We start from the raw sequence: 144,179 nt of genomic DNA, 5'->3' as shown, positions 1-144,179 counted from the left end.
CCCCAGGCAAAAGACTGGGAGTTGAACTCATCTCTTCTGCAGGGCAAGTTTTGTGGGATTTTGACAATATCCATGTGGCCATTTGTGTGATGTTATGAGGAAACTTCCTACCACCCCAGGAAAAGAAGCCTTCTTCCAGATGTGCACTTGCTTGCAACAGACCTTCTCACTAGGCAAGGGAGGCAAGGGCAAGACAGAATGTTCAAGTAAAGGTCAAAGTCCTTGGTCTGATCTAATTGCAGGTAGTGATGAATATCCTTGAATATGAATTGATGTCTTAACCAGAACAACATTCTATCTACATAAGGAGGAAAAGTTCCTCCTAATCAGATTTTATAACACACAGACAAGAAAAAATTTAGAAAATGTTCAAAGGGTTTTGAATCAGCAGGGGCTGAAAAAACTATACAGTGCATTAGAAATAGAATGTGATATTGAGATTTAAAAAAATACATCCTGTCACCTAAGATTTCACTGGAAACTGAGTGTTCATGACACTGCCTCGAGCATACAGACTGAGAGACTGCTCAAACTCCATGCAAAGCAAGATTTAAAACAATGTGGGCAGCCACTTACCCAGCCTCTTCAGTCTTCCTACCTACCAGAAGCATTAGAAATAACACCCATGTACCAGGAATCTCAATCCAGCTCCCCCAATCGGACTCACATCTTTCTGCAGTCTTGCACTCTTAACTCATCCATCATGCTTGCTCCTAGTTTACATTGCATTGAAGGTATATATTATGTCCTTACAATTCTTTCTTTGCCCCAAACAGATTCAGCAGGATAGCCTGAATTATCTGAGACTGGTGTTATGTACGAAATAGAGCATAGAGAGGTACGAAAAGGGCTTTGAAAATACAGGTACAGGTAGACACGGAGTATGCACACAGGTTCAGGTATAAATGCAAGTGATAGATATTTGGTACACTGTGAGGCTGTATCATTGCTGAGATTTGTAAAAGCTCAATTTATTACAGCTCTGTGGCTGTCAACATGCAGAGTTAACTTTCACATAGACCACCTTTGGATTTTGCACTGAGAATGAAAAGTTTGACCAAAGACTAAACAAATAGAGAAAAATAGCTATTAAACTCCCATCAAAATTATGGCAGCAAAAGTGGCAGCATCTGTTTAGGGCTGGACTAGATGCAGCATATGGATAAGCCTCAACTTGGGTAGCAGGGCTTCCACGTTAAATACAGACAAACATTTTTCTGCTTTTCTTGTTGTTTTTGTTTGTTGTTGTTGCTTTGTTTTGTTTTAATCTGAGAATCAAGGAGATTAACACAGATATTTCCCCTAAAAAGATTTAACTAACATGAGCGTAGTCTGGTGTCTTTCATAGCCTGTTGACTGATACAGCAACATAGATCCCAGTTTATTTGAACTGATCCTAAGAGAATTAGCAAAACAGAAAGAGTAAGCAAAATCTGGTTTCTTTGTTCTCCAGGGTAGCCAGTGAAAATATTTCTGTGAACAAGATAAGTACGATCTGACCCAAAGAAACATATTTGTCAAATTCACAAAAACGGGAAAGTCAGTAGTAGCTATTGAGAAATCATAGTCATATTTTTAAATTGTCCTGCTGAGGAGTGCTTTTAACCATATCTCCCCTTCCCTTTCTGTCTCCCCCTTCTCCCAGACTTTTGTCCCAAGTACTTAATTGTGAGTAAAATATTTGTACTGGGAAGACATCAAAGGCACTGATTTTAGAAATTCGATTTTATATAACACAAGACCCCCAAACTTCAGAAAAATTTCATTTCGTCAGCTATCACTAATCATCTGTGAACCTGGTGCTCTACCAACTAAAACACAATCTTATGAATAATGGATTTCCCCCACATCTGAAGTGTAAGAGTAATTACAAATATGGATACAGGAAAATTACGCTTTGTGTGGTTCTCTTTTCTTCTTTGGCAAAAAAGTGCAGAAATGAACTGATACCTCTGCTTTGGAAAATGGGTAGCCTGCAAATTTAAAAAGTGTAAAGGAAATATTCAAGGAATATTTGGGGTTTTGGGTTTTCTCGCACATCTGTTATAGCTGTTTTTTTATTTTTTTTAAATCCTCCTCTTCCACTGTTCTTCATCTTCAAAGCCCCACTCAAATTATGACATTAAAAGGTGCCAGGTATCTGCTAGCAGAGAAGAAAAAAACATTCTTTCCTATTTCTGTGGCAAAAAGAGTGCTCTAACACTTTAGGGAATGAGCCTTTGGCGTGATTAGAACATTTTCACCTTTACTTGAATCAGACTGATTAGAAAATGGGAGGCTGACCTGAGATAGGAACGACTGCATTTCTACTGCCTTCAACAATGCAGAACAGCCACTTGGTGACAGGGAAATGAGATGCATTTGGAAACATCCTCCCCTGTCTGAGGACAGCTTTCCTCCTCCTTTTTCATCAGAAGAAACATTTTCTTCGTATTCCAGGGACACATACAGAGCATGAGCATTCAGTGACTCATAAAATTGTTTTTAGGACAAGAGTAGTCAGATCCAACATCTCAAAATCATTAGAATGTGAACCAAAAAAACCAATTTAAAATTAGTTGGGCCATACCCATTAATTAGTGAAAAGATAGGTGTACAAGACTTCTGAGAAAGGAACAGTAGTGATTTAAAATAAGTATTTAATTAGATACTGGAGTCATGTTTTCAATGTGTAAAGAGTTATCTCTTTCTTGGATGACAGAAATAAGAAAAATCAGTAGAGCAGGAAAGAAAATAAGTCAGTACTGCAGAAAGGAACATATTGCTCAGTTCTTATCTGTGACAAGCTGGTTTTCAAATCAAATCCAAACAAAAACTGGTCCCAGAGACATAAAGGCATAATTCACAGTAAAATCAAAAGAAAATTCATGTATCCCCTGCAGAGATACCCCTTATCCATCAGAAATGAACAGCAAAATTAGGTACTTGCCATGCCATGTGAGGATGGTAAACCTCTCTGCAGAAATGGGAATTTTATCGGTGACCAATTGCATTCATTCTGTCATATGCTGTTGTGGATCTCTCTAATTACTCATTTATGAGTATTTTACCATTAACATCAGCCAGAACACATCTGAGAATGTGCAACAACAATAAGAAAATTGCGCTCTTCATTCATTTACCAAGTTGCAATTTTGTTTATATTGCTTTCCTGATCAGCTCTAAAGTGTGTGCTTGGTTATCATCTACAAATGCAAACATGTATGTTATAACATTCCAGTTCAAAGCAAGAGACTGGAATGAGAGATTTTGGTTAACATTTGTTGTTTTTGTTTTGTGATTTTTTTTCATTCCGGAAGTATTTATGGAGAATGTGCATCAATATTTTCAATGTCTTCCAGTTTCTGGACCCCAGAAATTTCTCTCATGGAAATACGGGTACTTGCGTAGACAGATTAAGCTGTTTCTTTTGTTTATAGGTTTGGCTTTCATAGCTACAGTTACTTTCTTCTCTATAATTCTTCAAGAATTTTCTCATTTCATATTAAAACCTAGTCTTACACTGGTAATAAAAAATCTCAAAAGATTCAGGTTGCATGAATTTAAGTATGAGTTTGAATATGAAGTATGAGTTTGAACCAGAACCTTTTATGTCTAAAGTTCTTGAAGAAAAAAAATAGGCTGTCTCTTATTAATTGGTTAACATTCAGGGAAATTTCATCAGTCTTTTTTTCTTTACTACAAAATGCAGTTAAAAAATACTTCTCTGTCACTTGAAGGTCATGAAAGGTTGCAGAGACTGGGTTATCCCACCCTGTACTTCCGAATGTCTTCCAGTCATCTTATTTTTAGAAACTAGAACTAGAATAAGAATAATATTGTCATGTGTATGCAACAATTTATACAAACTCTCCTCACCAATTCAAGATTTTTGAAAAGAGTTGGACATGTAGATCTTAGGGCGACCATTAAAAGCATTTGGGATTAACCCAATCCATTGTCTGGCCACATTAACAAAAGAAGAGAATGAGCAGACCGGTATGAATTTTATTCTAAACCCTTAAAGAGGATACGAGTTGTAGCCACTTCAAGTGATGCAGAATGAAAATGGTCTCTAAGTTCTTCTTTCTTCTGAAACTGGACTTATATTGAAAATGTATAAACATATATTTTGTTTATAATATATGCAAGTCAACCAACTTCTCTCCTAGGAGATCAAGGCTTATTTAAGGCCAGGAAAAAGTTATTAGGGAAAATAAAAAATGCAGCCTAGAAAGAGCAAATCTCTTCACCTGCATTTATGCAGCTGAAATTAGATTTCATCTCTTCTGATTCAAAGCATTGTTTCTGACTCCTAGGTAGAAACTAGTGGGTGCATTGGTCACAGTGAGGCACTGTAATATGATGCAATCACAAAAACTGTCCTGTGAGCTTGGTCCTGCTGTGCACTTTAGGGCTGCATGTTAAATCCTAAACACAATTTTTTTTAATGATCTGGCTTTTTCACTTGAGCACAAATAAGCTTTCTCAGAGGTGTCTGGTAGCAGTTGTCCTTTCCTGGATGCCCAAATGATGTTCTTTCAAATTCCAGCTTAGTTTTCAACTGGCTTATAGCTGAATCCCACAGGATTGTTTGGCTGAATATGATTTAAGCTCCAGCATAGTACTTGTTGGCTCTTTCTTCCGCACACTTTACCTCTGTTAAACCTCTCACAACTATTTGTCTTTTATGCAATCCAGACACATGTTGCATGGTCATCCCTACAGGGCAACTGTGTCACCAGTTGAGGCTCACAGCCTGACTGACTTCATGGGCATTGTCAGATTGTCAGCATCTCCTGCTTCTCACCACTTCGCTTTTTCACTAATGGTTAAATAAAAAGGAAAAAAAAAATCTCGGTGACTAGCTGGGTAGCTGGGGAAGATAATAAAGATATGAACTCTTACCTCTCCTCCCAAAAGATGCAAACTGAACCACCCATTGATCTGGGAGGAACTCATTAGAAAGCCAAAATAAAGCACAACAAATCATGTAAAACATCTGCAAGTGACTTCAGCTATAATACATGAGAGGGTTTTCTGCATCCCAGATAGCCCCAAGTTCAACTTTCACCAAAAACCAAGGATTGCTTCAGGGTGAGAATCACCACCTTTGCTTGAGTAATGTGAGGTGTCGGGGGTTCAGGGTTCATGCACTGAGGTGTTGTTCTGAGTTTGTGCAAAAAGACCCTGCTATCCTCTGCATCACCAAGCAATATTCTCTCAAGCAGTGGCTTTCCATAGGAGTATTTTTAGAGTTTCAGAAAGTAATATCAAAATAAGATGGCTGAGTACAGAGAAAGATTATATTCCAATAATCACTTCAAAGAGAATGAGGAGGGGGGAAGGCATGTTTCTAATTTCTGTACAAAAACAAAGGAAGTAATTTCTTTCAAGGTTTTTTTATTTGTTTTTTTCAAATTGCACAGTGCTCAACTTTTAAAATAATAATCATTCTTGACAGCCATTTAATAATTGTTAGTGATCTATAGCTTTATTATAAAGTACTCATCTAATGATGTATTTCCTTTACCCTAAGGGCCAAGTACAAAGCAGGGAAATTATCTCGGCGATACTTTTAATAACTTCCTGTGGGATTGCAAACTCTGGCTGAAGCTGTCTCTGCAAAAGAGTTAATCATGTAATTTCACAGATTAGACAACACAGGGTTACTAATGAGAAACTTCAGTTCAGTGATAAACTCTTTTTTTTTTCCGAGAATATTTTGAGAGGCCTGTAACCTTTGGCTGACACCCAACGAGGCTATTAGTTTAACCATGGGATGCACTACCAAATGTACAAGAGTCAGCAGAACTCTTCCTTCTGAAAATTTCTCGTAACTTTCTGTGAAGAAGCCTTCGAAAACCCAGAAAGAATAGGCGGAAGGGAAAAATCAGGCAACAAGGAGCTGATTATTGGCTTCCGATAACTGGCATGGCTTCAGCTTCCAGTTTCTTTTCAACAATGTCCGCTCACTATAGCAACGCAAGATCCCATTTAAATGTCATGCTGCCCTCTGTTCTATAAACATGTATCATCCATCACTAAATATTTAGATCTGAATTGTTGGAGCTGAGTTCTGTGCCAGGGGTAAGGGGATTAATTCCTTTCAAGGCCCTCACATGATGGATTTTTCACTGAAGTAAACATCCGAGAAGAGCTCACACTACGGCCATAAAATATATAAATAAAGTTTAAAGTTTAATTAAGTCAACATTATTTAAAGTGGTTGTCATATTTTATGGTGAACTCTCTGTGTTTATTTTGTATGACTCCTCATAAATAGTCTCTCCCTTTCAGACAAAAGGCACGGCTGGGTTAAAGTTAAGGGTCCCATGCATGGTACGGGAAGGAGGATCTACCGGGCCGGGGGGATCCAAACCGCTCCATATCGGGTCCTCTGCTATCTCGTGTCTTCCTAATGAGCTGAGATGTTGTGCAGACACAGGGAAAGCACAGTGGAGTTTACAGCAGATGTGACACAGGGAAGTTCCTTGAGTGGCTATCTGGCCTTGGTGGAGGGAAAGCCTCTGCCAGCCCACTCCAAAGGCTGCTGCTGTTGGGCGGGCAGGCAGCAGGGAAAGAAATGGGGTCAGGAGGGGGCAGGTCAAGAGGGGCAGTCCCCCCCACCTCCACCAGCAAGGGGATTGTACCATGTGCTGGGAGAAAGCTGCTCCCCTCCCTAAACAAGTCACTCAACCCAACAAGGTATATGTCCAAGAGGAAAATTGTATGATGTCATTATGTGGCTGATTGTTTGGAACAGAAAAAGTAATTTTAAAAGTGAAAGAAAATACGTGGAAAAATTCACCAAAGTGATTTTTAATCAATGCTGTCCTGCAGGGAGTTCTTGTAATGCCCTGATAAGGATTCCTAGATAATTAGTTAAGGACCCAGTGAGAAAGGGTGAACCAAATGCTCAAGCTCCAGGTCAAACCTATATTCAACTTCTGCATTTCTTTTAACTGCCATGGGCTGTTCCTGCCCACAGTCTCTGCCTCTGCTGCCCATCTCTATGTCAGCCATGTCTTACATCCCAGTTAAGAGGGTTGTTAGAACAAAACTGTTGTGAGATACTCATATTCCTGAGGGACATGTACTGTGTAAGTTTGAGGCCTCTTTTGTTTCTCTTTTTCTCAGGATTTTCTCTATCTGTGAAAAGGGATTGCATCTATCTCTGAAAGGGAACTACAAACATTGCCAAGACAGTAGACTTCAAAGGCAGAGGTATTAGCTGTGACAGGAGTTTGTTGCTGTTTTTCTATGAGACTGAGAATAAGGCATTTGGTATTTCTTATTCTCACTAATGAAACTGGAATAACAGTATTTTATCTTGTTTAACCTGCTTCAACTGTAAAGTTCCTATGAAAGGGCTTGTCTTTTACACTGTGTATGCAGTGCTTACACCAAAAATGTGTAGTCTGGAAATAGTCACCTATAGCTGCTATCATGCTGCAAACACTGGAGCAGAAGAAGAGCTTGTTTCCCCTTTTGATTCCAGTTATTTCTTTCTGAACAATTTTTTTGCAAATGTGTGAGAAGAGACAGAGAAAAAATGTAGGTGAATGTTATTCCTGTCCCTGTGTATGCTCATTCCTCTGGTACCTATTTATAAAGTAAGTATGTGCATGTGTATGCATGTCTGCATATGTACATGCACACATAGGCTTTATTAATTCTCAAATACCCATGTTTTACCTATGAACATGGACATGATCACTCAAACTCAGAAGCACAGGTCATGCAGTGTTTGTGAGGGGAAATGCAAGGCATGCTTTGTCCAGACAGAACACATGCAAAAACACAGACTAAACTGAACTGGATTTACCAGACAGTAAATTCTCTTTCTAGCAAATGAAGCCGCATGATGAAAGATCCCTCTGCTTTCATTCTGTATCAGTACTCATTATGCTGCCCCAAAATCTTTAGCATTAGGTAACACGATCATGCTGAAGGTAGTAAGAAATTTAATGGGGTCTTAATCTGCATGACAGGTTAAAAGCTATGAGAGTTTCTAAGGCTCTATGTGGTATAAATGGAGTGCAAACCAATATTATTTGATAAGATAGGAAGAGGCCCAGCTGAAGGGAGAGCATTTTCCTACAGGCTCTGGACTTTTGGTAACAAGGGAAATTGTTAAGATCGAAAAGATGAAAAGAAAGAGAAAGAAAAGAAAAGAAAAGAAAAGAAAAGAAAAGAAAAGAAAAGAAAAGAAAAGAAAAGAAAAGAAAAGAAAAGAAAAGAAAAGAAAAGAAAAAGAAAAGAAAGAAAGAAACTTACAAGACAACAAAGAAGTTTCATCAGTGCAATTCCAGAACAAGCAAACAGTTCTGAAGAAAAATACAGAGATCAAAAAAATATTTAATTTGTATGTAATTTAAAAGCAGTAAAGATTTGTTTAAAAACAGTTAAGGAGTAACTAAAAACATTAATAGTGGCCAAAAGTTACTATTGTTACTTTTAATGGCATGGAGGGAAATTCAGACGGTGCAAAGAACCAGCTCTAAACTTACTCATTTTGTAAGTCCTGTCCCCTGCGTTTGTCAGCCAGCAAAAGTGGCTCACAGGGCCTGAGACTTCCTTTCTGGGCAGACAGAACTGGGAAATGGGAGACACATTCGATTGCTCCAGCATTTGTCACACAAATTATTTATTGCAACGTGCAGTGATATTTGTGTCTCATAACGTCTGCTGCACTTCCCTGGAGGAGGTTCCCATTTGTGGGGTCATGAGATCACCACCCTGGGGCTCACACACTGGAAAAGTTCTACAGAAAGGACTAAGCAGGACTGGCATGCAAGCATTGTTTAGCCTCACTCCCTGACGTCAGGATGGATTTAGATCCTAACCTACAGGCTGCACTCCTGACAAGTTGCATTTTAATGCATCACTCTGCCTTCCAAAGGTCAACCAGATAAGCCATCCATAAAATGCACTATTAGTGTTAAATTCCTCTCTTCCCAGCTTGTCCCCCCACCTATGGTGTCAGCTGCTTTGGCAAACAGCACAGCAAAGGCATGGTGTCTCTCCCGCTCCTGATCTTGCATGTATGAATGTAAGAAGTCTGCCACTTAGTCTGTATCCCCAAGCACCTTGAAAGCCGAGAGCACAGTAAAGTATTAATTCAATTTCTGAAATACTAGAGGTGGGAAGCAAATATATTTGCTATTGATATAGAAAAATAGATACATTTTCAAATTAAGACCAAAACCAAGTACTATTTTGCTAATATTTATAAAAGGGGTGAGTGGAATTTACAGGAAAAAAAATATTGCATCTCATTTCTGATAAGTAAAAAAATTTCTCCTTTTGTGGCAGATATTAGATATGCCAATGCCTTGTTCAATTAAGAGAACAATCCCCTGGAAGGAAGAATTCAAGTAGTTGTTTTTAATAACAGGGGCATAAAGCAATGAGATGGGGAAATGGTGATTAGGCAGACTCTTTGTTCAATTAATATTGAATTTATAAAGCTGTGTGAAATAGCTCCAGTGAGGAAGACTGATGACAACTTTTCTTGGTCAAGGGATTCATCACAGATTGGATGAGAAAGGCGTATGTCTGGGAAAGGTTATACATGGACATTAGCTTTCAGTTTGGCATAAGTGTTTGTTGGCTGTGCTGTGGATATTAGCTTTCTCTTTCTCCTTGACCACAAACATGCTCACTGTCAAACAGGCTATATATATTTATGCAGAAATGTTTATTTTTGACAAATCAACAGTTTTTGACAACAAAATAAAAAAGCATTTTCACTGGTGAATTCTTGGGCAGCCCTTGCAGTCAGTGCTCCCAGAATTGCCTTTGCACCACCAAATCATTCCCACAATCACAAGTATGCAGTTCCAGCTACTTAATGGAATTTGCATGTGTATGTCAAGGGGCAGAATTTGGCTCTTGGTCTAAAACATGTGGAACACTTTTTAAAGAGAAAGCCATTTAGCAGTGATGTAAGTCTTTACAGTGTCCCTATTTCGTCTATGTAATATTCCAGTTTTATAAAATGGTATGAATATGTGAAATGTATCTATATTTGGCTTTTATAGCAGTGTGCAACTGTCCAATGAGCCAGTCAAGAATACGTCAGTTAGCTGACATTTACCAAAACTGTCATCTCTCAATAGTAATCCTTTTGTTCCAGTAAAAATTATTGTGATTCTCTGTACTCAGATTGTTTCTGATTTCCTTCCTTTCATGCCAAAGAGAATTCCAGTGATTTCAGCAAAGCTTCCCTGGCATAAAACTGATTCAGTGTACTAGTAAATCAGACTCTGGAAGGAATCCTGGTCTACTGAACTCAGCAGAAATTTTGCCATTGATTTCCAGGGAACATTTCCTATAAAATAATAGCATCTCTTTGTGTAGATGTAGAATAATAATATCAGATACACACAATATAAGTAGTGCTTTATGTTTCTCTATACAGAAACAACAGAGAACTTTTAATCTTGACTTTTGCTTTAATCCTCACCAGTAAGTATACTCTGGGCTACAAATACATCTGGAGAATTCATCCAAAAAGGTATAAACAAGAGGTATAAGCTAAGTCTTATACAAGGCATACTGAAGTCAAAGCTTGGTGTAGCTGACCTAGATATTTCTTCGAGAGGAGTGTGAAAATAAACAGTGCCATGAAGTGTTTGAGTTTTACTTGTTTTTTGGCAAACAACCTGGTCCTGATTCACCTCTCACTTAATTCTATAAGTGCTATAAATGATAAAGTCAGATCTCATCATCTGGAAATAATAGAAGAATGAAGAAATGCTGTGGAAATTGTAAAGAATTCTTGACCATGAGAAGGCAAACTTGTAGTTTATCAGTTTCTGGTAGGGACTAGGCTTCTCCAAGGTAGTGTGAGGAGATCCTCTGGTGTACTTTGAACGTGTCTTTTTAAAATTTTTTTACTGTCTGTGAGCAGATATTCCCCACATGTGGGGGGTAAGAGCAGAGAAGAGCTCATGGAGTGATTAAGAGCTCATTGAACAGCCCCACCAAAGGGTCCACTGGGCATCCTGTCTTAGAAGAAGAGACCAGAAAAGCTTGGCAACACAATAAAACCTAAGGGAGAACGAGGTTACTTTCTACAAATACACAAAGAAGGAAGAGGAGAAAAACTAGGAAAAGGAGAAGTCTAAACAGATGAAAAATATTGTCACAAGCAGAAATAGTTATAAACAATCCAGGAATTAATTTAGGCTTCAAAGAAGAAGGTAGTTTCTGGGTCATGTTTACATTAAGGCAACAGATAAAATGGGAAGGTTCAAGGTGAAGCTGGTAAGTGTGTGCACTGACTGTAGAAGATGGGGCTTGTGAGAATGAAGAGTCACTCTTGCTATCATTCTGTGGTACAGGGCAAACCTTTTAGTCTCAAGTTTGTTTGCTAAATCAGGAGTAGTTCTCCTGTTTCAAAAAGCTGGCAATAAGGAAGCATTATCATCTCCTCCCCTATGAAAAATCACTTTAGTGACTTTGGCCTGATATCTGTGTAGCCTCAGAAAAACTATCTGCCACCAGAGGGGTGAGGAATTCTTAAGGAAACAGGTATGTCCCACACACATGCATGCTCCACTCCTCTCTGTGTCTGGGATGCCTCATATAAAAAGTGTTGACAGCTGCAGTAGGGATTTTACAAGAGGTATCCATTCATATTCTACAAGGACCAAAAGATCCACATGGGAATATTTAATATAAACAGTAATAGTTTCCCACATCTTTGTTTAGAAAATAGCCTGAGGATTTCTAAACTTTAGAATTGTATTTATTCCAGAAGAATGGTTTCACTTATAGCTGTATAAATCTTTCCTTTACTTAAACGTAAAGGAAAGAGTGTCGCTTGTGTCTGAATATTTAAATACAATATTGTAGCACATAATCATACTGCCATACTACTGCCAGGAAGTACAGGTAACTCTCACCTTGTGTAGTTTTTCTTTACAGTGCAAGACCTGATCTGCTGGGACATTATCTGTCTACAATTACAAGTGTGAATCCTGCCAGACTTCCAGGAAACACAGGGCAGTTGTTTAATTTTCTTAATAGAACAAATAATTGTAAAATATTTCCCTGAGATTTCAATATTTGACTTGCAAAGAAATCTAGGGCTGAAAAATTGAAATCCTTCTTCTAGCTAGGCAGGGTTCCTAACCCCATGATCAGTCTGTGGAGTTTAGTACTTTGGAAATCCCAGTCTTACCATTAAGTGCCTAAGAAGGAGCTGTTAGATACCGAGCTCTCTGGAGAATCTGCTCTGAAGTGTCCTAAAGGCCATTTCTCTTAGCTTGCCTTTGAATATTTTAAATGCATTTTTGGCCTACTTAGCACTTTTAAACATTCCTAACGTCCTTAATAAAGCCTGCTGCTATATCACTCTTGTCACTACTAGCCACAATCTGATATAGCACATGCAACCTCTCTTGGAATTGGCAAATGTAGGGGAGGGGAGCAGAAGCTATCTTCCTGTTAAGAGATAGCAGTACAGCACTGCTGGCTTCTAGCACTTATATATCAGGATGGGAAATAGCTATGAGACTGGAGTGCCTTTATTTCCTTCTTTTTGCCTGCTGATTTCTGAGGTTTAACTGGTTGTATGTGTCAGCTCTTCTCCACAGCCATGTGGGCTAGAGTGCACCAGATATTAACAGTTACCAGATAATGGTGTGCTGTGTATTAGGTATTCTTGAATCATTTCCCCCTACACACATATCTGTATTTTTACTTTCCATTTTCATAGCTATGCCCTCTGAATAAGTATAAAAGTGCCTGACGATCTTTCCTGTTACATTGGTTGAACATTTGTGTCCTGTTGCGTTCCTGAAAACAAAAAGGATGGAAGAAAAACAGAGGTCATAAACTGCTGCAAAAAGCAGCGCCTCTTCTTTCACACTACTCACCTTCAGGAAATAACTGATACCTGAGTTAACAGTAGGAAATTTTGCTACAATTTCCAGCCTGTGAATTCTGAATAGTGTATGAACTCACAGAAAATTTAGAACAAAATTAAGACATCATAACCTTAACAGATGTGTGGACCTGGCAGGGCTTTTTTTTAATTTTTTTTTAAGTCATAGTGTTCCTCATATTCATTTATCACTGTTTCAAGAAATGGCTGATGACATAGATTGATAGATTGTTAAGTGTGTTACAGATGGCATAAAGTGGCCAGTGTGAATGGTACCACCCAGTTTAAGGGAGAAATACAGAAGCAGAAGAGCCAAGCACTCTTCTGTTTGTAGCTCATGAGACCATTGCAAAAATAGAGGGGTCACTTGTTTGAAGTCCGAGAGAGAAGGTTCTTTTACAAGCTTGCTGACTGCTGGAATTTCTTTCTGGAAAATAATGGAAATATACTGTTCTGGGCTCAATTCTTTGATACCAGGAGGAAGGGAATAGAGGTATTAAGACATAAAGAACCTCTTCCACTCTAGGGTACCTAGAGTTATTTTCTTCCTTTCTACACAAATGATATGCTGTGTTCCCTTCAGATAGACACATTAAGGGAAAGCAGCAAGATGATGAGTGTCTTCCTCACCAGTGCAGTCATTGAAGAGAACTAAATTTAAGTAGGTTACCTCTACTTAACATTAACATTAAACAGTAGTTCATTCTTTACAAAGCCTCAGTTTTTGTAAAAATGATGTTTTATATGAAGAGGATCAGAAATTCTTTCTTAAACTTTCATACAAAGGATGCATTGTTCTGATTTATCCATTTCCTGGAATACATGAAAGACAGAATAATACAGCATTGTGGTATTTTCTAAGAGCTAGGGGAAAAACCATCCCAAACCAACAAGTAATCTAAGTCTATTCAGTTAGATGTTTAGATTCATTACCAAATGTCAGAGTTTGGAGAAAAGAGTTAATTTCCAATTCATTAATATTTACTTTTTCAGTAATCAAGTGTATTATTGGTGCCAAAAGAAAAAGCCAAAAATATAAGAAAACATTCACTGAAGGGACTACTTTGTAAAACTTGGTCAGTATTGGAAATAATGGGTGTCAAACTGCTTTTATGAAGTGAATCACTGCGAATATATTCTCTTGTTCTAGTTGTTTCATCTTTTGAAATTGTGATTTAACTGCAGTTTGCAGTGGATAAAGTATCTGTGTGCTCAAGACTACTTTTTCTTGATCATGTGTTTTGCAAAAGTTTTCATAACTGGGCTTAGCTATTTTGGTTGGTTTTATGCTTCCCTTTTGCAGCCTCTCCCCTTATTCTTCTCTCTGGACTTTTAACAACTTTTCTTCCAAGCACACCAATATTTATGGCGTGCCCTAAAGGACAGTGTCCCTTAAAAATATATTCATAAAAGCTAGTACAATCCTAAAGTACAATGAGTTCAAAAGAAAAATAGTCTGGAAATGGGCTTTAAGATGAATACTTCAGAGTCGTTATCTGAGGTACACTGGCAGTCTCTAATGAGACATTTGTAATTTAATTGTGTCATGGAGAAACTATAAATTCCCCCAGAACCCACATCCAAGTTGTTTTCATAATGAAGATAAAGTAACTCACATACCAAAAATCTTTTGACTATACTATATACTTTATCTTCCAAAAAGATAAAGAGGGCCTATATCCTATTTATGTCACTACACTCAATTGCATAACCGAGCTTACAACAAGTAGAATAGAGGGCAAGAGTCAGTCTATAATAATTTAATACTCTATGATTCTTTACATTTCTCTTTTAACCAAACAATAATTTGGAGGAGACCAGTTCATATCAATACCAGAAAAGAAGAAGAAGAAAAATAACAGGATTGAGAATATTCTAAAGAATATGAGAGATTATATTGTGTTTGATATTTTCTCCAGGGAAAGAAACATTCTAATACTACATGACTAAGCCACTCCTACATCAGATTTCTATGCCTTTGGATAGACATTTGTAAAGATTGTTATACCTCAATTAATACCAAAATTCTGCCTACTCACTTCAAGCTCCTAAATAAATTAGGGCAAGCTCAGCTTTCAGATATGGAAATATCTTGTGCAATTCACCCATTTGATCATAACAATGAGCCCTCTGGGTCCCTCAGCTGGAATGGTGTATTTACTTCTCTTGCAGATTTAAGCAACTTTTTCCGTGCTATGGATTTTCTTATTAAATTGTGCAGGAGATAATCTCCAAAGTTCCATCTTACTGGGAGAACTACCTCAAGCATTGAAAATTATTTGAAATCAAAGCAGTTTCTAAAATCAAACTTAAAATTTAACAGATATCTAAGCTTTCAAGTTTTAGGCAAAGTGGGAAATAAAATGCAGGAGTGGGAGAGAGAGGAGGAAGAAGAATATTTTAGGTTCTAATTCTACAGCAAATATTGCAGAAATATCAAATCCTAAAAGAACCTGCTTTTGACCATTTACCTCATTTCTCACACTCAGGCAAGATACTTGAGAACTGTGATCTAAATACAGGACAGGAAGTGATCATTCTTGTATTTCTATTCTCTTTTCAACATAAACTGTCTCTGCTTTTTAGGAAAAGGTATCCTACAATGAGATAGCTTTTCAAAAGCCAGTTGGAAATTTCTCATGTAACATCAGCCTGAGAATCTGGGGCTGCCACCCTTGCAGATACTGCCTACAGCTCAAGGTCTCAGACGAAAGACATGAAATTCCTCTTCAAAAGCAACTCCAATATATATTTTTCACTTTTTTTTCACATTTTAAAATATGAATGAATCTTTTAATATGATGAATCTTTTAATATGCTTTCTCCTATCTGAAGATGAGTATTTTTATCAATAAATGGCAATACTAAAAAAATAATTTTAAAAACCCAAAAACCTACATCTAAAATAATCTGTAATTGAAAATAGGTTTAGCAAGATCCCTTGCAAACTCTATAAACAATATGATAATGATATTTTTCATTATTCTATTTAATTTTCTATTCCAGAGAGAAGATACAGATTGCACTGCAACTACTGAAACCTGAAACGAGAAAATAAAAGCATTATGTATAGAATCAAAGAAATTTAGAATAATTTAGGTTGGAAAAGACCTTTAAGATCATCCAGCTGAAATATTTACATAGCACTGCCAATCCCATCACTAAGCCATGTCCCAAAGTGCCACATCTTCAAGTCTCTTAAATACCTTCAAAGTTGGTGACTCAACCAACCACTTCCCTGGGCACCCTGTTCCAGTTCCTTCCGTGATTGAATTTTTCCTTGTATCCAATCTAAACCTCCCTTGGTGCAACTTGAGGCCATTTCTTCTTGTCCTGTAACTCATTATTTGGGAGAACAGACTGACCCCCATGTCACTACAACCTCCTGTCAGGCAGTTGTAGAGAACAATAAAGTCTCCCCTGAGCCTCCTTTCTCCAAGCTAAACACTCCAGCCCCCTCAGCCATTCCTTGTGCTCCAGACCCTTCATAGCTCTGCTGCCCTTCTCTGGAGGTGGTCCAGCATCTCAATGTCTTTCTTGAAATGAGTGACCCAAAACTGAGCACAGGATTCAAGGCACAATCTCACCAGTGCCAAGGACAGGTGGGACAATCATGGCCATGCTCCTGCTGGCCACAGTCTTGCTGATACAGGCCAAGATGGCATTTTCCTTCTTGGTCACCTGGGCACACTGATGGCTCATGTTCAGCCAGATATTGATCAGCACCCCCAGGTCCCTTCCTGCCAGGCAGCCTTCCAGACACTCTGTCCCAGACTGCAGCATTGCAATAGGTGGTCCTCTAGGGATACATGAAAACTGGTCAGGAAGGATTACAGCCCTTTGACAATTTTGATGTGATTCTTCAATGCCTAATACCTTGTGGAGTTATGTACAGGCCTGTATAAGGAATATGGAAGCTGAGGAATGCAATAATGCCTGTATTTCGTATTAACTTTTAGTGAAAATAAAATAATATGCATTCTAGTCAGTGCAATGTGTTAGAGCTCACATTGCAAATAGCTAAATGAAATTTTAACACCTTGATTTTACAGGAAGTTAGGCTAGACAATAAAATTGCTTCTTCAGGCTTTAAAAATCTAGGATCCATGCAGTAAATATCTGCGTTGGGTTCAAGTGAATGGAGACATGTTCTATTGCAGCTGGAATGGACAGGAATTTTCAGGAAATACAGTCCAGTATACACCAGAAAAGGAATGGGTTGTTTCAAATAAAAGTTTGTGTGACTTGTTGCTAATTCCAAAGAAAGAGGTTACAGCTTGCAGATGAGGCACGGGCTGTAAACTATTCAGGATGACTTTCATTGCTCAGAGGGTATAATTAAAAGTATGAAGCAAACTGCCAAAATCTACAATAGAAGTGAATAGTGTACACCAGGTCAAAAGGGATCTGGAGTAATTTCTGGAAGAAGAGACAGTGAACAGCTGTTAGCTTGAGTTTTTAAGGGTGAAGATGATCAGTTACTGTATGAATTGATTGGTATTTCCTGGACATGTTCTGTTAGTATTAAAAGTCTTGGAGCTTCATGTGTCTTTGTTTGTTTCTGGCAGCTGCATCTACCCAGGATGTCTTCCATTGACTGGAAGTGTATATTGATGAGTAAAATTTCTGAAGTTATCAGAGAAAATATGTGGCTGTGAAGGAATTTACCTGATTTTTCCAGGATGCAATTCAGATCAGGCAAAAAAAGGATGGGTAGCTAACTCCACCATTGAGAGTTTTGCCTAGTGCCTATATCTGGGAGCATGGATCTAACCAATTGCATACACATGCCTATGTAAATAATATCCAAACATCTTCATGCACCCTTTAAGTCTCATTGTCTCTACAGTCTCTGTGTAATGTACCACATGAAAACTGGAACAGCAGACAAATAGACAGGGCTGTGGAACATCCGACCAGAGGATACTGCAACTGTCCATGGATCCTATCTCAGTAACTCATCCAGCCAAACCGAGAAGCACGCTGTCATCTGAAATGGATAGAGGGAGACACAGGTAAAACTGAAGGGCTACAGAAAGTCTGAGGCTTACAAACTTCTTGGATGCTGTAATCCTCCCAGTCATGCAGTACCACTCAGGTGATTCATCATCTGCAAGAGAAGGGATTACCACTTCTGTGGCAATTATGAAATCACTAGAACAACTGATGTGACTTCAAAAAGTGTATTTCCGTATTGCTGGCACAGATGAAGATATGCATTCAAGGAGGAGGTACTAGGGTGAAAAGATTGTAAGCATTTGGATTTTTTGGAGTAATTCTTGGAGCCCTCTGTATTAACTGAAACACTGAGAGTTAGGAAGTTCTGCCTGCTCCATAGCATGCCTCGAGCTCCCATTTATCTGGAAGTGCAAATCACTCTTCAGCAAGGTCTTCTTCAGGAGACATAAGTAGCAGGTGTGGGGGAATTTATAAGCCTGGATTACACCATTTCCACTCTCTTTAACATGGAGCAGCAACCCACTTTCACAGCACCAAGCCAGGGAGACCAAGTGTGAAAGCTGAAGTTTTTTTGAATACTGGACAAGTTATCTGGGACACAACTGCAGTCCAACATGAAATCTGCTCGCACCAGAGCAGCAGCACGAAGAAGGTCTTAGGCTTTCTCTGCTCTCACTGGCACTGTGCATCCAGTGCAAAGAGGAAACAGCTACTTCTGGCTTTGTTCCAAATTTACAGGGCCCTGGGGGAAAAAATATCATGCAGGAGCAGCTTCTGTGGATAATCCTGGTAACATGCAGCCACTCTATTTTATACCTCATTACTCAGAAGGTTTTATAAAATTTAAGTAACATTAGTATCCAACCTATACGTGGAAAAGGCCCATAGATAACTAATTTTGCTCCTAGGCTTTTTTTTTTTTTTTCAGTATAATCTGAGTCACCATTTTCAGATGTAGGAGCAGCAGAAATAGAAACAGAAATTCTCGTTGGAATAGACCCAGGGAAGTTGCCTCAGTTTTCTCTCCACTCCCTCACAGGTTTTCCTTGGCTCTCCATAAATACAGCAGGAGATTGTCCATACCTCAAAGGGCTTTTAATCTAAATAGTATCAGAGATTTAACAGAAGTCCAAATGTTTCAGAATTTTCCAGCTTCACATACCACATGGATTACTAGTGGTACAGCTCTGCTTGGAGTAATTTGAACTGCACAGGTTAAGACTCCTGTGGGGTTGGACCATGTGTAAAACCATTGAATGTTCTCAGGGATTGATTTTTAAAGGACTTTATGATTTGTGCAAAGTGCTTCTGTCCCTATTTTCAGTCTACAAGCTCTTCAAATATACTAACTGGAAGAAGACACCTCAGAGGGACTAACAACACAAATTACAAATTGCATTGTCAATTGTCAGCTGGGTTGCTGACACATGACTCTTGCTGCTGAGCCTAACCCTGGCTTTTAGTGACCACAGTTGGCTTGAATCAGTAAATCTTCCCATTCTAGTCCTATTTCCAGAATAAAACTTGTAAACATGACTCTAAACTCTGTATGGATTTCCTTGATTTTCATTTGTCATTCCTCATGCTCAGAGGTTTAGTTAGTTGTCTTTTGTGGTTCATGACTGACTCTTAATGAAGCAGATGAGATCTAGATTTCCCTGGAAATACCTGGCAAGCTTACCACTAGCTCAAATAGAGCTGGGATCAGTTTCCTGTCACTGGAATTTTGAGTATATATATTTTTTTGTATATTATTTGGGTTCAATATTTCCTGTTCATGGCATATCTATGGGACATTTTCTATTAAGAAAATACTGCCTTGCTATGAATCTTTTAATAAGTTTTGGTGCTTGCTTTAAGCTACTGTTCCTTCTTTTGAGAAAAGTGTTCAATGGAAAATGTGCAGGTCTCTTTCTTCACTGAATTTACCAAACCCAAAAAAACAACCAAACAAAAAACCAACAACAAAAAAGAGAAAACCTGTAGAAGCTACACTAAACTTCTGCAAAGAGATCTAATATTTCTTTGGTCTTGGTTTCATTTCAGCTCTAAGCACTCTAGCAAATCTTGTATCTAAACCACTTGGCCCACTGCCTTGCCTGAATAGATGTTTTTGTGTGTTAGGCCTCCATGTTTAAAAAGATATTTGTGTCAACACCAGGTGGCTTTGGTTGTTCATTGATCTCACAAAGAAGAGGTCCTACCAAGTCCTCTAATACTTTAGAAACTTTTTCAATGAGAGATTTTTTTTCCAGATATGGTTAAGGCTTCTAAATTTTCACGAGGAGCATCAGTACTATTTTATGAAGATATTTTATTTTGTGATGATAAAACCTTACTTACAGGGACTAAATTAATCTTCACTTGGAAGCACTTGATTTTGGTACTCCAATATCCAAGATTGTTAAGTGGTTTTTGTTTTGTTTTGTTTTGTTTTGTTTTCAAATCTTCCTTGGTTACTTTGTCTTATAGTACAGAGAAATTGAATAATTCTGAAAAAGCAGTCTGGAACAACACTCCAACTTGACAGGGCATAGAGCTTAAAACACGTACAAAAGTACTCTTATTCTGAAGGGCTGATGCCACTCCTCTTTCAATTTACAGCAGTTACTTATTTGTCCATTTTAACCATAATCAGGGCATCTATATTCCTACCTGGGATTTCCTGGTCTAGAAACTAAGTATAAAAGAACATGCTTCTCTCAGGAGGTGTCTGATCTGAAGGTAGACTGCACACATGCATTAAATCTGAAGCTTTGAAAGTACACTGGGTTTTGTGCTTAAGTGTAAATGAGCCGTATAGACAAAGTGTAATTAAACTGATCCTGCCGAGGGTTGTTGGAGGCACTGGGAGAACTGGTACAGTCAATCTGCTCTTGCATGGCCAAGGAGGCCCAGGGTTCTGAAGTACAAAGCACTTAGGTAGGAGGGAGCACAGCTGTCTGACAGATGCCCAGGAGTCCCGAACAAGTCCAAAATCCACTATTATTTTTTCCTAGACAGCACTTCTGAGTGAGTTTTCATGGTGGCCTTGCTCGCTGCAGTGCTCAGAGTCTCCTTGCTGGGCTGATGTTTCTGGGGACCTGTGAGGCTGTGTCTCATCTCCTAAACTCCTGCTGAGCAAGTGGGGTTCACAAGTTTCTGATCCTGTGAGACAATATCTGCTGAGGCTCTTGGGGACTCCCAGTTGCTTCTCTGGGATGGGGATTAGGCTGGTTGTCTTCAGCATGGGAGTTTGTCTGTTTGTCAAGGGCCCAGGAGTGCTGCATGAGGAAAACAGTGGAGCTAATGCATGCTGCTCATTTTCTATATTTCTTCCACATGATTGCTGGCAGATGTGACCCGTGACAAATCCTTGAAATATGGCTGTGCAGACAGAGATGGGACAGATCCAAGGGTAAAAAGCCTGTGCTTGGGAGATGCTGTGCTGTGACAGATTGCATGAGTTCAGATGTATCTCTCTCCCATCTCATGTTTGCCATTGCTTACTTAGAGGAAAGCAGAACTGCTGAAGAGGACGGCTGGGCAGGATTCATTTCCTTACTCCCAAAACCTATGGAGAGGGGAAACACATGCTACTCCAAACACTAAAGCTCTCCTAACAATATGGATCATTTGAGACTGAGGAGTGGAACTGAAATGACAGAGATAGTTTGTGCCAGAAGTGCATTTTTTGTGAATGCTGAAATCCTGACATTCCTGGCTAGCCCAGTATAAATATGGCCACCCAAGTGCTGTGCCATTACTTGAGTTCATCTGTGGAATAGCTGTTATGTGGTTTCTTTGGCAGTCCAGCGATTCCTTGAACTGAAAGAAAACCATGGCCTCGTTCTCTGGGGCTGCTGTGTGGGGGCCAGCATATGAAAAAACCCAAACACGCCATGACCCTGTGAGAGCACATGAGCCTGCACACCCCTGTCAGCGTGTGGCAATATCAGTGCTTGAAGGTTTCCTGCACTGGAACTGGCCTCTGTCCTCCCTGCCTGCAGGGCTATAGCGAGACCTGACCTGGGAACTGATTTCCCTGTCCTCCCTCTTAAAACACAAACAATTTCTCACAAGTGTAACGAGAGGAAGAGGCAGCACATTTATATTAAGCTTGCACTTGGCTGGGTGTGTTTATGCTTTGTTTCTAAAGACTGGACTGGGCACATTAGTAACTAGGGCAGGACAAAGTTCAGTTTTTATGATGCCAAGAGGACTGTGGGGGAAGATGACCTGGAGGTTGATACTGGGGCTCCTCCCTGGGAATTCTATTTTTTTTAATATTTGCAGTTTGTTGTAATCTTGTCCCTCCCAAGGGAAATAATTTGCACTACTCAAGACATTTCATAAAACCCAAAGAGAAGTTCTTGTTTTGCTGAGAGACAACAGAGAGGAATAAACACAATATCCCATAACAGCAAAGAAAACGTCATAAATTTCCATTCAGATCCAAGGTAGAATTTTTTCCAGAGAAAGAGGAAGCCTCTTCTCAATTAAGATCTGGCAAAAGAAAACTCCAAAACCCCTCTTTGAACTGAAAAGAAAAAATCAACAGAAATTATGTGGAGCCTGTGTACTGGGAAGTCATGGGCTCCAGTGCTCCTTCAGGTGCTTGCCTAAGCTTTTCACACTACTTGGGAGTATTTTTGTTGCTCCAGCTATAATATAGGAGTCAAATATCATCCCACACTGTTTTTATGGTTAATGGATTGCACTGCTGCACTGTCAAACCTCAGGGGTTTATTAAACATAAAGCAGTGTGGGAACAGGGGAGTGAAGAGAGTTTCACAGTCTCAGCCTAGTGAAAAGACAAAATTTCAAGATTATCAAAAGTATTTAGAAATGTAACCTTAATTTATTTAGGGCCAAGTTCATTAACCTGAAAGGATCCTTACATTCTTTACACTAAGCCCCTACATGGATTGAAATAAAAATTAACTGTATTTTAGGTGTTGGGACTGCAGCATAACATTCTGAGGTACAATTCACCATTTGTGATTGGGGCTGACAACTTCTGAGCTCCTTGGGCACAAATTAAGTCTATTACTCAGCCAGCACATACTTGGGGTGGAGGATAGATGTCACCTCACCTTAAAGCCTCCACAGACAAGATGAAATGCTAGCAAGGAGCCAGGGCTTCTGTCCATTCTCACGAACTTCCCTGGCTGGAGCAGGGCCAGCCTTTCTAACCTCTGACTACCTTCTTCAGTCCAATCCCACGACACTTTCTCCTTGTTCAATGCTGTGCAGCAGCCTTGAGATAATGGGGATGCTGCCAGAGAGAGCAGGGCCAGCTCAGGGACTGCTTTGTTGCTCTCCAGCACCAAAAAATTCATTGCCCAGGTGTCTTTCCAACACACTGATCTGCAAGTGGGCCATGTTGTCCCATGCCAGGGTGTCAGGACTTAACTGCAGGTTGCTTTTGGAGCTTTGAGTCTCTTGCTCACTGCATAGTCACCAGCAAAATCTGGCCTAATCTGACCTCATCAGTGATGTTCTCACCTCCAAGGTCCCAGCCAGTGTAGAAAATACTTGTCCCCAAAAGAAACGAACGTGAGCATGACAAAAATATCACATCTATGCAAGTAGGCATGCATGTATGTAAGGATATGTATAAACTTTCCCTCTGGGAGCTGTGTTGGGGATGGAAAAGTTTGCAAGCCCTGCAATGGAGCAGTACCGGCAGGCGAGAGAAAAATAGGAAAGTACAGCAGCTGCAAATCCTCATACAACATCTCACTTAAAATGTCATGTGGGCTACTTGGTTTAAATTGTCACCCCTCCAGCAACCACAAACAATGCAGAAACAGCAGATGTGTTTTCTATTTAGAATTAAACAGTTTATTTCAACCACTGTCATTGTTACAGAGGGAAAATAAATAAATATCCATGTTAATGTAAACTTCAAAAGGTAGTTTCTGGCATGAATGGCTATTCTGAATCCAGATTTCACTGAGAAAACTAGGATTTGACCATAGATTTATATTTAATTTTTTTAAATTTTATTTTTCTAATAAGGATGCTGGCAGCTCAGCACGTAGTAAAACTTAGACTGGTCAAAAAGATTTTTGGCCAGATATAGCATCCAATAAGTCATGTCATTTGGACTTAATGGTCCAGAAAATTTAAGTAAACACCATAAATGTCTTTTGTTATTAAACTTTCCATTGAAACATTTTGTTTAACTCTTTCTTAATTGAGAATAAAGATGACATTTGGGGCATATATTTACCTATATGATAATCCTAGAGTCACCTCATTGAAAGTTAAAGATTGGCCATATTCTTAATCTAGTCAAGCACTCAGCAATTAAAAGAATAGTTGGTGTGGGCATATTTTCCAGAGAAGTTAAGCTAATGATGAATTTGACCTTTAGAGGCCAGGTCAATTCAGTGCACAACTCTTAGTTTTATAGGTCTATCACTTTGTACTTTGTAGGGGCAAGAAGCACCTGAAGCAAGAGTGACCATACAAATATTATTAGATACTTTTTTTTTTAAGAGGAGACACTCTTTTTAAGGGCTGTTGCTGAGTAGTGCAGTGGGGGCAGAAGTTAGGAAAATACAGTCATTTTGTACAAAAATCAAAAGTACGGTTTCATTTAGTCATCAATGCCCTCTCACATTGATGCTTACATTTAAGATGCAAAAACAAAGAAGACCTCTGTCTAGCTGTGAATATATTTTGTCTAAATGAAGCTTGATTTGTTTCCACAGCCCAAGGAAGATTCCAAAGCTGAGTATCACTGTGTTCCTCTGTGTGTGACACGGCCTTCACCAATACCTTTCTTGTGTTTGATTTGCAGCCAAATTTTAGCACTGCACCAGGCAGCTTGTTTCCAGATTCTATATTTTCACCAAGAGTTTTTGTCTTTAGGCAACCAAAATCACAATTTTTCCTGTTACTCCTGCTGACCAAAATGGGCAATAGAAGAGCATGTGTGACCAGCAATCAGCTGCAAAGCTTTAACTTCCAGTAGTTCTTTATGGTCTTGTAACACATTCAAGTCAATGCTTGGATCTCCACAGTTGTCACAGTTCTGCAGGTCTTCTTGGTAGTTAACTAGATGTCTGCAGACAGTGCAGTCACCAGGACAAGCCAAAATCTGTGTTTGCATTTCAGAATGAATACAAGCTGGAGAAGACACCGTGTAACTCAGCGTTACCATAACTGGGAACTCCAGGTTCCCAGTAAGAAAGGAACATTTTGAGAGCAGCAAAGTTTCCAGGTGGTTAAGGCCTCAAGGGATCATTAATTCATCCAGTCCAGGGGTTGACCACACCATTGAGATTCATCAACATGAAATCTCAATAAGCCTCTTCACACCATGGAGCGCTGATCTAATTCAGCTGTCCCTTACTCAGAGATCAGTCTTCAAGGTTTGTGGTGGGGGGGGGGGGAAGAATAAGAAGCCTCCTGTCTGGATGAGATGTCGGGCAACTGAGAGCAGTGGAGTGTTACAACAGGATTCCCTCGTCACTTCTCTGAGCAATTGTGGCTAAAATTGAGATTAAATTGCATCCCTTGATTACTTTAATGTAACAGTCAATAGAATTTCTGTGAGGTACAAACACTTTACCTTCTCATCTGCCTCTGCCAGCTATCCTGATGAGAGGTAATATGCAAGTAGGCAAGGGCAGAGTTGATTTCAAGGAAGCATAGTTCTGATCTCTGATCTCACTGGTACACACTCACTGAAGTTAAGTCTGCAAAAATTAATGAAATCTCTTGGAATTAAAACATCAAGGACGGTCTGTGCTTTGCACATCTCTGTCAGTGATTTTCTGTCAGCCCAGATAATTTGTCAATCTTAACTCCTTTCCTGGTTTATGTGACCTTAATATAGATCAGAAAGAGTTTTCTGAATGTGATATTGCACTCAAACAGTTCTGCTGAAGCAAAAGAACTGGATCAAGATTCCTAGATAATCCATTGTCAGACAATTTCAATGTGCGTTAGAAATATTTACAGGAGGAATTACACTGAAAAAGGTAGTACTTAGTAACTTCCCTGCATTTGTACCAAGCTAATTTTCAATTGTAAATGATCCCATAAAGGTTACATATTTTCCCAGAACACTAAATGCACTCCTATATTATAAGACTGAACTGCACAATTGAAGAAACCTGTAACAAAAATGGAATGGACAGAAATCCACTACTAAAAGGAACTGAAGAACTTAATTAAGTGCATCACTGAACAACAAAGATCTTTAGTTCTCAATACCAGCTTAGCAGTTCCTACTCAGGAGCATCGGTAAGGTCTAGCAATTGGATTGTATGTTTGTATATATGTCCTGTTTGTCTCTATATTAATATTATTGTCTTCCAACATTTAGTTGGCTAAAGTCTGAGTGAAGGCTGATGGGGAAAATTACATCTAAAGAGGCAATGTATTTTTATATGCTTCTGCACAATTTAAAATTGATTTGCAGCAGCCTAGACACTTGAGCAGATAAATCTGAAGCCAGTGTAATTTTCTAGCTGTTTGCTTTTCTTTTCTTTAATCCTTATATGAAATAATTTTCGGCCATCACTCTTCAGGGATCTTAAGGTCAGACCAAGGAAACTTCCAAAGCAATATGAAGTTCATACTAAAACAATGCTATCAGACAGAAAAGCTAAATGCTAATGTTATCTACATGTCAGAGAGTATGGATAAGTTCTTACAGCATTTCTTTGGCAAAATGGATTTGCTTCCTTACTACGGAAGTCATGCTATTGCTATTAGTCTCAACAGAAACAAAATGAGATTCTAACTCAACTATTTCTGTTTCATAAAGGGAAAAAAGCCATTTAAGAGCTAGAGAATAAGGAAATGCAAATATCTGATTTGGTTATTTTCCTTTTTGTGAGCTGCCTAGGAAAAAAAATTATTTGCTGGGGCTATTTTATTTTCTTAGCTTGTTTGCTACATTGAATTATGCAATTACTTATGCCTCTTCTAGAGATACTTTGGCATATTTAACTGTGCAACAACATTTATTCTAATAGACATCATGCCAAATTCTGGCTGTCTTGATTCAATGAATAGCTCTGAGACTCCCATTTCCAAGGTCAACACAATTCAATATGCAGTGTACTAGATTATTCTGTGATATCAAATAAAACATTGAAATTTGCCTTTACATCCTTTTCTCAGTAAACATGATTGGTGGCAAATTTATTCAGCAGAAAAAAAAATTGTGACCATAAAATTGGCCAAATAATCTCAAATTTATTCAGTTTTTTTTAAAGTGTCTAGTAAAGCAAAATAATTGATATTAACTCTGTAGCTTCAGGTAGTAATTCCTCTGTCTCAACACAGGGCACTTGCCTCTATCCAGGTCAATCATAGTTTGATGAAGTCATACCAAATAAATAAAGGCATCTATGAGGCAGAGTTAAGGGGTAAGACTACTTTATTCAATGTAACATTTTATTTTATTTTACTTTAATAAATTTACCAGTATTTTAAGACAGATATAAGTACTAGGACTCCCTAAGTGCCTTCTTCAAGTTGGTTTTCTTTGTGGTGAGTGACTCTTAAAATAAGGGAAAGAACTGCTTTCACCTCTGCAGTGTTATTTCTCAGGAGTCAGAGGATGAAACCTTTGTTTTCCACCTGGGAAGACAGGTTCTTCATCCTCACATCAATACAAAATAACTGCTTAAAATTTTGGTTTCTTCTGAATCCTGAACCCTGAATCTTGACTCATCTTGGAGCATCATTCCTAATTTCAGCCTTCCGTATCTTCCTTTTAGGGACTATAAGCATCCCTTCCTGGCAGGGCTGACAAGAGTCATTGTACTACTCACTTGCTTCTCATATCTACAGGAGCTCTGCTCAAGATTAGAAATTTTTCTTACATTGAAATGGGTGCCCAGACAAGCCAGAGAGAGTGGAGCCCTCTACACCTCCTAGGAATGAGGCAGAATAGCAGGTGTTCAGAAGCAATGGTCACAACTTATAATATACTGAGTATCTATCTCCCCCCTTCCTGAAAAAAAAATAGAGAACATAATTTGGTTCTGATTTCCTTTGCAGACAAGTAAATTAATCCAGACATCTTAAGACATCTTTTTCCTCAGCTTATGATGGGAAATAAAAATTTCATGGCCATTTCTGTTTAACCACATGCCCCTATCACAGTAGGATTACTGGGTTTGAAATGGAGGAAAATGTCCTTTGTGAGAAAAGGGAAGACAAATCTGAAGGAGATGAAAGTAGGAATGAGGAGGAAAGAATGAAAAGACTTCAAAGGTTAACATTTAAAAAATGTTCAGTGTAGGAGGTGAAAACAAGGGATGATGGTACTTGTCACCCTATGAATTACCTATGTTTATTAAATGGTTTTGTTATCAAATGATCATATTAATTAAACTCTAGTGTGACACAGTGATACTATTGGGATGATTGCATTCAGTGACATTGGCAGTTCAGGGTCGTTAAGAATCCCAAGGCAACACCTATATTTTCCTAAGAATTTCTTTCACTAACGGGCAAACTCTATTTTGGCTGCTTAAATTGAAAATAAAAGAATTGTTGTCAAGACTGAACTATCTCATCTTTCAAAATGAGGGTAAGCTATGGTCAAATGTCTTTCAAAATATGGGTGGAAAGGGAAGGAAGCTCTAGGTGTGAATGCTAGAAAAAAGAGCTGCCTCAGATCTCACTCAAGAAAGAAGAGTTCCCCTCTCTGCCTGGCTTTCTGGTGGCTGCTGTGGGTAAATGTGGGCAAATTGTTTGACATTAACTGCTTGTAGTTTGCTCTAGGGTTTCTCATGGATTTGTTGTACCCAAGATTTTCAGTTATATAGATATATATGTAAGTACTGCAGCAGAAGATTTTGCTTTACTCAGCTTACTCTATGGTCTGACTATGCTTTTGTTTCTCAGTATCTGGCAAGCCGTTGTCACTCCAGGAGACATTAACAACACCCACATCAGTCATGACAGTTTAGGCATGGTGTTAGGATGGTGTCCACTGTGTCTCATTTTTTAGGAAAGTTGGCCTCAAACTGGACTTAGAAATACATGCAACTAATGAGCATGACAATGCAATGAAGCATTTAGACTGGCTGGCCTGACTGGAATTTTTTCCTTAATGAAATGAATATTTTGGGTTTTATTGGTTACCATTTTTCACCCATTACTTTCAGTCTATAACCATGTCACTTACTGTATTTTTGATTGGCATTGTGCAACAATGGGTTGCAACAGGGTCTCAGGTATCCCTGAACCAAGTCAAAGTAGTGCAGTGACTTTTGGACATTGCCCTGGTCTGAAAAAATGCTGTCCTTGCTATTAACATAAAGATGCTCTCATCAGAGCTAGTAAAATCTTGAAATAGAGAAAGTGTTAATTCCCAACTTGATACCTCTTCAGCTTTAAGACGGAGCACTCTATCTGGGGTGAAAGCCTGTTCAGTGTCATGTCTTCGGAGATTACTGGAACCTGTTTAGCGTTTTAGAAGCTAAGGGAAAAATACTGTTTCATTGCAAAGTAGACCACTGAGGGACACAAAAATGATAAGATGAACTTCTGACTTAGAATACTGATCTCCCACACATCTATTAATTTCCATATGTTACTTTTCATTTCACCATTTCTTTATATACATAATGTTGAACACTAAGTAGAATCACTAGTTTAAAACTAATGAAACCAATTACATTTTGTACTTTGTACGCAGTTATTTGTGCAAGAAAGACTTATTTCTTTGTGCATACGAAATACAAATAATCTTTCCATCTGGGTAAAACAGTCAGCGACAAGAGATCCTTGAATTGGCATGTAAAATGAAAAGGAAGGGGAAAGAAGCCAGAGGAAGTAGTCCGGTATTGTTTAGTCACAGCCGCAGCAGCCATCCCACAGGATGCATCTCTAGCCAAAAGGGAGAGGGGTGGTCCCCCTTCCAATGATCTGACCCTTGCAGTGCTGCAGACCTGTCTGCAAGGTGTTGGAGCCAAGGAATATGCTGGTCAGGAAAGCCTGAGACATAGGTGCAAAGCAGCAAATTGCAAACTGTGACTGCATTTGCATGGGACAGCAAAATCCTGCAGGCTTGGTGCTGTCTTTGAAGGGACTGGCAAGATGCAGATGGGCAGTAAGCAAACAGCTTTCAAAAGCCTGATCACAGCCAGCACTGCAAACCTCACTGCTCCTTCAGTTCACCAGAACTTCTTCATTGTAGTCTTACTTCTGATTCACTCAGATGCCTTATGCCAATCAAAGAATTTCCTTGTTGTTGCTTACTAACACAGCAACGTTAGACACAACAGTCAGCTAGATACAGATGTCTGCTTCCAACAAAATTAGACCATGGGCTTTGCCCCACACTTGGAAGGAGGAGGATTCTTCAGTAACGTAGCAGGGCCAAGCTAAGTCTGTGTTTGCTTTTTAAAAAGAAAGCAAAATTATGCAGATGTAGAATTTTGTGTGACCAGATGGATTGTATCTGGAAGTGTTTATAATTTTTAATATTTTGAAACCAGATGTTGATGCACAGACATTGCTGGTTGCAGCCATAGGAAGCTGAGTTAGAAGGACACTCTCTAATATTTGTTAAGAAATTACCATGTTTTGATCCAGTTAAGATCAACTATTAGTACAGAATTGGCCAACCACTGCTGTAAACTGTTAAAAAAATAGGAAACAGATGCTCAGTAGAAAGAAAGCTATCAGCCAGAGCATTCCTGATCCTTTTATAAAATGTAGACTTAAATACTTTTTGTGTCCTTTAATGAACTGCTATAGAACAACTTTAGTAGTCAAAATATTTCACAGGATTACACAAATGCAATTTTTCATTTATTATTTCCACAGAAGTGGTGTCCCTGGAAAAAAGGGCACAGAGGTGGCACATGCCAGGTGATAAATGTGAAGTGTTTCTGTGGCTAGAACTCTACACAGATCTGATATGGGTAAGACTGATGGCATTTTGATTGTAGGAAAGCAGCAGCTTTTATTGCTCAAATAGACTCTGTCTGTGTCGGCGGGGGAAGGAGCAGCCATATGTACATTATGTCGCAACGTCTACAAATGTTAACAAGTATATGTTAATTGATCATATTTGCAGGAAGGATGACTGCAACAGTGCTCAGAAATTGTGAATGGAGTAGAGATTTTTCTGTGGAAGCCCACTCTGCTGCTACATTGAAGAATTAGCTCTGCTTTTCAGATTGTTTTTCACTGGTTGCAAAACTGAGTGATCTGGTCCTGCTCTATTTTTCTAGCTGAGAACGGTGATGAGTAGCAGGCCTATGTTAATGCAATGCCTGCTGTCCTTCTCAGAGCAGTGACTTCTGTGTCAGAGGAAGAAAGGAGATGGGTGGAGACCCTGAAGCAAGAAAATTGTCTGAGCTCCCGAGGTTCTGTATTCATTCTTTCTGTACAATGGAGATATTACTGTTTATCTGCTGCCTCTTTTTCAATTTAATATATACCAGTAATGATAATTAATGTCTAGTTGTTCTGAAATTTAGTCTAGTCAAACCAGAATCCTTCCCTTCGAACAACTTAATGCAGATTGACTTGATACTTTGAGCAAATTGAACAGCTGGATCTTAGCTTCATGAGGAAAACACAAGCAAGTTAAAAATGGAAAAACATCTTGAAGGTATTTCTTAATGTATTCTGGAAACCAAGTCAGAAGGATCCTTCCTTACAGCAGGGATCTTTTGCAAAACATTTCTGGAGAGGCATTCAAGTTGCTGCCTGTCTTGCCCGTGTCCTTGCACAGCTCTTGCACTGGAACAAAGCAGTGAATCCCAAACTGTGACTGCTATTGCACATGGTAGCATTCCTGCAGGCTTGGTGCTGTCTTTGAGAGGACTGATACTGTTCTGCCCGTGTTCTTGCAGATTTGGGAACTGATAGCAGGTGATGGGATGGACAAGAAAATGTGATCTACACAGTACTCCTAGGTTTCCTTCATCTTCTAAATGGATCAGGTAGAAAGGTAAACTCAACAGTCATAGACAAGACTGCACGTAATATGAAGTGATTTGAGATAGATTTAGATTAAATACCAGTAGAGGGAAATTCAAAATAAGATTATTTATTCTCTTCCTTGGCCCACAGGCTAGACTCAGTTATCACAGTCCTTGGCAATTTGCACCTTAGGTAAGTAGTCCTAAGGTAATTCAAGCCCCCCATCCTGCAGCATAATCATGGAAGGGACTGACCATCCATGTACCATACACTTCATGGAGTGGCTCTCAAAACTGCTGCCGTGTTGTGAATTGTCCCAGTTGATTCAGATTTTAAAAATGCTGTTTCTCAAACAGAGCAGCAGTAGTTTGTTAAAAACATCAGACTCGATTGCTGCCCAACAAAAATAACACTCTCCATGCTCTCCTCCCTGTTTAGCACGGTCTCCAGTGTTTATCAAATGAATTCAGCACAACCACAAACTGGATTTTTTTCCCCTTTGTCTTTTCCCCAGATTAGATGTGATTTGCACATGGGGCTAAGGGAAAGGATACCTCCTTTGCGTATATTTTAGCAACCAAATAGTTTAGTCTTTTGTTCACAAACAAGCTGCTGCTTCTCTTTTCCCTGTCCTTGCTTTTGGAGGCTATCCCAGATCTCAGCTCATGCTAACCAGAGCTATATTACATCTGGCACTGTCCCTGTGATTGCTCAGGCAGCTGGAACAAGTTAGATTGCATTGTTTCCTATGACTTCCTCTTGCATATCAGTTGCCATTACTCCACCTCTGCTGGAGCACTTTTCCATCTATGTTCTCTCCTTCTGTTCTGTGCAAACTGCCAGAAGCTTTCAGTTTCTTCATTTCTACTGTGAAGCACAGAGAAGACCAAATACCCAAAAGCAGATGCTAAGGAAAACGTAGTATAGGCTTTTGACCAAAGCAATACAGATTGCAACTAATGCTGCTATCCTACTGCCTTTTGGCCTGTCCCTGTTCAATATGGGCAATTCTCTTTCCTGAGGGAGGACAATGCAAGACGCTTTTCAATCATTCTTTTTTTTTTTTTTTTAGATTACAATTCTGAATACTTCCAGTGGCCTAAACCCCAGGTCATGTAAAACAGCAATGATGTTAGCAGGAAGGTTTTGGCAGGCGATACTTTGTAAGGGGAAGCTCTGTGAGACTGTTAGGTATACAAAGTGCTCATTCTCTTGAGAGTGTTGATATGAAGCTGTATCCATCAAAATCCACCCTGGGTAAGCTACCTTCTCCGTCGTCCCAGAGAGCTGGGAATGAATCAGACATGAATTAATTTCCATGATAAGACACAGTCACTACTTGTGCTGTCATTTACAGCTCGTTCCTTCCCAGCCAGGTGTGGCTGCAGGTCAGAGACTGAGCCTCTGCCCAGGTGAGCTTTGCAGCAGGTGCTGCCATAGTTCAAGTTATTGTTTCTCTGCAAAAATGCCATTGTCTAAGAGCCATTTCATCACTTCAAACACACCTCTGGATTATCCTTCATGCCACATGAAGGATGTTGTTTTCCCCTAGCAACTCCATGAGCTGTGGGCTTGAATTTATATTTTCTAATTGCAATTACTTATGGTTACAAATGAAAGAAGGCATTGCATTTGACGTAGCATGGATAATGTGGAAGACATATACATTTTTTATAAAGTACAGATACAGTCTAGCCATTAATTTCTGGTCCAGCACTGGATTACTATTGTTTATTTGTTAAGTGCCAACTATGTGCTCAGAGCTGTGGAAGACTCAAAGTGAAGACAATCCCAGCCCTTAAAAACTTGGATCTGACATTCTCCAAAAGTCAAAAGAGGGTTTTGATCAGGTGTTCCAGTTCAGGCTCATCCTCATTATGAAGTGGTGCTGAAAAAATCCAGATGCTCAATAAAGAATTGTTGCATTTTCTTGTAAAAATGTAACATTTATAGCAAATGACTAATTTTTCTAATGAATATTTTGGAAGTGATGTTCATATAGAGAAACTATAAACTGCAATAAATTGCATAGGGGTTGCCTGATGTTTCTGGAGACTAAAGAGAATGGAAACTCTTGGCCAAGATGATGAAAACCATTTAGACAAGGTAGGGAGTGAGTGCCGACATGGTATAATCTTTGGCATCCATTAAGGACTTGAGGCTATATTATCTGGGTAAGTGCTGGACAGACACGGAGTGAGGTATCAGAGCCTGTTATAGCAAATAAGTGTTAAGACTCTGAGAAGAGCAAAACTCATACGTTGATATACAGTGGGAACTGAGGACATTTCTTTTTCTAGCCATTCTTCCTGGGGGAAAAAATACTTATGAGAAGAGTGACCTACCTTTTATTGAAGCAGGTAGGTAAAGAGGAAGGTTGGGAAGGAAGGGGTTAACTTTCTGGTGCATATGGCTGGGTTAGCACTCAGTTCTTCTCCCAAAGCACATCAACCCTGTGTACTGCATTGCTCATGCACGAGATGAAATTTCTAAGCCATAGAAAAGTGGCACAAAACATGTTTGTGTGCGTGTGTAGCTTCTACCTTCCCCTAAACCTGCACCTCTGTTCCTGTGGGATTGTGGGCCCCAAACACCTTGCATTTAACATGGAAAACACTCACAGTAGACAGGAGGTACACATTTTTCATGTGTGTAACCTGCTTTAACTAGAAGCAATGTATTCCAGCCTCAAACAATTTATTCCTCATTACTACTCACATGACAAATAAATCCAGCTGACACATGGGACACAATCTAAAGCCCAGGGAAAGTTCCCACTGATTATCAGGCATTTCAGATCAAACTATCACCAACTAGAGAAATACTTAAATTTTTAAAAATGATTATTTAAAAAAATACACCTATATATATATATATATATTTAATATGTCATAAAGAAAGCAAACACCTGTTCTTGGTAATTTTATTCCATGTTTGGGTGAACATTTTGTTCAGGTTATTTCTCCTCCTGTATTCCTTTCTCTCCTCATCTCCCCAAACGAGTCACCTCTGATGTTGCATTAACATAACTCCGTGTGGAAAAATCACATTCCATTGCAGATGTCTCAAGGCTGAAGCAGGGCGAGTGACACACCTGTGTGCTAGACCTACTGCGTTGTTTAGCACGATAATAAATGAGTGGATGTGATTTGCTCAAGAAATGTGTACAATTACAGGCAAAAACTGTAAACAATTAAAAAGCCTTTCCACCGGGATAGATCCTCCTGTCTTTACTCAGACAATATTCCCACCACTTTCCTGTCTAAACACAACCTTATTTGCAGTTCAGGTTTATCGTAGGCAGTCGGCAGGGAGAGGAAAAGGGGAGAGGTGTGTGCTGGTGCTTGTATGCGGAGAAGCTGTTCTAAGGTGGAGATATAAAGAGTGGAATGACCCCTGGTGCTCTTGCTGGGAATTACTGGGAATTCGGTTTAGCACGGAGCTGCACTTCCAGCGGAGCCCCACAGACGGTCCCGTGAGCTGGAGCAGCGACAGGCACGGCGGCTGAACGCGTTTTCCCAGATCCGTCTCCCAAGCTCGGTTTGCTTCAGTGGGAATGGCATTTGTAATAGCTAAACCTGAACGTGCATGAATTTCTGCTGATTTCCAGCGCGTATCAGCGTCTTTTCGGAGCGTAAAATCACGCTGCTCCTTCCTTGAAATGCATTCTCCTCTGGGAAGGTGGATCAGGTGCAGTGAGAGGATGGGCAGGGAGAGGCACAGGCAATTTACTGATTCCCGTCTATACCCTGCTGCTAGTGATGGTGCCAGGACCGGCCGGGGACAGCCCGCTCCGTTTTCAGGTTCAGGCACTCCTGTGTGCCCCCAGGCTCCCGCTGCACTCGGGCTTATCCCCCCGTGCCACCTCCGTCTCACTCCAGCACCACTCCTGCCCCGCGGCCCGGAGCGCGGCCTCCTCCTCCCCCTGCTGTCTGCGGACAGGTCTCCAAACCCTCCCTGGCACCAGAACACGGGCGGACCAAGGCCGGGTCCCCAAGCAGCCCATCATCCCGGGCTGCTTTCCATCAGCTCGGCCAGGGGAGGCGGCGCGGAGCGTTCCGTGGGCCGGAGCCCGGCGCCGGGAGATGGCGGTGTCTCCCCGCCGGCCGAGCTCCCGCGGCTGCCGCAGCGCAAACCGCAGCCACAGCGAGCGCTCCGTCCTCTCGTCCTGCCCCCCAGATACCCTCAGCTCCGCGTTTGCACAGCCCCTCCTCGGTAAGATGGCGCTGAAGGAGAAACTTGGTGGCTGTGGGAGCAGCCTGTGGCGTCAGCTGAGTCGTGGCGATCCTCCCGTACCTCGCCACGCCGTGGAGCATCTTCCCTCTCCTCCAGCCGTCGGACTGCCTGCCCACCCGCTGCCGCTCCCTGCTCCCCGCGCTTCGGGATCAGGACCTACACAGGCCACAAAGAAGGCTGAAATTACTCCTTCTGAGCTCTCTGCTGGTGACACTGAGGAACGATAAGCTCAGAATCTGCTTGGGATCAACATGTATGAAAAGAAAAGAGGGGAAATAGTCTGCAAACATTCATAGGCTTCATTATTCTAGGCAAGAACAATCACATCGCTGTTCACCTGTCACTCATGATGGCTCATCTCTGCTACCACGGGCTGAGTGACAGGAGAAATAACTCCCGTTTTTCTGGGAGGCCTCAGTGTGAAGCAGAAAGGGAGGGTGACATTGTCCATCTCATCACTAGCCCATGGCTGGAGAAGACAACTGCTTTCAAGCATCACAGATGTTCAGAAACTAATACCCCAAGTACTGAGCTCATACCCTAAGGGCTGCTGAAAAAAAATGACTGTATAGATCTCAAGCCCTGACCTGTATCAACCCCCAGCCTTGTCCCAACTCCACTCTGTGCTTTTCCCATCCCAGTTTCATCCCCATAGCTCTTTGTGCACCTGATTCAATTTGGCAATGAGGGGCCACACTTCCCAGACTTTTCTCCTCCATTAGCTGGTCCCATGTCACATCTCCTCCCCTGCACATGCTCAAGTTTAAGGGACTTGCAGGGTGAAAGTAGGTGTGTCCCTGGAACTCTCAAATTTATCTTTTCTTGAAGAACAATAACAACAACAGGTTTTTGCAAAGGTTTTTCCTTCCTTCCTGAATTGATGTTTCAAAAGCAAAAAAATAGTCTCTGGATTTGTCTTCTTTTATCAGTTCCTTTATGTCTCTCAAACATCTCTGGACTCTTAGCTTACTTGGCCAGAGTATGGTGCCAAGGTTATAGGTTTGATCCTTGTATGGGCCATTCACTGAAGAGCTGGACTCAGTGTTCTTTCTTGGTCCCTCCCAATTCACAATATTCTGTCATTCCACACATTGTCCAAGTCATCTTTGAGAAACAGAATTGACATTTTTCTGACTGATACCAGTAATGTGTCTATCTGAGGGTACTAGTATACCAAGAAAGTGAGTGTATGCATTAGTCTGTGCTTTCACTACTGTTTGTTTGATGTGTGAGCTGGCAAAGCATTTCACAAAATTCTGTGCTGAAGCATCATGATAATAAGATCAATTCTCCTTCCACAAGAAAAGGTTGTAATCTGTTTTCCATTTGTGTCAATGTGTTTGTGTTGGAGACTGCAGAGTGGTGAGGCCAGTGGATCTGGGGATTTATAAAACATTTATCCAAAACATGGGTGGATGTCTTCTGTCAAGACAGTTGCTCAAAAATTTGTTATATCCTACAAGTACTAATTTTATTCACTGTTTCAGAACACCTATTGGTATCTACTACCAATAATTTTCAGTCAGCTTCCAGAATAAAATAGGAAATGGAAAAGCATGGTAGCAGCTGTGAATTTTGTTAAGTAACCCCTGAAGGGTTGCAATTGAAACACTGAAGCTGACATTGGTTTGCTGTTCTTTCCACCAATTTTACCAAAATGCTGAGTAGTAAAGCCTTTAAGAAGTCACTACAGCTAGAAACCTTTGGAGAAGGGAGGCATTCAATACTATCCTATTTTTGAGGAAACAACTGAATATATATGGCCTCCCATCTCTCTTCAGCCCAACAGATGCTCTTGATCAATTGAACTGAAGTTTGCTGAAAGATGTACTAGCACTGGCAAAGTCTTTTGGAGACTATCAACTGCTGTGAATAATGCTATGAATAAGCCTATTTAAATGGCTGAGGTCCAAGGAATTTGAGAATATCAGACACCTATGAGATTGTCCTACTAGCTCCATTTCATTTGTTTCTTCTAGAATGAATCAATTCAGAGAAAATGTGTGACCCCAAACAGGTGTATAAAAAAAAGACAGGATGACACCTTGCTTAAGGTTGTTGACAATCTGTTTTGCACAAAGTCTCTCTGCAGGAAGAGCATGGGAACGCTGGCTCTTTTTGTTAAGCCAGGGACAGTGCAGATAGCTGAATTACCCACTCTCAATATGCTATGAGCTCAGTAGAAAGGAAACTCATTCATGGAAAACACTGTTTTAATCTTGGCTTCTTTGAAAATCCGGTCCTGGCTCCTGGGAGCTTATGGAATGTCTCCTGGCATTGTCTCTATGGCCAGCTCCTTGCCTTGTTAAGCACAGGGTGGTAAAGTTGCAGAGATCCCAATCTGTCCATTTATCTCTGCCTGTTCTAACGCTGAGAGCTGGAAAAGCCACACACACTGCACTGCAAACTCTTTGGACCACACTCCTGCCATCTCTGAAGGATCTCTTCTGTAGGGAACAATAGGTCTGGTCTGGTTTGCTGATAAATTAGAGAATTTGTCTGAGACATAAATTTGGCTTACAGTGGAAGCATTTGCCTAGCCGAGAGGCATACTGTATCAACAAATGCATTTATTGGATTGTTTGCCATCACTGAAGTCATCGTTTTGCAGCCGAGGCCAAATGTTACAGTGCATGTCTTCCCTCATCTCTCAAACAAATCACAAGACTGCTTACACAACTCTGAGAAACTTTCTCTGCAGACAGCATGCTGTGGAGCTAACACTTGGGTAATGTTACACACGTGTAATCTCAGTTTATTGGATGACCATCAGCTTTAGCGATAGCAATTCCAGGAGGTTTTCTCAAGTAACTCTCAAATACTTGCTACTTTTTAGTTTACGGGTCAAGCAGCACAATTTCCTTTTGAAATGGCCTCTGAAACATTATTGCCACATTCTAGGGTGAAGTCTGAGTAGTCCTAAAGGTGTACTAATCATGAGACAAAATGGATCTTTACTCCCTTGCCATGGTTTAACCCCAGCCAAGCCCCATGAAGTCACACACTCTTTTCCCCCACCAGCTGGATTGGGGAGAGAATCAGAAGGGTTAAAGCTGGAGAACTCGTGGGTTCAGATAAAGACAGGCTAATAGGATAAGCAAAAGCCATACAAGCAATGCAAAACAAGGCATTAATTCCCTGCTTCCCGCAGGCAGGCAGGTGTTCAGCCACCTCCAGGAGAGCATGGCCTCATCACATGCAATGGTTACTTGGGAAGACAAACTCCATCACTCCAAATATCCCCTTCTTTCTCTTCCTTCCCCCCACTTTATATTCTGAGCATGATATGATATAGTCTGGAATATCCCTGTGGTCAGTCAGAGTCACCTGTCCTGGCTGTGCCTACTACCAGTTTCCCATAAACCCCCACCCCCCCCTTGCCAGTCTGGCAGTACAAAAGGAGAAAGAAAAAGCCTTGGGTCTGTGTAAACCCTGCACAACAATAGCAAAACCACCTCTGTATTATCAACCCTGTGCTCAGCACAAATCCAAACCACAGCCCCATACCTGCCACTGACAAAAAAATTACCTTAGCCATAACCAGCCCATCTCTTGACCACTAAACTTGTTGAATCATTATGAAATGTTATTTGGCATCCTATGATCTCAGACTGCAAGGGCCATTATTACACAGCTGAAAATCCACCTAAAATACCTGGACCCAATGTTCTCTGTTGACTGGAAGTAGCTAGTGCACTCATCTATAGAATGAAATGCTTATCATTGGTTTTAAAAGAAAAATAATAATCCTGAAATAATGCAAATGCTTGATTACAATTAAGATAATTTTTAATGCACAATAGTTACAAAGCAGACTAGGAAGAGCATTAGGAACTATGCACTAGTGCTAGTCTGCAAAGAAAATGTAAAAATGCTGTATGAACAGAGATACTCCATCAGAAATGTCAAGAAAGGATGAAATATTGAAATATTTATTTCAGCTACCCGGCATCCTTGCTGAATGCAAAGCTGTGCACTACAGAATATTCAAGAAAATTAATCTCATGAAAGGTGGGAGTAGGAAGAAGGGACCGCTGCCATTGCCAAGTACAATTACCCTTTTCTGGCATGCTGCCTGATATACCTAGACAGGCTAGATCTCCTGGATAGTTGGTTTAATCACATCTAATATGGACAGTTGCAGAGGAGATATATTTACTGAAGAAGTGATTGCAAGCAGGAGAGTAACCGTTCCCACAGCTCCAGCTTTAGAACTCCTGATGGTGCTCCAAGCATCTGCTTACATCTGTAGAAAATAAAGCAGTTGTCTTTTCTTTTGTCAGCCTTATCACACTGAAGAAGCCAAACATAAATGACGGTATGTGGGTTTTCCAAGCCAGGCCTTAGTGTTACATGTACTAAGCTGTTGTGAAAGGGGAAGTAGCTAATGAGCCATGGAATTGTAAGCTGGACCATGAGAAAAGCTCTGCAGTGGGGAGTAATCTACATGCTGAAAACCACCAAGGAACTCTGGAATAAGTACAAAGGTGGAGAAACAGTAAAGAAACGTATCAGGCAGGATTACACTAGAGAGTCTGCTGTGTTATTCAGTTTGAAGTTCCCAACAAAGCAAATACTAACACATTTGTTTTGTATTTTATTGTTCTGTGATTCCAACACTGTGACAAGGGTTCTGGCTTCTTCTATTCATTATGTTATCCTGAAATCCACATTGATAAAAACTCTGAAAGCACCACCTCTCCAGATGACAGAACATCATGGAGACAGATTGTCAGTTTACTGCTGTGAGAGTCAAGAAAGACTTCCAGTTACAAGGCTGGGAGTATAATGCGATGATTTATCATAACAATATTTTTCTTGTAATGCATCCCAATATTGAAATCCATGGTTACCAGAGATAAAGGGGTTCACCCTCTTTTAATTCAGAAATATGCCAAAACAATGTCATCCACTTCTTTACTCACCTCATCTTCTTAAAACCGTTTAAAAGCAACTATTGTCCCAGAGCCCAGTGGCTGCTTTCTATAGCCAGATGTTTTGTTCTGTGGTGTTATTGTATCCCCACAGAGGTCACAGCTATTGCATCACTGCAGAGATCACTACCAGTCTTCTTAGCAGAGACAAGATTCCTTTACTAACCTCAGTGATCAGTTTGAGTGCCAAGTGTCTGTAGATTTGCATACTTGAATGAAGGACCTGCTGACTCTGATATCTACAGGTGCAAGAAAAGATATTTAAATTCACAACAATTATGAGGCAGATTGAAAATCACTAAAGACAGGCAGCTGAAGAAGGTAAGGAACTACATGTTCTCCAGATATTTTCTAGCATAAAACCACAGAGTAGATTGTTGTTCAGCAGCGGTGGGGACAAGAGAAAGCTACTGATATATAGATATATATGTTTCATATATGTTTATGTATGAAAGAGGTTGAAACACTGGGTAGCAATTCCTGGGTAGTATCTCCTTCAGCTCATACGTAAGGAGTGTTATTTCCTCTTAAAATCCTTTTCATTATAGACTTAACACCAATCTCTGCACATGGAGCAGAATGGAAAATTTCAACAAGGATTAATGAAGTCTCATGGGGCCCTGGTCAGAGAATAATAGATACAGATAAAGGCAAAGCGTTGAGATTAATTTCAGGAGTGTGATTCATATCCTGCCATGATGTGCCAACAAAAATCACCTAGTGTGTCGGTTACCTGTGTGTTAGAACAAAGTAGCAGCATCTTTCCACTCAATAGGGAAGAACAAAACTGTGCCTGTCTCCCCAAAAGCTCTCACCTAGGCTTGCTTAGTGGCAGAACATTGCAGCTCTTGGTGGGGTGTAATGGGACAAGTAGCATGAATGGGATTTACATGAGAAGTAGAAGGGGGTGTAGCAGCAGTACCCACCTGCCACTGGGTTTCCTCTGCTCCATCCTCACTGCCACATGCCCAGGGAATGACTCTTCCCCTACATGTGCCCCACAGCAGCAGTTGCCAGCAACCAAGGCCACTGCAATACATGATTTATGGTGAATTTGCACTTACTATTGTATGGTATTGAAGCACACAGAATCCACAGCATTTTGTGAGGAGATTGCTGGGTGATGAATAGGCTGAGAAAGGCCATGGAAACAGTATCATTGTAACACTACATAAATATGTTATTTTTTCCTTTAATATTAAAACACCTGATTTCCTTTAGCACTGTAAACACATTACTTTATTAGGTCTGGGAGAGCTGATGAATTTAAAGTAAGTTTAAAGTCATTTTCAGCAAACAAGTGGCAGCCTCTCTGCTTTTTAGTTGGAGGTGAAGGAAAGAAATGTTTATCATGAAAACATATGAAGCAACAAAAGGGACAAGAGAAAGCTTTTGCCTACACTGAAGTTTCTTACAGACAAGAGCCACCCAGGTGATATTAATGGAAAACTGTTAGAAAACAGGGGAAAGACAGGACATAATCTCCTTGAAACAGTTGGCACAATTTCAGTGTTTTGTAGCTAATAAATTTAGCTTTCAGGAGGAAGTTCAAATAAGAGTAATTTGCTAGTTTTTTAAGAATGAAAATGAAGACATTAATTATGTGCAATGTTACTGTCTGCTAAACGAGGCAATTTTGGCTAGGGTTTGGCAATTTCTTTGCAGACACAAAGTTTAACCGAAGGCTTTTCAACCATAAAATTACTGCCCTGTAAAAGGACAGATAAATGTCTAAGCAAGTGCCTCATTACTGTCAGAGCAATGATTTATTTTTTCATTTTACTGTTGTGTTTTCCTGCTTATTAGAGTTAAGGTTGAGTCAGCCTTTCCATTTTAAGTAAACTTCCTTTAAGGAACTGCAGTTTAACCAGGGAAGAAAACTCATTTGTAAGCATTTAGGTAAAGAGAAAAAATAAAAACACTGGCAAGCTCTTGGATACCTTTTGGGGTGAGCAGTTCTTGACCCCTTGAGGCCCCAAATTAGCTGTTTCTTTTCCTCTGTGAATAGATGCCTCCCAGCTAGGATACCTGCTCCACTGAAAACCACCTCAGTTTAAGGAAGATATAAAAGCAACTCAGAGAGAATCAGCAAAGCACTGGGAGCTGCACCCCTTGCTCCCTGGAGGCTACACAGAGACATGATGCTGCCTGGTTCATTGCATCTCCCCAGTGGAATGGTGGCAGGCAAGGTTGTGGTGGACAAGGTGAGGGGCCAGGTGAGTGGGGTGACTGCCCCCCTTAAGAAGAGACCTGTGCAGAATTGGCTCTTTCCCTTTTCAACTGGTCATGGGGGTCAGGCTGCATCACTGCATGTGTTTTGGCCACCAGGCCCTGTTGAACATGACTATGTTCCTCATCACGGCTATTCAGAGCTTGTAATAAATTCATTTTAGCTCCCAGTGAGTAACTGGAGAGGCTGGGCTTCACTGATTATCCTACCTCCATCAGCTGCCATGTATCAGTGGTCGGTGGTGATTATTTAGAATAGGACTGCATTTCATAATTCAGTGTGTATATGCCATTTGACTGGAGCAGCTGTCCGTACTTGGCTCCATTTTTTTCTCTCTCCCATTTTTTTCCCTCCCTGTTTTCTTTTAAACATGAGTGATCATGAGGTACAGATCTCGTTAGGGTTACTGGTTTGCAGGAGCTGCAGAGGTATGACACATGCTCCAGCCATGGCTTGTACCATAAAATCAAGTCAAACAAAAAGCTTTCCATGTGAGAAAGATAGCATTTGAGGCTAATGCATCTTTATAAAAATAACACTATAGACTACTCATGGGATATGCTAATGAGATACAGGCAGAGGCCTCCCCCGAAATCAGACATCCCCAGGACAGAGCAGTCCCTGAGTGAGCAGCTGGATGGGAGTCTGACTGCCAGCCAAGGCCACCCCAACACCACCCCAAAAAAACCCCAAAACCTGCTATGAAGTCCTACTGCTAAGTGCCAGGAGTTTGCTCCACTATCCAGGAGGCTCACAATACTAGACATGATCTCCTTATGTTCATTATTTTTTTTTCACTTACTTTTATTTTTTCTGATTTTAGAAACATTATTCTTCAAAACTGGACCAAATTAGAATAGTTTTGAGTCAGAAAACTAAAAACAAAGACCCTAATCCAGACAAGTTGAAAGCAAAGAACAAGGGCTTGATATGTCAGCTGAGAGCCACAGTCACCAGACTCCTGCAATGACTCAGACTATTTTTCTGGCTGGTGTGGTGGGCCCTTGATTCACTTTCTCTATATAGGACTAGAAATGTTCCACTCATTGACACTGGTGTGTGCACTCCCAAAACACATTTTGGTTTCAATGACTCAAGAATTTCTAATATTTTCCAAATAGCTCCAGGTTTTTTTGCTTTTTTTTCATGTAGAAAAAGTGTGTGCTTCCTGGTGAAGGGCACAGTAGATTGTATAGTACTGTGTTTCCACATGAATCACTTTCCATTTTCCTCTCTGCTGCACTCCATTCTCCCAGACACTACCAGCAAGGCAGAAAAATTGAATGTAACAAAGCTCTAGTCTGGCCTTACTCCTTCACATAATTCCTATAAATCCTGTCCTTCATACTTCTCTGCTCTCTTGCTTCATGTTTACTGAAGTGAATATGTGAATATCTAATAGTCCATGTTTAGATGGATGCTGATGCCTAAATTATCCAGAGAATTTGAAAAATGGAGGGGTTTTTGTGTACAAAAGGAGTTTCTTTGCTTGTCCACTTAAATTTCTGAAACTTTCTGGTGTTTTCTTCTTCTCTACCTTTACTTCCCAACCAGAAAAACAAAGTCTTCATTATTTTATTAGTTATTTCAAGTTAGATGCTCAGTCCTTTGGAAGTCAGATCTTGAAATCTGTAGACAAACTAACATGGAAAAACAAACTTGTGATGTTTTGACTTTCTCAGAATTCCTTCTACTGCCTGGGTTTTGGAAATTCAAAAAAGTTCTCCCAAACTTATAAATATTTCCAAAATATTTCAGAATCCATTATTTGTTTGGAAAAAAAAAAAAGAAGAAAATTAATCAGACAAGTAAACCCTAAAGTGCATTTTTCTGGAGGAGTTTTATAGGTAATGGATATTGATGAAGGAGCATTTTTGCACTCAAATGAGGAAGAGTCCACCCATAAATGTTCTCAGTATGATATTTTTGCTTTAGTTCATCACTGTGATCATCATGTGCAGGACACAATGACAGCCATTTAGAGGACTGAGTTTTTCAGCAATGAGAAATGAAGGTTATGTTGTGGTATCACACATTTTCTGACTACCTTTTATCTCAGTCCTCTGAAATGTTACTGCATGTCTCTTCTCTGGAGTCACATGCAAACCCATTTGGGAGACATGCCATAAAACTGTTTACTATGGGTTTTTCTGCTCAGTAGATGAGATTTCTTTGTATTTTGTTCACTTGATTTTTGATAGATCTTCCTTTTTGTTCCCAAAACTGAGAGGGCAGTAGATTTACATCCAGAACAGCTGTGTTTGTAAGAGACATGCTTTAATCTAACCCCTTTCAAAGAAGCCCACTACTTACAAGCTGTTTTTGTGGCTGAATCACTGTGGCTACCAAGGCTCTGACACTTGCCATGTAGTTCCCAAGATCATAATGTCACATCGAAATGTGCTGACAATCCTGTGATCCCACTTTGGCCTCTGCTAGCAGACAGTGGAGGGACTGCCTCCTCCAAATGAAATTCAGTACCTCACTAAAAAAAGTGAAGTACTGCTCCCAAAAACATTTAGAGTTTCATGAGGGTGATCTTCAACTGGAAAGGCTACTTGCTCCTCAGTAGCCCAGTCAGTCTCCTGAACAACCCATGACCATAAAGCTATTAGCATAACATTAGTGAGTGAACTGGCACAGGGATTTAAATGCATACCCTTTTTGTCTACATATAATTAAATTGGTTTTTCCTGTATTTTGTCCCAAGGACACTGCAAAAGAGCTGCTAATTGACTCTCAGGCTGCATGTGGGGCAAGGCACAGTCCACAGGTGAGCCAGTGTCTACCAGACCACATATATGTGCTCAGGGCTTCTCCACGTGTGAGTAAACAAGGGCAGTGTGGACCTCAGAGTCCCAGCTCACACTCAGCTCCTCTAAGAGACACTGCATCTTTCAACCACAAACCAAACAACTTACAACATTGTATAGTGCAGAAAATGACACTTCCAAGTGTATTTATTGAGAAATAGTAAAGATGTACATAATTTTACAAGCTTTTAATTTTAATTTACATTTTTCTTAAATTAGGTAGGTCCTAATAAACTATAATCTGGTAATACATGACAGAGACCCTTGGCTTCAAATCTCCAAAATGCTGCTATTTCTGGGGTTTTGGCTAATGTCACTTCAGCTCCTCTTCAGAGATACTGAATACCATATTCATTTACAGCATATGCCTGGTGTCAATCCTATAAAGCAGGCATGTCTTTTGAACTGAAACCCTGGATCTGGATACAACTTCACTACTAAAACCTAGTTTTCCTGTTGTGGGTCAAGTCTATACTCTCCATAAACTCTGCAGTTCCAATGGGATGTAAGATTTCATCTGCCCCAAGATGAAGAGTGCTAGTATAGAGGACTTGGATCTGGCCTCATCCCCCTTATCAATGCTTACACTGGAATACACTCTGCATCTGCTACAGATGCAAACACTGCTGCTCACACTGGATTCAGATGGGAACATATATCTTTGTGCACAGTCTCCACAGGCATCTAAAAATAAGCATAATTTTTAGTTTTTTTCTGCCCTATTTTACTGAACTGCACAGAGTTATGTCTAGAATACTATCCCATGGCTGTAATCACACAATATTTCTATTTTGCAAGCTGACCACTCAAATGCCTAATGAATGTTCAAGTTCTGTACTGAGAACTGCTAGAGTATCAACAAAAGGCATTTTGTTCTATATTTCATTTCCCCAAAATACTTGCAAATGGGACCTTGTACTCAATCTTGGTTGTTGAGGAGAGGCTGAAGGGAAGGTAGTTTCTGATTAACACACTTCTCAGTTAAAATGCACTCAATGTCAAAGTGACCAACCTTCAGTTTAATCTTCTTAGGTCCATCAGGAACAGTCTGGTGTGACTGTCTCTACCTTGGTTATCTTCTCCTCTGTATTGTTCATGCAGGAAAGTATATCAGACTAATTTCTCTCTACAAGGCAGTCATGTACTACACAATTTTATTTAAAGATATGTAGCAATTTTTTTGCTTAGCAAGAGAGTATTCATGCTCTGAAATTTTGTTTTAGAGTTTTAGTGTTGCGAAGCCTTTTGAGTTACATCCTTGAATTTTCTCTGGATACATGTTTGTGCGGATTACTTGTTTCAACAATTAACTTCTGCTATGGTAGCACACAGAACCTCGTCATGTTCTGTAAAACTTCCCTCCTTTTGCCTCCATCTCCTCTCTAGAATTCCATGTATTTATTGAGCTGTATCTGCCACAGAAGGCTAAGCACAACTCCAATGAAGGCACTGCAAACCTTTAATAAGAACCAACGGCTATTGCTGGGCTACTATTTGTTCTTACATCTGATTAGGAAAAGAACACCCAAAAGCTGAACAAATAACTTGAAAAATAATATTACTTCATGCATTTAAATAACACTATGACATGTCAAAAAAAAAAAAAAAAAAAGAAGAGAAAACACTAGTTAACCATACAAATTTTTTGTTTTTTCATGTCTTTTACATTGAGATTTTTATGTTATGCTGGAACTTGAGAAGGGCTTCAAAGTTCTTTCCCATTCCAGTAGAAACACTCTTTTTTCCACCTGAAAAACTACAAAAAGCTGTGCTACAGATTTTTATGACATGTATTTCCAGGTACTGAAAATATAAAGAAGGTATACATATTTTTTTTTTTTTTTTGGATGCAAAAATCTATCACCAAAAATATCTACCTAGTCTACAGTGATTTCATATGTGGCCTGTCCCATGTGATGGCTTTAAACTGTGCCAAAAATTATTGTTAGTTTGTTGTGTGGTGACTTGTATATCAAATTCCAACACAGCAAAGAAATCCATTTTTATGAATTTATAGAGGAGTTTCACCTTGGACTTGTAGCGCCTCCAGGATTTCACTTACTAAGTAACTTTATTAAACCCTTAACAAAGTTTAGATGAACTAAGTTACTACCTGGTAACTATGGCATATGATGGCTTCAGAGCACAAAGAGGGAAGATTTTCACCTCTGTGCTGACTACTGTGCTCATGCAGACATCCTGGAGTTTGCCTTTAACATATTCTCATGAAAATGCCTCTTCCCGCAGTCAGTGCATATGCAGCCTCAGGTGTCTACACATACAGTGTTAAAAATTGGAAAAGTAGTTTCCATCTTCTGCCACGAGAGATGAAGCAGTTGCCATTGTTTCTAGTGCTCAAGCAGCACATGGAACATTAAGGGCCCTGTGTGCAATATGGATCTTGCTCATTTTCCATAGCTGAAAGCTAGAATGTTCAAAACTTGCAAGATAATTATTGCTGTATGGACCGTAAGTTTTAATAGAAATTGTGGGAGCTAAGGTGCTGTATTCATCAATTTTTCTTCATGAAAATCACCTCCTTATCCTCTCCTCAGATGCCTGACATGCTATTGAAATTTCTGATTCAAAAACATTTAGAGTTGTCCCTGTGTAATTTTGTTGAGCAATCAAAAACAGATGAGAAAAGTCATGCTGACCCAAAACAAAATACAAGAAAATGTGGAACAGAATGGGAAAGTTACCAAAATGCTGTTTTCTTTACCAAAGTGAACTATTCTCCCAAAATGGCTGATGTCATCAAGCCAGCAATTTCAGCAGCTTGTGTTGATCCTGAATATGCTAAATGTAGCATCATTTCCACATCTGACTGATGAGAGCTTCTTTACTAATTTTTCATTCCTAATGAACTTGTGTTTTATTCCCCATCTGGGATTAACTCCACATTTTCAATCTCTAGTAATGCCACCTGAACACTTTGTCTGCTGGGTGGGACTTTTTTCTGTTATACACAGAATGCAGATGCACTCACTGTATGGCTTTCAATGGACTCAGTAATGAATGAATATGGCTCTTAGTTCTCTTGCTGGAGAATCAGGAAATGATGCTGAAGGTGTTAAACACTATTTCTTCTTTTACCTTTCCAGGTAGCGGTCCCCAGTATCAACCTGCCAATATATTCTTAACTTTTCTCCAAAAATCAGTGGAATTATTCAGAATCCAAATAAAAACACAAACTTTCCTTTATTATTTTTTGCTTACTGCAACAAATACTTAAATTCTTTGATGCAGCCCTGCTCTTTGATTTCTTTGAATTTCAAATTTGGTCATGTCAAAAATTATCACAAAGGTTTTTTTTGTTTATCTACATAGTTTTTAACCAAAATTACATTATAACACACAAACACAGTCTTCTCTTTAAGGCACAACACATCATATGCACATTCTGTTTGCCAAACTTATAAAAGAGACAATATTATATAACCCTTTCCCTCCCCTGCCAACCCCCCCCCACAAAAAAAAAAAAAGAAAAAAATTGCATCCACTTCCAAAATCAGCTGCTAATAAAGTCACAGTAAATTATTTTCATCAATAATTTACACAAATTACAGGTCTAGACAGGATTGTCATTATACAGTCTGAGTGCATTCCAATTCAGATTTTTTGGGTTAGGTAGGCTAAAGTCTGGTTCAAACCTCAGTGCTGAGAATATATCCCATTTTGAGGAATGTTGTTGAACACCACCTTGTTGGCTGGAAAATGAGTTTTGGTGCTTTGCCAGTTCAAGTCCTTTGTTCACTCCTGTCAGGGCTCACTTGGTGTGTACCAGCAACCTCCACAGTTTTAATTCATTTAAAAACGTTGCATATATAAGACCATAGAGCTTTCTTACGTAGCACTAATGTTTCAACTTCATTCAGCAATCTGAATTCTTCAATCTGGAATTTTCAATTCCAAATATTTCTTCCCTTCTTAAGACAATTCATATGTGTAAAGCCAGAGGCATTGAATCACACATAAAAATTCAGTGTACTTGAAATATTTATATATATATATATATATATATATCTTTATATATATATATGTATATAAAGATCACCAGCTTTAGAACACAGTTACAAATACTCTAGTTCCAGTGCTTGATGGAGAGCCAAGAGGTCCGAATGACTGGATATCCTCCAGAAAGGCATGTTGTGCTGTGTTTGTTAGAGGAGGGAAAAGGTCAGCAAAGATGAGCACTGTGACACTGGCTGGCATAGGACACACAAGAACAGTTAAGAGATTACCAGCACCTACTTTACACTACTGTGTTTCTGGATTGATTTTTGCTATTCAAATACTGACAAAAATCAGACCAAAATAGATCTGAGCTTAGTAGCTCAACTGAAGTAAAAATAATTAGATTATATCTTTTCTTAATGGTTTCTTTGGAAAACACCTGTTACTTAGTAAGAGCTACTTGCTTATTGTTTGTATGCAAGCCCATACAAAGGAGCATTAATAGGAAATCCTTTGATGCTCCACTTATTTGACTGCAAGATACTGAATCGTCATTTAAACGACTATAAGACATCCATGAAAAGATGCTTCTCACTAAGCACTTCAAAACAGACCTAAATTACATTTTTTCTCTGTCCAGGCAGAAAAAGAAATCTCTTTGGATAAGAAAATAACACATTTCTAGTTTAAGAAAAGATAATTTGTGCTGCAGAAAGCATCAGTGTCTGTGAGAGATGCAGTATATGCACTATTCTCCTTCAACAATTCATCAGAACAGGAAAAAACTCCACACTTCCATGTTGTGTTTAGATCTTTTTGAAATGTGCTATATTCATCCATCTCTCTGAATTCTACATCTATCCATGCAATGTAGCCAATGTTAAGGAAAAAGCATGCCCAACCACAAAGCACACAATCCAACCACCACTGTTTAGTAAAAATTATTGAAGACCCATCACCAGTACCGTACCTATATTAAGGAACCATTTGGAATGAGCATTTTGGTTATTTTCATTTTGTTTCCACTCCAACCTACAGTGCTAAGAGAGTGCTTTATTTTGCTGCTCCTAACACAGGATTTACGTAACTGATCCTGTTACAGGTATTGTGAGGCAAAAAATTCAATTTCTGCACACTTCCAGGGGTTATACTGGGAAGCATGGCATAAATTACTAATTTGATCTGTTTCTGAACATTAGAAACTTTTCTGCTGAAATTAGACTTCAGTTATGATAATGAGGAAACTAGGAAACAGTTCTTTTTTGGAAACAGTCTCTACATTGTGTTTTTTTTCCTTTAGCAGATATGTGTTTCTTGAAGAAAATTATTTTTTTATCTTGTTTGCTCCAGTAAATTATGGATCTTCATCTATCTTAGAAAAAAAAATTGCACAGTCCTTTAGATGTTTTCCACATTCTCTGTAACACTTGAAACATCACCAGTTTCAGCATTTTAAGAAAAACACCACCCAACCATCATATCATACCCTTTCTATCTCTTCTGTTTATATTTTAATTTGCTTGAAGTTTGTCTGACATTTTTGCTGCATTATTTTCCCATCTGTTTAAAAAAAAAACCTGTGTTTTTTTTTTTCTTTCCAGAGTGAAGTGAAGCAAATGCTAGAATCCAAATGGTTCATTTTACTCTAAGTGTTGATCTCATCATGCTCTTGTTGGCTTGCATCTGTGGACTGAAATTATTTGTCATTTTGTGCAACACTGACAGAAATGCAAACAGAAAGGCTTGCATTAGTAGCTATGTATCACACCAACATTTCAGAAGACAGGTTACCTTTTTTGCTGCCTGCTCTTCTTCTACACCATCCCCAATTACAACATATACTACTTTTCTGCCAAACCTTTGCATTATTCGTTCAAAGCAACTTTCTTTTCCTGGAAGATAAATGAGATAAGAGTTCAGAGTGAAGTTACCTGATTAGCTGCATGTTCCTCATCTCGGCCATCTCCAATCACAACATAAGTTATGTTAGTGCCAAATCTGGACACTATACGCTCAAAACAGCTCTCTTTGCCTGAAAAACAATGCACTATTTATTCAAGCTATCAAGTGAGTTATGGTGAAGCCTTACAGAGGACTTTTGCAGTGGTAAGACATTGCTACTACTATTTTTAAAAAGTTCTCAGCCTTAGAATTTAGAGCCAAACCTGGTAAGAAGCAATGTGACACTAAGACGTTTCAGATAAAATCAGATCTCTTAATCATTACAGGAAAACCACTAAGATAAAGGAATAAGCAGCACTGCAAAAATGAATATCTTAGTGAATAAATAATTGAATTTAAATATTTCCTTATGATTGCAATAATAGTCTTATAAGGAAAGTAGAAATTTTAATTCTAATGTATCTGCAACGAGTGATGTAATGAAAAAAATTAATTAAACGATGACTGTCAGTTTTGCCTGACACTGCTAGAATTTGCACTGCTTTTTCCCCTGTGAAAATATTTTAAGAAACATATTGCAATGCTTTTGTCAACGAAGTGACGCATTCCGTGCTATAAAGGTTGCTGTAGCTACAAAAATGAAGCATTCCTGAATTGATGATTGGTAAATTCTGCACAATTATCAGTCATTGTATGCTGCATCACATTTCACAGGAATGACAGCTTCTCTTGTTTTACAGTTTTGGACACAATTAACAGAATCCATACATTTACAAACTATAAAGCACAAAAGGCACACAATTGTGAACAGAATGGGGAAGTGTCCTTTTGTTATCCAGCAACACAGGTTCTGTTAGTAACAGGTGTCATTCCCATCACTGACATACTGTGCCTCAGGAAAAGGTTTGTAAAGCTGTGGCCTGGCTTGCTGAAGGTCAGAGCAGAAGCTAATTTAACAGAATTTCTGTTTCAGATTTGAATTCACAAAAAAAACTTTTCTTCATTCTTTTCTGCAAGTTTTTTGGTTTTTGCATCATACTGAGGAGTTTCAGAGGCTTTTCATCAGCATTTCTATTCCTTTAGGCATCACTGAAAATAAGGTGAATTTGGAATTCTTTGACATAAACACACTTTAACACATGCAATGCCTAAATATTATAACTAAAACTGGTGTCAGGGAAGGGTTTTGGAATACATCCCTTACTGGAAAAAGAAACTGGTAATGAAATGTAGTCAGAATGGATGAAAGAATAATTTTCTTACCTATTTTGGTTGCACTGTATATGTTTTCAATAGGAAAAGCTCCTCCTAGACTGTATAGTAGAACTTTTGCAAGTGCTGGGATAAGCTGCGTTGTTGTTACCAACACATTTACACAATTACTCCTAAAATGAGAGAAATAGTTTAATTTTAAATAGTTTTAAAACAGTACCAAAATGTTGATGAGATGAACCAGCTGTGGAGAGCATATTAAGGATCCTTCAACATTCAGTTTCATTCACAACAATGGTCAGGACCAGCATTTACAGAAAAATTTACATAAAACCCTCTGGTGAAGTCCTTTAAAAATAAGTAGACTTAATTTGTAGGAAATATTCCACACCAGTTTATAAAAAATGGGTCTTTGAAGATGGGTCTAATAAAATTCAGATATTTAAGAACACCACCACTTTCTGAAATAAGGTAACTGAATGCTTTGAAAGCATAATTTTCATGCTGGCAATTAATTGCAGTAGCTACCAGCAAAATAGAAGAGTTAAGAGAATGCAAAACCATAATTTGTTTTATCTATGTTTTATCTACTCTTTTATCTACACATTTCTTCACCGTGTCTTCGCTTTCCTCAAGTTTCAAGAGTAAGAGTATCTCCGAAGAAGAGTGAGAGATAAGAATGATCATGTTAATAAGCTAGCATTGAATTATGAGGATGAAAACTTGAATGGAAAAGTTGTGCAGGCCAGAGAATTCAGAGCTGAGCTAATTTAGGCACTCAGAAGGGGGAACATGAGCATGACCATGATGTGAACATGGAGTTGAAAGTAAATACTTGTGAGGTTTCCTCATTTCCACAAATTCCAAGCAAGACCCTAGGCTGCTATTTTCACCTTTATATATCTCAATTTCCTGTTAGTAACCTATCGGTAATCTTTGGTTGACCACAGTAGCTTCTGAAGGTTTATAGCTGTACAGTTCTTTGAAGACATGACAAAAGACTATTATTTAACAATCCTGAGTGAAGGATAACAGTTTTCCAGACTCATCCACCAGTGCTTAACTGGCCTTCATTCACAAAAGTCTCTCTGAAGACTAACAACTCAGAAAGAAAGGCGGAGCTAAACAAAACAGCTTACACAAATTTGTTACATTTTTTTCTCCTGAAGTGCTTCACACCTTGTTAAATAAATATTTAAGAGATAAGCATATTGCAAGAGTTGTTATGTTGAAATTAAGGTTTCTGTGTCTTTCCAAGTTTGTTCTTTCCACGTGACATTGAGTCTTTTCCCATACATGTTCAGAAAGCAAGATGACTTAATGTTGTTCTTTTTTGGTGGTTTAAAACCAGGATTTTTTTAGGATTTCTGGTAAGATACATATTGCATGGCTTACTCAGTAGCAGCAGGGTTCACAGTTTTATTGGAGGAGCAGTACATTTTATGTCTCCATATTGGGAACTCAGACTTTTAACTTAAAAAGAGTTAAAAGAGATTTTTTGCTCTTCTGAAAACTTAAGATTTATACTCAGATATACTAGTTTGCTTGGAAGGAGAGAAGAAAAATGCCCTAATGTTCTGGTATCTATACAGTATTCAGGTAACACTGTGAATAGGCACAATCATTGAAGGACAGAACAGAGAGCTGTGGAGTTCAGAGAATGCTGTCCACAAGGTAATTAATTAAAAGCTGTCTCAGAATTCTACACATTGCTTTCAGTGTACATTCATTTGAGAAGACATTTCATACTATCTTTAGTAAAAGCTGGAATCAGGATAAACAAAACCACTTTCCACTTTTCCTGTATCCTATTCAAAAGTTATAGTGGATATGGTCTGTTCCTTAAAGGCACTAATTTATTGTAATCTAAAATGTAAAAAAAATCCATTACATATCTAGAAAACTTTTTTACAGCAGACTCAAATACATACCTTGTGCTGATAATTGATAATGATTTAAGTGCATTTGTTAGCCAGGAGTCTGTCAGAGCTTCAATCTCTGCTCTTAATTGCAACCATGCATCTCTTTTAGCGGGACCCAGGAGACCTTTTATGAAAGAAAAGTGAGAAAAATAGAATTAAATTCTGTATCAGATGGGGTTTATGGTCATTGTTTCTATTTTAAATTCTACTACAACTTGAAAAAAATATCAAGGAGAAAATCAATTGTCTACAATGATCAGGAAATCTTTGGTTGTATTTGTACTTCACTATATCAAGGAATGTCAGGTAGTATTTCAGATAATAATAATAATTAGTTGAATTTCTTTATATATCAGGCTGCATTTCAAATTATTCCTTTCAGAAATACATATTTTTTTAAACAGTTCCTCCCACATATGTTATTCTCAAATTATTGGAGGCAGTGACAAGTAGATCCATGTCATTGGGATCACAGGTGACAAAAGAAGACACTTCAGAATAAACTGGCCTTTGCAGTACCTGCTCATGTTTAAAACTGCTCTGCTTATGACTCTGCTTATTGTGTGAACCTCAGGTTACACATATGAAAATATATTTTCTTGCTCGTGGCTTGCTCTTCATGTTCTGTTGTTGGCTCCTTTTACAGCATTCACAGGCTGAAATGGCTCCACATCTTATGTTCTCGTATATGTTAGTCCTTAAGTTAGTCTTCAAAATCTCTTTTTGGGTATAAATTGTCAGACATTTAAAAATACCCAGTTTTTTGAATGTTGAGACATGAATTTGTTGGAACCAAGGCATTTTAAACATAGATTTGGTCATGGAAGAGCAGTGAAATAGGCTTCCTGACTTTTAATACCTCTCTTCTCATCACTTCTCAAGTGATGATGACTGTCTTCAAAAATCAGAAGTGAAATAACCTGAAAGTATATAGGAGTAATCTTGCCTTCTGATACTTTCTAGGAGCTCTTTTGAAATAAACAGACACATATGAGCTAAGATTATTAAAAGGGCTAAAATGGGGTGGGGGGGGGGAAATGAAGAAACTTGCCCATTAAGGATGGCATATATATCAGATGCAGGATATGTGGGAGACAATAAAAACCTTAATCCAGTGCACCATTTATCAGCACTCTTTTTGCAATGTTTTGTTCCTCTCAATGTGTTTTCCTGTGCTGTGCTCTTGGACTTGTTCCCTTATCAGTGTTAAAGATTTTATGAAACACAGTAGCTTTAGAATCTTAGATGCATCAGAAGATATAAGAAAACCCAGTAAACTTTTGGTTAACACTGTTTCAAGAACTATTAATGTATAAAAACTCTATTCACAACACCAATGAAGGGCAAAGTATGGCAAGTGAAAGTCAGCCCTCTACTACCCCCCTTTGGTCCTATTGCTTCATCCTGTGTAAGGAAAGGCTGAACTACTAACAGTGGAAATATGCGACTGTAGCAATTACTGAAGACTTCTAAGTCTTCCCTGTCCTCACAGTCTATTGTTGAGGGGGTCAGTTGACACATTCCCCTCCTCAGAAGAAGGTCACACAGGACTCTCCAGAACAGATTCTTTTGGCTCTGCTGCATGATTGCCTACAATCTGCTGGTGCAGACATAAGCGAATCCATGAATTACAACAGTAACAGCAAAGCTCTTGTCCCGAATGAGATTTGGGCTTATTGGAGACAAAACTGTGTAAGCTACAGAGTCAACAAAAGTCATGCCTATTGGCATAGATAGAATTTTCTTGCATCCATGGGTGAAAACAGACTAGTAGGTACCCAGCAGAAAGTTTAGGCGACACTGCTGTTACCAACCAGGTCACGAAGATGTAGGATGGAAATGGCCATCCACAAACAATTTATGCTGTGGAAACTATACAATATCTTTCCTGGAACAACAGCAAATCTGAAGTAGAATAAGTGGTTTTACAGCTCAGTAAGGGAAGACTAGCCTCTGAAGGAGGAAAATGGGACCTGTGGAACTTAAATGGAAGCTTGCTTGGTTTTCCCAACTGCATTTCCCCTGCACAACAGCATGTGGCTCTGCCTTTACTGTCAGTAGCTTCCAACAGCCCATGGTTCAGTCATATCACTCTGCATTCCCTCTGTGTCTTCCCAGCCTCCTTCCCTAGGTGGCAGCTCATCACCGTGCAGCTTAGATTGATCAGCATTCAAAGTTGTTTTTGGAATTGAACTCACCTCCTATGTTGTTCTTGTAAGTATTATACAACTCTTTTACTCTTCTGTAACGGAAAGCCAGCTTCCTCATCCAGTCAACCCCTCCTCTTACACCTGTTGGCAGACAAAGGTTTGCACTACTTGCAGCTGCATGGAAGCCATCAGTTGCAAAACTGTAGGTACTGCAAACACCCAAAATACAGTAAAAATAAATACAATGTATTCCTGTAAATGCTCAAATTATTTAATCTTAAAAAAAAAAGAAAAAGTAAGAAAAAGAAAAAATTCTGTATCTTACCTTAGGTCTTGTCCATTATCATCAGAAGAAACATCATCTATATGAACTTGATCGCATTCCTGTTAGAAAGAAAAAAAAGCAAAATGAAATGACAAAATTATCTTATGATAGAGTGCAATCACCATTCCAAAAGGCATGTGGATGAGGCATTTGCGGATAAAATTTAGTGGTGAGCACAGTGGGCAGGGCTAATGGAGATATTAGAGGTATTTTCCAACCCAAATGAGCCTGTGCTCCCCACAGACTTAGGACAAGGAAATGACCGGTGCAGGCCACTGGCTGCACCAGAAGATGGCAGCCTGTGCACACCCAGTTTCCTACAGCCATCAACATCTTTAAAATCGTGCAACCTTCAACCCCTACACAGTCTAAATCACTAGTTAACACAGACCTTTAGAAAAGCAATATGCAATTTTGGTGTGATTTTGGGGAGTAAAATTATTTTAATTGCAAAAAATTTACCACAAAAAAATTCAAGTCTCATTTACTGTCTCCCTAGTATACTGGTTCTTGAAAATCACATAAACCTTATTTTCCCACTCCCTAAAAGGCGTTAATGGTGAACCTCAACACACATAAAAATTATGTTAAGTAGTTTGGACACTTATCAGGTTCTTCTATTAATTTATGTGAGTGCCTTTGGCTGGAAAATCACATATAATCAGCAATCCTACAGAACTTGATTATTTCCTGGGTTTGGAAGGGATGGAAGAATATGGAGGGAACTGAGGTACATTGGGAAAATGCATTCCCCTCCAAGATAGTTTTATAATTGGACAGCTATCAAATATTCTTATCTGCACAGTGGTTACAGTGCAAAGATAAGAAACTGCAGTGAAAACAAAAGTAAATATATAAGCCAAGCCATCATGCATCACATAATTGTTTTCTGTAGTTGCTTGAACTAACATCTTAACCCGAAGACACACCTGAAATTCAGTGTCCATTTAAGTCAGCACTTAATTCAGGCTCTCTGTGACATACAGGGATATATTTTTCTAAGTTTCCAATCTTTGTCTCATCACAGTGGTAAACTGTACAGATAAAGGATAAATCTGAACAGAGGATTGATTTCCAAATGTGAAAGCCACAAGATCCTAGAGTGTGAATTTGGAGAATTATCCTTTCATCTTTCTGCTTTGTTTGCTTTGCTATGAATAAAAAGAGACTTTTACTTGCATGAACTAAATTGTTAAAAAAGGTCCAAATTTGTATAAAACAAACACATATAATTTAAGTTTCAAATACATAATTTCATTGCATCAAGCAAGCAATTACAATTTAAAATATTGTGTCAAAGCTATAAGAATGAGTTGCCACGCTCTGCTCCTGTGGCTTAATCCATTAAACCAGGATAACAGAGCTGTGTTCAAGGAACAGAAATTAAGCATTCTTCCCCTCAATGGAGAAATAAAATATTTTAGTTCTGTCTGAGATTATCTTGAGCTGTAGAATGTTTTAAAGAAGCTACTTTTGGATGTAAGTAGCAGATGAAGAGAGAAAGTAAAGAGGAAGTGGCCGCTGAAATAAAAGATTAATTTCTTTATCTGTATTAATTATTTACACTCCAGAAAAAAATGCAAATTTGCTTCACCCAGTGTAGGACAGGAACTCAAAAATCAGACAAAATGGGGAAAAATTCTGGCTCTATATTTTTGCAATATATGGCAAATAATCCTAATCACCTTCACAGATTTCCCTGGAATTGGTGAAAGTGTTAAGTTTAAAAGTTTAAAAATCCTTCCTGTGGATTTGAAGGTGTACTAATTAAATGAAGGGCACACAAAAGCCTTGATAGATAAGGAGTGTCTGCTGCTGTTTGGGTTTTGTTAAGTCTTTCAGCTACACTGTTCCAGCCTTGAAAATGCTAGGTAAATGTTCTGCTGATAATCTCATTATTAAGTTAAATATGAGTGGGTGGCAAATGCTCAGCTGTTCAATTTCTTTTTTGTCTCAGTTTGTTCATTGTGATTCTGTGACTGACTCCAGGAACAGGATGAGGGGATTGTGCAGTTTTCTGATTACTCACCCCCTTTTCTCTGCAAGAAAGCTGTTAATTATATAGGAGATCAAACCCAACAGCACTCCCCATCTTCCTCCTTTTCTCCCTTCCTCTTCTCCTCTATGGATCATCTCCTCTCTACATGCTGGCAATACACATTTTCTGACCAGCAAACAAGCTCATCTGCCCATCATTCCTTGTTTTCTTTTACTTTGTTTTCTTGTCTTCTCATCTAAATCAACTAAAACGTTTATCTTTTACAAATTCACTTACATGGTGTGTGAAAAACTTGCATAAAAAAAGAAAAAGGAGGCAGTTTGAGCAGATTTGAGATAGTTCTCTACTTTTCTCAAAAGAAACATGAAACTGGTGGCAGAACAGTACATCTGAGCTCCCTGATAATTTAAATATTAAGATAAAATACTTTTCAAATCAGCTACAGTACTGGTTAAGCTCAAGTCACAGTGGCTGGCAGTGCAATGCCAACATTAAGAATCATAAAAATACATTTCCTATTATAGAAAATAATGGAAAGGAATCTAGCTATAATATCTAGCTTTTACTTGAAGCAATACTAATTTAAATTATATCTGAGAGCAGTCAATTCTTTGCAGCAATTTTGAGAGCCTGAAAATTTGATAGCGGAGAATCAACAAATCATCCATAAAACTTATCATCCTGGAATAAACAGTAATTTCACTATCCAGTAAAATCTATGCCTTACCACACTGAACATAAAACTGTTATTAATGAGGGGATATTCAGCACTAATCCTTCTAAGGTTATACAGACAACCCCTTTTAATAAATATGCTTCTGTCTCTGTTAAAACTAGTTTTGCGTGCCTCCAAAATTCTGAGACTTACCTAAATCCTACTTTAAATTTCTTATTTCTCTTTCTAATGAGAGAAAAAGGACAAAATCTCCTTTAAAATATGGTACAATAATGATAAAAATGGAAATATAATTCAGTTTGTTTGAAATTAATACTCTTTTTTTTTCCCCCTACATTGACCTGATAGTGGAGTGGAATAACGGAGTTGGAAGATTCATGTATGAATTACTACATGCAATTTACAGAAATTGGTTCTTTTGGTGTACATAATAGGCCTGACTGACATTTCTAAATGCTGTCTACAAATTAATACTGAGATATGAAGAAAAACTTAATTTTATTCCTTACCTGGTTAAAAAGAGAATACCTTAGTTTGGCTGTTACTACAAATCTGAATTCCATCTCTAAGCGTTGTTTAGGCACATGAACTTTCTGGAGCAATAGACTCCTATTTTCATGGCAAAACACCAACAGCCCTCCCAAGTGATACTTCTCAAGCTAGCTAAAATGTATACTCTGAGAATGCAGTAGCTGGAGAAAAGCCTAGCCTGAAATAAAAGTGCAGCTTGGCTGATTAGAACATGGGTTACTGGGTCAGCAGGGAACGTTTCAGCAGATTGGAATTTCTGCATCAGCAGTTGTTGCAGAGAGATGGATTTGCATAGAGGAAGGAAAACTTTATTTTTGTATGTGATAACTTCAATAACTTGGTTATTATTCCTACAACCTGCTATGTTTGCAACCAAGAAAGACGGAGAAAAAAAGAAAGTTTAGAGGATGTATTGACTGGAGTAAATATTAGAGGAACACTGGTTCAGTAGTACATTACAGTAGTCATGTCCAGGGCCACGAGGTTTACTGTGAGCTGAAGATGAAAGCAAGACAGAAGGTACAGAACCTGAGGGCTCAACACTGAAAAAGTGATGTGATGAATAGATAAGCAATCTATCTGCCTAGCAAATAAAGGCCTATCTCACTTCCTCCAGTGAGAACTGAAGGACTCCTGTCTTGATGGCCATGATCATCAGCAGCTCATTTCTGCTCCCCTGGGGAGGACAGAGAGAAGAAGACAGACAAAGAGAGATGGGGAGAGGAGGGGAGATGATTCCCAAGTCAGACTCTGAGAATTCTCAGAATTCATTATACCTTCATCATGCAGATGCACTGTAATATTCAGTAATGGCCACATGCTCAGCAGACAGGTTTATTAACAGCATATTAAAGGATACCTCTACATACTTGGGCACTTTATCATATCTGCTAAGAAGATAAGAAATTACTTTTCTTCTTGCACATACCAAAATGTATCCATACAACTCATCTCAGCACATGAACCTTGGAATTTTGGTAATCTTGTAAGAGAGTTGGTTTTGAGACCAAGATGAATTCTGGGCCATAAAACACTAAATTTATTGTAGAAATTGATATTTTAAAGTACATATAAATTGTTTTTAATCAAATCAAACTGATTGATTTATCAGACTCTCTAAGGCAGCTCCCAAGGGGTACATTTTGATTTATGTAAAACTGGGAACTGTTCAAGCTCTGGAATGAGCTGGCATATGAGTTTTCAGACAGGGTATTAAAACCATCCTATGAAGATTAGCCAAAATATAATGATCCACCTATGACAGCTGAACTTGTGGTCTACAGACAAAATAAATAATGAGAGAAAGGAATGAAGCTGCAATGGCCATAAGCAAGAATAAAGAAGTATGGAAAGAGGTCAAAGCTCCATTTTGCTGAACTCTTCCATGTGAACTCAGCACAACATTGAAGAACAGATTCTACAGAATGGCTTAAATTTCAGTCATGCCACATAAAAACTGAACATGCAGGGGCAAAGGTTGGCTAAAAAGAAACTTAAGAAATGCTTTGAAAAAATTAATTGGAATCTCTCCCTGGTACAGGGCACCAGAAGGAGACATTCACTAAATGCACTTGCATTGTTAAGGGATTCCTCACTAGTACTGCAAGAAAGCACACACTGGGAAAGTCATGTCCAGGGCTTTACTTTTTTAGGTTTCTGCTGCTGCAAGGAGGAAGTGCAGTTCAGGTGTGGGGTGAAGTAGATTCCAGTTTCTTGACTTAAAAAGAGCTAAGAATAAATGAGGTCTGTAAGGGATGACTAAGACAGCTGCAGACTGGTACCTTCTGCTTTTCTTACTGCCTACTTGATGAAGGAACAAAAGACAAAATTCACCTGTCTTTATTTTGTCTGTTCACTCACCAGAGACCCTTCTCTGGGATTGTAAATAAGACCTCAAAGTCTTCCAGCGCCCATTCATGGCAAGCATCTGTCCATGGAGGGAAGTCATAGATCTACTCTGAGGGAGAAAACAACTGTTTTAGACCAGCAGAAGGTCTGAAAAGCCCCTTGGTTAATTTGAAAACTGTTTTTCACCCCATATCTTGACACACGTGGGCTAACAGATCTGGACTCGAAGAGTGAAATAAAAAGCCTGTGAAGCCCAGCTGACAAGCCTGCTTCCCAGACCACTGTCCCTGTGAGAGTCCATCCACGTGCTGCCCACAGAGATGACAGGTGAGCTGCCCACAGAGGGCCCTTCCTAGGAAGAAGTCTCTCCCTTTTCTGACCAATTGCCAAAGTATATTCCCTGGGTATATTGTGGCAACATGTTGGTTGCCTGGTTGGGAAGAGACATCAGAACATCCATCATAGTCCCAGCTCTCTGATTCTGCACTCTTTGAGGTAAACGAAGAATATTCTACATCTGATCAAGTAACAGGAGCCTGTAGGCAAAAGGCTGCTCAGGTATGTCAAGAGAAGAACAGTCTCTTCTGGTCAGATGAGGGCACCCACTGAAAGCAAATAAATAGAGAACTTCAAGAGAGGAATGTGAGGCCTGTATGTTACCATCCTGTAGATGACAGCAGACAGCTTTACATACATGGAAACCAAGAAAAGATGGCTACAGGACAAAGAAAGGAGAGGGTAGTTTGCAGATTCTCTGCCTGAGTTTCACAGAAGGATTCTAGTGCCACTGGAAGTCAGTGCCACCTGGCTAACCTCTCTCTGATTAGAGTATGACAAACCCAAAGACTACACAGGCAGAAATGTCACACACAATAAACACTAATGCACAACAAAGCCACTCAGTTAAAAATCAGGAATGCCAGTGCTAGCATTCTTTTGACTCTTACCTCTAAATCATTAAAAAATAAATGTGTGTCAGCAAGATTAAAAATCATTTCTTCCATTCGCAGTCCAAGAGTCACTGCCATAGGTGGATCCTTAAAAAACAAAAACCAAGGTTAGCTAATTACATACCTCTTAGTTATATCAGACTTTAAAAACTGATGTATAGAAAGTTTTTTTTAAAAATTAACACTGTAAGAAATTCCCCTGAAATCCTTTCAGTATTAAGCTATTTTAATATAATTCTATAAGAAGACACTGCTGAACCTCTGTTTGTGAGAAAATTCAGAGAGCTGTGGATGTTTAAAAAATTAAATTTTTTAAAGCCGAGCAATTTGCAATCTGGCTGAACTGACAGGAAAAAACCTGGTGGCTGTGAACATATACACAAATATAAACATAAACAACTATAAAGTATTAGTGCTTATCTTCCTTCAGGGTTCCAACCTAAAGAAGACTGGAAATAGGGATTTCACTTTTCATAAAAGATGTATGTACATTCCTGTGGAAAGCATATGTAAGTTTGTTGTTTGCTACAGATCATCCCTTCATTGCAAATGAAACACAGGCATCCTGTCCCTGGATAAGATTCATTCCAAATGTTGCATTTGTTTGTAGGTTGTCTTTCACACTATCAAATTGCTCTGCCTCAGCAAGACACCACAAATCTACCAATCTGCAATAACACTGTCTGAGAGCATTAAGAGCACAGCTAAGGCAAGGTAATTAATTCAGCTTTTCTGAGTTTGCTAGGAGAGAGGTAAAGCAGATTTGTGATACCTTGCATTTGGTTTAGAGTAATGGTCCCTGATGCTTTGCTGATGCCTAGTAATTAGTTTGATTATTGCCTTAATCATCTGCCTGAACTTGTGGGGTTTCATTTTTTTTATGCCTAACATACTGCAGTGCACTTTTAAAACACATGAAGTTCTCTTCTCATCAAAATATGAAAAAAATATATTTCATTATTTAAACTCTGATTGACATGAGCAAGTTTTCAGTAATCCCTTCTTAAATACCTCGAGATTTAAAGTCTAAATGTTTATCAGCATGTAACAACAAAATCTCACAAAACCTCAAATGATTGTTAGCATTAGGATGAAAGGCTTCCCAACCAGGATCAGACACTCACTACTCCAGGGCTTTGCAATGACAGAATAAAAGATGGATTCTGCATTCAAGCAATTTGTAACTGATGGTGAAATCTGAAACACTGACATACTTTGACTCTTGCTCATGAAAAAGTCATACTTGAAGGGGAGAATAGAGTTCGAGAAGTTGTAATGATCCAAAGTTAGACCCAATTCTCTGGCAGTGAAAGGAAATATTTTCATGTTGACCCATGAATGGCTCTGGACTACCTTTCAGAAGTAAAAAACAAATGCAGTTCCCAGGAACAAATTTTTTTCCATTCTGTCTTCTGTAGCAATGTTCACCAGTTTTAAAAGTCACATGGCTGAAGGCAGCGCCAAGTGCAAAGGTCAGATTTCCAAGAGGATGATTAAGGAACACCCTTAACAGATTAGCAAAACTCATGTTAGGCACTAGAACACAAATCACCAAAATACCCTGGACTCGCGAGATTCCTCATCAAGCTGTAACACTTTTATCAAAATGTCATCACATATACAAACACGTGTTTGTCTCTTTTGCTTGTGCTTCTTTTCTGGGCATTGTAAACTATAGATATTTTCTCCCTAGATACTATATAACAGAGAGTACTTGCAATATGCTTCTTTACCTCAATCCTATGAACACTAAAGTATGTGTATGATTTTATGCACAGGTGGTAACTCATTACTATGTATGTAAGTTATTCACTGGAGTGCTTGCTAAACTGGAATCTCAGACTTAATTTTCAGCCTTTTTTTACCCCTTTCTGGGTAGAAGCAGACTTGAATGCAGAAATTTCCTGTAACATTTTCCATTATAATTCCATTTGTTTTTACAGAAACTACGAACTAGGTATGACAATTTCCTTCCTTGCCTAGTATAGGTGAAAGATGTAAATGTAGCGAAGTTCTTATGATTTTATTATTAATAGTAGTTTTGTAACCAATTATGCCTGACTATTGCTATTAAAGTTATATTTCCTATGTTCCTGTTTTGACAAGGTCATGAGAAGGCTATTGCTAGGCACAGTATGTAAAATAAAATAAAGCAAAGCAAAGGGAATTCATTTCAGCTTAGCATAAAATCACAACGGGATCTTCCTGTAACAACTTCTGCTAGGAAGAATTGCTGGAATTGAATTATCAAGATACAAATATTTCTTCCCTTAAAAAACTGGCCAAAACTTGCACTGCAACTGTTTAACAAGAATTAAATATCATGTTCCATCCAGCTCTTGCCATGTTAAGTTCTTTCCTTCACATACAAAAATAGACAAGAAAGCAGATTTGTAAGGGTCTTGTGGTTTTATAGTGTTTGCAAAATATGGAGGAACATGACAATCACCATTTTACTGTCTTTCAGCCTGAAGCAGAAGTTACAGACTGACTCAAGTGGCACAAAGGATTGAGTGCTGTAAAAAAAACAAGAAACTTGCAGTTGATACAGATCTCAGCACAGCAAATTGAAAAACGTAGTAGGAGGCAGACTGAACTTTGGGTAAAATTATATTTTGTGCTACTCTGCACAAGCACACACAATAGAGGAAAACATGATTTAAAAAAATCTGGAAGTTTTCCCCAGATAATTCAAAAAACAAAGAACAACTCTTTGGCCTGCAGAGGTATGATGTTAGCCAGATATCATTAGTGTGCAGAAGAATCCAGACCAGCTACAACACTTCTGTACACCTAAATACAAATTACTTTAGTTATGTTAGGATGGAGGCACTAAAATGGAGCCAGACTGTCTGTCTGTGGACTTCTGCACCAGACTGGCCCATCCATTTGAATGCCTTCTGGAAGACTAGATAAAAATATCCTGGAAGGACCAATACTTAAATGTTTTGACCAAGAGGAGAGTTACTGGAATAAAGCCCCAAAAAGTTCAGTGTCCATTAGTGGAAGAAATCTATTTAATACTGTCTTGCAATGTCAGGTTTCAGCACATGCTCAAAATTATTCTATTTCTTGGGGAAGAAACTGCAAACACCAAAGTGACTTTAATAAAACCTTGGAAAACAAATAGATAAACAGACTGTCAGGTAGATTCATTGTGACAGGAATTTGCATGCATGAAGCCTTAAAAATAAACATGAAAATAAGCAAAATTTTAAGAAGTGATTTTCAATAGGTGGCTGTCCTGAACAGATTTAAAACAAAACTGACCTCAGGAAAAAGCGGAAATGCTCAAGTTAAGTACCAATATTTTAGCTTAAAGAGACTCCTCTATATTATGTATGGATCTCATATTTGAGTTCAGCCCTCACTCTCTCACAGGGGACATTTGTCCCAGGTGAAATTCATATGGGTGGCAATGGAGGAAGAGAACACATCTCTTCTTAATAACTGTATCTGGTGGCTGATGAAGAAAAACTCACGTACTCCATAGGGAGTTTCTGTTCCATGCTCTCTAGAAGGCAGTAGGAAAATCAACTCAGAGGTCTCAGACAAGGAGGGAGTGAATGGAGAGGACAACTGGAGGTGATGAGAGATACACTATTAATACAGGTGGACAAGAGAATATTTATGAGTGAATTTGGGAATGTCATCATGGGTGTTAATGGTGACAAGGTTTTCTGTTTAATGACCAGACAAGCAGGCAGTGAGCAGTAAAAAGCTTCTGAGTTCTTTCCAGAGAAGTGCACAGTTAATGAGGCTTCCCTGACAACCTTCTATCATTTGCAGTGTTACAAAAAATGGCAAAATATGATCATCAAGTGTGGATTTGATTTTACACTTGGAAATCAAATTCTCCATCTTCTAAGCTCACAAAGGATTTTTTTTTTTTTTAAACAGTTGGACTTTGAGTCACAGCATTTATCTGGGAATCCTTGCCCTCTGGATTGACCTGGGAGAAATTAATGAATTATAAATGCTTGGAGCTAGACAAAACTCCAGCTTAATCATCCTTCAAACAACAAGAATACCTGGAATGCAATGGATCAAAGAATACACGCTGTTCACAGGGACTAAGAATGTACCTCATAAACTTTTAAGAGATGATGACATCTCCTAGCACATGTCCTGTCATATCAACAAATGCTCACTTAAGAGCTCAGCATTGTAGAAAACCAGATCTGTCAACTGGTGCTCAGCTGCAAAAACCATCATTATCCACACAAGTCATAAAATATCAGCTCCAATTCCAATGTTCACAATTTGCTACTGCAGTAAGTAATTAAAAATAGAAGTGTACTGGTTTCATGAAGTATGAAATGCAGATGAGCAAATGAGCTGGAAAGTGAGATGTGATCTTACTGCTGGAAGGGAGCAGAGCTTCCCTGAAACCTAACACAGTTGTAATGTAGTTTTTATTCTCTTTTTATGTTAGTCCAGTAGAATAACCAACACACCAAAAGCCAGAGAGAAATAGCCACAGTTCAAAAACAGCAAGGTGTGGAATATTCTTCTGGGAAATCTTTGTATTTTAAATGTAGAAGTGATACACTGGCCAAATTCTGGCCAAATCTCTTCCAGTTCCATTGGGTTTAAAGCTATACTCCACTGGCACCCAGATAAGCAGCAGCAATTTGCCCCATTTTTAAATGAGATGCTTACAGCTGCATCTTTCAGCAAAGGACTAATTTTGTTTTAACCTGGTTATTAGAAAATTTTATCAAATAATTATCCTAGAAAATTTTGACAGCAAATAATTATCATACCATGCAAAGTGCTGAACAAGTATATAGCAAGGATAGTATCAGTTCTTGGCTTCATAAATCCTTAGGCATAAGTCAGAAATCTGCTGTTCTCTGGACAAATGCACAACCTGAAACTTGCCTACTGGATCCAGACCTTCCAAATAATCTTTGCCAATGAAAGCCCTCCTTGCCTAAAGAGATGCTGGTTTGACCTTCCTTTTTTCCTTCTACTCCAACACTTGTTAAACTGTAGAAATCTTTTGAAAGTGTTTATTTCTGGATACAACTGCAACTCTCAAGTGCTCCCGCACTCACACACGGATCCCTGTGCCAGGCCATAATATGCTGCACCTCCTCTCACTGCATCCCTGTGCAACCTGAACTGCAGCAGAACAGAGAGATTAGAAGATTAATTTCTGGGTTTTTTTTCACCCGGTACTCAAAAACCAGGAAAAAGCTAGTAAAAGCAAGGACTGAAGGTTTAAAGTTTTCATTATATCCTTGCTTTCTTTTCCAATATCCTTCTCTGTTTGTATATTCCCACTAGCTCTAAACTCAGCATCTCATTCCTTCTAAGTATGAAGTGAGAACACTTGGGATAAGAGTTACCTTCCCTTAAAGCAATGTTTGCTTAAAAAATATACTATTCTCAAGTAGAAAATTAAAAATGGGAGAGGGGGAAAACTTTGCTTGTCTTGCAAGGTATATTTTTTTGGTGTAGTTTCTTTTTTTTTTTTTGTGAGTACCTTGATTATATTATACAAAATGGGCTCATGAAATATATGAGGAACAACATGGTATTCACAGCTGAGCATCTGTGTGACATTAGATGCCTTTACTTTTTAAAATCAGACAGCAAATCACCATAGTTGAATAATTTACTATCTCCACTATTTTATACTTCCCTGTTTCTTTTTTCATTGTTAGGCAACAATTTTATACCACCTTTCCAAGACAAACAACTGAAATAATTTTCAAAGACCTATGTGCTAACAAGACTTCTGCTGACAACCTCACAATTCTTGGAGCATTTACTCTCATAGCAACCTAATTCTCATAACAATCCAATCTTCAGTCTAGATTAAGACTTTGTATACAGATGGAAATCATACTCAGAATAAGATAAGGACCATATGTGCTAAACTTGTCACGTACCACAGACTGAGTAAAGTCTATCTGTGGCATCTTTCACTTCTCTCATTTCTAGCCTCTAAGGCACTTAGATTGAGACACATCCCACCTTAAATTTAGGCAACACTACAATGACATGCAAAAATTAAAGCCTACCCATTATAAGATCTTCCTGTATTCCCTTTCCTACTGCTCTGGCTTCCTTGCAGTCAACAATATTTATATTTGACTTTCACTGGTAATAACTCATCACACAAGTTCTACATAAATATGGCAATGGCAGTCACTGCAGTAAGGAAAAAGTCCACTACTTTTATTTTACAGGGTCTGGAAATGAATACCTTTCCCTACTTACGCAGATGTCACCTATCAGTAACAACAACAGCAACAAAAACCCCAAACAAAAAAACCCCAAACAAACAAACAAAAAATTCTACACCTTTTGCTTCATTGTTGCCCACGACGTTTGTTTACTGATGTTGATCTCACCAATATAACTACATTAATTTCACTAACCCTTGAGACAATTTTGGTTTATAGAAGACTTTATCTGTTGTCAGTACTACTGTCTGTTAGTATGCCAGTATTAATATACAAAAAGGAATTACGTTTCTGTTGCTGTTTCCAAGACAGTTTTCAAAGTTATCCACAGATGTTTTGTGAGCTACAAAAATGTGCTCTGATGTTTAAAACTATGTGTTACAGTTGATTTAGGAAACATACAAAGAGCTCAATCAAAAAAGAATGAAAGGAATAACTTTATCACTGTGACAATTCAGTAAGCCCTGTGGTAGTCTATGCTGCTCTCAAAGTGATACAAAAGTTCATGTTCAGCTAGGTTTCTCTCTTGTTTTGATAACTATTAGTTGCAAATGGTTCTGACAAAGTCACTGCTGTTACAATGTCTGAAAAATAGCAGAAGAGGACTTTTTGACAGAGTACTGAAAAGTGCACAGATCTGGCACTGTGAAACCACAAAGCAAGGAAGGCTGTTTTTTACAAGACATGAGTATCTATCCTTATCTTAGCACTCCAGAAATTTAGATTTTGCACTTGGCCTGTGACTTTTCCTGTTAACTTTCTTCTTTTAATAACCATGAAAGGTTGATTGCATGGAAGACTGCCCATCTCTGGTTATAATCCACAGGTTCTGGCTTTGGATGTTTCTAACCCACTGGTAGGGAGGAGGTTATGAAAAGCATTTCTGCAATGTACCGTTTCTCACATCCTTTTCTTAAGCATCTGATGCTGGCTGGAATAATGATGCTGAAAACATGCTAAACAAGTCCCTTATCCAAGACAATATTGGCATGGTTATGTTCTTAAAAAAAAATGCCTTTGCATTAATTTCACTTGAATAGCACAGCACAAAGAAAACTACATATGTACATACTGACATCCCCTTTGTCCATTTTCCTCCTTCCACATATATGTTCTGATTTTTTGTTTTATCCAGGCCTTTTTAGCTCCACCTCTCCCATTAGTCTGATCCTGTTACTATACACCAGACCCTTCTCACCTTGTCCAAGCAGCCATTCCCTGGACTCCCAGCATCAGCCCTGGTGCTTCTGCTTCTGCAGTTTGCCACTGCCTCTCTTTGCCTCCCTCACTCTTCCTGCTCTCCCACTCACTGCTCTGTGACCTGAACTCCTGATGGACTCATTGGAGGGGAGAGGATGCCTAAAACTACTTGGGAGAGGGTTTCACTTCCTGACATTACTCACCCCAGAGCCAGCCAAGGGAACCAAAAATGCAGTGAAAAAAGTGGGGAGTCAAAGAACAACATTTGCAGCTGGCATTGAAATAAGTCAGATTCTTACTCATCCTATTAATAAATTTCCTGGTAAATTCACCCACCAGCCAGTTTCTTCTTTCTTCTACTCTTCCAGGTACTGTCAGTTATTTCCATTTGTGCACTTCATCTATTATCTCCCTGCAATGTCTCTTCCAACGCATGTCAGGAACCTCATCCTTGTTCCTCTATAAATTCTCCTCTCATTTGCAGCATCTGCTTCAGCCCTGCATCATGTACTGTACTTAGGGTCCGTGTCTTGTTTCTCTCCTTGGCTTCTTCATATTAACCCTCTGAAAATGGGATTTGCTGTACACTTTACCTCTAACTTCACCCATAAGAGCCATAAGGAGCACAGAGGTGAAAAACAATAACATAGACAGATAGCTCCAGTGAATTGACACAAAATTCACAGCCCACATACCTTGCCATACTTCTGTGCATACGATCCTGTAAGCAGTGAATGAAAAACTATGATTGTTTCATCCAAATCCCAAACAAATACACGCTGAAAACAGAATTGAGGAAAATATTATTGAACAAGTAACATCACAGTCCCACCACCACCCTAACCAGGGAGGCTAAAAGTCAGCTGAGTCTTAAAAGTTTAACCAAGCGCTGATTAACCGAGCAGGTTTTCTCTGAAAATTAGCAATAACAGTCAAAAGGCAGTAACTTTTTAACTCTTCTTACACTCTTTTAAACTATTTCTTATTTGTTCTCTAAAAAGCTTTTCACAAAAGCTCTGCAATACAGATTTCAGAAATGTGATGGGGGATCAAACATAATTGTTAAGGATAAACACTTTCAGATACTTCTCTGCAAGTCTTACTGATTCAAGATTCTTTTTATTTCTACTGCATACCCAAAATCTTGGGTAGAAGTGCTGTATGCCACTGCCATATAGAATTTAAATAATACTGTAGGATAAAACAGATTCTTTTATCTCAGTTCCATTCATTCAATTTCACTCGTTTTGGTTTTCACTGGTAAAACTAACAAATAAAAAACCCCAACCAACCAAAAGAAACCCTGAAATAGAAGAAGTAATTTTCTTCACTGGAAAAGTTAAATCTTTTGAAAAGGAAAAAAATAAATGTAAGTTTCTGTACAAAAGCAATGACATTTACACTTCATTCCTAGCCCTGCAGCCCACCCAGAAGGTGCTGCCACAGGAGGGGCCGTGTAGCCAGCCAAGTCCCAGCAACAATTTTGTCCTCTGCTATACCCAGGGCTGTTGAGTGAAGGCAGGGCAGTGGGGCAGGCCAGGGGTGCTGGCTCTCTGCACTGCTCTGGTGGCATTGGTGGCAGCAGGGGACACACAGCACCAGCAGGCAGCACAGCACATCCCTGGTGCCACAGCTGGAGTGTCTCTCACACACACACACACACACTGCTGTCTCCTGCTGCTCCTGCCACTGCAAGGCACTGCACGGCCACCACGGGAGTGACACGACTGCAATGACTCTGTTGCTAAAAGTCACCTGTGCTGGAAAATGTCATCCCATGTATCAGGGAGATGTATTTCTTTGCTAAGGCACTGATCTTGCACATACTTAAACACAGCCAGAACCCCACTGACGTAAGGTGCTTCGCTGAGATCTGCTGATATAATTCACAAGCACAAGCACAAACTGGCGCTTAAATATTCAAAAGGCTATGGCCAGATGATCCTGCATATTTACATTGCATGCATAAATATATGTAATTAGGATGAGTGATATATTTGAGATTTCCTATTTCAAAAACTAAAATAAAATGTGGTACTTTTGAGTACAGATTTGTGCACAAGAAACTGACAGACATGCAGACAGAAATGCAGAACAGTAAAGTCTCATTGTACATGTACATTAAAGCAGCTACTGCTCTCTGTTACATTCAGTTATCGAGACTGAGTCCATGACGTCTTTTAAAATGCTTTAAGCTATTTTCACAGCTGCAGTATTCAGAATTTACACTTCATCAGAAGAAACCTCCACATTAAGATTCATCAATTACCACAGACATACCTCCAAGTCACTGTCTGGAGGGGGTGATGGATTATTCTTCCGCCCTCTACCCCGAGACTTTGACCCAGAACTCCTACATGTTCTCTCATCAAGATCTTTGATTGGCGTGGAGGGGCTCTGTACTGTGTCAAACTCCCCTGTAGAGTCAACAATTTATGTCAAAATTAGTGCTGGATTTTTAAATAATTAATGTTTTTTTCCTCAAAGTTCAACATGTCTGTATGCAAACTCAATGACAAGAGACATGAAAAAAATGTTGTATTGAAAGAATGATAATGTGGCTTGTCTTTCGTAGATGGATCAGTAGATGCCACACACACTTCTGACTTTACCAACGAAACACTACAGACCTTAGCAGAATAAGATAAAAATTAAAATGACATATATATATGTGCATATACACAAATACACACAAGCCCAGGCAAAATATCCATATAGAAAGTATTATCCGTATAGAAAGTATTTTAGAAGTCATACTAATGGTTTCTCAAAACACGAAGAGCTTTTTAATTAAAGTAGTTAATTTCCCATGTTTTCAGTTCAGCTAGACTTATTTCCAAGTCCTGCTTTACTTTTACCAGAACACATTTTGGCACTCATCCATGATCTAGAACAGCCATGATCTTCCAGCTTCATGACCTCCTCCCACATCACCTGCTCTTTAGTAAGGTTCACTTTTTTTTGTTCACCGTACCTCAGCCCATAAATTGCCAGAGGAAAGTCATAATTTTAAATGCAATATTCCAGTTGGTACCTGAAAAAGGATGAAGTTCTACTTCCTGTGTTCTGATCGACTTTCTCTAATTATGAAGCATTGTGGGCTGTCACAGAGAGGTGCTGGAAGGGACTTTTATCTGATATGGCACAGCTAGTCTTAACCACACTGAAGTCTAACCCTGAATTATCCATTTAATGAAGCTTAGCATCTTCAGCTTTCAAAATCTCTAGCAATAAATGCAGTTTGGCTAGGGTTCCCAAGTGCTAAATTACAAAACAATCCACCTTCATAATTTATCCTATTAATAATGATTTGATTTTTCTCCACTAATGGAGGAAAAGGTAAAGCTTTGATCTGACATCTACCACAGATTTTGATTCAAGAGAGTCCTTGAGCTGTCTGTAATTGGGCATTTCTGGGCCACAGGTAATATTTGTTAAAAGTGCTCATGATGGCAAATATGCAGAATAAATTAACACTCGGTACAAACATTTCCCAAAAATCATCTATGATGCATCTGATTTTGAATTGGAATCTGTTTTTTTTTTCTTTTTCCATTCTTACTAAAAATTTTTTTCTGTTTCCATTTTTACCAGGCATCCAGCAGATGAAGGAGACTGATTTTTCTGCTCTGTTCTGAACTTGCAAGACCACATTTATAAAAATGCACAGTTTTGGGTCCCCAAGTAGAAGAGAGATAATGTCAAACTGGAGTTAGTCCAGGTGAGGGTCACCATGAGAGCTAAGGGGATTAAGCATATAGTAAAAGAGACTAAGTGACTTTTCATGGAGGTATGCAGAGAAAGGACAAGACACACAGGCAGAAATCCCTACAGAATGGGGAGAGAGACAGTTCTTGTTGACTAATCATTTCTATTCCCAGCATGGTGTTGATGTCAGCAAGGTCACAGAAGGCAGTGAAGCAATCAATAAGGATCACATTATCTTGGTTCTTTCCCCATAAGAACAGCAAAATGTACTTGGGTAATTACAAATGTACAAGAAGCATCCAAATCAGAATCACTGCGCAGCAAAAACCTACAATGGCTTTAAAATAAGTTCTGAATGTGCAAGAGTTCTGTGCAAAAGTAGTTTCCTAGATTTTTCTGATGAAGTGGAAAAATTGTCCCAAACCAAAACCCCAGAAAGAAAAGCCAGACAAAAAGAAAGTGAAGACGAATGTTTACATTCTTACCACAGAAGTCTTCTTATTTATAACCCTTCAACACATTGCAACAAAATTAAGACTCATTTCCACAGTAATGTATTAAAACATCTGTTCTCAATGACCGTGTTTATTCTAATCTACTAAAAATAGAATAGAAAAAAACACCCTGTTCTAAATCTTCTCTGAAATTACCCAACAACTGAAGTAAATAACTCCAATTTTCATTTAGCATTAGCCATTACCAATTGCTCTAGGCTTCTGTTTGGGTCAATGTTGTACATGATTGCATAATTATCTATTAATCAGTACTGTAACTAATCGCTGTTACTTGTAAAACCTAGATATTTAAAGCCAACTTTATTTCATTACACTAATCTCTAAATCAGAATGAGCAGCTGTCTCTTACTTGAATGCAAGGTATGCATCTATTTTAGAACCGCAGAAGTCAGTGGTGCTCGTTTTTTTAAACAACTGTAGGCTTAATTGCTTTATTTGCTTTTTACCTACAGCAGTCTAAAGGAGGAACTGCACTTTTCTTATCCTGTTTGCTTTAGAAATTAGGTCAATGCTGACAAAATGAAAACTTACTAAAAATTCAGTCCTGTAACATAAAAGAATGTGAGAAATTCTAGTACCAAAGAGTATTGAAAACATAACCATCATGAAGAGCTCCTACTGCAGCTCATTATAGACAGAAATTTTTATGACAATGTTTGAAATTTTTTAGCTTTTTCAATATTTAACACATGCCTAATAAATATACCTCATAGCCTCTTCCCACTGGGACTGTGAACAGTGCCAGTGATCCAAGAAAACAGGAGGAAAATGTTAAAACAAGAATATGGAATGACCTCTTTATCACAGATGTTCTTATACATACTCATACACTTATCCAATATGAAGCTTTTCATGCTGTGGAGACCTTGCAGCATCTCCAGTTAGAGGACAGGGAATTACAGCACCAAGTTACAAAGGGAATTATGGCACCACATTACAAATGGAGGTCGTCTTTCATATCCTGGACTTTGTTTCCCACCTCTGGTTCAAAGATGTGAACATCCCCTCCTCCTTGTTAAAACACAGTTCTATGACCTAAGAAGGAAAAAAGGAGTTTGTGCAGCATGAATATAAACCTAATGCCGTCTCCCAGAGAAGCTGCAAAGGGTGGGTACCAAATTAAGCTTTGCTGTATCCCAGCAATGGAACAAGAGCTAATATCCTATGGTGATTTGCCTCCCCTAACCCTGAATATGTGAGAGCAAGGTGCCTACACATGAAACTTTTATCCAGGCCTATATTCTCTGCTAGAGCTTTATTTGCCCCAGATTAAAAGTACTCATGTATTCATCAAATACACTCAAGTGTACTTATCTCCTGAGACCTCACCTCCCAGTCCATCTGAGTTATCCTAGCGCCCTAGGAGACACCTATTTATCTCACAAACACTCTGTGGTAATTTTGCATTTTGAAGAATCTTAATACAAGGCAGGCTCAATGCAAGCTTGGAAGAGAAGTCCCTGGTTTAAGGAGTTGAGCATTACACAGATCTGGAATGGATGAATTTCTGAGCCTCTTCATATGTTCCTTATCGACTGACGTTCATTACATTTCCTTACCAGACAGAACAGCCAGAAGAGAGCTTCAACATTACAAGCCTGCTTTTTTTCCTGACTTGTAGTGTGCTATTCCTTGTCATGAGTAGTAGAAAGAGTAAAGTCTATTTCAATTTTCATCTCATTTTCTTTACACAGTCAATAAATAAAATTGTGGCTGGTATTTACCCTTGATCTGATGGGGCTTTGTTATGAAAATGAGAGATCCTGTGTGTGCGGATAGTGCTAGAGGATTTGATTAGATATTTGAATTAACAGCTAGTAGAGATGCCCGAAAAATGAAGTGCTTTGCTGTTTAGTCTCATGTTTTTGTTGGAGTAAGTCTTAACAACTTGTTTGACAGCAAGTGAACACAGTGTGCGCTAAAGAACTGCGGTATGATCTATGATATCTGCAATTGCCTCCAATACACTGCCCCTCACCAACAGAAATTTATTTTTACTGCGACAAAGAAGGACACAGGCATGTCATGCATTCACAAAGTGGGTGTTTCACTCTCAGCAGAGGGTCGCATGATCACTGCAACACTTCACAGAAATAAGGAGCAGATGGGGGTGGATTTGTTAAACTCAGATGCACAACCTACTTAACAAGAGAACAAGTTCATACGCTTAAACAATCCACAACCAAGAAAAATCTTTACTGTTTCACAGATGTGAAGCCTTCAATACTTTTTCAACATGTTCAAACTATTTAAGATTCCCTTTTTTTTTTGCCAATTCTATTCAATACTAATGGTACTTGTAATAATACATGATGCATTTACACAGCATTTCTAGGAAACAGACACCGAGGGGAGAAACAGCATGGGAAACTCTCAGATTTTCTCAAATAAGAATATGAAGGAACAGCAAAGCAGCAAGTAAAAGTACACAGCACATACAGTTATCAAAACATAACTTATCACTTGTGAGTATACTCCATACTCTTTTAAAAATTCTTTAGATTTGTGTCTGATTTGTGTCTGTTATGGATATCATCCACCTATTGAAATTTCACATTATTTTTAGGTTCTTCTAAGATTTGCATTCTGAGTCTACTGAATAGCATTTCACTTTTCCTCAAAAATCAATGGAATATGTGTCTCTCCATCACCAATCCATATCCATATCCATATCCATATCCATATCCATACCATACCATACCATACCATACCATACCATACCATACCCCAAACATACACCCACAAACACATGCACTATTACACTTTAAAAATCAGCCTGAGGGAAACATTTGGGTAGGAAAAATTTCAACTAATTTAGTTAAAATTCCATTTTTAGCAAATTTAAGTAGTTTATATTTTGTGTGAGCCCTTATACATTTCTACACATTGTTACCTTTCCTTTGTACAAATTCATTACAATAATAATACTTTCTACAGTATTTTTCAATAAGATGGTGCAGTTGTTAGGAAGATTTATGCAATAAGGTGATTTTGTGACTAAAGCATAAATGCCTCCCCCATTCAGAGCCCAATCCAAAAGCCAGTTTGTTAGCATTTTCAGAAATGCTCATGGTCTGTGGGCACAGCAGACACTGCCCATGCTGGCTGAGTGAAACTGGGGTCCCTGAAAGAGACTGCTCTAAGAGTGGTGAAGAAAAATGAAGAACTGCCACTACCAGTACTCCACGGATGTCCTAGGAATACAAGCAGCAGGCTACTGTGCTGTGGTGGCTGTGCACAAGAGGGCAGGGCTGGGCAGGAAAAGGGAGCCTCCTCATGTCTCCCGATCATGCTCTTCTTGCAAATTCAACTACGTCAATACCATTTTTCTATGGTGCTAATAATTAATTTCTCTATTCTTGGTTACTTAAATTAGTGAATTAGCAAGCATGGCTTGTACACATTTGAATAAAGCCCATGTGTTCTTGCCAGCATGGCTGAGGCATAATTAAATGAAAAATGGTATCTCATTTTAAATTCTTTACAGCAATACTTCAGAATGTGTAGGTGGAAACAGCACTGTTCCACTGCCAGTGATACTGACAACCGTCTCAGTCTGCAAAAAGCTTTCTTTAATTAGCTAACAACCTGGACAGGTATCCTAACTAAACAGTAAATAAGCCTACTTTGGGTGGTTTATGTGACAAAGTTTTCTGAAAGGCATGAACTTAAAATATCAATATCCATGCAAGCTGAATATGGAAATCTTGTGTTTATACAAACAGGGAATAAAATACAAAAATTGTTTTCACCTGAATGTAGATCTGTACCTGGCTGACTAGTCAAGCCAGGGAGAGAGTCCTGTAATTGGTAGGTTGATGATGATGAAGTGCCATCAGCCGTGTTGTTTGAGGTCATATATGCACCATATGCTGATGCTGAGTAATACTGTGCATATTGATTTTGGCCAAAAGCTGTGTATGACGAATAATCCTGAAACAGCAAATGCAGCAGAGCACTCAGTTAAGTACAGTAATGAGTGAATTGTTTTTCCCCATTAAATATTTCTAAGTGTACAGTCATATGACTTTTGCTAGTGTTTTGAAGGCTTGGTTTAGATTTTTTTTTAAAAAAATAAGAATATTGGATGTTTTTCTATTTAAAGATATTTACAAAAATAACAGGGAAGCTGCTGAAATATTTAAGTGCTAAAATATGTTAACTAGGCTTCCAGTAAGATTTTGATCATTTTCCACAGAAAAGCAGCATTAAACCACAGTGAGTCTCATTCAACATAACAGATCTAAATTAGAATAACATGCTATCTCTGAAATTACGGAAGTCCTTTAGTAAGTGGCAAACAAAAATGTTAATATTCTTACCTGTTGTGAACTACTGAAGTTTGTAGAATTTGAAACAGAATTGTTTGAATAAATAGTGGATGATGGTGTGAAACTAGAACCTAAAATTAAGAAATACAATTAACTGTCAGAACTTGTTTGTGAATCAAAATAAAATTCTAATTAGAATATTCCATGTTAAGATGTAGATGAATCAGAACAAAAAAAACCCAACTTTTATTTTCCACTAGAAATATAAAACATTGTAATGAAACTTTAAAAGAAATTAAATGCTACTTCCACACATGCAGGAATACATTCCTCTCCCCACCATGCAAGGAAGATGTCAGCAATAAGTCATCTCACCAATTTAGACAGTATTTTTCAGTTTATTGCATTCTCACCTCTCCTCAAACACTGTTTTCATCTTTTGCCTAACCTAGTGTTAGGTTTCCAAAAAAAAAGCCCTTTTTAGAAGACTACATCTGGGTGTTTTTATTCAGTCTGTAATGAGGCATATCCTTGTTTTCAACATAAATCAGATCATTCATATTGCAGTTTGTAATATGCATAAGATTAGCCACTGTATAAGAAGCTTAAAAATTATTTAAATAAAATAGGTTATTGATGACCACAGGGTAATCAATGAATTATTAACTGAATAGTTAATGAAAGAATAAATATAAATTAAGGAGAAATTCTAAAAAATTATGTTAATCCAAGGAGAAACAAGTATCAAATTATGTCACATACTCAGGAACATAAAAACAAGGAAAAGAGACTTGTATATATTAGTAAATATAACAAGTGCTTCCAGTCCTGCCACTAAAAAAGTTAGTGGATTTCACTCCACTAAGAAATCCAAAAGAAGGTGCAAGGCGGGACTGCATTCCATGACCAGATCTAAAGTAACAGGTGATCACAATGAACACACATATGCCCATTAGCACTGGGAAGAAATACTTAACTTTAAATTTTAGAGGTGGCTACTCACCTGGCATCTGGTAAGAGTAAGGTGCTTGGCCTGGCTGTGGGGTGGAAAACCCTGGGCTGTAACTGAGGCACCCGCTCTGCAGTGGAGACTGGGTCTGCGAGAGCCCACTTTCTGTCTTGATGCCTGGCAACATTACACCCAAATCTGCGTAAGAAATTAATTTTCAACTGATTCTTTAAAATATTTTGTTACGGTTGGGAAAACAAAAGAGAAAGCAAAAAAGCAAAAAAAAACCTCCAACAACAACAACAAAAATAACATTCCGGCCGGCATTTCTTTCGTTTCTTTTAGTTCTACGTAAAGTGAAGTAATAAGTGGTCAAATACCGTAGGTGGGTAAGCTGTAGGGCTGTCCTGTCTGTGAATAGGCTGTGTAGACCGCTGGTTGCTGCATTCCTGAATACTGGGTTTGTCCGGCATAGGCAGACATTGTTTGAGCTGCTGGTGTAGAAAGAATGTGCGGATAGGGCCTAAATATCAGGAAAAATAGCATTACTGTGGCAACAAATACTTTGTATGTTGATTCAAGCAATAAAGTAAAGAGAAAGGTTTAAAGATGTCCAAAGACAGTTCATTATTCTGCCAACTGCTCGTCTTCTGGGATTTATTCCATCCCCCACTGAAATAAACTGAAAGACACTCTGACCCACATTCCCCAATGCACAGTGAATATTTTATGCTGTCCCATCACTACAATTTAATTCTTAAGCTACTGTGTCCACTTTTAGGTGGGGTATGCCACTGCTGCATGTCTTTATATGGATTTAATGTCTTTCAGACGAGATCGGAATGCATCCATTAGAAAAGCCCCAACACATTTTTAATCCAGTAGAGGGAAGCTTGGACTAGAAGAACAGAAGGAACACAGAGGTGAATGTTGAAGCTAGTATATTATGTCATCCGTGTAGGTTCTGCTTCAACAGACGTGTAGCCTCCAGCTTCAATGGGAGATGGATCCTACCCATTGAGAGCAGCATGAAAAATACTGACAGCAATACTTTGGTAACCAGATGGGCTTTAAATGTTTGGAAAATATGGGCTAGGAAAATAGAATGGAAATAAAAATGGTCTTTTATTTATGAATGCTGAGGTTTTATAGAGAGATTGAATAAAATCAAGTTAAAATTTTTTGCCCTCCAGAGTTGCAAAAATATACAGAGAAACATTTTTCTTGGATTGTTTTGTAAGTCAAATAAGACTTTATGGACCAAGAGTTGAGTAAACACTCTGCAGAATTATGCTAACTGAAACCTGGCCATTAAAAGCCATGACTATATTTCAGATTCCAATTTTAATTTTTTTTCTTTCTAATTAATTCAGTACAGTTGGCAGCATTTACTATCAGAAAGGATTACTCATTAACAGAGATGCCAAAAAATTGCAACAGTAGATTAAAAATTCTATTAAACCTTGTAATATATTTGGCCAAAGGTATCTAATATATTTTGCCAAAACCTGTTTTAAGTGGAAGGAGGGCTTTTACTTCAGGCACCTACTTTCTGTATTAATAAATTTTGGCTACCATCATGAATGCAAATTTGTTAAAAAAAAAAACTTGAAAGAGCCTAATTGGCTCTCAAATCTTTAGAATCAATGTTTTCTCTGTGTCAAAGTCACACTGATAGCTGTATCAAATAAATGGAAATAAACAGATGGCATACTAGAATCAAGAAGCCTTATGCACGACACTGATCACAGGAGAAGCAAACCAATATATTGTCAGCTGGAGCAGTTTGATACAACTGCTTTTCTCTTTGGTGTTTCTTCCTAAAGTTCCCACTCCTGGATTTGTGTGATTGCCCAAAAGTCACTTTGCCCCCCACCAAAGAAAAAAGCCTGAAGAAATTTTCTATTTCTGACAACACCCGTTGGCTTAAAAAATAAGATTAAAAGCTAATCCAATTTACTTAATTTTTAAATCTTATGATATCGGAGAGGGACAAGGAAAGGGTGGTTCATGATTGTGGAATGTTTGGAAGCATTTGGCAATGCTGGCCGTGGAAGGGTCAGGGACAGGGTTACCCCCCCAGTATACAACTTGTGCATGCAATTGTGATTTCTATATATAAACTGACTTCTTCAAAATATATCTGTATATAGTCCCTGCACATGCTATTAATATGCTGATGTCTGAGAATGCAATAGTCTGATTATTTTACTTCTGTTATGTGCGCTCAGATTCAAGGGTATTTCTTGTGCAGCAATACTGCACAAAGCAGGATCTTACTCTGTAGACACACAAGGGGAAAAAAAAGTTGGAGAGGGAGCCAGTACTGGAGTCAGTACCATGGCTTAAGAATTTTCCTTTTTCTCTGTTTCTCCTGCTGAACACTTGCTTGCAACAAACCACAAAACTGCCCACAGCCAAGGTCTATAAAGGACTAGAAGAGGTGCAGACACTAACTTGGAGGGATATATCTGTGGAGAGTACTGGTGCGCTGATCTGGGACTGTAGCCACTACTTGTTATTACTGCAAAACAAAAAACAAGAATACAGCAGTTAAAAAAACCATGAGACCTACATAGCCACACAGTGTGAACTAAAGCAACAGCAGTAACAGAGAAGCCTATTGAAAAGGACAGCTTTTCTACGAAGGAGATGTCACCAGAACTGCAACATGTTACAAAGAAATTAGAAAACTCCCCAATCTTTCACTGTTGTGCAGAGCTCTTTAGTTAGCATGGATGTGTCATGTTTTCTTAAATTGACTAATACATTTCTGAGTGTATTGCAGAGGCATATATTTCATACATCACCTGTGATCCACACACTGTTGATCTTTCAAATTTGCAAGTTGTACTAAAAGGGGTAGTTAAAAAGAATCTCATGATTTAATGCCTTTCATGGGATTGAAATAATGTACATATACCTTTATAGTCTCAGATTAACAAGAAGTTCAATTTTAATACTGGATAGGAAAAGCATGTTTTTTATATGGTTGTAACTAATTTTAGTTAGCTTAGGTGATGGAAGATACTGGATTCAGCACTAGAAAGCAACTACCATTCTTTATAAACAGACCAATAACAATATAGCCCCTAACAACAGCATTTTTATTTTAAAGCTTGCATAAACAGTCCTGTTCAGTAGCCAGCCAAACTGTGTGTATCTATACTATTCACAACTGCATTCTTCCAAGAAAGCTAACAGAACAATAGTCATGACCCATTAAAATTTCATCCAGAAGCAGTGCTCACACTGGATTAATTCCAAGTGTTTGGAAGTTTCCCTTTCCTTTAGCCATCTGTCTTGACTAAGACAGATGTATTCCAAATATATGTACTCTAAAGTGTTGAACCAATCCCTTCAGAGCAAATCCATACTGGGCAAACATACAGAGTGTCTTTATTAGGCCATCTGCTGTTCATTCACTTTTCAAAAGATTAAAGTAGTACACAGTGAAGCACTAGAATTTCTTTAGTCTAATCAATCATAGTTGTACTTCAAAGTGTACCCTCTTCCTGAGTTATTCATAATGGTAGTAGAAATGAACATTCAGAATTTTATAAGTGACAAATAGGTTTAGGTTCCTAACTATTTTATGAAACATGATACATTTCTACATCCAGCCCTAATTAACGTCCCTCAGATCTATTGCTTTGAACATACACAGAACTTCATATTTTTAGAGATAGTTTAAATGCATTTAGAATGTGTAGGACTTAAAAGGAAAATACAGTAGAAGAAAAACAATTACCTTCTTTTTTAAATGTGCAGTTAAGTATGGCTTGAAAGTAAAGAAGAATTGGATAATAACTTTTAAAATATGTGCCATTAGATTTCATAAAACAGTTGCTGTCTGAAAAGATATAGAGGGTTTGCCTGTGATAGAAATCTGCTAAATTTCATTTTGTGTGGATTTGGTTTCTGTGGCTTTTTTTTGAGAATGCCTTTCTGTGGTTTATGCTCAACCCGCAGAAGAGTCTGCTACATGTGCAGGCAGCTATTCCCAGAGTCAGACAAACCTATGCTCTTGGTTATTTAAGGCTTGATGAGTAATTAGTCTTCCCTGTTGCAGCTCTGTGACCTTTCTAAAGACAAGCAATAGCAGCAGAGCAGCAGAGTGACCTTGGTGGTTCTCAGGGGAAGGAACTTTTGTGATCCATTATTGGCTTATCGGATCATTTTTGCCATGCTGCTTCACTTTTTGTCTCATCATTTGATGGATGAGAGCTCAATCAATTAATCAATTTGGTTAAAGCACGTTTACCGTGCCACTCCACCTTATGAAAACTACAAAAAAATAAATTACTATTCATTTAAATCACTTGAGCTATTCGGCAAAAACTGTCCTGCCTGCCTTTTTTTTCCTCATATACCTTAGTTTGAAAATTCAGACCAGAAAATAAAATACTTTTGGAATGTGTCTGGTTTTAAATTTCCTTGGTTTTATCCCCAATTTTCCCTGATGATACTACCAGTTGTTGGGAAGAGGAAGAGGTAAGACTAGAAAATCCATTATTTTCACTATTTCTCTTTAGCTTGTCCCTGCAATTTGTCCACTACATTTTAGACTGTGGGATCTTTGAGAAACACAGGTTGTAAGAAAGTATTACATTATATTATGTAATTACATTATAATATATATCATATAATCATATGTCATACAATATTATGATACAATATTAATGTATCATAAGAGAACATTATGACTGAGTGGAGCCTGTGGACCACATCTGTATCTCATGGATGAATCTGCTAATTCTAAGGATTTTCAAACTTCAACAGCTTTGGCTGCTGGATAGCCTCCTAGCATCTCCCTTCTCTGAGGACTGCTGGCACTGGAGGAGATGGTGGAGGCAGGTTGCTGTGGGTTTTGTGGTGTTTTATTTAGGCACTATATGAATGGAGCAAAATACTCTTTTGTGTTGCTCATGTTAAAGAAAAAAAAAACAACAAAATTGTTTATTCTCTGAAAAACTCAAATATTCCCAAGACTTCACTACTTAAAATTACCAGAGGAATGCCCTTCAGGGCAGGTATAAGACCTTTGATCTCTCCAGTCCCCATTAATGTTGCTTCACAAAGGGGTCAAGCTGGCAGCCCGCTCTTACCAGTTACTCTCAACTGGCCAAGGTGGTTGTGGAGGATTTAAATGACCATTAACTGTTTTAATAGCATGTGTTGGGTTCAGTATATTAATATAGGATGGAGTTCTGTATTTTTTCAATACGCATCTGGAAAATTCTGTACAAAAAGGTTGGGTTAAAAAGGCCTCATATAAGTAACATCACAATCTCTCTGCACAAGGGAACCAAGTGTAGGTTAAACAACAATGACATTGCCTAATTTCACCTTTATAGCTTTCAGAAATTTTCTACATCTATAAACTGTATTCTATGTCCTGTGTGTAATAAATACTATGTAAAAGCAATGAGAACATCAAATACCTCTCTCTCCACTCCACTATAATGATAAAACAGTTCTCAAATCAATCCACTACTGTAAGCAATATATATACACAGTATTACAGTACAGCAGCTGCAACAAATTCACAGTGCATGAAAAATCTCAGTTAAAGGCTGTGCACCTCTCCCAGTCCTGTGAATGCCCCACCCCAGTGGAAGTGTGCTGAGCAATCACAGAGCTGTGAACTGAGGACACTAATTGCCAAATTACCAAATTACCAAGTGCTCCTCTTTGAAGGAGGAGGAAGGAGGTGCACACTGTGACTCCTCACCTGGCTAACCCATGCCCAGAGGCACAGGTTTTCCTGGGGCAGCTCTGCAGCACAGGGGAACTGGGGCCCTAAGCATGAGCTGTAAGACGTGGGCTGCAGCCCTGAACAGGACCTTGCCAATCCCAGTAGCCAGGGCAAGGCCTCCAGGGGAACTGCCACTCCAAATTCAAGAGATCTGTGCGCGTTATCTTTCAGCTTTTCAATCAACAGTACCCAGAATCACAGTTTTCTGTGAAGTCTACTCTGTCTCTCCTGCCCTACAACTCACACAATCTGTTTGACCATCACTTACAGCTGGTCATCAGGGACAGAGATAACTACTTTATACCTCACAGGGCTTGTTGAGCCTTCTGCTCAGTTCCAGGACAGGACATGTGTTTTGACTGCCCTTGGAGCAGGGAAATCAATTTTAATGGATAGAGTGTTTGAAGGAGAGGATTTCTGCATGGCAGATTCTCAAATGCGTCTCAGCACCAGGAGTTGTTTTTTCACCCATGCCTCATTTCATAAAATACAGAGAAGTGCTGACATCATGACTTTGCCACAGTTGAGAGTTACACATATATGTCCCTCATTTTCAGGAAAAAACAAACTGTCCAGTGTTGGGCTTTGTTACTCACTTTTACAGTCACAGGTGGCTCATTTGAAATGACATCTGTCTCCTACTCAGCATTTACTGTCTTTGGCAACCCACAAAACTTCCCAACTAACCAGTTAGGCTAAAAACTCAGAGAAATCCTGGTTTTGCTGAGATTTTACTGCTCTTTAGCACTTCTCCCATAAAATTAGAGAAAAAAACAACTTGTCTGATTTGGGAGCACAAACAAAAGGCAAGTGCAAAAGTAACATATTCAATCTTTATGAAAGGCTGAATGCTTTATCAAGGCAGCTCTGCGTCTCACTCTGATGATGAAGACTTCACGTCACCCAGACAGGCAGGCTACTGATTTCCCTCTGAGTAGGACTGTACTCATTTAATGCTTGAGTTTGTGCACTAAATTGAGAATCAGGTTCATATTTCTTTTGAGTACACAGGTGGCTAACAGGCAAAAAAAGGATTATGCAAGGCTCAAATTCCTGCCTTTATTTTTTTTCCCCTTTTTTTGAGGCACCAACTTTCCAAACATCCAAAGTGTAGAGACCTCAAGACTTCTTTTGAAGTCAGTGGAAGCTGACGGGTGAGTGGCACCTGGGGAAATCAAGCTGTTACTTAGCTATCTAAATCTGAGCTGAAGGCTGCAATTCTTGGCACTCCAATGTTGCCTTAGCCATAGAATAAAACTCAGCTGCCTTGAATATGAGGCAGAAGCTGATAAAACTTTACCAACAATGAAAAAATCATATATAAATTGGATATTTTATGATTTGCAATCATTACTAATACAATCTTTGCATTGAGTAAAAACAGAGTGAAAATGAAAAGCTAAATTTTAGCCCAGACTATTCAATTTTAATGGAACTTTTTAGCCTTTAAGCTGAGGTTCCTCTTAGTATAACTACAATGAGGACAATATTGTCATTTTTCTAATCAGAAATAGTAAACACTTTAAATCTCACAAAATGCCTTTTCTTCAGGCATTAAATTAGTTATAAATGCTTTTCTGAATAATCAACTTTTGGGTATAACTTATGGCTAAAAGACAATTTCAAAACTTGATTTAAAAGTTAATTACACAGAAACATTGTGATTTCCAAAATATTTTAAATAGGGTTTGACCACCTAAGTCTACCAAAGTAATAATAGCATCAGTGTGGAGTGGTGATTCGTGGCTTTGGTGACATTTCACTCAGGCCATTACTGACCTGGTATTTCCAATACAGAATTTTTCTTCCTCCTCTCCTTTTAAATATTTTTATTAGCAGGATTCAACAATGATTAGAAGGCTGATTACCTGTTCTTTTCCAAAGTTCATCATATTTTAATAATTTATAAGGATCTACTTAAACCATTGTTTGTTTGAATATTTCGAGAAGAACTTGAAGCCTATGATTATTTAAAGTAAAAGTATTTTCCTGGAAAGAAAGTAGCTCAGCCCAGTGGAAAGAGACTAACAGGACAATCTCGTCTGTGTTTAAACTGACTAACACACTGCTAATAGAAGTAAAAGGATTAGCGTTGAGGTATAAACTTTAAGATTTAAAACTGTTCAAATTAGCATGGCTGTTGCAATTACAATCTTTTTTTTTTTTTCTAATATCACATAAGACTAAGAAAAAAGCTGAGAAAAAAGACAGTACCATAATATTATTATTTTGAGACTTTTGCAAACAGCAGTGGTCTTAGGCATCATTATTAGGCATTCTTTAAGATCACACCTCATGTAAATTGCTGAGTTGCATTTACAAAAATGAAAAAGCTATTATTATTTCTATTATTAATAATATTATCATCAATAATATTATTATTATTAATAAAATACTATAATATAGTAGCTTTATAAAGATTGCTTCCATGCAAATGTTCATTAGTGAGGGTTATTAAATGCTGCATTAATGTGCATCCAAGAAAATGTCATTTAATTATGGCTTTACCTGACCCAGTGAAAGTGTCAAGCGATGCATCTCCGGTTGTTGTTGCTGTTTCACTGTTGTTCAGGGGTTCTGTTTTGACTGCAAGAAGAGACACTACATAGAAGAATAAGTAGACATGAGATTTTATTTCTACATTTGTACTGGAGTCCTCATGCCAGTGTCACTAGTGGTAGTCCAGCTCAAACAAGAACACATGCAACAGCTTCAACCTTCGCTCCAGCACCATTCCAAGACAATTGACAGGAATCTGACAGGAATTCCCATTTATCTACACAGATCTCTATCTGTGCATTCATCCAGCTATTTGTTTTAGCAACTGGAATGTCTTCTGGGGAGACTTCAACCTAAATCTAATTGATTCTAACAGTTCCCTAAGAGCAGCACAGAGGAAGGAAACATTAGCTGTCAACGGATGTAGCACATAACAAAAGTAGTTTTGCCTGACCAATTATAATATGGTTTCATGCTAATACAGAAGCAAATTACTTTCACAGTGCCAGCATGTTGCCTTTCCCTTTCCCCTTTTACAGAGTCTGTGGGGGCCTTTTTGAGCTAGGTCACCAGCAAGCAATTCTCCATAACTGAAGAGAGAAGTTTGAAAGAAAAAAGAGCAAAAGAACTAGACTAGAACACAAATGACAGCCATGACAAGTTAACTTCTTGCTCAGAGGTTACCAAACAGTTTGGTCAACTCTGAACTCAAATTTATTTCTTAGGGATGATCATCATGCAGTCTTACCATCCAAGCTGTAACTGAAAGCACAAAAAGCACCACAGAGGCAATACAGATTTTATAATTAAATATGTTACCTGGACAGAACGTTTGGCATGGACTTTTGTAATGGAATTTGGGAACCACCCATCCGATTGATGTGGTAAGAAACAGCAGTAGAGAACACACTGCAGCTCCTATTGGCTGTCTGACTGGCAGATGTGGAAGCCTCAACATATCAATGCAACTTCTTCATGGAGGTCACTTAGGGTCAGGCACCGACATTCATCACATGCTTGTGGACATCACAGGTTGGTGCCCAGGGGCACAGAGTGAAGGGGCAATGAAGGCCTGCACAAGCAACTACCACAGTTTCAAGCCGGGTATCCAAATTCGGAGGGCACAGCCTGGGATTTGTGCAGAAGCCTTTGCTGTGACAGCCAGCCTGGCAGAGCCCCCCAGCAGGTCTAACATACACCAAGGAAAGGCACTCTCTGCCAGCTGGTTACCTGACGCCTCTGAGAGGCCTCAGCTAAGCTGACCAAAGCTCTCATCTGTCAACATCACTGCATCCACGTTTGACTGCACTGGCAATGGTATGGGAAAGGGGGGAATTTCATGTTCTGAGTTGGCAGTGTATTTAAAAACTGTGGCTCAGATTCAAGTCACTTAAATCAAGTATATAAAAGGTGCCTACTAATCTCCCTTTATCTTTAGCTGAGACAGAGAGGTACTTCCAGAGGCTGATTCAGTCCAAGTATGGCCTGAGCTGCCCTCAAGTTCACTGTCCCTCATACAGTCTGCAGAGGAAAAGGCAGTGCACGAGCTAAATAAAGGACTTAGTTTCCTTGTGGGAAAAATGTCCAGAACAACACCTACAGACCCATTCTGCTGTTCTTCCCAGTTTCTGTGAGCACTGTGAGTTATTCATTAGAAATTGCACAGCTACCAGTAAAGCTGCCTGTGACAAGCCCTGTGAGTTACCTCTCCTACAAAATCACACCCCATTTCCAGTCACACTGTCTAATGGATCTTCGGGAAGTTAGAAGGGATGCTGCTGAAGTCTACAGCTGTACAAGTGACCTGTTCTGAACTCAGAGGGACATCTGTTTGGATCAAGCAAGGGAAACTGGGATCCATTTGTCTCTGTGACTGGTAGAGTGCCCTGCAGAATTACTGGTGCACCAGCGCCAAACCAACCAAGAAGTACCTTCTGGTTTCAGTTATACAGTTGTGTCTTTCCAGTTACTGTCTAAGATCAAAAAAATTTTGAATGTGCGTCTTTTGAATGTAAACTTCTTTTCATTATTGTGTCTCTTTCATAAAACTACCATGCCCAAATAGTGTCCTTCCAAGCAGCAGGATATCAATTCAATATGGAATCATTAGGGAAGAATTTTTGCCACATTTTTCAAGCTGTTGTGCACTCCTCATTTTGCTACCTATTATCTTTTCATTAAAAAAAAGCTGTGACAAAAACAACCCAAAATGAAAATAAAAAATTCTTAAGAGTAATAGCGTAATCAGTCATTCCCATTTCTATAATTATTTGAGAATGATGTGATTTTATTTTTATCATATTAATAAAACACATATCAAGAAAAAGTTCAAGGGTCATTTGACACAAAATGATGGCCTCCACTGAACTTTTCAGTCATGTGGAACATGTATTCTTACCTGAAGTATCAAAAGTATCTACATTTATTTATTTGCTGATTACTACATATGGATGCCCCTATGTACTTCTGCAAAGTCTGGGCATCTACCTACATGAAAAAAAAGTACTTTTTAGTACCTTTATCTCTTTCTGTTAAGAAGGTATTTCACTATTGTCCATAGTAAGCTACAAATGTTCAGTATTGCGTCCAAGAAGACAATATGTATTTACCTGTTATATTTAACAAAAACTTCAGTCATGAATTGAAACGTTTACTTTAGAATTATGTATAGTTCTGGTTAATGCCAGCTGCACTGCACTGCCATCAGCACGAATAGGCACCATCTTTTTTCCTTCCCTGTCAAGCAGATAATCTAAAACAAAAGAAACTATCTCATGTACTTAATGTGAGGAAAAACATTATAATGTCACTGAGTTCTGCTGGAAAATACCTATAGAAAGTGTTTTTATATGTGCTTGATTTTAAACAGTTCTACTATTTTGCATTCAGATTTTATGACAGTAAGGAATTCATCAAAGTCCTTCCTCAGTGTAGCTAGAGATTCTAACTGTTACCTATTTTTCTTTATTTGTAGGGCATTAAATAAAGAGAGGGGGAAAAGCACAAAGCTAACTTAGGAAAAACAAAATATTCTAACAGCAGTTCAAGAGAATTTTTTTATTGCTGTTGTTTAACATATTGAAAGAGTGAAAATAAAATGAAAAGCAATCTCTCACTGGGAATACATTTGAGTGCTGCTAGCAGTGAAGACTGCTCATGTTCTGCTTTCAGCTGGGATAGAACAAGCAGCTGTGTGCTGCTTAGCTGCCAGCTGGGTTTAGACCATGACAACATGGTGACATAGTAGAGCTACCAACATCACCAGGTGCTGGGGCACACGATGTACAAGCAGACACAAGAGGCTGGGCTTGTTTTGTCCTAGGAAGAGGAGGCTTGAAGGGAGAGCTAATTGCTGCCTGCAGCTATCTAATGGGAAGGTGCAAAGATGACAAAGAACAAAGGCACACTCACCTCAAAAGGTGCCCTGGGAAACAACAGGTGGGAACAGATACAAGCTGCACTAAGGGAAAAATCCAATTAGATGTAGGAGGAAAATTCAATGCTGCCTTGAGTGACATGATCTAACAGTGAAGTTGGCCCAAATGACCTCCAGGGGTCTCATCCAAACTTCATTATTTTAAGGCTAATTCAGAATGCAGCTCCCAACAAGCAACAGCTTCTACAATATACCTTGATGAAAGCACTTAGCAGATCAAAATGACTGCTACTCTGCTGGCCCCTTTTTTTTATTTTCTCTAAAGCATTCCTCTGTGTTAAGGACTGAAAATGCAGAATTTTAGGGGCAACAGGTGCTAATACTATGCATGAAGGAGGACAAGCAAATGCAACAGAAGTTACAGCAAACAAATCTGATTTTAAAAGCTCATGTAAAACAATAAACCACACAGCTTGTCACAGGAATGATTTTCATCTTTCTTTTAGCAAGCCTTAAGAGTTTTCCTGGGAGTACACAGAAGCACAATTCTAAACATTCTACTGTCTATGGAAAATCAGATTTAATACAACTAATACACTGTATTTCCTCACTACTAATATTTAGTACTTAAATTGTTACCCTCCACATTTACCTGAACATGCTGCATAATAAAATGAGGTGACAGACCAAGTTATCTCGGTCTTCCTACCTTGAACTTAAAATCTTGTAACTGAGCAGGAACATTCACATGGAATGACTTAAACTAATGCAAATGATCTTTTGTTCTCAAGTCAACTTTTTTCTTTTTTCTTTTTTCTTTTTTTGTAAATTTTCTTTGCATATATGTTTTACAAATGGCAAGCTAATTCTGAGGGATTTTTAAGAAGGACAAGTTTTTGAAATCTCCCTAAATTTAGTCCAGACCTGCAGAACTTAAGCACCTTTGTAATGACTTGTAGAGAAACATGCTGATGCATGTTTACACCTCTGATTAATCCCATACGTACAGCAATGATGTCACATATAGTGTTATTATTAAGCCTTACAACTTATGACAATAAATAATTCATGTCAGGAAACTCATAAATGAAAACACCAGCTTGGAAAATTTGGCCAAAATTTTGTGAAGTGGCAAGTTACATGTGGCAGCACATTAGACATAAGCGTTGATTAATAATGAAAGTCTTAGTAGGAGTAAGAACAATATGGCAATCCTTGACTTGTGCTCAGGTGATCATGCAATGCTCTACTTAAAACAAAAAAAAAATCAAATGGGCATTCTGTGAGAATTCAATTGGTCTGATTTCCACCAGTGCTGACTACCAGCAATTCCCAGCAATGCTGAACACCACGAGACAATCCCAGTCACTCAGAGCATGTAGACAGCTAAGCTAATTTTAAGCGGGTTAAATTCTCCTTGCTCATCAAATGACTTTCAAAGCATTGGAAGATAACTGTTTGTTGCAACTTCCTAACAGTTTTCTGGCTGTGGGGAAAGCCTTTCTGAAAGGGTAGGGAAAAAATGCTCAGGGTGAGGGGGAACCCCATGAGAATGTTCAAACTGCATAAGGAAAGACCGGAGCAAACGGAGAGAGACATCACACGGCAATCATGGAGACACAGCACACACACATGCACTGTACCAGGGTCTCTCATACTTGCTGCAGAGGAGGGAGTACTGCAACTCAGCAACCAGTCTGCAGTATTTAACACAGTCATGTTGTCTCCTGAGAACAGGAATAGTACAACAGTTCATTCTCCCAATGTCTGTTCAGTGTAAATGAACAGCCTTCAAGGCAAATCAGTGTTTTGTCACTCGAAGTCAGGCCTTTTAATGGAACTGTATTGGTTCTACGGGTATGATTTTAACTGGTTTATTTATGTACGTTGTATAATATAGAGGCATCCAGTTACTAGTGTTCTTTAATAGCATATTTGAAGTTTTCTCTTCTCTTTATGCTGGAATAAGAATTCTGTTTAATAAAAGAAGGGTTCAGCCCTTCTTTGCAGAGCTCAGTTACCCTCCTGGGCACATCCAGGTTTTATTTTTATTTATTTTATTTATATTAATAAAATATTATTTTATTTATTATTTACTGACAGACTTTTATTTAAATAGATTGAGTGAATAAAATGCTCTACCTTGTAGTCAGAAATAAAAAACCAAAAAAATTTTCTTAGTACCAACTGTTAAAATAGACAGTAATGTATAAACTCTAAAAAAGACACTCTAGTTTGACCTATATCCATGGTGTCGCTTTCATGGACTGCACTTCAGAACGTGGCACCCTGCTTCCCACTGCTAAGGCAGAATTGTTTATCTGAAAGCACTGGAATATCTGTGTTGTAGCTGCATGGCAGTGCTGTCCCTGCAGTATCACCTACAGCAGTAATGACCAGTTACTGCTGAGGAAAATCTATCAATCTCTTTATTACAAATTTTCATTATTTCCCAAGAAATTACATTCATCAGGAAAAACACCCAAAAACTAAGTCTAATGTTGATGCACTTCACTTATTAGTGAATTTAATTAACATAGATCCATGTAACTCCAGGTATAAGAGTAAGTTGTTACTCATCAAGGAAGTATGACACAGAAAATGCAATTTATTTTGTAATTTACCAACAGGTATAAGCTGACATTTAACACTGTGTTCAAAACAATCATTCAAAAATTGTCCTTATTTCATCTTTGCACCTTGTTTCAGTTCTGCCTTCAGTACTTACTTCAGTTGGTGCAAATCAAAGAAGTGATGCTGCAATTAGAAATTTACACTTGTGTGACTGCCAATTTTTCGTAATTTTTGCTGGATTTATAAACAGGTATATGGTCATTCTTGAAATTATGGTAAAAATATGCGTATTACTAAAAACTAGCCAAAACTTTCTGTGTGCCAGCTGTGTCTTATACTTACCTCCTGTTCCATTTGTTGTGACTGATGTGCTACTGAGGTTAGATTTATCCAGTTTGGAACTACCTGGTGCATCGCTACTTCCAACAAGATTATGAGGACTGGCAAGATCCTGCATTTCCATAGACCTGTTAAAAACCAAGGTGGCAGTATTAATGCATTGTGATCCTATCTAAAATAATCTGCATTTTCTATAATAACATTTTTTATATATATATGGAGAGCGTGAAATGCATCCAGATTTACAAATCAGTACAGGTTCTTTTGACATCTTTGCTTTTTACCAAACCCAGGAAAGTAGGTAACAGCAACAATTCCACTATTTTCCACTTTTCCTTTAGATAATATGAAGTGACACAGGCTTATGAAACTGCCATTGAAACACACCACAGAGTTTGTGTATAAGATAGTGCACATATATGGATGGACAGCTGGAAAGAATAATGAACAAATTCAGGTATTTCTTAGAAGAAAATAGAGAAATTAGGTGAAAAGTTAGGCGTTACACAGAAAGCTGAGACATGAACTTCTGCCTATTATTATCTGTATTCCAATGACCAGCAGTTACTGCATTCTCACTAAATTATAGGAACAGACCATACAAGTGAATGAACAGAATTTTCATGTACATCTGGAAAATTATTCACTCCTACAAATGTGTATATTCTTCTTGGATCATTTGATATTTGTTTTCTGCTGTGTAATTTCTGGGTATTGCAAAATTTCAAGTGGATTTATCCTGCAATGAATTCCAACACCACAATTACACTGGGGGCCTGTAGGTGGCTTTCACGCAGTGACAACAGATCTGCCTTTCTCAGACAAAGACAGAGCAGACAAGGAACATTTCTTGTTAGACCGGTAATTGCAATCCAATTTGCAGTGTGTGCTCGCCTATTCCTTGCTTCATTTACATATTAATTACAGAGATTTTTTTTCCCCCAGAGAAACATTTTGCTATATATAAGCAAAGTTGCCAGCCCATCTGTAACAAGAGAACGATTTACCATATGTATGCTCCAAAGGCCAACAGAAAGGTTGTCTTACAGAGGATGCAAAAGCCCAATTACATTGTAGAAGGCTGAGATGGAACAGTTGGAATGGTTCTGTAACAAAACTGCTCCCAGGTTCATACTCTGACCAGGACAATCAATGGCAAATCATTAAGGTCAATATCCAACATAAGACTTTATTTCAAGTTCCACTTTGAAACTGCCTATCTTCTGCAGTCCACACATCCTCCTCTGTGGAGAAACAAACAAACAAAAACCCACTACCTTTCCTTCAAATATGGGTCTGCTGGCTGAATCTGGCTTTTTTTCCCCTCCAGAAAATGGAATTATCTGGCTTTTGTGCTCCTAATTCTGCTGATTTCCTGGATGATTTACTCCCTCACATTACATTCATTTAACCCAAGACAGAGATTCAGAGCTTTCATGTCTTGAATATATTTGAGAAAATGTAGGAAATGCTATCTCTCAACTGGGAGAATAAATGAAAGCCTTACCTGAAGCCACATGAAACAAAGAATCCCATTTATTCAAGTAAATGCCTGAGTCAACAATGAGATGCACTGGCAGGATAGCCTGCCCAGCAGCACTCTGGACAAGCAGGAGAAAAACTGGTATTGCTGCAGGCTACACATCAGCAGGTAAGAATTTTACAGCCATATTCAAGGAAATGCAAAGACTTAAACCGAGATTTGAACTGCACTGAACCCAATTTCTTCATCTAATTGTATATACACTTCTTCACATCTGTCAGCAGTGCATTATATTTATTGTCTACTGGAAATGTGATCAGTGTTAGAGGAAATAAAATGGAACTCAGGTTGTTTGCAAGTCTGCCAGGTTTTGTTTAGCAGTTTCTGTATAAGTATAGCAGCTAAAGGTTAAAAAAAGTATATGAGTTTCCATCTTGTATGTATTTAAGGGAGCAGAAGAATGCTACACAAAATAAACAATGTGTGTTTCGTTGCATATACAGTGTAATGCTCGCCACGTGTTCACTTGGCAGTTTTAAATATCATTTCCTGTTGAAGTATGATCAGCACACAGATACCTAATGGGCAGTTCCAGCTTAGAAAGTTCACACGTGTTTTTTTTTTTCCCCTCTTGGTTTGTATGAAAGTTACAACAATTTCTTTTCAGACAGGCATATATCACTGCCATGGATGCAAATACTTCAGAAGTAAAATCACTGGTTCACCTACCTAGTCTTTTTAAGAATTATCCATTTTAAGCACTTTTCACAGTCAAATGAATCAGGTTTTCTTAATCAAATATATATTTTTTAAACAGAAAACTAGGTCCTCTAACTCTCATTTTCTTGGCAAAGAATACAAACAAATTTTGTAAAATTTATACTTTTTGTTCCAAACAAGCACAAAAGTTTCTGTGAAAATAAGTATTTTTATCGCCCTAATCTATTTTCTGTAACAAATGCCATTCCATCCATGGATGTGGCAAGTTAATTACCTAAAATTAATTTTAGAGTAGTGCCTTCACAAGTAGACATTTTTTCTGCATGAGTAAAAGACATCTTGTACTTACTGATAGTCTAGTAGGAATAAAAAGGATATCCAAACCAATAAAAAGTTTCACAAAACCATGTGTATACACTGTATTATCCTGGGTGCTCCATCCTGTGTGAACAAGCACAGGGATTACTTTAATATATCCTATGTGATTTATTTACAGAAGTGCACACGTTACCTTCTGTGTAGCACATATAATTCAATTCACTTTTCTGGATGCATTTAGTTTACCTTTAACCTAAAAAATTTTCAGGAAGATGTAACAGACATACTAAAATCTTATCTTCCAGTGAATGGAGGATTCAGGAAAAATGCTTAGTAAAGTGGACAAAGTAATTCCAACATCTTGAATTCATTTTGTCAAACTAAATGTTTATCAGAGTCCTGCTTTCACTGACTTAATCAAAAGCAGGTTCAGGTTCAGTACGTGCTTTCCTGCATTAAAAAAAAAAAAAATCTCTGAAGGAGTAATTAATACTTCTAAGTTTATGCAGCGATTTATTAAAGACTGCTTTCTAGTAAGTGTAGTGTGTTCCAATTTAGGTGGAATAAAGTTTTTTGTTAAAGGTGCTTAAAAAACTACACTGTACTTTTTGGGTTTTTTTTACATATTTTGTTTCTCTGCCAGGCACATAACTGAGCTTTAGGTTTCCCCCTCCTGCAATGTCTCAAACTGCTTTTTAGAATAATTAAGTAAAATTCTACATTGTATAAAAAGATACATTTTGTCAGAAAATGGATTGCTTGATAAGAAGACGTTTTAATTATGTCTTGACTGTTTGAAGGTTTGTATTATTCCCAGCTTCTAAGCAAAATCATGAAACCTGGCAAGACAGTTTTGGCTGTGCTTAAAGACTTTGAAAGTCGGTATTTACACATGTTTAGTGGATCATTTCAGAGGCGCATTGGAAAAGTCTCTAAACCATCCCGTTTCACAGAACAGTCTCCCAGATCCCAGTGTGCTCTAATGCCAGCCTGTAGACAACATTATCCAACTGAAGAAGGTTTGAATCAAAAATATGTCTCTATGGGGATTCTGGGCCTTCCCATTAAGAGCATATTCTGTTCCCCAGCTTGAAATTACATCTTTTCAAGGGTTAGCCTTCGCTCAGAAGTGCATCAAGGAACAGCATCTAAAGTGAAAAATTCCACCCTCTTCTTTACAAGTGTGGATGAGCAGAACTTTTGCCCCACCCCAGACCACTGGAGTGCACAGCACCATAACCCAACCTTGCACAGGAAGGTGCAAGTAGGACTAATTACGATTGCCCCATTTGACAACTGCATCTCTCTATTTCTGTACAGCTTTCACTTGTGTTGTTTTAAAGGCAAAAAGCTCAAGTCTTGCTTCTACAGTTGTTTCTAAAATTCTTCTTTTTTTCCTCCCCCTTCATTACCATCACATATTCATTTGTGCACTGCTTTTCCTCAGCAGACATAACATTTATTTTCAGAAAGTCTGGCTTGCTATAACTGTGTTATCCATCTGCATTTCCAGTTTAACTATTATTAAGGTGGACCGAGAGCTGGGTCTTTCCACAGATTGTAGCTCCATTGATTATTTATTAATTCTACAAAAAGAACATATTTACATAATTTTCTTAGGACTAGATGGAGGTAATTTAAAATTGAAAATAACCATAACAAAAAATTTTAAAGTATTTAAAATTCTTTGATAGGAAATTTGCCACATACATTTCTGTAGCAGAATCTCACTAAACTTCACTGCTGCAAAAATGCATATTATTATTATTATTATTATTATTATTATTATTATTATTATGATGTTAGTTTCCCCCTGCTTTTCTTGTAACCCTCCTATTGTGACACCAATTCTTAAATATTCCATACTTTCTCACACAAACCTGGAGTCTTGTCCATTTAAGTTATCAGATACCCTGGAGGTGCTGAAATTAAGCAAACAGGACTTTCCATTTATTTCAAATTGACTTTAAGTGCAATAGGAAAGTTGGATCACAGAACAGTTCAAATTTGGCTAAATCTGTTTCCAACTGGTATCAGCTCAGCTCTCAGATGAATTACACTCTTTTGAAGATGAGTGGATAATTTTTTTTTTCCACTTCCCTCATGAATTTTTTAGGCAGATCTTTCAGCCATGTTCTGAACAGGACAAGTGAGCCCACCTCTCTTTCATATGCAGTCTGAACTACCTCATACAAGCCTTTATTTTGACAGAAACAATTAAAATGGATGCACATACACAAATGTCATTTGTCCAATCTACATAAAATCTGCAACACAGTTTAAAACAATCAATAATTTAGATAACACCACAATTATAAAGGCTTTTGGCTATTGTTTTGGGATTTTGGTTTTGGGTTTGTTGTTTTTTTTAAAATTGCATTAATAGTTAGACCAGATATTTTTCATGTTTACTTGCACTTAGAAAAACTCTAAATAATGCAATTAAAAAGGAGTTACACCAACCCTTCAAAGGCTACAGTGGGCAGTAAAAAAGAGGGTGAAGAGAGACAGACTCTGGATGATGGACAGGTTTCCAGGGAATATGCAGTTGCATACAAATTCATGTACACTAACACAGATACACCCGATCTTATAGTAATGATTTCATATAATAATTATTGTTTTACCTTTGAACACGGAAGATCTACACCAATATATGCAACAAAACACACAGCCAAAAAAAGCTCCTCAAATGAGTAACATTTCCAATCATTCAATCAACAACAAAATACAAGTTAATATTTTTTTCCAGATGCTTTTACACTGTTTATGGCAGCTTTTCTCCTTTTTTTTGGTCACTATAAAAGATAAGGAAGGAAGAACACAAGCAATAAAATAAATCTGTTCCATTGATATAACTACCTCTCTTGTTTTCCCTGGCTCATCAAGCCCACCTAGAGATCTTCTCAAGCTTAGTACATGGCCAAAATAGCAGAACTTTTGCTATTCTAGGCACAGTATTGCAAAAGCTGCTCCTCCAACACACACGTTCTGGAAGCTTGCCAGATTTAAAAACAAATAATAGTACTGGACACCAGCAAGACCTCTTTCCTGCTCTCCTTGAGGCCTCCTTTCTTGTAAAGCAGTACAGTGCTAAGAAGCAGTAAAATAAAGTCATGTTATATTGACAAAACCAGAAAATGCTCCTCAGAGTTTTAATTTATTATTTTTCTTTTTTTTAGCAATACAGAAAACAAGTGCTAAACTTTTTGCAATTATTTGGAGATAGGAGGTGGATTATAGCTGTATAATTTCTATTTCTTATGTGTTTGTAAGTACAGTGTCAACATTCATATTAAAAAAACTAATGGGAAGAGGCAAAAGTAAAGTCATATTGATATTCTGAGAATAAAAAACACTTCCATCAATCTACAATCAGTGTCAGACAGGGTATCAAACAGAGGGAACCTTAGTGAAACAAAGAATTAAAACATCCAAATTCTTCTACCATGTTAAGGAATACCACACAGGTAATAATAATAATAAAAAAACAACAAAACAAACAAACAAACAACAATAACAACAAAAAAAAACCAACAAAAAACCAACAAGACTGAGCTTTGCAAAACTGTAAGTATAAAGTTATAAAGTTAGGGCTGTACTAGACTCCCTATGGACTATTCATTGGAAGCTTGAGTATAACCATGTGGCTTCCCACCACATGAGTTCAAGCTCACAGGAAAAGAACCCATACCAGATATTGCAGTAACTACACTGTGGAAAGGGTCCTTCTAGTACAAAGGAACAATAATTTGAGGAAAATTCAGAAGTGCCTGATTTCATTTAATAGCTTTTTCGATCTCGAATAAGCTGCTTGTCTTACAAAGGATGGGACTCCTTAGGTAATTCTTTGGGGCATAAAGGGGCACGAGCTGTGATTGTATCTCAGTTTTGCTTTCCTGCCTATTGTTCTTCGCTTGGCTATTCAAGCCTAATACCAGGAGAAAAAGCCCTTCATGCAGACAGTATTACTTTACAGGAGCTGTCTGACAGGCACAGTGTCAGTGCTGGGACGCACCTGATGCAGAGGGCTCAGCTGAGAACGTGGCCGAGCAGGTTCGGTGACAAAGGCCAGCATTGTCGCTTGCCCCCTTACACCATTCTCAGCCAGGAAAAAAGACATTTCTTTTAACAGCACTGCAGCTTCTTCCCCACCCCCCATTCCCATTTCCCCAGTTGAGCTTTTGCTATCACCCTCCCTTTTTTGACCCTGTGCCACCTTGAGCTTCTCTGTACTTCCTAACCATTAGGTGTCAGATACTCTTTTTCTTTATTAGATCTATGCTTCCTTCTTTTCTCACTGCAGGAACTGCCAAAGGTTGAAGCTTTTGCTGATCTAATATATGGCTATTGTTTCAGTAATGAGCTGATATTACTTTCTTTACTGAAAAAATATGCATTTTTCTTTGTGACTCTAGTGAGAAGATATGACAAAATGCTGTGAAAGATAATTGCTTAAAAATTCAAGTCTATTTTTGTCGGTAAAGAAAAACTGTTACATTCCTCTTGTGCCTGAAAGTGAGTTTAGTTTTTCTCTCATGATGATTAAACACACCAATGAATTTGGACAGCTTGGATTGGGGTGCTGTATTGCTGAAAACTATTATTTGCTTAAAAGTCAGTAACAGCATGGTTTCCCTTGTTTCTGATTGACTGAGACATTTTATTTCAGTTTAATGTCATTTAATGTGGTCTTCTGAAAACCACAGAAAACTGTCTATTCTAGTGCAGTTCAGTCGGACACAAATCCACATTACAATAATTTTTCACTGTTTTCTGGCTTGTATTGGGAATGAATGTAATTTCTCTGTCACAATTAAAAGGCAATGTAAAATTAATTTGGATTTCCACACTTTTGGATAAAACCTAGAACACCTAGGAGCCATTTCTGGATTCTCCTATTGGACATGTAGCCAACTTGTCCAAAATCAACAAGGATTAAAATAAATAAGTAAAACATAAGACAAATCAGGGGGAATGGAACTTAGTAAGTTATTTACTTCAGCATAAACTTCCAGCTCACCCTCTCTAAGCTCAGGAAATTGTTCAATTACAAAGCAGAGATTCAGAGTAGGGAAACAAGCAGGCTGACACTGAAAAGGTAAGTAATATGAGGTGCCTTTATTCCATATGTTCCTCTTCCACACCATCTCTCCACTCTGAAGTTTAAAATTGGTTTGAGTTGATGAAAGCAAATTATAGTTTTATATGGGCAACTGTTCCATTCTGATATAATAGACTGATGCACATACAAAAGGAAAAGCTATGCAGAACAATACCTTCAGGGCAGCTGGATCCCAGCCTTTGAGATGTCCTTTCTGGGCTCACCTAATGTGACAGCCACAGTTTTGATGGGATACAATTTTAGCTCAGGGTTTACACTGCAGTCACTGGAGAAAGTGTCTGGAAAGAGGTAATGTGGTGTCTGAATAGATAATTCCCATCTTCTTGAGGAAAAAGGGAGCTGGTTGGAAAAAAACCACTCCAGGAGCCAGAGAGAGAACATCCAAACTAGTAAGTGTCAAGGGCCAGAAGAAATAGCAGAAAGCAGGGGTGGGTGCTCAATTCTTTTACTCCACATAGAGACTGGCCCATCCCAAGCCTGGGCACGTGAACAGAAAACACATAAAAGTACAGAGTGACCTGCTACTTGACAAAAAACAACCCCCACCCCCAAATAAACAACACAAAACTACCGAAAAAAATACTAAAATAGTTTTTGAAGTCCTTATGTGCGTATTTAAGTAAATCAAAAGTGATAATGACACCACAGTTCCATGGGGAGCTGTCAAGTATCCAACTTATATGAAATATAAACTACCAGTTTACAGATACATAAGATCTAAATGCAAGTCTTTGGATCACAGGGCTACATTTTCGAAGCGTAGTTCACCCAACAGCTTCTGATCACTTCCAGATGTGACAGGTACTTGCAAATGCTGTGGTTCTGACAACATGATGTGCTGTGTAATAAACAAATAACAAACACTTCTGTGGAGATGGCTGGAATGCAAACAGCAAGCCTGTGGCCTTCCCCCCTATGCCACCACTTCTGCAGAACAAGTGCTCACAGTCACATCTGAAAAATCTGCTGGAAATTTCAGAGTCCCTTCTACACCTCTGACAGGTGACCTGGTTGGGCATAAGGAACAGGTAACAAGACTGAAGGATGTCACAAAGTCCTTCCTTGCTGGTTTTGAGTCTGATTTGAGCAACAGAGACTGTTTCTCATAGATAGGAGGAACGTGGAGATGATCAGCTCTGCCAGTTACAAGCCTGTGGCTAATCTGTCCTTTGTAAAACACAGACTTCAAAATGACACTGTTTACTGCAGTGATAATAGTATGATTTTAAGTATAATAATGTCAATTGTACTCATGTCAGACAATATGTAAGCAAATATGAAACTGAGAAATCAGGGATGAAGGCCTGGGAAGGAATTTTGCTGTTGGCTTCAGTGGAGCCTGGATGGCATGATGTCAGTGTGAACTCTTATTTTCATTAAAAAAGAGCAATGGGTGGGTTGTGTCTGACTCACCATAAATTGAAATGTCTGCTCTATTTCAAACTAGCTATTGTAACATGGTTCTTCTTCACCAGGGAATGTCGAAAGCAAAAGAGCTCTCTCAGGTGTGCTGTATTAAGTCACCATACCTCATTTCAATGTAATTTCTTTAACCACCAGTACAGGGGCCTTGCAAGAACAACATCAGCTTCCAGAAAGGATGAGTTATGATGACAGGGTAGGCAGAATACAGGAGTTGCCAGAAACTTATAGTTTTCATGCTCTATTCACATTTTAATGCAAAAATTCTGAAACTTCTCTTGGTAAATATGATATACAGAGAGTTACTGGCAAGCAGTCTTAACATGGGAAACATTAACACATCTCACTTTTAACAGTGAAGTTCCTCTTAGAAGTTAAACTTGATCTGAATCCTGGCTCCCAAGACAAATATTCTGTAGTTTACCTCATGTGAAGCACACTATGTTTGGCTCCAAAACAGTTTGTGCCAAAAGCAATTATTTATGTTCTCTAATCACAGTCCCAACAATGAGTTTGGTTTAGAATATGAAACAAATACATGCAACTTGCTGACTGCCTGATGCCTTAACTGCTTCAGCATCTGATCACTGCAAGGTGCAGCTGGGCACAGGCATTCTGGATGGCAAGGTACACTAGGTGTTCTGCAGGCATCCCTTGTCATTTTGCCCAGGATGACTTTATTGCCAGGAAGAATCTAAAAGAGCTTTGCATAACTAATTATGCTCAAAACAAATTTCATTATTCTGAGCAAGACAGAAAATGATGCTGTGATAAATGCACCGATGCTGGCTGTTCTTTACAACTGATATAAAATGACTACACTTCATTTTGTTTTTCTGTTTGATTTCCCCAAGTTATTTTATAATTTGAAACTTAAAGCATACACACCTTTTTCATTTGGGGTGAAGTAGGTGATTTTTCTAAGAGTTAATAAATACATGGCACTGAGAACTCTGGGGTACAGTTCCCTTCCCCTGAATTACCCCTTGGGCCACAACAAGGGGCAGGTAGCAGCTGTAAATCTGTAACACCTCCATTTCCAGCTCATCCTGCACGCTGATAACCCAGCCCCCAGGCCAGGGCATACCTGCCTGCCTGGCCAGAGCCACAGGAGCAGGGCACTGGCAGAGCCACCACTCCAGCCCCCATTGCCCCAGCACACACAGAGCAGCCCTGGGAACCAGCCTCTCTGCTGGTTACCCTCCTTTATTGCTCCCTCTGCTCAAAACATTTGGCTTACGCCAAATGGTTAGATCTCACCAAGACGTCTGACATAAAGCTGAGCCTTTAAAAATCATTAAATATCCACTTCTGTGCAATTATTGAGGGAAAAACAAGGTAGCAGGAAACAAGCCCTACAGTACTGCTGGTTTTTATGTCCACCCATGTCCGTACTGCAGATGCAAGATTGCAACTTTACTGCATTTAGCACAGGTTCCCTTCTGGTTCCCCAGCAACCTGGTTTTCAAGACAGGGAAGATTGTGAGATGTTCATAACAACATGATTGCTTTTTATAATACATTTATTCTTGTTTCTCAGCAAATGTTAAACTATTGCTGTTGGGAAACATGGTACAATAATGAAATGCTAAGAGGGATTAATGTGCTTCTCTGGTACTATTTTGAGAAAGTCATGAAAAGTACTACATCTTTGAGAGCACAGGGGTTTATTTTCTATTTAATTTAATCTTTATAATTAGAAGGAAAATAAGACATAAGCCTGAAATAACACAGGAGTAAAACATGATCTTATGTCTAGTCACCTGCCAATTACTTCTACACTGAAAAGCAAATAAAATCCCAAAACCCTTAAAAATTAAAGTGACAGAGATTTAGTTGTAAATTGAAACAGAACTTAAACGGAATTCACCAAACAGGATGTTCTCCCTTTCTGCCCTCTTCTGCACTCGCACCACACAATAAATAATTCTGTTAAAAAGTTGATCCGTGGAATTGCTTTATTTATTTGGGCACTACATATGCCTTTCTCCATAACTCTGCCAAACATACCTTCCCACAGACTTGCTGCTTCAGTCCTGGGCCTCTCTTAAATGGCAGACACAAATCCCCTATGAATTAGATTGAGACCATCATGCTAATTTTCACATTTAACCAAAACCAGATTTAAACTTAGATTTTCAAAGGTGGATGGCTAGTGGAAGGCAAGTATATTTCATGCTTTAAGGGGAGGTAAAGTTACCTCTGCTCTACAAATGACATTAAGGAATTCACAAAGAAATTTGACAATAATATGAACTCAGATCACAGTAAATTATATCACTTGGCAGCTAAACTGGAGAACTAAGTCCAGAATTGCCAACAAAACTCAAGACACAGGTTTGGATGTATGGAAAGCTTTGCAATGACTAACAGAAAGAAGCCTGCACAGGCATCTTGTGAGACCCATAAAGAACCATATCAGTTTGAGGTTTTTTTAATAAAAGTGTTCAAAAGGAGAAGATAGAACAGACAGACCATCTGCAATGTAACTACATAAAAGACCCCTGGGCAAAACTAAACCCATTAGCAGAAGTGCTTGACAAATCTGCCAAAGAGCCAGATGCTGCTTATGGAGGAGCCTCTTTCCCTCCTTGTCATCTGGATCCTCTGACTTCTGTTCCCAATGGAGAACAACACTGACTGGTGCTCAGACTAAGTTTTGTGTGGAGGGAGCTAAGGTACAGAATTGCTCTCTGATAAGGCTGTCTTAACATAAGGAGGGGAGGCAAAAGCCTAAAATATTACAGCAGGCTTACTATGCATTTGAGTAATAGGTGGAAGATGCAGATGGTAGAAAAAAAGAAAGCAAAATTGCAAATACCTTATTTGCATATGGTCTAATCACCTTATTTGCATGTGGTCTCTTTTTATTTGGATTTTTTTGTTCATTCTTGTCCTTAGCTGTGATAGAGTTAATTTCTTCTCAGTAGCTGTTGCAGTGCTGTTTTGGATTCAGCATGAGAATGTTTTGGTTTTGGTAAGTTGTGTTTATCCTATGTTAGGGACCTTTTTCTTTTGTGTCTCCTGCTCTGCCAGTGAGGAGGTATGCAAAAAAGGCTGGGAGGGAGTATAGCTGGAGCAGGTGACCTGAATGGGCCAAAGGGATATTCCACACCATGGAATATCACTCCCATCTTATGAACTGGAGGAGTTACCTAGAAGTGGGGATTATCTGGGTTCTGGGAGAGGATCTGGCATTAGTCAGCAAACTGAGTGAGGAACTCTATTGTGCATCACTTGTTTGCACTTTTTTTTTTCCTTTTTATTATCATTATTATTTACTATTATTAGTATTTTTTTACTTTGTATCAATTATTTTACTTTGTTTAAATTATTACATAGTTTTATCTCAAGCTACAAGTTTTACTTCTGATTCTTCTCCCCATTCCACTGGGGTGGGTGTGTAGAGGGTGAAGTTGCGTGGTGCTTTGTTGAGGGCTGGGCATAAACCATGAAAATTCTATTTTTACTTCCTACTTATTTTTTCTCTAATGACTGATCAGGGCCTGGTAGGATGGTAAAGAGGTGAATTCTGCTATGTTAAATATGAGCACAGCAGGATAAGTGCATGGTGTTAGCTAAATTCTTACTGAGTGCATAGAACTGACTGACGACATTTAAAATGTGAAACATCTAGCCAAGAAATTAACTTGAAAATATTTGAGGAAAAATGTGATTCATGTAAAAAGCAAACCAATCTCAGAACAGGCGATTTGGATCTCAATGGCCATTTTCTTTTTTATTGTCTACATTCTTCTCGGAATTTTTTCAGCTATATTTGAAGGGCAAAGTAGGTGGAATCAAACACTTTCATTATTCAGGCTGACCAATGGCAAAATATATTTAGAGTATACAAGAGGTCAAAGAAGCTGGTTCAGAGTCTGAATTAGTTCTCCTGTGTACTGCTGTAACGTGATATGACAGAGCAAAAAATAGACCACAGGAGAAAGAAAACAACTCCTTCTCATTGTGATTATGTGTGCTGCACAAGTAAAAAGAACAAACACTGTTATTTTATGGCTCAAAATTCAGTTAAAAATTTAGGATAAGGCTCTGAGAGACTACTGGAGTAAGAAGAAACATTTGTAGGTGTAATCCATGTTAAAGAAGATAACCTACGTTATCTTATTTCACTCAAAACCAGTATTTACCCTATCTAAGACATTTTTGCAGATTCAACAATTATAAAAGTTTGATGGAAACATTAATTAATCCAGAGATCCTGCTCTCTTTAGCAAACTCAAAAACCACAAGGTGCTTTGATCTCCAAAATCTCCAGATTACTTCCACTAACATTTCTGTTAGAATCTTGTTTACCTAACTTTTTTCCAATATGGAGATAAAAAAGAAATAAACAAGCCCGGAAAAAAAAGCACAAACAAAGAAAAAAATAAAACAACCTAGGTTTTATTTCTTTCATTCATTCCAAAGTCTGATTAACCCATCACTGACTCCGGTTAATGGAAGTCCTAACAGTGACATGATCTGGTTTGGGATCATAGGGATAAATGATTATTAATATAACAGAAAGTATGTTGTGCCCAATATTAATTTAAAAAAACCCAGGAAATTTTAACAGACGTGAAATATAAAAAATAAACTACTTTTATTGGTATAAGCCACAGGGACCTGTTAATATAGACCATTTAAATACTTCCCTGTGATGTCATCAGTTACCATGTATTTGCACTCTAAATAGATTTTTGTCATTTCTGTAAGCATTCATATATATTTTTAGAACCCTCTGGGGGCTCGATCCAAAGCCAAAAAAACCTGACAGGTAGACAGTGACCAGCTTCAATAGACCTTGGATATCACAAGAATGAATTTCTGCAGTTTAAGAATGAGAACATCAGTGCTCAGAAGGCAGAGAGATACTGCACAGACTGATCTAAAAAAAAAAAAAAAAAAAAAAGGAGGGACTTGCATTGCCTGAAAGCTACATGCCTGAAAATAAAATTCACATAGCAAGGCACTACTCCTTGTAGGAACTGTAGTGCAATTGTCATGGTTGCTGTGTGTCACTCAGTTACACGCATGTGAATAATCATCTCCCAACCATGTTACTTTGATTGATTCCAACTGCCTAAGCGGCATGCAGACTAAATGAGTGCACCAAAACTTTAATAAGTACCAGATTGGTATAAAACATTCTCTGCAAGCTAAGTCTGTGAGTCCCAGAATGTAGTCTTTATGAGAAATATTACTCCACAATGTAGTTATTTTAAAATTGGAAAACTGTTGTATGTTTTTTTTGCCAGTCACTGTCTTGACTGAGTAGTTTGGGCTTGATCCTGCCAAACACTTCTCTTAGGTGAAGTGCTGGTAACTGTAGTGGCCGTGTTGACATGAATGCTATACTCTGGCATATACCATGCTTCTTGTTGACTAGTTTTTCTTCCAGTCCCCAGAATTACTTGTGACAATCTCTCAATTTAATTATTCTCTCTCTTCATAGAAAATTTGTTTTGCTGTGTCTGTTTCTCCTTACAGTGTGCCCCAAGCCCAAGAAATACCAGAAGCCAGTCAAAAAGTCTTTTTTCCTGGCTAAAGATTAACCTTATTTTTGCAGGTACTCCCTTCTGGAATTGACCAGTTCTGCATAAATGCTGAATCTGCAAAATTGAAAGAAATACTTTCATTGCCTCTGGTCATATTGTGTATCCAGTTGGTCTTACAATAAATCAGCAGAGCAACAGGTGATTGCTGGTGGAGCCTGCAGGGTTTCCCGGGAGAAGAGAGATACAGTAAGATGTCAACAGAAAGAAGTTCAAACAAATGGCATTTCAAAAGTGCCTACCTTACATGTCTACTTCAGGATGAGAGGAATATCACCTTCAAAGTCTAAATCAGAGTCCTCTCAGTAACTAATTTCCTCAAATGAAGCCCATTTATCACATCATTATGATCATTATGACTATTCAGTATGGGATACAGCGGAGCTGCACTTCTGACTCAGAAAAGCATTAACTTCTGATCAAGGTAAGTTACATATGGTTCACAAGACAACAAACCCTTACCCTCTAAAAAGATTCTAAGACATGGATGAGAAGAAAATTAGGGACCCTAATGTGTTTAAACAACACATGTGAAAGCCAAGTAGACTGGCTTGCTCCTTTTTACTGCACAACCAATATTATTTATTTTTTCCATGATAATTGCTGAAACTTTAATCAATTTCCATAGCTATTGCTGGCTTTTCTTGCTCAGCAGCTCAATTGCAAGCTACTCTTTACTATGTAACAACAATGCTGTTCATGTCTTGATCTGTAAATTAATGGGACTGTACTGCTGATCCCACTCTACTAGGAACATGTATGAAGACAGTCAGCTGCTTTCAAAATCACGGAAAAGGCATGAAAGCCTCATCATAGAATCTGTCAGATGCCTGTACAGCTTGAATTTGGGCTCAGGAGTTACAGGTTAGATGTGGTAAATATGGGCCAGCCAAAGTCTTACTGAAAGAATGAACCATCACTGCGACCTTTCTGAGATAATACTGTTAAAGTCATGTTGAGGGAATTGGTGGAAGAAATCTCAGATGTATTTTAGTTAAAACTGATGAGAATGAAACATGATGATCTGGAATAAGATGCAGAAGATACATGTCACCTTTATTTTAATTTTTTTAAAGTGTATGAATGGTCATGGAAATACTGGTAATGCATACATGAGCATTAGCATAACTCAATACAGTGAACATAGTGAACATTGCATCCACAGCTGTGTGCCCAAGCTGCAGAGGAAACAAACTTTGGTCAAGTAAAGTGAATGGGAAAACTGTGGTAGCTCTCACTGACATTCAATACTATCTGTTTACTTGTGAATTCATTAATGACAATAATTTTCTCTGGATTTGTATGTGCACTTTGTATCCTGACCAGTGAAAAAAACTATGAGTAGGTATCAAAATGAGACTAGTGAGAAAATGTGAAAACTTAATTCTCATTCAAAAGTTTTAAGAGAGACTTTTAAGTTGAAACAGAAACAGGAATTCTTATCTTTTAAATCTTACTTTGTGGTGCACATAGAAGCGTGGGTGTTGAAGTACAGAACAGCAATCATCTGATGAACAGCTGCAATCTATGCTAAGAACCTCACTGAAACCCATATTAAATTGAAATATTGGAACCTTTTTTTAACACATAAAAACCCCCTGTATGCTTTTTTTGGATAACTGCTTTATCTGGCAAATCGATCTGTGCATTTGATTCAATATTTACTAGTGATCATCACTGGTGAATCTGTAGCTTGGTAACACATAGGAATGAAGCTCATCTAACTGGTGTCAATGCAGTAACTGTAGTGCCCCTGATTTACACTTTTTTTTACAGCATCTGATAAAGTTTTAAATGGAAGGATTTACTTAAGACCGGCTTAATTTCCTTTTACTTTGCTTTTAGAATATTTTTTTAAGTATTTAAAAGAAAAGTCAGGAAGAATGGCTATTACTGGAAATATTGGATCTACAGGTTAGTAGTAAAAATTCAATAAAATGGAGGGCTCCTTGCTCAATGGGGCCTAACTTTAGCTTACTAATACAAAGATCCACTGCCCTTCTGCAAATACACAAGTAATGTATTTTTGACACTATGTATCCTAAGTATTCCTAAGTTGTTTTGTCACCTTTTATCCCTAACATGCGAAACTACTCATCAAAACCTACAAGTTTTCCCTTTCTTCCTATAGATAGCTTCATTACAACATAAATATCATAGTTTAAAGAAGGAAAGTATGTGAAATATTCAGCCATTTTCTTGTACCCTTCCAGGTAAAAAAACCAAACAAACGTGTTGAAACTGTCAGAAAAATCTCTTCATTCTGCTGCAATCTTCCATCCTCTCCAGATGGTAAAAAAAAAAAAAAAACGTATTTTTTTTCCCCCCTATAATCAGTGAACTTTGAGGAAGCAGAAGATCCTGCTCAATTTCCATTTGCAGTGACTTCCTTTCCCTTATTTTATTTCCTTCCTCCCTATTCCATTTTATAGCCCAGAGAAAACAATCCTTGCTCTCATGTCTCAGTTTCTGACAAGACTTTGGTTTTACAGTGAAATCTCTGGCAGGCCTGGTGGTATGAGAAGGAGGATTTGGGGTAGGAGAGATGCATTCATCAAGCAGACTCAAAGATCTCAAAGAAAGATGCTTCCCTGGGATGTGTGGCCGAATAGAAAATGCTGTTGATGAGTGTGAGCAGGAATCTCAGACTTCATATTTATCATTTTACCAGACTTCAGAATCATACATATTCCACCATTTCCACAGGTCACATAGTATGAGGATTTTAAGTGTAGCTTACAGGTTTTAGGGCAACAAAATTGTTCCTTATTAGAATTAAAATGTCTTTTTTATTATTATTTAAGTAAAAAGAAAGGTCATTGATAACTGCAAACAAGTTAACTTCCAAGCACTGCACTAGACTTCAGCAATTCTTGTGTGACATTAAATTACACATAGGGGTTGCTCAGCACACTTGGGATTGATACCATTTTAAAGTCACGTGTCATATAAGAAAATTAAGAGCAATGTATGTTTGTAGGCTCTGAACACAGGAACTTCTCTCCCTAACCTTGGTCGTGAATTTGATACAGGGCCAGTGTGTCAAGAGTTGTCCACCATGGTACTCCTGCCTGCTCCAGATTTGTGGTGGAAGACTTGGCAAGTCCCAAGTATTCACTGCCTCTGTGTCACACACCAACATCCCCAGAAAGCATTTTGCATGACTGGAAGACTATCCAGGCTTGCAGGGTGAATTGTACAAATCAAATGCCATAATATTAATACAGCCACAACACCACCACTGTAAAGCATAATGCCACCACCTAGGTATAAAAAGAAGTATTCACAACCCCTTCATAGGGATTTGATAAAAAAAACTCCCAAGAAACTCTGACAAAATTTGTAAGACAAAGTTGTGAATCAAAATGTCTCTCAGGGACAATGAAGAGCACATGTTTCCTTTTGTGTTTACAACTCACCTACTCACCATAAATTCAATTCTTAACTACAAATCCCTCTCCCTCTGTGCAATTTACCTGTCTGTTAAGACAACAAGTACTTTAAATAAATGCTGGCAAGGTTGATTTTTACTGCATGTATAGTTGGTCATTTCTGAAAAGCATTTTTTGATAATGCTGCATAGGTTAGTACGTCCCTTACAAAAATGTAGTAGTCACATCTGCAGTTTGAATGCTTCTTTCTAAAAGACAAACCCAGGCCAAGCAAGACAAAGAATCTGCTGATACACACATGTCACTCCAAGAATTCTCCTGACGAGGTTCCCACACCCAATTTAATTACTTCCCTACTGTAAAAACACTTTCCATCTGCATTTATTGTAATAGTTTCAAATCCAAAACCAACAGACTATAAAGCTAGCTAAATAAATGAATGATATTGGCCTTAGGTCCCAAGCCAGGAGCTATTCTGTAAGGCTGTGTGTCTCCAGCATTCATTTTTATGCTGATGTTTCATTTTATGTGCAGTGTTTTCACTTAAGCCTTGTTTAGAGAAGAAGTACCTTGCTCCAGGCTCTAAAGTGTGATGTGCCACACAGAGCCCTCTAATGCCATTCCAGCCCGAGGTCTGTCAGAGATTCCCCTCCAAGAACAAGTCACATTGCAACCAAAAAATCCCACTTGATGCTGTACACACATCCCTTCATATGATTGGGCTAGGAACACTAATTTCAACTCTGATATATCCTCTAACTGAGGCTGCAGAGCTCAAAATGTTTCTGTTTGAAAATACGCTTCAAAAAATGAAACTACCTGATTGACTATTTGTAACATTCTCTTGCAACTTTAAGAGAAAGAAAAGTATCTTCTTCCTCAGACTCAGCATGAAGAATTTAACTACAGCTTGTAAGAAATTTCCTTAAGTGCGGAGACAGCAACAGTACATTGCATTCTGGGCCTTCAGGTTTGCTGCAGTTTGTTTTCACTGCATTTTGATGAAATTACATCAGGCTGGACTTCATAGATTTTAAAGGCTTGAGTTACAATTGTCTTATTTGGCAGTCACAACAGTTAAAACTATGCACTTGTATATGAGTGTTATGCTAAGTTGGGACTCTCCAGGGTGTCAAAACACTCAGAAAGAACTTGACTTTTACAATAAATTTTAATCCAAAGCATCAGCACAGCAGATAAGTTTTTCATTTAGAAGTTAGGAGTACTGAAGGGCAGAGCAGGTTTCAGGTCCTGTTGAAACTGCTACTGACTATGCTGAAAGCATAATTGGACATTGAACTATCTCTTCCCATTTCAGTTCTTACCAAACTAAATGAAAAGACATATTAATTACAGACATGAGCTATTCAAAGAAATTCAGATGGTGCACAGTGCAGCTCAAGGCACAGATACTATAATGGCCTTGGATGTTGCAGGTGACCCCCAGAGGATCCCGCTGCAATAATTAAGGAACATAGGTAAGATACAGGTAAGGATGGCTTGAACTATTTAACTTTTCTGAGTTTTAATGGCAATGTTAGTGAAATGTCAGGTTTATTTTGTGGCTCTCCCCTCGCAATGAAAGCTTCTGAGCTTTTATGACACCGAGATAGTCTTCTACACAGAAGCAAGACAAAGAAACACTCACTATAAAATGAAGAAAACTATCCACCAGTTTACTAACCACCAGGAATATGCACATCTAAAACAGCTACTACTTCACTTGCTCAAAATTATCCATACACACATACATGTACGAAACAGGGAAGTTAAATCCATTTCCTTTTTCCCATGTACATGAAATTAGAAACGACTGTGCTGGAAAGGAATGTATGGCTTCTTTCCAGCTTATGAACACAGCATGTTTTTCACATGTGAAAACAAAATGAAGTTTTGGTAAGGGAAAATTTTCCCCAAATAAATAATTAGTTTTCCACACCGGAAATAAACCATATTTTCAATAAACTTCAAGAACCAGGTATGCAGAAAAGGGATAACTGAAGAAAGTGAGATCTGATAACACAGATTTCCCTACAGCATTTAATAATTGGATTTTTTAAAAATTGAATGTGACCATTCAGTGTTATGCCATCACCAAAACTCAACAACCCAGACTCTAGGCTGCATCTTTGACTGGGAAAAGAGCAAAAACCCTTTTCCAGAGTGAAAACCATTTTATGACTGATCCAACCACTCGTTCTTTGCAAAATGTGACTCCGGGGTTCTGATGTTACAAAACCTCAGCTCAGCTCAGCCTTGCTCTCCAGCACCGCACCACAGGCAGTCGGCATCGGCCCTCGAGTACCATACCTGGGATTCTGCGGCTCTGAACCATCGGACTCTGGACACGGCTTCTTTACCTGCAAAAGCAAAGCAGTGCTGGTTACTCTCACTTGAAACACAACTTCCTGCTGCTCCTCATTCACGCACTCACAGCAGAACTAAAAGCGGATCGTGCTCTGCTCACCGTGATCTCTATAAAATATTTCCCGCACTTTACAGCAGCAGTTTGCAGTACTAAACAGTGTGTTTCATTATTATCCCATGAACAGCTGCCAACTGCACTTCCCCAGGCTCCATTAGTAGGTAAAATGTTCAGCTAGAATAGCTTGGGGAGTAGTCTTAACTAGGAACAAAGAAACCAAAGAACCAGGTTCCCCACTTTGAAATGAGAAAGCCATACTGTTCTCAGCTTGGCCAAGAAATGTTTCCCCTATTGATACTGCTTCTGTTTCCTGCTAAAGCTCAAAATAATAAACACTGGGTTCTGGGGCAAAGCGCACCGTTAGTTAAATAACTCATATGGTATTTTTAATTTTGTGAATCTACTAACTGTATGTTAACTGTATTTTCCTATTGCATCAATGAACACATGCACCGTTTTCACTCATATTTACAATATATAAGTATATAAAAGGAATTTTAGCTTCCAGTTTGATCTCCACAATACACTGCTGTAGGCTGATTGGAGGTGATAAAATCCATCACTGTCAAAAAAAAAAAAAAAAAAGGAAACTATTCTCTCGCAGACTAGGTATCTCCTTGGGATCATCATGGTTTCCAGCAAAAATTTAACTGTACCTTCTGGTAACCTAAATTACTTGCATTCTCCGCAGAGGAAAAAACATTTTGCTCACTAGCTTGCTAATGCAAAATCCAGGGCTCTGTGGGAGATTTCAAAGTTCCAGTTTTAAAGTCACCTAGAAATATCACTCACTACGGCTCACTTGGTGTGAGAGACACAATAAGAAAAAGCATTCCCTTTACAACCAGCAAGTTCAATGACAAGTTTCAGGATACCTTGCATCAAGAAACTCTTCTACACCTTTTTTCTACTTTAAAAGTATTACAGAAGAAAAATAAAAAGTAACTCTGACTCACTCTATTTGGATTATTGACAAATGACAAAACACTCACCAGGCCCAACAGAAAAAAAGGATTTGATTAATGCTAATATATAAATAATGTAAGAATATAAATTTCTTCACCTGAAGGCCATGCAACGTCACTCAAAGAGATGAGCCACTCATAGAGCCTGAGACAAAGTCAGGGCTCACACAAACCCAAACCTGACAGGCATATAAACATTCAGGTGCAAACATCATTGCTACAGTCTTATGTGAACCACATTGTCATTAAAGTAGCGCAGCACCTGAAATACAATAAAATACTTCAGATTTATAAGCATATGACCATCTACCATGAAAAATGCCTTCAGTGAGCATTACATGCAAACATGGGAAATAGATACTGTATATATATATGTAATGAGTGTCTCCGGAGTGTCAGCCACAGAGGGAACTGTTCAAAAATATATTCAAAGTCATTTAAATATACTGAGATTACAACAGCCTCTCCTTGACAGGATGGGTGTAACTTCAAGAGCAGTTTGTCTCAACTGAGTTACAGAGGATTTGACCAGAAAAATAGTATTTTTATTTTGCGTATCAAATATAATATAAAATGATTGAAAACATAATCTATTTAGAGCTATAACATACAATAACATAACATAATTAAAATTAATTAGAAAAATAAGTATATGCCTAGTAGCTTTATAGTATAAACCCTAGTAAAGCTTCTTTTTCCATGTGCCTTTAGCACACACTCACTTCCAGCCTATTTTTGTTATCTCCTTGCTCTTGAATTTACTGGCATTAATACATTCTTTTCCAATTTCTTTGCAGTTCTGTGGTTGCCACCAGTAGCACTGTCTCTCACATTTGCACTGCGGCTCAGATCTCACTCCCCAGGTCAGGAAAGTTCAACCACTGACTTTACCCAGCTGCTGGAGAGTCTGTCACCCAGAAATCCCAACACCCAGATTTTCCAAAGTGACAGCATGTCCTGTAGTGGGCAACTACCACAGAAGCCCAAAGATAGTTACAGCACACATAAACATAATCTGAGCATTTTTAAGATACAGAATATATTTAGACCCCTGGTTCTTCTGGGCAGAAATGCCAGATGCAGTAATTGGGTACTCAACAAACAAGTTTTCCTACCATAGCTCATACTACTACTGCACTTTGTTTTGACCACCATTACAAAGTAGTCGAAATAGCTGAAAGATTATGCCTTATCCGTACAAATTAACATTAAACATTACATTAACACTAAACATTAAAAAAGAAGCAAAAAAAAACACCAACAAAAAACACAACTGATAAATTTTGATAGAATTTGAAAGGTCCTAGCAGAAAAGCCACTGAACAATTGCATCAAAGCTACTCACTTCCTCTGTAGTGCAACAAACTTGGGGAGAAAAAAACTGAGTATTTTTTATTTAAGAATATTGCAATGACAGCAAAATACTTTAAAAAGTCAGAATATTTCAGATTTGTCGCTTGGCATATAGATGATGCAGCTCATCTATGATCATTATCAGAAGAAATGTGCAGAAGCACAGAGTATGGAATTGTTTTTCCCCCGAAACTAAATGTAAACTTCATTGTGCATCTTTAGGGTTCTTCTATGGGAGAAAAGATTTAATAAATAAAAATGTTATTTCTTTAAGGGTGAACAGGCATGAGCTTTTCTCTCAAGCGGACATATGGAATGAACTCCATTTCTCTTCAAGGCTACTCAAGTAGCAAAACAAATTCTGTTATTCATAAAATTATGCCACCCTTGAAGGTGAACAGAAAATCACTGTGAAAACGTCTGATCAAAGACTAAATACTGTTTCCTTTGTCTTCAGCTGCACTGTTTTACCTCTTAATCTGCCTTGCTGACTGTTTTCAAAATAATTAACTTTCACTAACAACACATTTATTTACATTCTCATGTGTTAAATGCTATAAAAAGAACTTTTTTCTTTCTTTACTCCTGATCTGTTTTCCTTTTCCCCCTCTCTGTTTACACAGGTTTTCTCACCATTTTAGTTAAATGCATGTTGAGAATCATTCACAAGAGTAAGATTCCAGTTTCAGTCTGAATTTTGTTGAACTGCACTGAACATTCCTACTCTGGTTGCCTGCTACAAAATGTTTGAAAAGTTTCAGCTGAAAACCTTTAATAGAAATACTTGTGAGAACAGAGTGTTGTGTTCATGTTTTGAATGTCACATCATTATGCTGCTGATTGGCTTCAGTGACTGAAAATTGGAGGCAAAATCACAAAACTGAAAGAGGAGGGGGGCGTTACCAATACCCAGGAATTTCTGTGAAATGGTGTCCACATTTATTTCAATTTGTAAGATTCTAAAAGGCTTGTTGTCACACTGTGGGTGAACTCCTGTTGCAGTCTAGCTCCTAAATTTCTGAAGACCCTATCTGCATTGAATACTCTCTATCTCAAAAATGCTGGTGCTGAACAGGCTTTAGGATTACTTCTGAGTGCCAGGAGAACCCCATGCCATAAGGAAATCTGACATTACTGTCTAAACTGTCCCTCATTGCTTTGTCAGTTCCATCTCCCACTGGATACCCAGATACCCAGGCCGTACCCTGAAAGAAAACAAAAACAAAAACAAACAAACAAAAAAAAACCCAAACAAAAAAATAAACACACAAAAAAACCCCAAAACAAAACAAAAAATAACCAAAAAAAAAAAAGAAAAGAAAACAACCCAAAACCCTGTAGACTCAAATGAAGGGAGAAAAAAACAGGAAAAAGAAAGAACAGGGAGAGGGAACAGAAATCAGGGGACAAAAGAAGAATGGGCTCTCCATGGTGACAAAACTAGGAGAGCAGAAGCCAAGTGAAAAAACTATGACAGATGTAGGGGTGTGGTGTGGACAGTGGAAGAATACTGCGACTGGCTGAGATGGAACAATACAGTTTGCTCTCCTTTCTTCTAGATTTGGGACTAACACCACAAACACAAGCCTAAGCAATCACCAGATACCTGTGAAACTGCTTACAAAAGTCATTAGTGACAGTGCCCAGAGTAATGGACTAGTTCTGCTACTCCAGCTTTACTGAAGACCTAATTAATCATCCAAGCTGGGAAACTACAGTTTGAAGTTACAAGATTGTGTATAAATGTTACATTCATGTAGAAAAATGAAAGTATCATTTGGCTTAAACTTCTATTAAAAATAATCAAAGTCTTATACAATTTCTACCTTCACCTCTGACTTGGTTCATCAGAATTCAAATATGAACTCTGCTAAAAGTGTCTGATAATTTGAGGTCACTGTGAAAAAGTGATGCATTTATTAGGTAGCAGAGAACTAAAATAAAGGTATATGATAAATATTTACATGATGAAGGATTTTATAGTAATTGAGCTTTGGATGCTTCATGTTGAACAAAGATAGAGTGAAGAACATTAAAAGAAAAAACTAACTATGCATTCACTGAAAAAAAAAGAAGAAAGACACCCCCTGGAAAACCTAGGATGTCAGGTAATAAGATCTGCACCATAATGCATAAGAGTCTGAATTTCCACAGGCCATATTAATTCTGGCATTTCCTTGCTTCTGATGTTTTTCTTTGCAACATTAACATCTTTAACATGATTTTATTGGACCCCATTACACAAAATGTTAAACCATGAAATGGTCCTGCTCTATGAGGTGTTCTCACACACACACAGTGGTAGTATTAAACTGGTAATGCAACACAGGTGAGAAATCCCTTCTAACACTTACAGCTGAAAAACATTGCCACATCAGCACTAAATTATTCTGGCAATGAATCTGCTGAGTTCCCTCATCTACTGCACCAATTATGGCCTTGAGAATCCCTCCTAAATCAGCAGGGTTGCAGCAGGGCTGAGCAGAGCCTGCAATGTTTTGGGCCTGGAGGAATCAGCTACGCACAGTGGAGCCATGGAGGCTCTAACATCAAGGAGACAAGAATGAAGACAGAAAAATACTTTTTTGAGGCTCCAAGGATAACCTCAAAGCACATCTTTGCACTTGCTCAGCCCATGTGATTGCTCTGGAGAACAGGCAGAGCAAGTGCACTTGGACTGCCCGGATGAGTCCCTGCAGCCAGCTACTCTGGAGAAAGTTGACCCATCTGTGGTCACTGTCCAGGGAGGGGACTGTGTCTGTAGAGCAACTCCAGGAGAGGATGGCACAGGCAGGGGAACGATTTGATGGAAATATCAAACAGAAGAACATGACTCAAGATATTATGGACACTGCGATGAGAATGAATAGTCAAGAAAAGTAGCTCTCCTTTAATGTTTTTTAGATGCTGACTTTGATAGTGTTTACATGGAGTTTTTAATGGTCTTGACAACAAAAACATTAACAGAGTGTCTCTGCAGTGCCTTTGTATATGTTATTTGCCAAAGATTTCTTCTGCTGCCATGATGTCATTGACACCACAAAACAGTGTCATTTGCTTGACAAACAAAAGCAGGGCAAAGGCTTGCTTACAGATACTGTGCTGGGAATTAGTCACAAATTGTAGCTGTGCAGAAAATATACATGCTTTTGATTTAATTAAATAAAACCCACAACCGAATGACAAATTCTACTGAAAGTAAAGCAGTTTTTTGATGACTGAATTCAAATAATACTCCAACTATGTGTGTCCTGTGAAGAAAAAAATCTCAGTGAAGCTTCTGCAAAATCAAACACACTCTGAATAGAGCTAGAGAAATATCTGAAAAGAATTCTAAATAATCCCAAATTCTGAACTGATTTTTTCACAGTAATTCACTATTCTGCCACACTTCCATAGATCTCATAAGGATTTCACATAAACCTAGTGACAATAATAAAATGATATAATTTAAAGTTTGTATTAAAATACAATATTAAATGAAATTAAAATGCATATGAAAATGTAAGGCTATATAGTTGTACACAAGCAAACTTTAATTACATTTCTGATGTAATGAAAAACCCAAACGCTGACGCTACTGTTGAGTGAAAGAACTTGAAGCAATAGAAAATTGATTTTTTCCCCCCTATTTTTCACAGTGCAAAGACTGTACATAGCTGCATTTTATCTGAATCACATCCTGAAGTAGATTTGTCATATTTCAGCATATATGAAAACAAGAGTTCTGACTGCAATGGAAGAAGGAGGAAAAATATGCTACTATGCTAATTAATTTAAAATTCACTACTGAATGAGTTTTTTGGTTGTTGGCTTGGTTTTTCATAATAAAATTCTACATGAATTAGTTCTCTAGTGGAAACATTTCTGCTCATCACCTAAACTAGGTTTAGCTATTCAGTAGTCTCTTCTAATTGAAACCATTATCCCATTAACTACAATTAACAGCTCTAATCAAAACGAGACTGAGGTTTGAATATGCATTTGTAAAAAAAATAAAGCAAAGTGCAAATTATGTAAAAGTTTTGAGTATGAAGGCAGACTGCTGATGCTAACCTTTGCAATTTATGCAGCACAGCAGAGAAGACTTCATATTCAAAGATATCAGAAATGTTTCCATGCCTCTAAGGGGTGAGAGCAAGGGATAGGAACAAGGAAAGTCACTGCTGTTCCACCATCACTTCTGTTTTCAATGCAAAACTTTCCTGAGATGGATTTCTTCTCAATGAAATGCATCATTGCTACCCTTCTGCCTCCCTTCCCTCTTGCCAGAGTAGTACACTAGTAACTGTGGTCTGCACCACTGTAAGTTGTACACCTAACTTGCAAGGAAAACTAATCCAGAAGGGATATATTTAGTATTAGATATCTACAGTTCAGGCATCTAAATCGGTCTAGGTTTGCCATGTAAAGCTTCCTTTTCATCTAACAGAAAGATACATATATATTTCACTGGACCTAGAGAAGTCATCTATTTCAGACAGAGGGGAATTATACCACATTAACTGTGACTAATGGCTTCTACTCTCCAATTACCTGCTGAAATGCAGGTAGTTGGGAAATACTGAAGAAATAGAATGGTGCTACAAAAGAGAGAGGGACAAAGCCTGTGTGTCTCGTGACATCCCCCATGAAATCCTCTTGGTTGAAAACACTGATTATAACAATGGAGAGAGATGGCTCCCATGGAAGTTGCATAATTTAGAGCCTCAGCTCCTTTGAACCAGTCACTGAACTTGATAATTTTAAGAAGGAGCTATGACTTTAAAAGCATAAATAATTTTAAATGCTTCCACTTCTTGAGAAGACAATCTTCATGATTCTCACAGCGTTTTGGATTTTCTGTACAAAGTGCTGCCGAGAGCAGCGTGGACGAACCAGGAACCAGTCCATGAACAGCCCAAAGAGCTGCAAAGAGGCATTGCACACAATTATATACACATTGAACTTAATGGGAATTTAATCAATCCAGGTAAATGCCTTTTACATACTTCCAGTGAGACTGTTCCTTTCTTTTGGACACACTGCACAGTGTTACCATTGACACAAGCCTTTGTAAAACACAAATCAGAAAGCTTTATCCAAGATAAAACTCTGTTTCTATTGAAAAATTTTAGAGAATTAAGGTATCATTAAGGTGACATGAATTGATAAAATCTGAGACAACTTTAACTCCTCAATTTTCTTATTCATGTGCTATCATTGGGGACTAAACATTCTTTCCCTGGTAATTTCTTGCTAGTGGAAGAGTTTCCTACATGTTTGTTTTTGCAACATGACTAATGGGTTCACACAGTTCAGAGCTCTAAGTGTCTTTAAAATCTTTATACCTGCAAACATTTTTAAAACACATTTTAAATTGCCTTTGGCACAAGTGCACTAAAAATATCAGAGGGTGTAACAGTCAAGTCATAATTTAAGTGATTGGAACCTGGAAAATACTAACTTCTGCATTTTGAAAAGCATTTATGCATGCACTGTGGGAAAAACTGGCATTCTTTTTTTCTTTTTGTTTGTTTGTGTACAATGAAAGAAGGAAATATGCCTTCCTTTAACTGGTGGGTCAGGCAGGGCAAATGCCATACTACAATGGCACTTTTTGTTCCAGCCTGAGTTACCTAATAGCCCAGAGCTCACAGAGTGCTTTTTCCCTGCAGTTGGGAGGGTGGGCCTGGTTCCCTTGAAAAGAAAAGAAAAGAAAAGAAAAGAAAAAAGAAAAGAAAAGAAAAGAAAAGAAAAGAAAAGAAAAGAAAAGAAAAGAAAAGAAAAGAAAAGAAAAGAAAAGAAAAGAAAAGAAAAGAAAAGAAAAGAAAAGAAAAGAAAAGAAAAGAAAAGAAAAAAGAGAAAAAAGAAAAGGAAGGGAAGGAAAGGGAAGGGAAGGGAAGGGAAGGGAAGGGAAGGGAAGGGAAGGGAAGGGAAGGGAAGGGAAGGGAAGGGAAGGGAAGGGAAGGGAAGGGAAGGGAAGGGAAGGGAAGGGAAGGGAAGGGAAGGGAAGGGAAGGGAAGGGAAGGGAAGGGAAGGGAAGGGAAGGGAAGGGAAGGGAAGGGAAGGGAAGGGAAGGGAAGGGAAGGGAAGGGAAGGGAAGGGAAGGGAAGGGAAGGGAAGGGAAGGGAAGGGAAGGGAAGGGAAGGGAAGGAAGACATTAGCTTCCCATCCAGATTGTCCAAAGGCCAAAGGTTTGGAAACTCCACCAGCCTGGAGCTCATTTATCGAGAAATACAGATTCAGGAAAAAATACTAAAACACTAACACTGGTTTTCTCTAGTTCTCTTTTCTTTTTCTTTCTCTTATATTATTTTCGTAGCTCTCTCCCTCCCCCCACCCCCACCATCTCTTAAAAAATGCCCAAATCAACCTAAACACAAACCTTTGGCTTTTTTTTGCCTTTTCAAGTCAGCAATATTATCTCAGTGAAGCTGAATCTACATGTATACCCATGGTGTCTTCCTGGTGTCTTCCTGGAAAAACTGGAAATCAGCAGGAAGATACCATTCTTAATCTAGACATGGAAAAATGCTTACTGTTTTTACTTCAGTTATGTCCCCATTATGTCCTTCAGTTTTATTGCATCACACCATTTTTTCAGAAGTGTTAGCTTTTTAAATATCAGCATTCCCAAGTACCACCGATCTCTTTTCAGGAAAAAATAAGCATAGTGAAATGCAGGAAAACAACTCAGCTGTGCAACGCTTTCTAGATTTCATCTTGTGATTCCTCAGCTTCCCAGAAATATCGTAAGCAAACTAGATGTATCAAAACTGCTTTGGAGGTTTCATTTCATATTCAAAGAAATACCAAGTCATCTCCTCTCATATGCATAAACTTCAGAGCCTCCTCAGAAAACCTGAACTTATTTTCTTTCCTTCTGCATTTCAAAACCAACCAGGGCCAACAAATGCAAAGAAAAAAAGAGTAAACTTTGAAGCTGAAATTTAAAGCAATGAAAGTCAGGAAGTTCAAAAGTTAATGCTCCTATGTTAACATGGCTGTGTTAATTTGGCCACGTTGCAAATAGATCACGCAAATACTTCAAGCTATTTTGTTAAAGGCCTATAGTGCTGTGCCATAAAGCATAATAAAACACGCTGTTTTCTTTTAATGTGGAAACCAACTTGTATGAGGAACACCACAGTGTATTTCTACTGCTAATGCTGACTTTTCCACCACAAGTCAAGTATCTCTGCCTCAAGGCACTTCTCTGTTCTGACAATGCCGGTGACTCATTGGAATCCAGCTTCCAATGAATCCAGCTTAGTTCGCCCAAGAGCTTACATACTGACCCCAACAGGAACAAAGGACAACTTCTCCCCTGACTCGTTTGCCTCATCAGAAAATAATCTGTCTTTCCCCTTGAGATCAAAGAACACTTGTCACAACTTTTCCATCCCTCACTTAGATGAAATTTAAACAAATGACCTTGTCGATCATCTTTCTGTTCTTCACTACCCTGGTTTTTACCAAGGAGCATATTGATACCCCAGTGCAGTAAACAATGTGATCTCACATCTATAAAACACTCATCCCCACTACAGACCATGAAATACATGCATGTAAAATATTCTGATTTAGCAAATAATTTCTTTTACTCTCTTTGTACTCTTTTGTTTGTCTTCTTGGTTTTTAATATACATATTGCCATGTGCTAAAGTTAAAGGAGATCAGCCCCCAGAAAATGTGCTTTATTCTTGGTCCAATATGTTACGTTTCTTAGCTCCATTGCTGGGTCAATGTTAAGTAAGCAATGTCTGAAAAACCATCAGTTGCACTATCCTCTCTGTCTTGGAGAAGCATTCTTCATCCCAGAGCCAAAAGGACTTTAAAGACAAGGACTGTGGTTTTGAACTATATTCAAAAAGCTCAGGAAAAGAAAAACAGCTCTAATGTGTTCACAATACCTTCACTTGATGTGACCTTTGTACTAATTAGTTTTCAAGCACTATGTCCTCATAGAAGTACAACCTGTTTAAGAATGAATGAGTACCTGGCTCAGATCATGGTCTGACAGAATGGGATGGAATAGTTTGGGTACACTGAAAGCATTGTATATGGATTCAGCTACATGACAACTTGATTTATGGGCAATCCAAAGAAAGTTCCTAGGTTGAGGTTTGAATTATTCCAGACAACACGGTAAGCTCTTCCTACAAGCTCTTCCAAGTTCAGCCACTTGTTCACTGGTGCCAATTTTGCTCAGATACTTTTCAGCCAACTTTTCTTCACTTTTGGTCTTACCCAAGCTGTATGAGCCAGATGTAATGGTAGGAGACCAGTTATTACCTGCAGTGTCTGCCAGCAAAATCCACTCTGTGTGATCTGTCCATCACACATATGTCACACAGAATCAGAGGTAAAATTGCACATGTCCTTCAGAAAAGGAGAGAAACTGCTGCAGATTTTCAGTACACTTCTTTGTGTGCAGTCAGTAAGAAGGACTCAAGTAACTCTTCTGTTTTTTGGATCCATTTTCATCTCACTGGAGAGACAACCATATTCAATTGACAGTATTATAAGTGACACAGAGTACCAGCAAGATGAGAAAACTGTAACTGAGCATTATTCACAGATAATTAAGAATATCTGACTTCTTCATTATCTAAATGTTGATCATTTTTATCAGTAAAAATTCCTGTTATTCACTGTGGTACTTCACAGCCCTGAAAGGCTAGAGCATGTTTATGCTGCGTACATGTGCTGAGACCTGAGAATGCAAACAAGCACTTTGTGACCAACTGCAATGATTGCAGAGTGAGATCCTGTTCTGCCAAATTCTGCATGGGCTTCAGCAACAGCTGCCTGAGATGATGCTGTGTTCACTCCTCCAGCAAATGGCATTTCCTGAGCAAAGGGGTTGCCAAGCATGGGAGAAGCCCACAAAGATTAAGCTTAGGTCTAAATTGGCTCGTGGTGGTTTGGCCTGTTACTGTCAATGCAACAATTTAGAATAATGAAGGTAAGTCTGAATCTGCCTTTGTAGGGCAGAAGGTTCAATTAATGCCAAGAAGCAACAGGTGGACAGAGCAATAAGACAGGTTGGAAGGAGATGAACAAGGTAATATGAGCAGGTAACATGAACACGATTTTAGCCCAGCACCTGCCTACCTATTAACAGCTGGGAGAGTCCTGTAGGCATTGTAGAAGATGGGAGTTATGTTAAAACAGTACTAAAATAAAATAAAACTTAAAAAAAACAAAAAAACCCCATCACAAAGCCCCAACAATAAAAACAATTCTGCTATTCTGTGGTAGCTTCTCTCCTGGTAGTAGATCAAAGGTATGCAGCTATAAATATCTGACTTTTCCACAGATAATATCTATGAATCTGATCATGAACAAATAATTTGGTCCATGAAAACAGCCCAAGCTGAAGTCATGAGCTAATTGTACAACACTAGTATTTTTTGCACAATGCCCTGAGACTATTCCAAATAAAACCACCTGCTTAAAATGTATACAAATTACTATGCTACAAATGATTTTAAAAAATGTGTTCAAAACTTTTGAAAAAAGTGGAAGGAGAAGGTAATAAAAAAGTGCACATCACAGTCTACTTAGAAAATTACCAAGTAAATTTCCTGTACACTTACAGTGAACAGCTGTGCTTTTCCCTAGCTTCATAAGTTTCTGTTATCCCACATTACTGAAGCTAATTTGTTTAGAATTTTAGCAACAATTTCTAGCAGCTGTTGTAACAATTATAAACTACTTCAGATAACTAAACTTCTGCAACCTATTTCTCTCATAGTATGGATGCAAAAGATTATTTGTAGTTCAAACTACTTGATGATGAAAATTAAGTAATTGTTTTTTTTGTGGCCCAGATGTTATCCAATTGGTGAAAAAATAATTTGCTACAGGTCAGATAAAAGGACACACAGTTATGCAGTGTCAACTCTCACAAACACTGGATATAAACTAAAAACATATTTATATGTATTTGTATCATCAGGGAAGCAAATTTACTCGGTTTCTGGTTACTTTAATTTTCAGTGTCTTTGGAACTTGTCAGTAAAAGAAAAAAATGCTGCTGGAAATGAGACTTCATTTTTATTATTTTTTCTTGGTTTTTTAGGGGTATAAGGAAAAGAATAATAATTTAGCAAAGGCAAACCACAGATAAAGTCCTTTCTAATAAATACATAGGAAAATACACTGCACATAATGTGCACTGTAGTTACTCTATGCTAGTAAGCATCACAGAAGCAAACTCCTATGCAGTGACACTACTTTTTATACATATGATTTAGATTTGATGGTTCAAATATCAATGAACATTCACAAGACAGCATTCATTAAAAACCCTGTTAATGTTGGAGGGTTAAAATGTCATTCAGGGAAATTAATCATAAAAGGATAAATGATTAATTGTATCTATACACAGGAATACAACATACATTTGGTATACTTGTAACAACAACAGTAACAGAATTCACATTAAGAATATTTAATTTTGGTTTTGTCACTAGTGTTATGCTGTAATTCTTAGAACTAGTCAGAATAACTGTATTTACAACATTAAGTATGTAAATAAATCTCAAACTATCAGCTAATAATATATTTTTCATTATTAGCCAAGGGGGACAACATCAGAGGCAATATAGCTCTTAAAAGGCTGCTGTAAGAAAGAACCACTTGAAAGATCATATTTCAGCTCACAGGCAGGTCAATTTTGTCTCTTTTTCCAAATTTGAAAATTTGACTGGTAGTATCTCACTATAGGTCTTTAGTATATCCAAAGAGATTTTCTTTTTCATTATTAGCACTGCTGTATTAAAATATATTTGAAAGTATGTTTTAATTTTAAAGGTGTCTTATATACAAAATAGTTGAACTAGCTTTCCAGAAGCAATCAATTAACTTTGTCAGGGTTTGTTTTTCCAAATTCATACCATTTTGTTTACATTTGCTGTCCTCCAGTAAATTCTTTGGCCAGCAGGCAATTACTTGGAATAAGGAATTCTTCCAATTTATTTTGGATGGTTTTATATACCCATCTCAAGTATTAAAAAAAAAAATAATAAAAACAACCTCATTAGTTTAGGAAAATATAACAGCCAAGATTCCCTAAACTCCCAAAGCATTCAAAACAAAAAAGAGGCAGCTTCATAGATTTCCTGTACCCAGGGCAATGCCCAGGAGTTACAATAAAATATATTTTCAATGCATCCGCAGCTGTTTCACCCACGAGAGTCTGTGCAATCACCCCTATTCCAGACAAGTGAGCAAGTGTCCTTTGTCTCCTTCTCAACATGCCAAATCTCCTGCATCTTTCCACTCTCCTCCCTTCTCTCCTGTCTCTCCAACCTGATCCTGGAATGTTTTGGCCACGAGGTTAAGAAAGATTCCCCCATTTATCACAACCTGCCAAGCACAACAGGGTCACAGTCCCAGCCCCAGTGCTATCACTTAGCTAATCCAGCCTCGGCACAGGCATGAAACTTCAAAGATATTTTGCCACAGGCGAAAGTTAGTCCTTATTTGCTTTAAAATCCAAGTATCAATCAAGTTAAACTGTGCTTCAATGGAGCTAACAGTTTTCATGTTCAGAGCAACATGGACATTTGGTTCTTAGCTGTGGCTCTAATTGAATGCAGAGCTCACCTGGGATAGCAGTTCAAATACTTCAAGTACAGCAAAAATCTCGTAATGGGTCAATTCATTTTATCCATGAGAACACCCTTGATGAAAAGAATTGTTCAATCATTCATGTAAACACACAAAAGCACCTTCTGGTGCATGTGTGCAAATAAATACTGATAATACACACAGAATCTCTCTTTATGTTAAATCACTTCGGATTATTTTACCTTCCAATGGTTTTATTATGAGTTATACTAGATGAGCAGCCAAACTTATATGATTGTAAAGGTCAGTTAATGACTTTTAAATATCCCTGAAATTAATGTGAAGAACAATTACAGATTTACTATGAGAGCAAACAAAGGACTTTTCTTCAATATCTAGGAAGCAAATTATTGACTAGCCCTGGTAAAATAATATGTAAATTTTACTATTCAGGGATTCTGCCTAGCGATTTCTGTTCAACCTAATGCAAACAATACAATAATTATGCTTTTTAAATCAATCTGGGTTCTTCCTCAATGTATATTTTTAACTGCATCCTTCTGGAGCTAAAAAGGGATCCATCTTAAAATCAGCTTTTTAAAAAATCTTCAACTTTTCTGCAGATATTTACTTATAATTAAATGCTGCTTAATTATGTATTAATTCAGAAAAATGACTGAATATTGCAAAGAGAAATAAACTGCATAGATTTTATCTTTCCTGTTAAGCTTTTATAAAATATAAAAAGGAAGCAAGTAGCATACTAGCTACAGCAATAAATTCTGCTAACTGCTCACATACCTTTTGTACATAAATTTAATGCAGCCATATTATCCTTTTATTTAAAACACTGAAACATGTTAATTTTTAAGCCCTTGTGACTATCTAAATAGGTTTTACAATTCAAAGCTTGAAACCGAACAAAGTGCTAATTATTTCTTCTGTTCCCCCAAAGTAAATGTAAATTCAATAAAATCTATGGATAGCTATTTGCAAAGAAAACAATAGAAAAAAAAAAGATTAAAAAAATAGGTAAGCATGTGAAGGAGACAGTATGCAGTGTGGTTTTTAATCTGCTTCTTCTATTTAACAGTATGTTCAGACATTTTCACAGACCACGTTCTGTTTAAGAAAACAACCTTGACTTCTAATTTATTTAACAGATGAATAAGCTTCCTTGTATGTGCACTCTAGCACGCATATACATGTGTGTGTGTGATCACACAAACATACAGATTTTCCAAAGCCAAATTCAAGCTCTTTTGCTTGATATTATCCACGTTCACACCTGATTGCTGTTATTTGATTTGGTGTACCACTTAACTAGATAGACTTTTATAAATCTCAAACTATCTTGGAAAAGTGCTTTAGCAAGAACTGTTTTTTAATTCAGGAATTTAAAATATGACTTGGTTTATACACCCTTTTCAAATTTACATTTGACTTACTTTAGAAGAAGTTGTAGCGGCACGGAAGTTACTGAGACAGTCAAAAACTGTTTAGCTGAAATGTATTTCAGAAAATAGTGAACAGACCAAGAAAAGAAACACGTAACTGGATCCTGCTGCTTGCTGCTCACCAGACCACAGGCACAAATTCGAAGAACTTGCTGGCTGTAAGAATTTATCATACCTTTCTTCCAAGGAGGTTCCCTACCTATTACAGATCCCTATGGCTGTAAATGCCTGTTTACAGCTGGACTAAATTGCCTTGCTCTTTCTTTCCTGGGACTTTGCTTGCTGCTCTTGGATAATAAAACAGCACTCCCAGAGTGAACACCCCGGCTGAGTTTCCCTGAATGAAACAGACATTTAAGGAGCAGTAATCCCCATGCCAGCTCCCACTGTGGCCTCTGCACTGCTGCTCCTGCTGCTGCTCAGACCCCACGGCAGGGAACAGCATCTGAGTACAACAGCAGCACATGCATATGGGTTCCCTGAAGAAAGCTTTAATCACAATTCATTCACAAAAAATGGTCTGTTCAATTGCAAAGTGCATGAAAAATAACAGACGACATTACAGAGACAGAGAACTTTGATGGAGGTAAGACTGATGCTTTAGCATATTTGCACTTCAGCATTATTTGTTCCAAATGCATGTCTAATTAACTTAGAAATTAAATAAATGGATTTGAATTAAGTATTAGGAAAGTAAATTTATTTTATTGTATCCATTGTTTTTGTAGTTTAGGGAAAATTAACTTGAATTCAACTTATATGTCTAGACACCTGTCTCAGCCTACTGGCCTTTAAGTGTTTCTTATAAATATGTTATTGAATAACCCACCAAGGAACCACTCACAGATTTGACAAAACATGATATTTGCAGCACATTATAGAATGACACATTTTATTTCTTACAGTACTTAACAAGCAATCTCCTGCGGTAAACAAAAGGTGCCCCTGAAAGAACCTGATGAATCCAGTCTTATCTAAACTCCTGCACTCTAGAGCCATCGTGAACAAATACCTTGTTCCAAAACCAAGTTCAAAATTGCTACTCCAGAAATTAAAATCAGCCTTCTTTTTCAGAACAGAATCTGAACAGGAATTAATACCCATTTATATTTCCCATTTTATCACTAAACAACATTTGCATCAATATTGCAAATTAAAATCCATCATAACCTTACCTCAGTACTCTCTGAAGAAGAGAAACCAATTCCCCAGATACGCAAAGTCAGTTTCCAGGACAAAAAAAGAAGAGAAGAGAATATCTGTTATGTTTCACACTAATTAACTTCCACTGTAGAGCAGCTAAGGTGTGCGGGCAGGTTTCCGGGACGAGAAAGCTTTCGCATCAGTCAGCTAGGATTTCTTAAACTCGGGAAAACTGAAGACACTTTGTTCTTCCTTGATCTGTCATGCCGAGCCTAGCACAGTCCAGTTACTTAAGTTAACTAGGAGGAGATCTAGATAGTAAACAAGCTTGGCTCTGTCCAATGGCTTTCCACACCCTCCTGTTTATAGTAAGATGACTTGCATTCAGAGGTCACCCCATCAACAGCTCCTGTCTTTCAGTGGGTATCTAATGTGCTGCATTTATCCCAAGGCTCTTTTAATGAAACCACCTTCCTGGTCCCTGCTCGCCTGCTGTCGCTGTGACACATCTGCTCCTTATTGTGCAAAGCCCTATTAAGTGTTAAAATATACAGAAAAGTCATACCTGGGCATATATTCTGCAAGTAATTCAGGTATTTATAAGTGCTTACCTTGTCTGTGAATATTAGCAACAGAAAGTCTTTTTAAAGATCAAAGAATTTTGCCAGCAACATTCATCTTGAGAATAAAAGAAATTCAAGAGGAAGGAAGATGGATGTCATTGTTTGATCTGGATTTAAAACTTTTACAAATACTCCCCAGAAGGATAATGCATGTGCCTGTGCCAGATAATATTTACTTGAATATGTTAACATGCTGGAAACAAGAGATGAGGAGTGTCCTCAAGCTCTGCTGTAAAATGATACAGAGCCAAGAAAAACAAGGGTCAAGTGCCAGGACCCCAGTGAAAACACCAAGTCAGTTCTGGGATGAAAGAATACATGAAATTGATGGTTCTTAAAAAACACAGTACATCCACAGCAGTGTAGAGCCTCCTAGCTCTCATTTTTTAGGCATACAAATGCTCCTGGTTACTAGAGGTTTGTGATCCAACTGGCAATTTTTTTTTCTTCACACAGCACTGCAAACCAAAAAAACAAACCACCTGAAAATTGTTTAACACAACAGGTAGATCTAAATTAACTGCATCTTAAAATGAGGATAAGAAAATGGTGTCTAGTATTTCTGTTCAGAAGTCTTACAAAAATAAGAATTCCAAATTTCTACCAGTATTTTTCACCACTCCTTAGCCATCGGGCAGCACTAGGAAGTTCAGTCTTGTTTCAGTGGGGATGTGAAACTGAAGATGGCACTCTCTCCCCATGCAAACACAAGCCTGACTGCTGCTCAGAAATGCTCTTTGAGTGAAAGTTACACCTGTAGCACATTTTCGGCACCATTTTTTTGTCACCACGGCAGCATCAAAATGACAGATAGCAGTTTGGCTCTGCTAAAGCTAATAAAACATGATTTATGAACTGGGCTAGAAAGCCATGTCAGCTTAGATTAGGATATTTGTGCCATCATTTGACGGGTTCCATGCTTTATTATTAGAACGGACTGTCAGGACTATAATGGCTACTAATAACTACATCCATCCAGATTCCCTGATGCCTTTTTTTTGCACTCAAACCAGAGAAGTCTAAATACAAAAGTTTTTTCATGTGAAATCTCACTCAATTTTTATAAAAAACTTGGGCTTAGAAATACAATATACTTCCTTAAACAGGTGCCTGTCAACTGCTATAATCTCATGCACTGAAATCCAAGTAATCCTCATTTTGCTGCATTATGTGGTATAATGAAGGCCCACCTCTTTGACAATGAAAACCCACTGAAGCATATTCAAAGTACTGGGGAGAACATAATCAGCTTTCAGATGTTGTTTTAGACATTAGCTTTGGGCATAACCTCATTCTTAACTGCTGAAACAACACATCAGATGTGGAAGGTGGCTGATCAAGATTGGTTGGGGTTTTTAGCACCAAAAGAAAGGAAACAAAGGAAACAGCTATTGCAGAAAATGCTGCCAAAGAAGACTAAAAGCACCAGGATGTACATGAACAGGAGGGTCCAAGGCTCCAATCCTACTCAATGAATTGCAGAGTCCTCAGAGAAGTGGAGAGTCATCACAGGAGCAGATAAGGAACAGAATTTGTATCTTCTTCTCCCAGGCATCAGGCAGAGGAAAACCAGCCTGGGCTTGGACTCCACCAACAGTTAAGGAGCACTGCACCACTCATCTGCCCACTTCTGTGTGCAGAAGTCCTCACTTAGCAGCTTCAAACCAAAGCAGACTGTTTGCCACTCCCTGCCACCACTCCACCTGTGTATTCCCATCCTCTGTCAGACACAAACACCAAGAATGAAAGGACCAAAGAAAGAGCCACCAGCCTTCCTCTTTTTCCCAGTTAGACAAGACAATTTTACTGTTTCTCAGGTCTGGATGCCTGGAGGCAAAGTACAGTCCCACACATTTGTAAAGGTTTCATCACAGAGCGGCGATAAAAAATTTCTATGTCGGGACTTGGTGCACAAACTAGTAGTGTCAAGACAGAATCAGAGAAAATTATTATATCTACAGCATGTGCTCCTTTCTCAGACTGACTGACAAGGAAACCACTGTCACAACATCCCTGAGGTGGATTAAGTTCTCTGCAAACTGAGATTACTAAGTGGGAGATGTTTTTTATTGACACATAAATCAGAAGCTTCTTCATCATGCCCTTTATTCACAACATCATCCTAAGAACACAAATGTAACAGAACGGAAAATAGCAGACATTAGCAAAGAAAAAATGCAGCTATTTCAGAAAATATGAAAGCATGAAATGTTAAGTATTTTGAATTTCTCAATTAATTCTGCAACCAAAACTGCTTGGTTTAGAGCCACAGTACTGAAAATTACTTCCGATATTATTTTTTCCTGTTCTAAACTTTGTGCTAGATGCTGTTGTTGATTCACTGTTTGCCTGCAAAACAGAGAATAGCAAACCAAAAACGAAAACCTTATCAGCAAGCCTTTACATTTTAAGCAATGTCACAAACTGACATTGCCAAGTTACAAGTGAGTTGTTTTTTTACTATTCCTTCAGATTTCATCATAGGATGTGAAGTACTTCTCAATGTACATTGCAGGGAAAAACACACAGCAGCAGCCCATTTTGATGCCATTGAGCAACCTTCTCTAATATATCCTTAAAACCACTACAGCCACTTCACGTTTTGAGTCAGTGTACTTTTTAAGCAATAGAATGATAAAAATCACAAAAATAAGGAGAGATAATTTTGGAGAAAGGGATGCCTGTGAGATTTTGGGTTGATCAACAGTTTTGTAACTGAAGATTAAATTCACTGACAAGTTCCTGAATGGTATGTTCCTGAATTCCTTAGTGGATCTTGCATTCAGAGGGTTTGAAGATGCTTTGATCAAGAGGGCTGCACCACCCTCTGATTCTCCCCTCTTTGGGGTCTGTCCATATTTCCCTGGCTGCCTGGCTCTGGCAGGTCACCACAAGCCCTGGGGGTGGCCAATTTTAGCCACAGAATAGATAATGGTGCAATGGCACCTCTAACACACCTAGCTTTTTCAATCAAACTAACTCAACTGCTTTTACCTTTTCTTGTTAGTCTGTATTTTTAGTTCAAAGATAACTGGTAAGTGAAGATAAGAAGTAACTGAAAAAGTTTATGAACATAAATAAGAATTACACACAGTAAACAAAAATTTACAGCAACAAACTGTACATATTTACAAATAACTCTCCTGAAAGAGCTTTAAAACATCACTTTTTAAAATAAAGGTTTAGAGGTCTTTCTATTTTGTCTTCCATTTTCTCAGCACATGCAATTTCTGATTTATTTCTGCAGTCTTGCAATTCAGTCTTTCAACCATAATATCAAGCCTTTAACTTGAAATATTAATGACTGACACAATGAAATTGTTGCAACTGGCAACAAAGTATTTTGTCTCCATCCCAATTACTTCCACTGGTTTCACTGAATTGTTTTCTAAAAATTACTCATTTACCTATCATTTACAGCTGCCATTTTAAGTATCTGTGATATTAATTCTGATTTGAAAAAAAAAATAAAATCTGAGCTTTATAAAATGCATGTCAAGTTCAAGGTGCAAACTTTCTGGAAAAAATTTTCATAGAATTTCTCCTTAGGGAAAGTTGATATATGACACCCTATCTCTCAAAGGCATTCAAGGTAACAAAAAAAAATGGTAAGAATATTCATTCAAACCCCGATTTTATAATTATTAGGTGTTTTTATCACCATATTTTCTAGGGTTACAATCAAGATGAGTAATATGTTCAGTGGGGCATAAATATGATCTCAACTCTGTAATCTTAAAGTTAATTTTATTTATGACTCTACAGTCAACTCTAGTATAATCTTCCAAGTTTATTTTATGACCAAATAAAAAGTTTATTTAAGTAAGCACAGGAGAGACTGTATGTGAAAGCTCAGAAGGAGTTTAAGTTTTTGAAGTGGGTCTCAAAATCTGCAAGGGAAGGAAGAGGTTGAATGATTTACAGTTTTTGACTTGAGCTCCTTATCATCATTTTCTATCCTTTTAACCATTAAGTGCTCAAAGACACTCAGTGAGAGCGTCTGTATATCTGAATGCTCTCAGTCACACTTCACATTCTAGGTAACATCCAGTTTGAGTACACAAAATGCATCTGTACGAAGTCCATTCGTATCTCATGTTTTCAGACGTGTGCAATGCTCTTCACCGCCTGTACCGAGCACTTCTTTCAGCTTTTGTTCTGCTTCTGTGAGAGGACCAGGTCTTCTCCCTCATCCCCTCTCCCTCCACACACACGTGACTATTACAGTGAACACAGTCCAAAATGATGGTCTGAGGAATGGCATGTTAGATTTTTCATATAAAACAAGGGCTGCAACCTTGCTTTAACTTATTGTTTATTTAGAAAGCTGACTGGCACCTCCATAATTATCGTGGACCTCCTCAACAGAAAGTTGGAGCAGTATCAGGCTGGAGACAACCAGAGCAGGGATTCCTACACTGGTGCATGCAAACCACTTCAAGGTGGTACTTTTGTGCCGGGGCAGGGAAAAGTAGGAGCAGCAGCAATAGATCCTGACCTTTCTGGGCACAGTGCTAGAACTCACACTGTTTATTTGTGCCTGGAGCAAAATCTAGTGCGGTAGGGGAAGTGTTTTTTGCATGATGGAAAAGATGGTGTATAGGTTCTGACTTGGGAGACATGGGAATTAAGGAATGGCTGACTTTGAAAAAGAGCCTCTATATGATTCTTTCCTAGCAAATAAATTCTTGTAGGCCTTCTTCAGTTTAAAGGATTAATAAAGCCAGCAGTTTTTACTGAGGGCACTTCCCTTGACACGTAAGTATGCAAGAAAAATTCCATTTTCCTTTTTTAAAAAATATAAACTTTCAATGAAACAAGGTAAAATTTATGCCTGCACTAAAACTAAATTGGTAAAAATAGTAGATTTAAGAAAAAAAGAATTAAAATGCCAGTACAGTAGCTCCCTTAAACACAACCAGAGAAAAGTTCTGCTGGTGAGAGAATGAAGCTTATCTTTCATAACTACAGGGAAGCCAGTCACCTTATATAAAGAAATTATTTTTGCTGTATACAAAACTTGAAAGAGAGCCTTAAGTAAAAAGTACCAGCAAACATGAGTTACATGGTGAAAATTCTTGAGTTTCTCCACCCCTACGTGTGGACATTCCAGGGGGATATGTAACTCACTGGTCAGTTAACTCAGCCTTTACTCAAAACAGCTTTTCTCAGGCAATTACAGAACACTATCCTACCAATGTCCTTTAGTATTTTGAACAAAAGATATATCAAAAATAAGAAAAATAAATTTAGCTCTTTTTCTGGTCCAATGTTTTTATAGCTTTTATGCAATACGTTATGAATGTTTTAATAAAGAATCCATACTCTGAAAGTCCTGCTGAGCCATAATAACTATTGAGGTCTCAGTCTTTTCATGTAGCAGCTAGCAAAAAAAAAAAAAAAATCCTCTGTTATCACACAGCCATCTTTCTCCCAAAGCTACAGATGACACTGTAACTTTTAGACAAGTTAGTATTTTTCATATATCTGATATTAAATAATTCCTTAAAAGTGCAATTCTATCAATCTTTCACCATAACTAATTGATAAATTTTCTATATTCTTTCTTGATTTGGGTAAGATGGTGCTGACAAATTTGTTCCCTTGAATGTCTGTGTCTTTTTACTCATCAAAGGAGGGAAGACTTGGACGGAAGTTTCCATTTTTGCCTTTGTTTGTGTTGGCAACTATACCAACGGGAATTACAAAGAATTTCACAGCCTGGCAAAGGGAGGAAGTGACATCTCTATATCCCCAAATTATCCAAGCTTTCAGCAGCTTCCTCCTTTTTCTGTTGTGCTAAACTATAGCCTTTTTATCCACTTCTCCTCCAGTGGCAGCATACTGCTTAAGCAAAATACAATCCTCTCTCTTTTCAATGTTATTAAATTCACCTTTTGCTTTAAGCTATTCCATGCTGGAGCCTAAGTTAATTTTTTTATTCCTTGGAAACACAGAAAAACACAGGGTCATATTCTGTTCTTTAGAGGCATTCATCATTTTTTTAGTGGAATGCGCCCCAGTAATCAGGAGCAGAATGTGGACAGCTTTGCCAAAATATAATTTTATTAAGCTGATCATTACAGTGCAGTAACTAACTTAGTGTTACTAAACACTACAAGCTTTTTAAAGTTGTAAAACACCTAAGAATTCTACACTCCCTCAGTATTTTTCAAACATACGGATTTGCAATTGGAAATGCAATGGTATTAATGTCCTCTTACAACAACACTCTACGTGAGAAGTGTATTAATCTAAAACTATCCATGATAAAGTAGCAAAATTTGGCCCTTGCTGTGTTGTTTTTGTTTTTGGGTTTGTTTTTTTGTTTTTACCTAGTATTTCTGTGTATAAAGAATTAAATTTCTGTGTATAAAGTTTTATTTCGTTGCATCCGGTTTTTTTCTCATCACACTTGCAATTCTGCTACAGTCAATGGGGTTGCACTGCTGTGAGAACAAAATCTGGATCAGGATACAGATTTCAACACCACCTCCTCAAAAATATAGTGTTTCAGAGTTTTTACTGCAACTTCAAAGGTGGATCATCTTACAAGTGACTAGAGCAGGAGAGCAAACATCCTCCATCATCATAACAAATCTCTCAGCATCAGCACAAGCATTTGGAAGAACTACTTGTTTTACATCATCATCTCTATTTCTGGACACAAGTGCAGAAATGCAGATAAGTTGCTTTTATCTACTAGTTAGATCTGCACATATTAATAAAGAATAAAATACCACACATCGTAGTATTTTGTAACATGATTCAGCAGTTTTAATTAAATGAGGTTTCTATCACTGCCATGAGACCTTACATAGTGCTTCAAATTTAAAAAAAACAAAAGTTAAAATCCTACAATGAGGGTTTTTTATTCTATGCTTTAAAATTTGTATTTTCCAAAAACAGACTTCTAGAAGTTTTCATTAAGGTCTGAACAGGGTACTTTGAATTCTGCTTTTTCTACTGGACTTTTCATCATACCAAACAATATCTTTTAAAAACTGAAAATAAAATATGGAGAGTCCAGTAGTCTTTTTTCATTCTGCAGAGAAAGAAATGAACTGAAATGAAAGAATGAACACAGAAAATGAAAGAATACAACCTAGTAAATTTTGCACACAAACAAAACTTCTGTCCAAACTGGGAGCCAAGCACTAAAACCAAATGGAATACAGGTAAAAACCATTGATGGTATTTCCTCACAGTACCTGAAAGTAATTTCCCTTAACTTTGAAAGTAATGAGGTGATTCTGGTCATTGGTCTTACAAGGATAGTACAAATAAATCTTTTTCTTCTCTCTCAGACAGCCAGAACTGTATTTTGACAATTTTTAGGATACAAAGAAGTGGTTTGGAGATGCACATTTAAGCAAATTACTTTTTTCAAAACATTGGTTTCTATGCCAATACAAGTATTCAACATATTATGTTAAAAAGGATGTGATTATTTCTTCACATGTGAGTTGTTTCACTGGCTTTAGTAAGTGTTTAATTCACAGTGTGCAGTTAGGCATATGTGCAAATCACCACAAGAATGGAATTTGAACTGAAAAAGTTAAGTTCCTACAAGGGATTTCCGATCTGTAATACTTGTTTTCAACAAAAAAGACATGGCACTGTAGTATGTGCAATTAGAAATGAGACAACTGCTCACGCTTATTTCTAGAGATGTACAAACACCTTGAGATATTATTAAAAAAAATATATAGTGGATGAAAATATTACTTCAGAGATTTTAAACATTTCAAGCACACATATATTAATTCAAAATGAATCAGCTATAAATATCTTCAGTTTTAGAAAGAGTTCAAGGGAATATTAGAAAATACCAAGGAGTATTTTAAATAACTTAAGGTGCACAGCAGAGAGAGAAAATATGCAACTTGGCAATGAAAATATGTAGCTAAAATAAAGCAGAACTGTTTCACTACAAGAAAAATGGTGTCACCTATTCAGAGTGGCTGACTGGGAAAAGCATGTATGCAAGGTTTATGGTGATTTGGCCCCAAACTGTCACATCTGGACAGAGCAGGGCATAACCCTAACCAGTGCCCTGTTACTGGGTGTAACTGCAGTTCTGCTTTCTGTCTCTGCTGTGAATGCAGAAATGCTGTATTAAAACAACTGAGAGATAAAAGGAAAATTGAAACAACCTCCCAAGTGCATTTAAAAAATTATATGAATGCCTGGCTATGCCTGCACAGAAGGGCAGGGTAGGAAAACAGACAGTCCCAAATGTAGTCCTCCTGCCCAGAATGCCTGTGTGAGAGTGGAGCAGGAACCACTGCCAATAGAAGAGACTTTTTTTTTTTTTTCCTCAGTGAGTGCTGCACTCCAGAGCTGGCTGACAGCTCAGTTTAGAAGATACCAATTGTGATATCTCTGCCTTCATTCTCTAGTACGAATTAGATTACCAGATTAGGTCTTTGGGTAATACAGGATACGATGACTTACTTATGAACAAGTAGATGTTACTGATGATTTTTAAAGTAGACCCAAGGGTCAGCCCCTGGTCTGGTGAAGTTATGGAAAAATCTGCCAGGACAAGGAGTTCAAATTTACCTCTATACTATATGGATTAGTTGTTGTGAAATACAAATATTCCTACCTGACCGAAACAAAACTATTTAATATTTGAAAATGTTTTATTGTTCATGAAATAATTTCAGGCACAGAGACATCCATGTTCTCTAGTGGCAGTGAATTCCAAATCTTAATTATGTGTTGGTAGAAAAATATTCCTTTTTATTAGGCTGAAATATAGTTCAGTTTCTCTTCATACTCCCTATATTGCATCACTTGACCCACTGTCTTTATTGTAGTCATTATTGCATACACATTACTGCACTCATCTGTCAACTACATCTGTTACAGTCCATAAAGGAGGGTTGGGAGTTTGAATATCTTTATTAATTTCCATTTCCCATATCTGAATTCTGTAGTTTTTCCAAATCCTTAGCATGTTGAGCAAATAAAATTGAACACTAGGCATGGATTTCATTTTTTTCTTTACTGAAAAAGAAACCCAATTCTGTGAACCTTTAGGCTGATACTTTTAGTTGAACAAAATCTAAATTTCTGGTTTCTATAATAAGATTTAACATATAGACAAAAAGGGAGTGACAACCACAGATTAACTATATTAGGTTTTCAAACTAAGAGGGACACATTGTCTCAGAGCTGGTTATTGAGAGGGGAAGGCCAACAGGCCCTGGAGGGACACCAATTTAAGTATAACCTAAGCACCAGCTCAAAGGTTCTAGGGGGGGGTGGAGAGGGGACAAATAGCTTGAAACAGCTATCACCTCAACATAATGTAGGGACTCCAAGAGAAATAAGAGCTGAAGGACTGTTTCAAAGAACATACCTGTGAATGAACAACCAACCTTGAGCATTTGGAAAACATTAACTCATGCCTTCCGTTTGACACTATGTGAAAAGATCATACAGGTTACTACTGCATTAAAAAACCTTTTCTCTTGTTTTCTCTGGATCTTTTTCATATCTACCTCCTCAGCACAGATAAAGATGAAATCGGGGGTCCTTAAAAGTTGAAGATGCAAAACTGAATTTTTCATTGCATCTCTGTTTTTCTAATAAAATACTACAGATTTTTAGATTTCGGAATTTAATAAATAAATCAGATGAGGAGGAGTTCTTCATCAAAATTAAGTTAAACAGAAGCCATTTTCTTAAGGCCAGAGAGCAAATTCAGTTGGTTAAATCAATTCAAAGGGAATAAAAATGAAAATTAATATAAACAGGAGCTGTGCTAACAGTAAAAAGGCAGAAAATTGTTACTACAAAAATGTTACAGTCTGGAAGACTTTTTAAACTTACCTAGGAATTTTAGCCACTAAATCACAGGGTTTTTTTTGTCATTTCAGTCACTAAAACAGAGTTTTCATAGTCGCTTCTTAGCTAAATAAAAAGGCATACAACTAATTTAATTGACGCGAAAGAATTAGAGCTGAGGAACAACTTAAAAACTCTGGAGATGTCACATTTTGGTAAAATACAACCAAAATTCACTAACTTTGAGCATAAATCAGGATAACCATCATCAAAGCATGGCTTGAGCTGCAGCGGATCCTAACAACCACCTAGCTCCTAACCCACTGCCACTGGCAGTTGGTATATCATGATATACCACAGGTTACAGAGAAGCATCTCTCAGATTTTGTCTTGAAGTTTAAATTTGACAAGGTTGGACCATTATGAAGAGCTGATTCATGAGCTGATTCATGTGCCCCTCCAACTTTAAGTTGGTCTGAAAGTCTACCAGAGTAAGACTGAGGAGGAAAGGAGGCACCAATATCACTCATGCAAACTATCCAAAGGCATGGTGGATATGGCTATCTTTCTGCAAGTCTGTCTTGCTAAAGTGATGACCAGTTTCTTCAAAGGGCTATTAGAGAACCTGGAAAGGTAGCAGAAATAATGAAATATTAAAACATGTGTCTACCATACACAAAAACTGCCAGAGAAGCCACATTTCAAAGTACAATTATTTTCTACCATTTAAATATTTTGAATTTTCTTCCAAATGTGTTAAGTTATATTTGTACTTACACGGTTCCATACCAGACCAAAACCAACAGCAATTACTATCAAAACTTACTAAATTACTGAGTAGGATTCCTAAAAAGTAGTGTTAACGAGACATTACTAAACATATAAAGAAGAACTTCTATTTTTAATCTCAGACACGAATTAGAAGAAAAAATTCTAAGTATACCTCAAGACTAAGAAGTAAACTACAAATCTAAATATACCCCATAGGTAATTGCTTTACAATTCACAATGGATAAAACCATGCAATTACTTGTTTTTCAGAAAAAATATTTTGTTGTCACCTGCACAGAAATTAGCTTTCCTAAACACTTTTAATTTCAGCTTAAGAAGACTGACAGGAAAACAAGGCCAATAAATTCCTTCTGCCTCCAATGTAAGGGAATTAAATTAAGATATGCAAAAGCAGGAAATTTTTTCCTTTTCCAACCCATATAATAGACAAAAAATTATAAATGGAGCTGAGCTTTACTAGTCAAACTGATAATTTGAAAGTTTCTGATACATGGAGCTTCAAAGGCATCTAAGAAGGAAAAATACTAATTGTCAATTCAAACTCATTTTTATCAGAGGTCAGAAATTAATTTAATTTGTAACATATGAAAATCCTCCTGTATATTTTTCAACATGTATCCAGATGGCTTTGAAAATCTGTCTAAATATGATGATTAGTTCACTTAGTATCTGTCATTAATAGTTCCCTTGTCTAATAAATCTTTTAGACTTGAATGAAAATAATTTTTTAATATAGTCACACTATTTACGACTTATTTTAATAAAAGAAATTAAATATTGTTTTTCTGCATTTGTCTGCAACCCTGATTTGCATCCCAACTGCAGGTTGAGTCAAATAATTATTTCAAATTTAGATTTCTACAAAATAATAAATATAGTACCCTTATTTTTGAAAATATTTAAACTGAGAATCAGAGGTTGAGTAAGACTGAAAAATTACTTTGTTTTTCAGGAGTCATATAAGACAGGTACACATTTAATGAATATACTGTCAAGGAGAAGGTTTCTAAGAAAAACACAGTTTTAAAATACTCATAAAAAGCAAGACAAAGTCCTGGTTTTTTTGTTTGTTTGTTTGTTTTCTGCTGGGTGGTTCAAATTGCTGTTAGAATTGTTGTTAAAAACACTTTGACTGAAACCAGACCACCCTGGGAAGATGAATTACTTAATTCTACAAAGAATACAAGAACAGTAAGACTAAAATTTTTAACATCTGATCTTTCACCACTGAAGTCAA

At 38.1% G+C, this 144,179-nt stretch overlaps 1 protein-coding gene across 6 annotated transcripts; it reads right to left on the bottom strand.

Moving 5' to 3' along the window:
* Nucleotides 1–50,021: 50,021 nt before the first annotated feature.
* On the bottom strand, nucleotides 50,022–115,178 carry EYA4 (EYA transcriptional coactivator and phosphatase 4). Of its 6 annotated transcripts, none has more exons than XM_062488829.1 (18): nucleotides 115,135–115,178; nucleotides 94,810–94,934; nucleotides 93,552–93,620; nucleotides 88,527–88,619; nucleotides 82,718–82,784; nucleotides 80,641–80,783; nucleotides 80,315–80,458; nucleotides 79,363–79,442; nucleotides 78,793–78,973; nucleotides 73,098–73,234; nucleotides 71,513–71,596; nucleotides 63,418–63,507; nucleotides 57,417–57,475; nucleotides 57,140–57,300; nucleotides 54,951–55,065; nucleotides 53,071–53,192; nucleotides 51,697–51,797; nucleotides 50,022–50,102 (listed from the first exon to the last, which is right to left on the bottom strand). In XM_062488829.1, the coding sequence occupies exons 2-18, from the start codon at nucleotides 94,928–94,930 to the stop codon at nucleotides 50,022–50,024; spliced, it is 1,848 nt and encodes a 615-aa protein (XP_062344813.1). In that variant the 5' UTR covers nucleotides 94,931–94,934; nucleotides 115,135–115,178. The 6 variants fall into 6 exon arrangements, with proteins under 6 accessions (XP_062344813.1, XP_062344812.1, XP_062344810.1 ...); XM_062488828.1 differs by lacking the exons at nucleotides 51,697–51,797; nucleotides 115,135–115,178 and adding exons at nucleotides 51,837–51,937; nucleotides 101,300–101,400; XM_062488826.1 differs by lacking the exons at nucleotides 93,552–93,620; nucleotides 115,135–115,178 and adding an exon at nucleotides 81,806–81,808 and having other exon boundaries at nucleotides 88,527–88,604; nucleotides 94,810–94,930.
* Nucleotides 115,179–144,179: the final 29,001 nt, after the last annotated feature.

The sequence above is a fragment of the Cinclus cinclus genome, chromosome 3, assembly GCF_963662255.1.
Source record: "Cinclus cinclus chromosome 3, bCinCin1.1, whole genome shotgun sequence".
Classification (NCBI taxonomy): domain Eukaryota; kingdom Metazoa; phylum Chordata; class Aves; order Passeriformes; family Cinclidae; genus Cinclus; species Cinclus cinclus.
The sequence above is the reverse complement of the archived record's forward strand: the minus strand, read 5'-3'. Positions and strand labels throughout refer to the sequence as shown.

Bases quoted from the DNA above. Each gene is read 5' to 3' on its own strand.
- EYA4 (XM_062488829.1), bottom strand. From the start codon at position 94,930: ATGGAAATGCAGGATCTTGCCAGTCCTCATAATCTTGTTGGAAGTAGC. The intron at 78,974-79,362 runs GTAAGAATATTA...TTGCTGTTTCAG, and splicing joins ACTTCAGTAGTTCACAACAG to GATTATTCGTCATACACAGC. The intron at 57,301-57,416 runs GTAAGATACAGA...GGGTGTTTGCAG, and splicing joins GATAATGGACAAGACCTAAG to TACCTACAGTTTTGCAACTG.